A 144,179-nucleotide genomic window follows, 5' to 3' on the forward strand; every position below is an offset into this window, starting at 1 on the left:
AACATTTTGTGCTGTAAAAAATGCAAAATGCAAAGCATGCAGATATTTTTCCTCTACCGTCAAGCAGTCCACACAGCCACTGGGAAAGAATGCACAGTTAGATATCGCTGATCACTTCAGTGTGAACTTTCCACAAATATCCAACATATTTTTTGTGGATCAGGGTTTGATTGGTCTCATGCTGTCGTAACAAACTACAATTCAGTAAATCACACTCTAAATAGTGGTCAAAGGTAGCTGCAATGCCCTTCCTGTCAAGGAAAAAAGGTGTTTTAACAGTTTTAGCTTACAGAGAAACAGAATTAATTCACAGCCACAACTGCGGAATCTCCAGAGCTGCTGCAGACAGATTCATTGTTATGTAATGAAAACCGTTTGGCCAAAGGAAGAGGAAAAGGTTTACTTTCCATGAGCTTCCAGTTGCAGTTTGAAGACGATAGAAAGTTACTTTGGTTTCTGCAAAAATACAAAGTCATTTCGTTTCTCATTAGGACCAAGTTTCATGCTTTTGTTAAAAAAAAAATCCCCAAACCAAATGGTTGATTTTAAATATTTTCAAAAAATCTCCTTAAACAGAGCTGTTGATAGCGGCAAATATATGAAGAGAGAACTGGCATGAAAACCAGTATTAGTACAAACATCACCATCAAAACAACACCAGTATAAACACCCTAAACATTTATCAAATGTATCATTCAGATATATACGTATATATATATATATATATATATATATATATAAATCATGTATTTTTTTCACTCTTTGCTTATTTCTTCCCGACCAGAAGCTGATCCTTTCTTCACATGGCAGTGGAGTGTGAGTGGCAGAGAGCCCCCTACTTGCCTCCCTGCAGCCGCTGCACGTCAGCCGAACCTCAGCTTCCCTTTCAGTTTCTTGCCGTTAACACAAGAGCCAAAGCAAAATCAGCGGAGCCATTCGCCGGCACCCCCGTGTTCGGCTCCACCGCCCTCCAAAGGTCAATTACAGAGAGGACTCAAAGGACTCGCCCGGCCATCTGCAAGGAATTTGAGAGTGTAAGTCTGAGATTCTTGTCAGGTCAAACGAAAGAAATAAACAGACCAATCAATCAGCGCAGCGCTAAATGACTCACCCTTCCATTATGGTTTGGGGCTAATGGCAAGTTAATGTCTTACTTGCAAAATGGCTTTGGACCATCAGGGAGAGACCTGACACTCTGGTGAGCCGCTATCCTGCGTGATTCACGTGATGAGGTTATGTGAGGACCTATCACTTTGCACCGAAAGGCACGGGCAGAAATCATTCGATACACAAAAATGTGCAGCAGCTAGCTAGCTAGCGGGGAGAAAAACAAAGCTTGTTTGAAGAGGAATTAGACGGAAGACACGGCAGGGAGTGAAAGGGATTCAGGAGATTAGAACGTATTCCAGGGAAAGAAGGAGTGTGGAGGTTGGGGGGGGGGTCTGAGGCGTAACTCTGCAAGGGGCAATGTTGCACTTTCCTTTCAAGACCACCGGTGTCTGTGGCAGCCCTCATTAGCGCTATGAATAGGCAGCTATTTATGTTTGTGCAACAGAATCCTGGGCTTTTTATGACTGTTTACCATGAAGGGAATCTTGCTAAGAGCTCGCTACCACTATTGGGTGTAACAAATAAACGATGGCCACTAGTAGCCATGGGACAAACCATAGTTCTGAAAGAAAAAAGGCATTTGTATTTCCTCCTACTCAGAGAGCCACGTTAGCGAGCTTCATCTGCATGTCTTAAAATGGAGCCAGCAAAGCAAAGCGCAGCACACCGACTTGAACACCTAAATACCTCTGAGTTGCTGCGCAAACAGTTCTCGTGGTGAGTGCACAGCTCTGCACTGTCACGCTTTATAATGTTGCACTTGCGGTAAGTAAACCGCTGGGAATGTCGGCCAAGGCTGTTTGAATTCCGGGCTCTTCGGGCTGCTCCTTAACTCTCCTGCGAGCTGCCCACGTTTGATCTAATGAGGCACAGAGACCTGAAGGAGAAGCATTCATTTTCCTCAGAGCCCCGTCAGTCTGTATTTATTATTTCAATATGTAGGACAGGCGTCTCTAATTGCTTGAGCAGGTATGTGTGTGTGCGCATGTGTGTGCGTGCGCGCGTGCGTGCTCGCGCTCGCCAGGCAGCACAGCTGGCCTCGCATTGGTTTAAACGCTTCCTGCTTGTTGTTTTTATGTGTCAACATTAAATGGAACCACATGATATCAATGGTTTTGTGCACATGTGGAGGAAACGCTCGTCCCCGGAGCTGCTGGCCGCGTCGGCCGGACGAATCGATTGGCCAATCAATGGGAACGTTGGCATGACAGCAGCGGTCGTTAAAAGTTCCAGCAGCAGCCGATGTTGAGAACGAAGGTGCGGAGCAACGGACGGGAATCACTCAAAGTACTGACGTCAAAAGATGTTTTTTTTTGTGTGTGTGTGTGTGTGTGTGTGTGTGTGTGTTTTTGCCGGAAACTAGGTGTGGCAGTCTGGGTGGCGTGTGTGTGTCGCATTCACTGTGTGAGTCACAGTCTGCAGTGACACACACAGACACCCCAATCTATATGCTAGGTTTGTGCAGAGGTGGTATTCACATTCAGTACTTAAGTATGGATACTTGTGGCAAAAAATACTCAGGTAAAAGTAAAAGTACTGATTCAACTCAAGTAAAAGTAAGAAAATTCAGCTTTTATACTTAAGCACAAAGTAAAAATGATATATATATATATATATTTTTTAAACTAATGAAACAATGCATTCGTTGTTACATACATGTTGACACTTTGAATAATAATAACCAATGTTATTTTCACCATGTTCATTTTACTCTGGCCCCCAAAGCCAAAATAATCTCCCTCTTAACTGTGACTGTGTTATTTGGAACTACAGAACAGCAAGGTTGAAATGGCATAAAATATTAAAGTAATGAAGTATTATTTAGTAGTACCGCCCACCTATGTGTGTGTGTGTGTGTGTGTGTGTGTGTGTGTGTGTGTGTGTGCATGCGTGCGTGTGATGCATTGACCCAAACTAATCAAACCTGCCTACTGTACTCCCTGCATGCCTGCGCTTGCACGTTCATGTGGCCTTGCAGCAACAGTCAACCGCATGGAGATGACTTGCGAAATATTACCATCTAAAACTGAAGGAAAAGTTTTGCCTCTCAAACAACCCATTGATTCAAGAAACAATTATTGCATCAGCAAAAGCCAAACTACGTGCAGTTTTTGCTGGCAGTAGCTCAAGGAGGCCGAGCAGAGCTGGTTGAAATCCCCCTCAGTCCCAGTCGTGGATTTGAGGAAGACGCTTTAACCACATTGCCTCGTATGAACGTGACTCAGCATTGGGTGGTCGTCAGCCGAGCCGTCGGCTCACGCTGGCAGCCACCATTCTGTGGAATGTGGTGCGAATGAAAAACAGTTTCCGTGAGAGCTCTGAGTCCCATGTAGAACCGTATGTAGAAAATCCCGGCCATTGTTGTTGTTGTTATGATAAACAGTGCTGTGTGTAAATGTGAAGACACATTAAAGAAATAGTTCAAAAATATATATATATTTTTTTAGAAATACAGGTAACATTAAACGTCGTATCGCATCATAATTGTTGAAACTGAGCTAAAAGAGAAGTTAGGGCCAAATTTGCTTCTTAAGCGAGAACAAAAGAATTTGGAATATAGATCAAAGGAAACAAACATTTTTAGTTCTGAGCAAAACTGAACCACAACCGACAGAGGTGCTCAGAGGACAGAAGGACAATAATTGGTGATGTGAATCTTTGGGCGTCTCAAGAATCGATTCAAACGATTCTCAAGTCAAATGATTCGCCATTCAAAAATGTATTCAGTGCATAGTGTTAATATTAAGGCACATTCTGGAATCAAAACAGAGCAGAGTTTTTGTATAATGTGTTTGTTTTTGTTTTTTTATTTGAAAGCTATATCAACTGATTCCGATGATGTCAACAAAACTGTGCACTGTGTACGGAAGCCTGTGAGGGCACGAAGAGAGAGGGTAAAAAAAAACAATAAAAAACGGATTGAATGGATTCTTCGTGATTCTTATATCAACTGTGTTTTCCCCCCAATCCCTACTAGTTCTAGTTGTAGGTTATATAACAGATGCTATCACAGTTTTATCACTTTGTCAGCAGTAATTGTCTTGACAGGTGTCGAGCAAACAAAAAGTCACTCATCCAGGGTCTAGAGGAACTGCAGACAAAACACTGATTTTGTAACAGCAGCAGCATGAAAGGACAAAAACAGATGAGAACAGGGAACTGTTACTTGTGTAGGGTTTTCTCACTAGCTCTTCCCCTTATCTGATGGCATTGTATCCAAGATATCAATATCTTTATTAAGAATAGTTGCTAAAAAAAATTAATAAAAAAAAATTCTTTGTGATAAAACAACCTTGTGTCACCCTGCCTTTGCCATTAAAAATGGATGGATGGATGGAAAATAACCTTGAAGATATAGTGAGGGGGACATACCACATGTTTACAGCTGTAAAGATGTTGGGACACCAAGTGCTACCACTTCCTTCTTTTGTGTCCACAAATATGTTAAAAGCTTCAAGCAGGTTTTAAATGAACGCCTTCCTAAGAAAGGCAAATCAGTCCGAGCATTAAGCAGCCTGATCCTCATGCACTGAACTGAGAAACAGTCACGACAAGCTCTCAGTGTAAAAGCAGTATTTTTTCTGATGAGTGCACGGTCAAAATAAAGAGGGGAATGTGCTGACAACATAAACGTGTCATCTCCAAATTCATGGACGGTGAACGCGTCAGTCACCGGCTGGGAGCGTTGCAGAAGACTTCTCCTCGCGAAGAATGCAGGGAGTTGCCGGCGATACAAGCCATTCGCTGGCACGCCGGGGGACGTGCGATACGACGATGACGCACGCGAGGGAAACCCACCTCGGGAAAAATCAACCTTGGTTCCCGCGGCGCCCGTGAATCACCTCTGCGTGCCGGTCAGCGAAAGACAGGGGAAGACAAAAAAAACCCGAAAGTCTCGTGCCAACAGCTGCACACTAAACTCATTAACGGTGTTCCTGCAGTAGGCGATCCGCAGAGAGCCGCATTTAAAAAGTCATCTCCAATCCTGCCCAACATAAAACTTTCAGCTGTCTTTTAGAACCCCTACGCCGTCCTATTTTTCCCTCGCAGCATTTGGGCTTTGTGAGGGATAAAAGCGGCCCGTGAAAATGGATCGGGGATAATGGACGCGTTGGCTCGCGGCAAAATAGAAGCTGGCCGCTCCAGGTCCTTCCCCCTTCCAATTCAAATAGGGCCTCAGGTTTAACTGCGGCGCTGCACTTGCCACAACATTCTCGTCTCTTTATAGCTTACATCTGCACAAATCCTAAGATGACTTCCCCCCCTGGTTTGAATACGGCGGGGGGAGGAGGGCTAATGGATGAAAATATCGCTGGTGTGTGGGGGAAGCGACTTGATGGGACTGCTGGGACACAGGCAGGCTCTGTCTGAGTGAGGAGGGCTGAGAAGGCTGCAGCTTGTCGGGATTCAAACCACCCACGAGTCAGTCGTGGTAACAGCGGTCGGGACGTCCCCTCAGTCTAACCTCACGCAGCTGAGCGGACGTGAGTCTGCCAATAAGTCTCAAGTCAGAGGTCTCATTAGAGAAACAAAAAATATACATATATATGTAGGCCACAAAATTGGCATTTTCCACTCCCTTGATCATAACAGGTTGAATTAAAAGGAGCAAAACAGTGAAAGTTTTGTGTAGACGCGGCAGCAGAGTTTCTTGGCAGAATATTTTTTGTCCCTCGTAGATGTTGCACCAACAGGTGCAGGACAAATCTCAACTGCAGTGAGTATCAGAAACAAAACTCATGCAGATCATCAATAAAAGCATGAACCCCATCACCGTCAGGGACCAGACTCTGGAAGAGGTCAACAAATTCACATACCTGGGAGGTGTCAACTCATAGACAGTGGGACAGAGGAGGCTGTAAAGGCCAGAATAGGAAACGCAAGAACAGCTTTCAACGTGTTGAAAAGGGATCTGTAAAAGCAAACACATCTCACTCAAAACCAAGTTCAGGATCTTCAACTCCGATGTTAAGACCATGTTGGTGTCTGGATCAGAAGCCTGAAGGGCCACCAATGACATCACTTGTAAACTGTAAACCTTCATCACCTGCAGTCTGAGACACATCGTCTGGATCTCCTGGCCAAGTGAAATCAACAACATCGAAACCGTGGCGATCAAGCTTAGGAGGAGAAACTGGAGCTGGATTGGTCACACACTCAGAAGAAACAAAAAAGCAATAACCAAACAGACTCCAACATAAAACCACAGGGTAAAAGAGGCAGAGGAAGGCCCAAAACACCTGGAGAAGGAGCCCAGAACAAGAAGTGAAGAAGACTGAAGGACCCAGCTGGAGAAGATGGGCCCAAGACAGAGGAGGTTGGAAACATTTCATCAATGGCCTATGTTCCTAAAGGACCACAAGGCTCAAAAGTGAAATAAGTAAGTAAGATGGTGTCCCAGGAGCTTTGTGTGGTTAAACATGTCAATAGAAGCACACGATCACATCAGTTATGTACATGAACTTTTGTGCCCTGCAGCATAGCTAATTGTTTTCTAATGCTTCTAGCCACTCAGCTTTTTCACTTACCATAATCAGTGACTAGTCAGAGACTCAAAGGTGTTGTCACCCTTTCAGTCATTTAGCAGTGAGGGTAAATCCAAGTCACTGCCTCAAGTCTATTTCTATCTCCATCTCTTCATTATTTTGTATTTATGTTTATGTATAGCAGATGGCCAGTTGCTAAATCACAAACAAATTTAGGAGAAAACCAACTGAACCCTCCAGAGCAAGCGCGAAGCAACAGCGGTCAGGAAAAACTCTTCCGTTCATTTGATTGATGATGTTATTGACTAATAACTTTTATCTCTTCACCCTCTAACCTGTCCTGAGAAACAGCAGCCACAGCAGCAAAGCTGAATCCCAAAGATAGCCTCACCTGATAGACATAGAATTTTAAGTTAACATTTTAGTAATGTAACAAAATACATTAACAACACTGCACGGTTGTCTGTTCTTTGGATGTTGTTCAACCTACATGACAATTTGAGGTCATAAATGTCCTCCCTTATTACAGTTTCAGAGGGCTTGTTTTGTTCTGTTGGGCTACGAACCACCAAAGTTCTTCAGGACCAATCACCCTCTTGTTCGACAATACACTGATGGAGTGCTGGCCATTGAATATCTTAATTAAATGTGGTGTGTATCCTTGCAAGTTGAGGGCTGAGGCGCAGTACAGCGAGTAAACAACTGCACGACAAGAACCACCACAACTAGAACTACAGCATCTAGTATTGGTTTTCATGTGCATGTAAAATTGAGGCTAGCAATTTTATTTTGTAAAGGACGACACCATGTGTCATAATAATTACAACTGTGGAACACCACAGACGTACAATTTCATAACGTGCGAGCAGAACCAGGTTTCGGGCCGATGTCAGACTTTTTGTCCTGTAGTCACGAAGGGTTTTAATCGCACAAAGCAACAAACGCACAAAACGATCAACACAAATCTATATACCACATCTCCGTGGCAAAGAGGTGAATGTATGCTTTGTGCGAGCACCAGTGCGTTTTTATTCTGCGAGGCAAGTCGTGGCAGGAGTGTTTGGTGTGGCACTGTGGAAACACCCACCCCGTGTGTCTTTGGTTTGTTGCCTTGATGTGTATGTGTTAATATGTGTGTACAAGTTGAGACACAGGCATCTAAACACCGGCTGTTTAGACACAGCTGCGTTGAGCAGCAGTTTTAGAGGTGTGTGTGTGTGTGTGTGTGTGTGTGCGTGCGCGCGTGCACGTGAGTGTGTGCGTGCGCGAGAATGAGTGTCTTGCACAAAGTTTCCTCCCTAAGGCTCGAGGCCAGACAGCGACTGTGAAAAACAAGAAGCACAGTCAAGCGTGTGTCACGACAGACTGAAGTCTGACTCACCAGTCTGCCATCTACACGCTGAGTTGTGCGTCTCTTTCCGTGCGCCGATCAGTTCTGTCACTTTACAACCAGTCTCGAGACCAGTGCTTTTCAACCTGCTTTGAGCCACACTTTTTTTGTCACATTGAAAAAAATGCCATGGCACAGCACCAACCAAAAATATTATTTTAAAGAAATGTCTTTTTTTCGCCTAATAATGACAATATAGTCTCTTAATTTATTTATACTTACTCAGAGTGACACCTGGGCCTGTTTAGTTGAACACAAAGCTGATATCCTGGGAGGAACTGAGAGAGGAAAACATGCTCACATTCCTCTGAAGGCACAAACACTCCACAATGGAATGTTATTTTACACCAATTAAGTGAAATTGGATAATTCTTAGAATAGAATAGAATAGAATGCCTTTCTTTGTCCCACATTGAAGACATTTGCAGAACTAAAGTAGCATACAGTACAGTGCAGAGTACATGAGAAAATGTATATAAAATTAAAAGAAATAAAGATATAAAAATACAAATTATTAACACTACTAAATAAGTGTTTATAAATGTTTCATTGCACCTGTCGTGAAATATGAAATAATAAAAACACTCCTGAAAACTTTTTTATAAGTGGGACTCTGAAATGTTCACTCTTTGGCAGAGCTTCCATCCAGCCGCCCGTCCGTGTGTTTCCCATCACTGCAACACGAAACGTCTTTGTTGTTTCGCGTCATTTCACTGGGCTTTTCCAGCACACCTCCACTTAAACTGCATGAGTCGCCCTCCTGGGGATGCAGAGGCAGCCTCTGCGCTTCTGCTGCGTGATGAAGAACAGTAGGTGTGAAGTTCAACCTGCGCCAAAGGCACTTCGCAGAGGTCTCAGGGTGGCAGCAAACTCAGTGTGAGGTGAGTCGGCAGGGAGGGAAGGAGGTGCTAATCAGTGGAAAGACGTCCATCCCAGAGAGCTCAAAGGTCAGCGCTTCATTGAGGATGTAAAGTGAGAAGTTATGTCAGACATGCATGTGGAAAATCGAGGGCGTGTGCAGAGACGGAGGGTGTTTTCAGAAAGTGAACTTGTTGGTGAAGGTTCTCAGTCCAGGTCATAAAGACACATATTTTGTTGTAACACTTTTGTTCTTTTTCATTTGATTCTAAAGTACATGTTTCCTACATATATTTATTATTATTTATCATTGTTATATTATTAGTCCTCTTGCACTTTTGAGCACGTAGAGCCAACCATTGCAACCAGGTCTCTCCATATGGGTCTGTGAGCTAGGTGTTGAGCTTGCACCAAAGTCACATTGCATGCATTGAGGTCCTTGGCTATTACATCCAGCCAAGCGGGTGCGGGGGGGGCTCTAGGACGTTTCCAGCCGGCTAGCTGGGGATGTCCAGGATGGTGCATGTTGGATGCTGGGAGTTTGCTCTATGGGCTCTGGGCCCAGTTTGTGACATGCTGGCTCCATGTGATGCCTACAATCCTTCTGTGGGCTCTGGAGTCAAAGCCATCGAGCCTGGTGGCCAGTGTGGGATTAAGCGGCCAAGTTTCTAAGCCATACAGGAGGACAGAGATGACAGAGGCATTGTAGACCCTCAGCTTTGTTTCCCTAGGTATGTGCCCGTGCCACCACAATGGTCTCCATAAGGACTGCATGACTGAGGCCGTGAGGACACGACAACGGTTGACCTCTGTTCTGAGGTCTCCTGTGTTTGACACTGCTGAGCCAAGATATTTAAAGGTAGGGACAAAGTGGACAGTGGTGTCATCGAATAGGAGGGGTGGTGGGTCAGGTCCATTGCCGACATGCATAAGTTCGGTCTTGGACCAGTTAATCTTCAGGCCAAGCTTTTTGGTCTCCTCCTCGAACACGCTGAGGGCTTTGCTGAGCTGATCGGCAGTCTCGCTGAACAGGGTGGTGTCATCAGCGTATTCAAGCACCTTCAGGGAATACTTGCTGAATAGCACCCCGGGGATCCGCTCACAGACTCTCGACATCAGGTGGTCAATGATGCAATTGAAGAGTTCTGGAGCGGCGACACAGCCCTGCCTGACCCCGCTGGTCATGGGGAACAACTCAGAGTCTTGACCAATCACACGCACACAGCTGTCCGTACCCTGATACAACTGCTTAAAGAGTGCTGTGCTTTTGGTTGGGTGCTCTGAGGGACTTCAAGATGTTCCAGAAGTTCCCGTGAACCACAGGGTCAAAGGCAGCCTTCAGGTCTATGAAGGCGATGGGCAGCGTCTCCCGAGCCGGAGAGCAGAGATGTGGTCGGTGGTGGAGCGGTTGGGCATGAATCCGGCCCTCTGTTGGCAGCATTTGCTTCTGGTTGCAGGAAGTGCTCGGGTGAGTAGGATGCGGGTGAAAAGTTTGACAGGGATGAAGAGGAGCGTGATGCTTCTATGTTTGCTGCAGGTCAGCTGATCTCCGTTGCGGTTCCAGTGGCGAAGTATAATGCCCCGCCTCCAACGGTCAGGCAGCGACTCGGAGACCCACACGAGGTTTATGATCTTTGTGACGATGTCTTTGCCCCCAGCCCTCAGCATCTCTGCTGTGATCGTACAAATACCAGGGGCTTTGCCGTTCTTAAGCTTTGTCAGGACTGCCTTGACTTCAGCTGTGGAGTCGGGGGTGATGGAGCAATCCGAGTTAGTGGTGGAGTGTTTGTTTAGTTCCTACATATCCGATGATGTATTTTTTTCTCCAGTGAGGTGGGTCAACAAAACACTCCATCCATCTGCTTCTGCTCCGACCCCCTCTGTCAAATCTTAGAACCCATTGTGGCCCACCAGTCAAAAAGTTTGCTCACCCCTGGGATAGACTGCCCAGTCCTAAACATCCTTTCAGTTACACACAAATAATTCAAAATTTATGTTTTGTATGTTCACTGTTTATTATATTACGGAACCAGATGATGGACAATAGAACATGAAGGCAAATAGGCTTCCTAAATAGACATAGCCATGTGTGTTATGATGTTGCCAGCTTTCCGTCATCCCTGCAATGTGGCACTGGATTACGTCCTCTGCCTGGAAGGTGACAGGCTCCTTTTTTCCTAGTGCCTCCCACGTTTACAGTTTGACCTGCTTTCCATCTGAGCATGTTTGCAACCATACGCTTTCAAGAATTTGAGGGTAGGTCTTACCGGAACTGTTGAAGAAGTAGAAGCCACACCACAGGAGAAACCAAGCTAATTTAAATTTAAATTTAAATTAAATTAAAAAAGGGCTTTAATTTTTTTCAGATTTTTTTCTTCTTAATCAAAAAATCAAAAAAAAGAAAGACGGAGAGAAAGAAAAAAAGAAATTAGTTTCAAGTTTTGAAAGTGATTTTTAACCTAACTGTCCTCATCCGAACAAATTAATGACAATTATTTTCATTTCTCATTATATTTCTCATTAACACAAATTATTTGGAGTCTATTGCAGTGTCAATTACTAGTTTCAACCTCGGGATAAAATTGATGCGCTTTGTCTATTGCATTTAAGGATCCAACTTTTGTGTTTTTTTTAACTTGAAATACTGACATGAATAAAAACCTAAACGTTCACATAATCCCGCTCAGATGTTTTGATACGTACTGTATTGCTGTTGCACACGCAAGTAAACGCAAACTGAAACTTATAGAATACAGCGAGATACGTGCACTAACACATGCACACACACGTGCATGCGCTGAAACTAGGGGAACTCCTTAAATAGCACTGGGCCCAAAGCAGACATGGGTGGTCCGTGCTTGTCATTATATCCCTGCAGGCAAGAGGGCAAACATGAAGCACCATGGGAAAACCAACCTCCACTGATGGCAGGTTTCTAGAACTGCTCCCCTGTTTTGTTTTTCAGAAGGCAAGTTATTAACTCTGAGTGAAGACCAAACCTCGTGGTGATGGAGGTTTGAGGTCAGAGGTCACAATGAGCATCTGGATCATTTGTAACAGCTTTGCTACTCTCAGTACCATCGGTTTTTATTCATATTCTTTTTCAGCTGTTGTCCAACCAAACTGTGATTGGCTATGACCAGTGAGCCATTCTTGGATGTTTTCACTTTCAATAACAATAACCAGTCATTTACCACATTTCTTCTTTTCAATGTAAAATGTAAATGAAAATGTATGTACTGAAAACATACTAATCATTGACCCAAAAGACAAGGCACTGAAATATAATCCAGTTTTAGTTTTAGTTACATAACAGCAGAGTTTAAGTAGTTACTCTTTAAGCAACAACAGTGATAATGTTAAGTAACAGAATTGATATCTTTTAAACACTTCTAAACATAAAAGCAACTAGCGTGTTTTTCCAAAGTAGCGAGTGCAGATAGTTGTGTACAAATATGAGAAGTAAAAGTAAAAAGTCATCAGAAAAGGAAACACTCAAGTAAAGAACAGATACCTGAGAAATCTCTTTAAATAGTACCAAAGTAATTTTGTACTTTGTTACTCCCCACCTCTGGTCTAAGACAAAGCCATAGGGATGAAGCACTGCGGTGAAATAAATCCCCGTCACAGCGCTGGAAGCCACGAGCTGTTTGTTCTCCGCTAAATCACATCTCTTGTGTACAGGTTAAATATTTTGTTTTTTGCGTCGAGTCGGTGTCACACACCGGATGGACCTCAACACATCACGTTTGATTGTGTCGCTTGCGGCTCCCGCGCGGCGGCTCACACGCCAGGGCCGATGCTGAGCAAACACAGCGAGCAAACAGCCAGAGCTGCTGTCAGGAGCCGCCGAGGGCCACGACGTGTTCATGCTCCAGGAGCTCCAGGGGAGCGGGCCAAAGGGCGCGCGCACACACACACACACACACACACACACACACACACACACACACACACACACACACACACACACACATTCACACTCCCTGTCCCTCACTCATTCTCAGACACATTTTTTTCATTTATTTTTTTTATTTTGAGTTGCATACTTGGAATTTTATATGGAATTGTACGGATCTGGTGGCATTAGGAAATATTGTTGCTTTGGATGTTTGTGTTTAGAGTTTGGCTATTTATTTATTTTGTTTTATTCTTTTTTTTTGTTTTGTTTTGTTTTGTTTTTAAACATATTATTTTAGAAATTTTCACCCAGTTTGATTTGTAATTATTGTCATTTCTTGTCTGTTTATCTGTGGATCCCAGGAAGAACAGTCTTGTTGTGACAACTTATGGGGATCCTTATCAAATAAAGAACTAAAAAAAAAAAAGGAATTGACTGGTCAGGATAATATGAATATGATAAAGCCACTGAACAGGTAGTTCCTGAACCTGGACCTGTAGCAGTGTGATTCACACTCTCGGTTCACGAGCTCTGGCTGCGAGAATAAATCAGTGAGCCATCATAAAGACATTCAGAGCAGTTTCTGCTTGTCATTATGGCCAGACAGGACAAAGTGGGAGCGCGCAGATGGATGTGACTCGACTCAGATGAATGGGACTCGGAACGTAAACAGCTCTTATCTCGCGGCCCCTCCATCCCTGCCGTGACCCTCCCTCGCCGCTCTTGTCCACTGGAAAACTTGTTTCGTGAATAAATAACCATTGACGCCGTGAGACAAGAGGCTTATTGTGCGTCTGACCACATCTCATTTTTTTTTCTCTCTCTCTCTTTCAGAGGAGAACGCCTTTGGCACACCCGCAGGCGGGTGTTTGCCGGACACATCCATCATCTCACCCAGACAGGCGACAGATTATTGATTGTCTGCGGTAACACAGTCAAGCGCACGCCAACTGTTGCACTTTAAGCTGGAAAAAAAAAAAAAACCCATCTTGGTGTTTACTCATTGACTGGTCACACATGGCAGAGGCAGGAAGTGAAAATGTCAGAGGAAGCGGCGTGCAGGTGGATCACTGATTACAGCTGAGAGCAGTTGAGCGGCTGGCGAGCAGGGCCAACAGCTGCAGGGCCTCCGGAAGGAGTCACTTCAAGAGGTCACGGAGTGTGTGGACGGCAGCGTCCAACACGCCAACTGATCACTGACTCGTCTGAGCGACTCATCTGAAGTTGGGGGCAAATGTGAAAACAGCTTAAGGCACACCGTGGACAACAGATTTATTTGGCCAGCTGTCGTAAATAACAATAACATTTCAGAAATCTTCCAAAAACTTGTTTAAAACCAACAGATTGTTTTAGAACTGTCTTATTTATACAATTACATTTGTTCTGTCATGTTATTATACTGTTTCTTTGTATGTTTGTTTGTCAAATAACAAAAGTGACATAATAAATATAACAGAAGTGAAATAAAATATTACAGCTCCTTGGATTTCTTTGAGGAGTCAGAAATTAATCAAGCGCAGGAAACTCAATTTCCTGCTCAGACATCAAAATTTACAATGAAAATTTTTATCAAGAATTAATAATGTGACAAATCTTCTTTCTTTGTAAACAGTACATTTGAAAAATTCATAGATAACAACAATTGTAATAATGAAATTTTAGCACTAAAGTGTAATTTCAGTCAAAGAGCTTCTGCATACTGATGTATGAACCATTAAAGAGACATACAAATCATTTTGGTTATTAATTACCAATTCATACAGCAGCTGTGGCATAAATCTCCTGGGTCGTCATCTAATCATTCAACTCAAATGTCAAAGCCGCAGTCACAGCTGCTGTTCTTCAGGCACTCAGAATGGATAAGGGAACTTTTGATAGAGAAACTGCTTGTTAAACCAAAGTCTACAACAACAACAACAACAACAAAAGAGTAACCTGTCTTCTGTCAGCTGCCACCTAAGTGGACAAAAGTTGTTGACAGAAAAAAAGGCTTGCCTATGTTGGTGAAGCACCGTCGTTCAAAGCTACCCCAAGCCTCCTTGTGAAGGGCAGCAAGAGTGGAGCAGCCGACTACTAAAGAAAATACAGAAACAAAACTTCGCTTGAACTGGGAAGTCCATGTCAACGCAAGTATTATCATTTTTTGTATGCCTTTCAAGTTTGCTAAAGTTTTGCTTTGATGCACAGAGCACAAAAGGTGCAATGAAAAACATTTTGTTGTGTTTGTACCTCGTGATAATAAGCTTAAATCAACAGATTCTCATTTGCATCTATCTCATTTTTCTTTTTTGTCTCTCTTAGGCTGCTCCATGCGTGAACTTACAGGTCACACACCTCGTTTCTGTTCTGTGTATACAGAGCTAATCTGCATAGTTTGATCAACTCTCGCAGAACAGGGGGTGGGCAAACCTTTTGACTGCTGGGCCACATTGGGTTCTAAAATTTGACAGGGGGGGGCCAGAGCAGCAGCAGATGGATGGAGTGTTTTGGTGACCCACCTCATAGGAGGAAAAAATACATCATGGGATATATAGAAAACATGTGGTTTAATGTCAATTGAAAATGAACCAAAGCAAAGTTACAACAAAACATCTGTCTTTGAAGCCCCACGGTATTTAGCTCTTTATTGAAATGACTCTTAAAACACAGACAAAATGGATGAAACACAGCTATTTTATGACTTACTTAATACTAATATCATTTCTTCAAGTTTGACGGGCCGGATAAGAAAGCCTAAGCCTCCTGGTGCAGACAAACACTCACAACCGTTAACCTACAAAGTCAGATTAACCATCAGATCTGCCATCTGGATAAAAAAAACAAAAAACAAGGTGATGTGGTGTAACGTGATCAGTGGCAACCAGACCATATTTCCATAAAGAAGGCCGACGCTACTGAAGGGGGTAGGGGGAAGAAATGTAAGCGTTTGTGCACATTAAAACCAGATGCAACGAGGCCCCAAAGAGTGGAGGTGCATCGTGGATTGTTCTCTGTTCGGCCGCGCACTCAGAATAGCCCGGCCTCATCCGTCAGGGAGTCAAAGCGTCTTTTAAAAAAAAAAAAACGCAGCCGGGGCGTGGAGAAAATCTCGTAAGCAGGTTTGTTGACTACGTCGTGTGAAAAGCAAACTGCAGAAGGCTTCACCACCCATCTGCCAGCCGGGGAAGAAGGATTCCTAGCCTGGGCTTGGAAGACCCCAGCTGTGTGTGTGTACGTGCGTGTACGTGCGTGTGCGTGCGTGCACACGAGTGTGCAAACCACAGTGACGTCCCGGCCGTTTCCAACCCCCCCCGCCCCACCACCAGGGCCGACCTCTCTGTGGTCTGTTTAGGTTGAGAGCTATTTTAGACATGCCAACACGCACGGCCCGACCTCTGGGAAGCGTGCGCTTCACACTGAAATCAGTGTTCTCTCTCTGTTTTAATGCAGCTTAGTCGCACCAAAACAGTCGCGCACCTGTATTGCAGCCATCTGCGTCAGCTGACGTGGCCGCGAGTTGCAAAAGGCACCAACGTCTTTGTCTTCACGTTTTTGCACACAAATGTTTTGTTTTCCTCCTTTGTATATTTCTGTAAGACTGACGGTCAGCTGTCAATGGTGTACCTGCCAGTGGTGTACTAAGGGGTATACACACTTATTTTTCAGTCAGCATTGCGTGTCCAATCCAACACTTCCTCCAATTGGCAAGTATTGGCTGCCTTCGTTGGGTAGTTTGAGGTTAGATTGAGGTAAAAATGTATGCATGAAGAAGCCTGATGGTGGCAAACTCTGCCCTACATTGTCTTATATCAGATCAGCTGTTCCAAGAGACAGTTGTCAAAAGAAACTCATGGCCTAGATGGAATACTGGCAAGGTGAGAAAGTTGTTAGTCCAATTTTATTAGTAAAATTTGGAGTAATTGTTAGTAGTTAGTTAATAGTTAGCTTATAGTAAATACATTTAGAGTAGTAGTCCAATTTTCAGGTGTGGCTGGATTAAGAAATAAGGAACAGTTCACTCAAAATGAAAAAATAATGACGTAATTGTCTTCCTGTGGGACATTATTGGGTCAGTAATCCTTATCCCCAGCAGAAATGATGTGATAATGTGCAAATACCACTGGCCCATTTTTGGGTAAACTCAATAGAGTTGTCTTACATGTCACTGTTTATAAAACAGGCGTTTATCCTTTTGCAGATTGGGCTACTTAAAAAAAGGTCATGGATGAAGAGTAGACCCACTTTCCCAGGGAACTACACCACCGCCCCCCGTGTTGTATGTTTCCACAGCTTTCAGTCGGAGAATCTTGAATGCAGAACTTTACTCAATCAACTCCCTTGTAACAGGATTGGCAGCTCAGTCAGTTATTTGTTTTAGGTTTTGTTTTTTTCACAATGTTCCAGATCCAAAACGAAAGGGGAGAGGCTACAGGGTTTGATCCGAAGTGCCGAGATAACATTCCAGAAATAGGGAAGAAACAGGGAACTGAGTGAGGCTCGAGGTGAGCCAAGTTCCTCTCACGCTGATTTATTTGTGCAATAAAGTTGCCCCTACTGAGCTACAGGCTGTTTGTGAACATGAACAACTTTTCAGTGAAAACTGACACGAGTCCAGCACATGTTACGAATGCATAAGAGCAGTATGCTTAGTTGGCAGTTTCCCACTACTGCCAGGCAGACAGCGCTACCCTCAGGGTCCCAACAGCCTTAAGTCAATCTATAACTTTACAATACATGCCAGTGTGCAGAGCAATAACAATAAAAAATGTTTTACTTTGTGCAAACAAAATGTGTGGTTTTGCAGAAGTAATGTTAACCAGTGGCAAACGTATTACTGTGTAATAGTACATCATTCTTTACTTTTGATAATAGTGTGTTCTCTTTTCAAATGGTATTTATTTTGAATAATGGGTGGATGAAAAAAAATTGATTTTGGTGTTTTTGTAAATAAGGGAAACTGCCAGAGCTTTAGCAACTGGAACTTTGGAACAAAAGTACACAATTAAGAAACCAATGGCATTAAAAATGGTTCCTCTGTTCCTCCTCCAATACAAGTCACTTAAATTTAAAGTAAACGTTTCTCATGACACGCCATACATTTTTACATTGACGCACATTTTCTCACAGAAGAAATAAAACACATTCCGTCAGGGTCTCCATGAAGGGTACATCTATCTGCAATGGCTTGTTCGCAGACATACAAACACACAAATCATCTGTGTCCCGCTATATCTTATGGTTAATCGGTTCCACATCTCCAAACTAATCCTTGGAATACCATAGGATCAACATGATGGGCTCTTTACGACGGAGGCAGTGACACAAAAACACACCTGACAGGAGGAACGAGAATAAAGCGGCTGTCTACAGTTGCTATGGAGCAGAGCGAACAAAGGAGGGGGAAAAAAAGGCGTAATTATAGTTAATGCGCGCGATTAAGTGTATCTTCTGGAGTTATCTTGGTTCTCCTGAGAACATGGGAAGAAAAAAAAACACCGCAAAGGATTTGCAGGCATTCAGCGGTGATGAGTGCAGAAAGCTGGTGGACCATCAAAAGATACAATCAACAACTTGAGACGCACTTTCAGCTCCACACAGCGCTGCCCCAGTTCCCTGTTTGTTCTCTGATTCTTCTTCTGGCAGAGCCCCCGATGGGAGGAGTTCCTGGTCTGAACAGGCATGTGGACAGAAACATCAACAAGGTCCCTCCACCCCTCCCCCACCCACCCCATGCCAGCAGCGTTGACAGCTGTGTGCTCAGTTGTTCGCTGAGGTCTCCTACGTGTGCAAACACACACGCACATGTGGGGCATCTTAGCTGGTGTACGCAGATTGTTTAGACTTTTCAGTCAAAAAAAATTTGATTTTTGACATGGCATTAAAGACAGGGACCTCATTTGGTTTGTTTGGTTTATAATGCCAAAAAAGCAAACAAACAAACAAACAAAACCCCACTTATAGAAATAGCATGAGTAACTTTCCAAAGTGTTTGAATGTTTGGCATTCCAGGTCCAACAAATTGCAAATCCATTGTGACAAACTTTAGTCTCAATCACTTCTGCCTGTCTTAGAATGGTATGGCCAAATTGTATCATTTTTATAGTACAGAAAAACTCTAAAATAAAAATAAAAAGTCATTGTGAGCTTGCAAATAAAGACTGGTTAATAACAGATTAACAGTAAATTGTGAATAATTATTGGGTAAAGGTGCACAAACCTGCTTTTGGCACTCATGAGACATTCTGCAAAACTGAAGGAACGGAAAAGTTTTTGATTTCAACACTCTGAACTAGACGTTCCAGGTAAGTGATGTTGAAAGAACTGGATGGAATCCACAGATCCACAAACAAGTCTCAAGACAAGATGAAGGCCGAGGCAGTGTGGGCAACCGCCTTGACGGAAGAAATGAATCTAATCCATTAGTTCCAGATTTGAGTTGATAAATCCAAGGTGTTGATTGAGCCCAAGCAATACTCAATTAATCTCAGTGCCAGGAAGTGAAAAAGTAAATTCAAGAAATGAAGAGATAGAGGTGGAGAGAGAGAGATAGAGCTCGTAATAATAAATACACTATCAATATTATCAATGTTCCTATACATGTTAATTAACTATATAACTATTAATCACTTTTGGTGATAAAGAATTTAATGAATCACTGTGTTGCTGCACAGCATGTCTTGCCCTGACAGACTTGGTCTGTATTACTGTGATGAAGTTTGGATATAAAACCGTTAAGGTTGGGCTCAGGAAATGGCTGACAGTTGGTTTCTATAACGACCAGCCAACAGCACACTCATCCCAGATGTCCGTGATAAAGTTGAGCTTGTGAATGTAGAGTACCGGAGGATACCTAACCCCATTCAGGGGTCATTAAACAAGAGCTCAATGAAACATGTTCTCCTTTTGAAATTCTGTACGAGTAAGAGAATGTTTCCTCAGTTGTATTACTAAAACCTCAGATGGATTATATAAAACAAGTGACGGCATAATTTTGCTAGACAGAAGTGGAGGTGATTGGTTTTATTTCAGTTGGGGAGCAGATTCTGATAAACTCGTGAAGGGTTCTGATGCAAGTGTATTGAAACAAATATCCATCTCAGTCTATCAGTCAATCACATTTTAACAGTATGGCCCAAATTTGCAAAAGCAATGTAGCACAGAAAGGTTGCATTCTGTGCCGGTGCAACACCTGAACACCTCCAGAACCTTCAACCAACTAAACAACTTTTCCTGAACAGAGAGAGAGAAGAAACCTCAGAGAGAACTACAGAGGAAGGATTCCACTCTCTAGGATGGGTAAACGTACGAAAGGTGTCACTAATACAGAGCACAACAGAATGTCCAAATAGTCAACAGCAGTTCATAGAATGAGGACTACTGCTATCAGATATTAAACTAAAAGTTCTAAGAGTCCATACAGTACGTCATTACAAAATATTTTGTGAACTGCTTTCTTGAATCTTGCACAGTTTTCAAGAAATGACTTCATTTAATAACCCAGGGACCCAATCACAATCATCCATTCATCCATTTTCTCTCACTGTCTCTCCTGTACTGAGGGTGGCAGGCAGCGCTGGGTCCTATCCCAGCTGTCTTTGGGCGAAGGCAGGGTTACACCCTGGAGAAGTTGCCAGTTTAATTCTGGGCCAGAAAGACACAACTATAGGAGTTCCTAATTCGTCTTGCATGCGTAGTTTTGGACAGTGGGTGGAAGTCGGAGTACCTGTAGAGAACCCTGCAGACACATTGAAAGCACGTCAATTCCCCAGGCCTGGGGAGTTGAGACGAACTCACGTCAACGTGAACTCACAACCTCATTGCAGTGAGGTGACAGTGACACCCACTGTGTCGCCCCAAATCTAAGTTTGTCTTGTATGAGATTTAAACGTACAACTATGTGATGGTTGTAACCTTCTGTAACCTTTAATCTCATATTCAAGCCCGGTCATTTTGATTGGATCTAGAAATGGGCCTGTATGAACAGCAATAAACCCGTTCTCTTAGGAGACGCCCTGCTCAACCCCAACCCCATAATGACAAACAGAAATGGCTCTGAATGTCTTTATGATGGCTAACAGACTTATTCTGAAAGGTAACGCTTGTGACCCGAGAGTGAGAATCACACTGGTCGCTTCAGGAACTACTTGTTGAGCGGTTTTAATGCATTATCCTGGCCAAGACCAGACTGGGGGAAGGACAGGGAGCCATTATTGGATGTTGACACTTGTAATAATAATAGCCAATGTTATTTTCTACATATTTATCTTATATGTTCTGAAAATGTACTGAACAGTGACCCCAAAGCTGAGGTACACATAGTGTACACAATTTTGGCAAAAAAAATAAATAAATAAATACTGAAGTAAAACTCTAATTAAGTACAATAACAAAGTATTTGCACTTTGTTACTTCCCGCCTCTGCATCGGGATTCTGAGTCTCTGGAAGCTAATATGATGACATAGCATGTAGCTCAAATCACCTTGGCGAGCCTGTTTTTATCAACCAGATAAACTAATAACGCCCAATAATGAGACCCGCAGGTCGAATTCATGGGTCCGGGCGCTGCGGGGAGAGGCGGTGATAAGAAGAAACAGTCTGACATTATATGTGGTACCGGCCAACAAGGGAGCCCAGCACGACTGTCGGGTTGTCCGTGGAGGCGAACCAGCCAGAGCCAAAGAGCTGGAGCGGAGCCAGGTTCAAAGAAAACCTCCTGGCAGGATCATGGAGAGGGAGCTCCAGAGAGAGAGAGAGAGAGAGAGAGAGAGGTGGGGGAGGAGGAGTGTGTGTGTGTGTGTGTGTGTGTGTGAGAGAGAGAGAGAGAGAGAGCAGCCGAGCAGAGCAGAGCAGAGCAGCTCTCCTCCTCCACCGCGGCGGTGCCACACGCACGGACCTCTGTTGTTTTTCTCCCTGCGATCTTATTCAAGTGTTGGTGCGTTGGTGACAAGTTGAACCCGTTATTTTTTATTATTATTATTATTTTTTTTGTCGGGAGCGGCGTGTTTTTCATTTAAATTCCCGCCTATTTGGAATATATTCTTCGATAGCGATACATTGTTTTGCTTGCTGGAGGCGCTCGGAGCGCACAGGTAGAGCTTTTGGTTGAGGACAGATCAGCGATTCCCTCCACTGTTTCTCCGCAGCATTTTGCCCTGAATGTTGTTCCTCCTCTCTTTATCGCCTGACAGGATTTTTTTTTCTGTCTGTTCTCTCTCTCTCTGTCGCCTCGGAACTCGACAGTGCGACTCCACTATAGTCCCAGGACTCTCCTAGATATTTTTTTTTCTCCCTTCCACCGATCCTCCTCCTATACCCCCCACCCCCCACCCCCACAAACCCTCCTCCATTCGGTGAGGTTGTCCCAGAAATGGTGGGGCACCTACATCTACAATCCATGGATGACAGCCTGAAGGGGAAGAACCGGGAAGGGCTCCTGGACAGCCCGGACTCGGGGCTGCCGCCCAGCCCCAGTCCGCCTTTCTGCTCGCTCTCGCCGAGCCTCAGCGAGTCGCGCTCGGCCAGCTGCGCCACGCCAGTGGACCGCGAGCATGGAGTGTACCGACGGGACGGCAGAGAGGGCAAACTGGTGAGACACGGTCCCACTTTTTTTTTGTTTTTTTATTTTGCTTTCTTTCTTTTTAGTTTCCACAAACTGATAAAAAAAAAAAATTAATGAAAGAGGCCGGTGGGTGCGTAACGCGGCCGTGCGTCCTGGAGCTGGTATTTCAGTATGAAGAGATTTAACATCTGGAAGGACACACACACACACACACACACACACACACACACACACACACACACACACACACAGTGTGTTTGCGGCCCCTTCCTCCAACGTCGCACTTGTTGCCTCTGACTGTCAGTGATCCAGTGGCTCCGCTCGTCTCTCTCTCCCTGGTTTTGTCAGCTGGTCCCAGACTGTGTGGTGGTGTCACAGGGGTCACAGAGTTGATTAGGGGGTAAGGGGAGTTGATTTTGCTGGGTGGGTGGGTGGGTGGGTGATGGGAAGTTGGGTGGCGCTCCCAGGGGTCCACGCCACAGCATTCCAGGGTGCCCCCCACCCCCCCCCCCTCCCCCACCCTACCCCGCAGCACGATGACAGCAAGTTTTATTAGCCTTAATTATTCCTGTTAGGCAAGGCAAGCAAGCAGCTTGTGTTTGAGTAAGCACGACGTTGACATTTAACTTGTAATGATCTCAAGAGCTGGACAGATTGGATGTGATACTCTTCATAGCGTGTCGTCCCCCAGTGGTGGCGACGGCTGCGGCAGCAGGCCTGCGTCTGAAAGGAAAAGAAGAGAAATGCAGCTGGCTTGTTGATTCAGACCAGTGCAAATCCCCCCCCCCCCTTCACTTGACGGGAGCTTTTTGTTTCGTTTGGACAGTGAAACCCTTTTTTAAGCCCCAAACCACCACCACCACCACCACCACCAAACTCTTAAACACTGACACTTCACTGAAGATCTGAAAATAAAAGTGCTGGAACAGCACAGCAGGAAATGGAGAAAACACAGTGCGAGTCATAACTTAACAACCAATTGTGCACATTTCAACCAGGTCCATTATGGAGAGATAGAGATAAAGATGCAGAGATAGAGATTTCTCATCACTGCGTGTGCACCTTGTGTACACTGATTGTTTGCAGGTTTGGGGGGGTGGGGGGGGTGGTTTGAGCAATTTGACTTTTGTGCCACAGTATTACCAAAGTGTGGAACATTGGGATGTTTGATTAAAAAAATAAAAATAAAAAGGTTTATGACTATCAGCACAGATCAGCAACAACTTCAGCTCATAAAGCCTGCGCTACACGCGTCAGCACTAAACACGGAGCATAAATAACAGCCAGGATGTGCTGGCAAAGTAAATCTATTTTAAATCATTTTCTAACTGCCATGCAATAAATCTAGTCACACTGTCTGCTGGGCCACTGTGTCGAGTGCGATCTCCCGCTGGTTCCAAAGGGGCCCGGTGCCACTCGTGTGGCGCACACAGGGAATAAAACCCCCATGTTGTCAGCTGCAGCTTTGTGCAGGATGACGGTAACACCGCAAGGAGAGACGAGGTGAAGGAAGTTGTTTGCTTTCAACTTAAAGTTCACCGGTACAAAGGTGAAGCGGCGCACTTTGTGTTTGTCTCCTTGAGGTGTTGAGTCAAGCAGAGGGAAGCTCAGTCAGTCAGTGATGCACACACAAGGATGTCATCCAGTTGGGTTTTTTTCTCTCACAAAAACTGTGAGTGACATTTTCGGTGCAACTTCCCTTTCTGCCGCGATTTATAGTGGCGGGAAGTAACCAAGTAAAAGTACGTTGTCACGGTACTTCAGCAGATTTTTCAGGTATCAGTACTTGAAAACATTTTGCTTTTGCTCCCTACATTCGTACACAATTATCTGTACTTTCTACTCCTTACATTGGAAAAATGTTACTTTTGTGTTAAAAAGATACAAACTCTAATAAAAGCAACTCACTTTTTATTTTTATAGTTGTTGTTGCTTGAAGCTATTTGAACTCTGCTGTTGTGTAGTTAAATATAAAGCTGGATCATATTTTAGAGGGAGATTATTTTAGAGTACCTCGGCTGTGGGGTCGCTCTTCATTACTTTTTTAGTACAGATAAAAATAAATATATGGTAAATAACATTAGTCATTGTTATTTAAAGTGCAAACATCCAATAATGGCTCGCTGGCCATAGCTTTAACTGATTACAGTGTTGTTGTACTGCAGTTGAAAAAGAAAAGATACTATAGTATTGAGAGTAACAAAGATGATCCTGCAAGACCTCTGGTCAGTTCAGTCCTGATTATTCTGTCACAACTTTTTTCATTTTTGCAAAATTATCAACAAATGCATTGTGCCACTAATGGCAAAACCTATTAAGGGCATTGAAGAAGCTGTTCTTTCTTACTTTAACTTGAGTAAGTTGAACCAGTACTTTTGCTTTTACCAGACTGCGTAAGTTTCTTTTGCTTTTACTTTAGTACATCATGCAAAATACTTTTTCCACCTCTGATGATTTCTGCCATCCAAGAGATTTGACTGGAAATCGTTTCCTGGTCACTCCCAGCTCTGCCAACATGTCTGTGCAGGTCAGGCTGCTTTTGCTGAGAGTTTGATGGAGGATTGAGACTGCAGCTGGGCCCCGATACAGTCGGAGAAAGTGAGCCGCTCTAATCCTCCCGAGGTTTTCTCGCTCTGGTTTTCGCTCTGGTTTTCGCTCTGCTGCGCAGATTCCCCTTTTTTCAAAGATCGGCCCTGACAGGCGCAGCCACCGTTTCCGACCTCCCCCACCCCTCCCTCTGCGAGGGTTGGAAACCCGGTAGAAAAACATTATCGCGAGGAGGACAAGTGTTTGTTTTTTTTACCTCACCCACCACCCAGCTTCTTTTTTCGTCCTCGTCCCAAATCTATTTGTGCGCTGTTGTTGTTGTAGCGAAAACAATCCTCTATGCCGTCTATTCCGGTGGTGCGGGGCCCGGCTCGTTAGGGCGGCTGCTGCTCGCAGCCCCGTTGCATAAGTTTTCAATGACCTCTCACTTCTAAAATTAACGGGGGACAAACAGACAGTCTGTCTGTTTTCGAGCGGGGTGGCCAGATTTTTGGGACAAGACGACGAGGGGTGGGTGGAGGGTGGGCCGGGGGGTAGAGTGAGCGCGAACCTTATACTTGGAGAGCGGGGCGAGCGTGGCTGCGTCGTCTGCAGGAGGCGCTAGAATTAGAGGTCAACTGTTGGGCGGGATTAGACGAGTGGAGGATCCGGTGCCTCCTGATTTAGCGTCGCTCTGGCTGCAGGAGATCTGATGGACTCCCACCTCCCTCGCCATTCTATTGTGCATTGTGTTTTACCGTGCTCGGCCGCAGCCTTTATAGTTGGAGGGGAGTTCCGGGGGGGCGGGTGGGGGCTTTGCCCGGCAATTCTTTTTGAGTTGTTGAGAAGCTGCCAGGACATACCGTAGGGCGAATAGCCAGGATGCTGCTCGTGCCGGAGCTGACGGGAGGGGGATGAGGGCGCCTGTCGTCCAGCAGCGGCAGCAGCAGCAGCAGCAGCAGCAGGAAGTGAGCAGACCTGCAGAACTTTACTCCCTCCCTCTAAGCTCCTCCCCGGCGACGTGAGAGTTGAGCCCCGCGAGCGGAGACAAGCGTGCGCTGCTGGTGGCGGGCGGCTAAAGTGTGTAAGACGAGACCCGGCAGCAGCGCCGCGTTTTTGCCCTTGGGCTGTTCCTGCTCGTCTCCGGCGGTGGCATGCGTGTCTGACTGCGGCCAAACTGCAGCATGTGACAGCCTCCCACGTGTAATGTGAGAAGGGTCCAAGACGTGGTGGTGGAGGTGGCGGCGGTGGTGGTGGAGATGGTGGGGTGTTATATTCAGACTGGACACTGTTTGGATACAGAGTGGAGCTAGAATTACTCGCTTAATTCATCAATCCGAAATAAGAGGTTTTGCCAGAGATTCCTGTACCTGGCTAATCGTGTCGGTACTGGTTCCAACGAAAAGGTCAAACTCGCTGCTGCTCCTGCTGCTGCTGCTGCTGCTGCTGCTGCTACTGCTGCATCTGATGCAGTTTCTTTAATAATACGTTCAGCCCTGCCCTCATTTCCGTCAGTCAACAAAGGCTCAAAGAAGCAACATTTTGAGTGCTCCTTCAAGGTTCAGTGTCTAAAATCTGGCCTGATTTTTTTTTTTATTATTATTTTTATTGGTCAAAGCTGAATATACTGCCCATAACTTCATGAATAAAAGTATATACTTGCAGTACAGTAGAAGTTATCTGGTTTTCCTCCCCATAGAACGAGTCTCATATAGATATAAGAATACACATAGATCAAGACCAGTTAGCTGCCATCTTGCACCCCCATATTTCTAAGGAAGCCTGGTGTGGACAATCCAGCTGCCTGACAGCGCATTTCATATTTAGGATGAGCGCTCCCATCCTTAAGTTACCAACGAAGAAGAAGGTGGACAAGGTATCCAGGTGTGTGTGTGCTCATGCCACTGTAGTTCACTGGCATGCTTGGGAGAGTGAAAGGATGAGCGATGCTATCTAAAATTAACCACTTGATGTCGCTGCTTCTTCTCAAAATATGACACACTTAACCTTTAAAAGCAATGAGAAACAATGGATTAATATGAATATAATATGGTCATTGGTTAAAATGAACTCCGTTCGGATGCATGGAAGAAGAAAAAAAACTAGAAACTCATTGTTGAAGATAAACAAGGGGTGTGTTTTCTACCATGGATCCTGACAAATCTTCACCGGTTTATTGTCTACCTCTGGACATGAACAGATTTCTTCCTCTGTGATTGGCCGTACGTCCGACAGTCAGCTGCTCGGATGTCTTTGTGCACCACTGCTCTGGTTTGGCTTAACTGAGGCAAACTGACAACTATTGGGACACCTACTTGTATTAGATCCTTTTTCACTGACGAGGGTCAAACCTTCTCACATCATCCTTTGCCTGTGGCAGCAAACAGGATGTCTGTTGTCCTTGCTCGAGTAAACATCAAGGGCCGAAATCAATGACTGTTTCCTGTCTGCAGCTGCCGTACCTGCTGCTGAACTCCACGGGATCCGACTCCAAGACTCGCATGCACCCCGTCTTCTACGGCGAAAGCATCGAGGTCAAACCCAAACCAGAGCAGGAAATCAAGTAAGAGACCCCCCCTTAAGTCTCCACGCTGCCACCTGGTGTTTCAAGTGTAACCGAAGCGTCTCTCCTTCCCGAAGGTGCAACTCGGAGGTCAAGTACGACTCGGACAGACACTTCCGGGACCAGGTGCACTGCGCCCTTTTCCCCACGCCCACCTCCTACAGCGAGACGGTGGTGGCCGTGCGGGACTGCACCTGGAGGAGCTACAAGTCCGAGGTGCACCTGGAGCCGCGGCAGAAGCCCGTCAGCTACCGGAGCACCACCATCATTTACCCCAAGCACGCCAAGAGCACGTACCGCACCACGCTCCGCTACAACTCGGGCAGCTCCCGCCGCTGGTTCGTCTCCACGGTGCAGCTGGAGTCCAGCGAGGACACGAGTGCCTGCGTCCTCTACGCAGAGGACCTGTAGGGGGCCCCTACGGGGAGATGATGGAACTATGGAAAAGGAGGGAAATACTTCAAATGAATCCCAGAGATCCAGTGGATCCCACCCTAAGCGGGACGAATGGAAACTCTGGGAAACTTTGGTTTTTGTTTCACCGGGCTGTTTTGTTTCTACCCTTTGAACAGTTTGTCTTTTTCTGAAAGACAGCTTGGAGCTGCATGCCAATAGTTAATGTCTTATTAGGCACAAGAGTTGATTTATTGGTGAGTCGCACGAGGCCCTTCGGGTTGGTTTGTGCTGTACAGATTTCGGCGAAGCTTGCTAAGTCGCACTGCTGCCGAGCTTTCTGAGGTTGTTATGCTATTGCACTTCTTTCCGTTCTATTACGGTCGTCCCTGTGAATCTGCAGGGGGAGGACAAGTGGAGGGGGGTGGGGCGGTCATGCCACAGTACGTCGCATGATAAAAAAAAATCGGACCAAAGGTAGTTTATCTCTTTATAAGTGCGCTCGGAGACAGAGCACCGTGTCATTTCGTATCAGGTTGAACTATTTTTAAGTTTTTTGCAGCAAGTCCACTTATAGCAATGTACTAAAGTGAACAGCAGCAGAGTGTCGACCACCAAAGGCGGTTGTTGATGTTTTCATACTTTTGGTTAATTTTGTTTTTATTGGAAAACAGGGCTGCGTAGCAACACTCAACTGAATTTTTTAAATACCCTAAATATTATTTATTGAGAGTTTTAATGCCTACAATCACAGTTACTTTGCTTGGCTTTCAGGGACTGTGTAAGATGATCTTTAATAAGAGGAGCCTTTATCTTTTCAAGACATTTAGGAAAGGCTGCAAATCACTTTATGGGTTTTTTTTTTGTTTTCTTTTTCAGTGTTTGTCTTTAACCTGCTTTGGTGCCAAATTGTGAGTTTGTTTCCAAGGAAAGTGACATAAAAATAGGTTATAGGGGTCTAATGTTCACTTCTTTGTAACTCTGCTTCGTGCCAGACAATCAGATGCAGCAGAAATCGCTGCTGTCAGAAAAAAAGATGATGTTTCCTCCTGGTGATCGCCTCTTAGTAAGTACGCTACTACTAAAACTACAAAAAGTGACATTACATCATAAAGATTGGGTATTTAAGCAGACGCAACCACAATTTACTGACGCAGAAACTACCAACAGCGATGAGTGAAAACCGCAACAAAAAAATAAGTTGCGATCTGAATGACCTGTCATGTGACCTTGAGCATCACCGCAACGAAATTTCGACCAAAAGTCGAATGTCTCTAACTTTCTGTGAGTTTGTCTTTACTGCAGAGTTTTAGTAAAAAGCAACGGCAATATGTGACCTGTTGCAGCGACACATTTGCAGGGCTGCACAGACAAACTGAAGGGCATATCAAGCCAAGTGACAAGTCACACTTAAATCTTTTTAATGAATGCAGGAAATCTGCTAAAAAAAAAAAAAAAAACAAGAAAAAAAAACAACTGTTTTGACTCTTCACACTCGTGCAGGAGTTGGATATTTTAACTTTTCAGCCATTGGAGACACAGAAACACTGCAGTGAAGTCAAATAAGTGGCAGGTGTGATGTTTCAAACTGATCCATTTCCTGATATAACCATGGTGATGCCTGTCCAGTGGGTCGCTGTGTTACGGAACGTGTAAACTGCTGTTTCTAATGCACAGTTCCACATAAAAAAAATATGTTGTGCCCTTTAAAAAAAAAGATTTCAGCATAACTTGTGCAACTGATGGCGCTCACTAATGTCTAGCAGCAACTTATCCATCTCATTTAAAAGAGCTTTAATTTTCATATTGGGGATGTTCAGCAAGTTGTAAAATAGTGTTATCAAAGAGGGATACTGGAAGAAACTTTACCTCAAATTTTCTTAGACATTAATTTTATTTCATGGCAAGCGTATATTCATGACTTTTTGGTACGGTCCTTGGTTTGGGATTTTTTTGTTTGTTCGTTTGTCTGTAATTAATGTCTTGGTTGCATTGTAAGGGAATATAAATGGACGAGGGAGGTGATTCTGAAGAGACAGTAGGTGAAGAGAGCAAACAGAAAGATTCAAATCTGATGTGCTCTCCTTGAAAAGAAGGCGAGGGACTGGTTGGAAGACGGTTCCGTTTGAGACACGGAAGAGTTCCTGATGAGATGAGGCGGTGGAGGCGTTTGTCATGCGTTGACAGTCTGCGACACGTTTGCTGAGAGTGACGAGGAAAGTCGGCGGTGTGCTCGAGTGGTTTCATGTGCGTCATGTCGGTGTTTTTTAACTATTGATTCGTTACTGTAAAATATTTCTCCTGTTGTATATGTGGCAATGAGACCTTCATAATTCTTTATATTTTTGTACGTCAAGTTCACCCTCCTTTTTTTAATCATTTGAAATAATAATGATGGTAATAATAATAAAAATAAAAAAAAGATGTATGTATACAGTGATGGAATAAAAAGAGCATCTTTCAAGCCTTTGATGCAAGTGTGCCGAGTACATTTGTTCATCACAAATCAACCTAGCGGTCCACTTGTCATTCGGTGGTCAGAAGAGGGAAAAGTCACATGTTTACATTTTCTTTGGGAGAAATTTGACAGGACAAATGTTTCATATTATCACAATATGTACAATTTTGGTACCTTAAGTTCACATTTCCATTTCAGTCTATTTTTACGAGGGGATAACTTTTTAGTATTTGGCAATTTGTTTTTGCTGATGCTGCCCTCTACTGGCTGCTTACTCTCAATACCTTGGACGAGCCGCTCACAAGAAACGCAAATTCACCGGAGTCGAATGAAATAAACCAAGGCGTGACTGGCAATAAGCTTTTTATTTAAACATTAAGGCAGTGTTTTCTTTGTTTTCATTTTTACACTGCTATCCACAAAGCTTGCTGGTGGGCATGTAGAATTTAACCATGTGAATATTCTTTTTTTCTTCTTTTTTTTTTTTTTTTTTTCCTTTTTCAGAATACCAACCTTGAAGCAAGCCACATAAATATGTACATCTCTTCAGTTTTATATACAATCCTTGCTATTATACAGTGGGTTATAATAATAAAAAAAAAAAGAAAATCATTATGCACAAAAATGTTTGAACAATGTACTATTTGTCAATCCTCACCCGTCCATGCTTGGAGAGTGAACACAACAGCAATTAACTTTTACCGTTTGAATACGTTTTTCACCATTAGTGACTGAAATAATAATAATAAAAAAAAGAAAACAGAAGGGAAAAATAAACACGAACGCATGTTAATTAAAAGTCATTCGGTATGTTTAAAAAAAAAAAAGAGAGAGAGAAAAGAAAAGCAACAGATTAGTCCATCATCAGTTTTGAACACATTTGGATATGGCTTGGTCTGTTTACGGTCACATTCTTAAATTTCATTAGTGGACAATTGTTCCATCGCACGCACACAGAGAGAGAGTGAGAGAGAGAAAGAGAGAGAGGGGGGGGGGGGAGCGGGGGAGTGGGACAGAGAGAGAGAGAGAGAGAGAGAGAGAGAGAGATAAAGAGGCCTGTGGCCTTGCAACGGAAAGCAAAGTGTCCACTGGAGACGGCGGCTCTGAAACATGGCTGAGCTCTGTGCACTCAGAGAGGAGGTAGTCCTATAACAGTCATGTTTACACTGGGGGAGCCAGGTGAGGAACAGACACGCAGCGACCGCTGAGGTCTGGCAACCTCACCGTCACCCCCCCACCCCCACGCACCCCTCAACCGTTTTCACGCCGCAAAACAGGAGAGAGACCTTTCCGAGGGGGAAATAGTGAGAATGTTTCGTATGAAATAAAAACGAGCGGCGAAAGAAAAAGAAAAAAGCGTATTTTTCCGTTAACCATTACAAACACGTTAGGGTGCAACAAAGTACACTTAAAAAGACATCACGGGTCTCAGAATCGAGTTTGAACACATTCACGCACACCCAGGTTTTGAATTAGAAGTTTAAAAAAGGCGAAAATCTGCGATGGAACGAGAGGAGGAGGAGAAAGACGCACAGGTCAGATGGTGGAAAAAGTGGACGTTTCGTTTGCTTTGTCGGATTTCTGACGGCAGAAGCTCGCGAGAGGAAATCAAAAGAAAAAGAAAAACAAACTTGTGCGTCGTCTCAGCACTGTACGCTGGAAAAATAAATGGCACTTAACAACCTAGGAATATCGGAGCTGTATTAAAAGTCTGCCCGTGACCAGGACTCGGACACCAGGAGGTCCTCTGTTGGGACTCGGGCGCGGAGAAATGGCTTTTCTCTCTCGACGCCTGCAGAACATCAAACCCAAACCCCGTGGCCGTGACGAGGCTCTTGCTCTGAAGCGGTCCGAGCTCGACCCTGTGGCTGCTGCTGCGAGTGATTGTCGCTCCCAGTGCGGGCTTGACCAGTGCTTTTGGGGGCGAGACCCCACCAAACCCCCCCCCCCCAATCCCCCCCCAAAAAATTCCAAACAGGTAGGTGGCTGAAGGTTTCCTCGACAGTGACACATTTCTCTGGTGTTCTCCAGCCTGTTTGTCGCCTGCGTCGCTAACAGGCTAACAGCTAAGTGCTTCATATCCCAAAAAGAAAACAACAACAAGCAAACAAAAAAGCTTCGACAAACACAGACGTGGTTAATATCAAGACAGTGAGAAAGTCACTTGTTTCAGTGCCATCCATCCGGAGAATTCCTCTCCTGACGTCGACAGGCCTTTCAGGACCCTCCCTAAAAAAAAAAATAATGTCTGTCTGTCTGTCTGTGTGTGTGTGTGTGTGTGTGTGTGTGTGTGTGTGTGTGTGTGTGTGTGTGTGTGTGTGTGTGTACCCTGTAAACCAACGATATGACCCGTCCGCTGTACGACGATCCTCAGGTGTGCTGCTGCTGTGCTTCCCCACCGCAAAAGTTACATCATGGCAGACGACAAATTGACACCATTCAGGAGGGAGGAAAAAAAAAAACCCATCACCATCCAAACGGATCGAAGGACTCCGCCGCTCGTGTTCCAAAAGCACAGGACCGATAAACCAAAGTGTCAAATAAAAGTGAACCGAAAAAAAACCCCAACGTTCTCCTCCCGTCGCCCCGCCGGAGCACGCGGACAGTCTGAGACTCCCAAGTCCTGCAGTTCCCTGCAGGGGGGGTGGGGGTGGGGTGGTCCTTTGTCACGGGGGACGACCGTAGTGGGCGGCAACGAGGACGGACGGCGTCTGGCGGTCTGCCCCAGACGCCCAGACAGACCGAGGTGTCGCTGAGTCGGGACTCGGTGCTGATAAGGCCAGAGAGAGAAGAAGAAGAGCAGGCGGAGACACAAAGAGAGACGCTTCCTGTCCTGTGGCCCAGTCCTTGGAGTGAGAGAGTGAGTGAGGGAGCGAGGGAGCGAGGGAGGGAGGAGGTGAGAGACACAAGGAGAGCAGCAAATGTTCCAGCTGGGCACCATCCTCTCAGTCAGGCGTAGGTGTGTGTGTCTATGTTTGTGTGCGTGTGTGTGTTTGTGTGTGTCCCTAGCCGACCGAGGACCGGCAGTATGGAATGATGGTTGCAGGGCGACGTGACCTCAGTGGAGGCGGTGGTTGGTGGTTGGTGGGGGAGGGGGCGGGGCCTCACTCGCTGTCCGACAGGGTCTCGTACTGGGACATGAGCAGAGGTTTGGGCTCCTCCTCTCCCCAAGGCCTGCCCTGCCCGCCGGCCCCCAGGCCAGGGGCCGGGCCTCCCGGCTGGGCGGAGGAGGGGGAGGGGGCCGAGACGGTGCCGCTGGGGAAACGCATGATCAGCGGGCTGCAGGGGTAGGGCGTCGGAGTCGAACCTGCAAGGGAGACACAGGACGAACAGCGCTGGGTGTTAATGTAAAGCAGAGTGTGAGACACATTGCAAAATGGCTGCAAATTACTTATTTACTTATTTACTATCACTTACTTATTTTTGTTGTCGACTAATCGATCGATTATTATTATTTTTTTTCCGATTAATCGATTAGTCACGATTATCTCCTTTATTTTTAACCACCTTTATTTTTGGACTTCTCTTTAACCCAACTTTCGTGAATCGTCACGTTAACCTAAATCGTAAAATTTCAACGTAAAATATCATAGGTATATAAATCCATTACATGCAACGTTTATCACAGTGAAATACTTAATACCTTTTTTATATATATACACACACACACATGTATATACAAACACTAGTATTGACAGGGGCTGTGATTCACTAATCACTGACGTTGAGTACGCATTTACTTGAGTGACCTACCGTTCGCTAAGCTAGCTTTTTCCATGATTTTCCATCATAGGCTGATGGTTCATTAACAAATAAGCGTGTCATATAAAAAAATATCTACGAAATATCTATTCTCTGTATTATTTGTAAACTCCTCTCTGTAGTGTGTGATATAGCGACTCCGGGGTGTCGGCGTTTAAGGCGTTCGCGTAACGCCGTAGTGCTGGCATGGCATGCTAGGTGAGCTTCACAGAGTTTGCACCGAATGTGTTTCACTGCTACATTTTCTCTGGAATATTCCCAAACTTTAGAAACTTTGGGTTGGAGTTTTTGAGACTTTTCAGAGAAGAAGCCGTTCTTCATTTACTTTTTTTTTTTTGCAGGATGTAAACATCGAGTGACACTGCCCCCCCACCCCCTCAGCTCTCAGTACTGCACTGCAGGTAGAGGGGCGAGTACAGACCTGTGGAGGAGGGCCGGTCCTCCCACACACGGTTAGTGAGGGGGGTGCGCCGGTTGCAGTCCCCCTCCGAGTGGACCGAGGACACGGACGACGGTCTCTCCACCCCCGACAGCCCCGGCGCCGGGGATTTGGCCTTGCGGCCGTTGGATCGCCCGTTGCCCTTTGAGGACTTTCCCCCGCCTGCAAACACACGACAAGGGACAAAGACTCCTGAGCAAAAAAATATATAAACAAACAGATGCAAAGGCCAGGTCGGGGAAAAATCCCGGCCGAGGGAGCCAGGAGGAAACAACCAACTGCTCCACCGAGAGCGGCGGCGGAAATTGAAGGAAGGTTTCCGGAGTTCAAATGTGAAATTTGAACATTTGGTGCAACCACTTGCATCAAATGTCGGTTTTTAATGATGAAAGGCTGAAAGGTTAAACGTTTTGTAGAAGTAAGATATGGTAAATGTTGAACTGTTTATATTCTCAGTTTGTATTATTTTCATCTATTACCAAAATTCACTCTTTAACAATACTGTTAAAGGTCCAGTGTGTAAAACTTGGCCTGATTTACGTTTTTCACATTGGCAAAAGTTTAGTGTACTGCCCATAAATAGATTAATAAAAGTGCATTCTCGCAGTACAATAGAAGTTATTTGATTTTCCTACCCATAGAACAGTTATTTTTTTATATATAAGAATATACATAGACAAGGGTCTCGCTCCCAGTTAGCTGCCATCTTGCACTGCCAGATTTCTACGGAAGCCTGGTGTGGACAATCCAGCTGCCTGACAGCGGCACATTTCGTATTTAGGGTGACTGTTTGCGTTCTCAACCAACAAAGAAGAAGGTGGGTGAGGTCACCGTAGTTCACTGGCAAGCGAATGAGCGTTGCAATCTAAAATGTGACCACTTGATGTCGCCGTTTGCCCTCACAATCTCCAAATATTACACACTTATCTTGTACGTAGGAGTTTAAGTTGAAATAGGAAAAACCCTATCCATTCATACCTTGAGAGGCAAAGTCCTCTGGCCGTCCATCACTGATGGGCCCAGCAGCGATGTTGGAGACGATGGGGTTAGCAGCATTGCTTGAGGAACGTTCTTCAGGTTGATCGTCATATTTGCCCATCAAAGCCTTTCTGATGATGGCTTCCAGGCCGATAGAGTTGCCAGGCGTCTCCGGAGCCGGGTGGCTACGGACACTCACAGGTCCTGGTGGTTGGGGGAGAGACACACAGCCAGAGACGTTAAGATGAGCGTGGTGACAGTCTTGTCTGTTCAAAACGAGACTGTGGCTTGAAGAAGCATCTTCAGCCACACATCCTCTCGCAATCACAGGCATTATTTCATCATTCAGGGCAGAGAGGGAGAGAGAGAGAGTACCTGCGGTTGTCGATGCAGGCATGTTGAAGATTTCCGTTCCTGGCTGAGCCACATCTGGGGGGAGGGAGGGAAAGAAAGGAAATTTGTAGAGTTCTCGAGCAGTGTGTCGAAACTCTGACTAAACACCAAGTTAAACCGCGGCCAATGAAGACTAAGTTGCAGTAAGGGTGAACGTTCACTCATCACCGTATTGGTGAAAAGTGCAAAAATAAACTGTCTTTTTTTTAAACACTTTTCAAAACGTAATTTGTAACAAAACATTTCTATGTAAACGTGTAAACTTACAGGATTGCCTCCATTATGTTCTTTAGCAGACGGAGGAAGATTACAATTTCAGAGCGTGCACAACATGTCTGCGATCTTTCTGAACAACCAGGAAGTGCAATTGAAATGAAATTACGGCATAAAAGAACGTCAAAATAAATCGTTCTCACGACCAACAAACTTTAAAGCAGCAATAAGCAGGAAACAGTTATCAGAACAGAAATGAACAGTTAAGAAAATAAATAAAAGAATGCCTCAGAGGTAGCACAACATTTGTTTTTTTGTTTTTGTTTTGTTTTTTAAGAAAAGCAATTCCCATCTAATTCAGTTCTTTCACTCCCAGACATTTCTTCACGAGGTCGTACTCACTGAACTCACTCTCATTTCCCACCACGGTCATCTTCTTGATCATCTCCTGCTTCTTGGACTTGACGATGGCTGAGGTGTTCTCCGTCAACTTGCTGAAGAAGGCTGGAGGCTGGGTGGCGTTGGGAGGCGATCGGGAGCCCACGCTGCAGGAAGGTATTGAGATGTCACCGGAAAGCCTGAAGAGCCTTTCTAAAGAGTGCCTCTGTGTGAGACGATCCTGGAGGCAGGTGAGGTGGAGGAGAGTTACCCTTGCTCCGCTTGCTCGGTGGGGTAGGAGGCCCCTCCCTGGATCTCAGGTTCCGAGTGGGCCCCGGGAGGAGACACTGGTTCAATGCCGTCATTGGAAAGGCTGACAGGAGATGTTTTTGGATGAGGAGGAGATCTACACATTATACACGACATTTAGACGTCCTTCGTAAAACATTAGCGTTTTAAAAGATTGAACCAATGTCCCTACCGATCTCTGTTCCGTTCCCCGCCGAAGCCCTCCAGGTACCGGGACCCCTGGCCAGCCTCCTGTGAAGATGCTGGGGGTTGCGAGGCACTGGGTGGACGGGTCAGGTCCAGAACTGGGGAGCCGTGGTAGCTCTGCTGCTGCTGGCTCTGCCTGGTGTAGTCTTTAGTGATCACCTCCTGTTCGCAGCAACGCACAGGGGAAAAACTTTTAACGCTCAACATTCTTAGAACCGCGGGTTGAGTGGTTTTGGTTTGGTTTTGAATTTTTTTGGCACGGATGAACCCGACTTACGCTGATGTGCTGTGCCAGGGTGACCACCCTCTGGCTGCCTTTGACACAGGGGGATGTGGGCTGCTGGCCGGGGGACAGCCTTTCCTCTGACGGAGGACGGTACAGACTGTGCGCCTCTGTTTTCTGCTGGGCTGAATTGTCCAAAGTGGAACCACACACACACACACACACACACACACACACACACACACACACACACACACACACACACACACACACACACACACACACACACACACACAGGGGAGAAAGGAAAGAAGCTGTGTTGAATATAGCACTTGAAGTCACCGGTGGCACCTTTTCAGAGAATCAGTGGGAGAAAAAGCTCACAGGGCTACAGACTTAGAGGAAGTGTGTGAGAAAAGCTGCTGGAGCTCATTTCTACTGTATTGTCCAACAGACTGGACAGATGTGCAAAGTATTTTAAATCTGAATGTCATTTCCTGGCTAAATTAAGGTTATAAACAAAGACTTAAAAAAAAAAAAAAAAGACTAGAAAGACTAGAAAATCTGCTTGAGGGATTATTCTGAACAGGTAGGTGTGTGTCTGAAATACAAAATGATTTTGTGGTTATTGATAAAACATTTTTGTTGAATCCATATTTTTAGACTTCTGCGATGGCAGTCTGGGAATGCCTGCAGCAAGGTGACGGTGGCCTAAATAAAAGTCTGTGCACGGCCACGGAACGGTTTCATACGAAAGAGGATTAGGGCCACAAGAAGAGATAAAAATATAAAAGGAAGGAGTCAAAACTTTGTGTAAAAAGTCGACGTAAAAAAGACAACATTTTGTGAATAAAGTTGACTAAAAAAAGAACAAAATTTCGTGAAAACAGTAGAAATTTCATGAATTAAGTTGACGCAAACAAAGGTGAAATTTTGTGAATAATAATTACACATTAGCCGAAAACAGGTGTATTCCCACAAGCTTCACCCACAGTAATCAGGAAACTGGCGAAAAAATGGAAGTACTTCACTAGACTTGCGCACAGAGCCTTGACTTTATTCTCGACATTTACTTACTTCACGATGACATTAATAACGAAATTTCATCTTTTTTATGTCAACTTTATTCTTAGAAATTTCGACTTTAATCTCTAAATTTCAACTTTATTCTTGAAAGGAAAACTTGAAAAAAAAAAAATTGTATCTTAATTTTTTTCTCTTCTTGTGGCCCGAATCCTCTTCCGTAGTTTCGAATCAGTCATCCAATTCCCTTTTGCATATACAATTTTCTCTCCTTTTACTCGCAAACCTCAAGAACCCCTCAAGCCAATCGTGTACACAAATGAGAAAGAAAATCCCAACAAAAGCGACACAAAAAAAAATCATGGACGGAGAAGCTCAAAGTATTGACGCGTGTGCAGACGAAAAAAAAAAAAAAAAATCACCATTACAGTGATGGATAAATAGGAACAGGCATGAATTTGTGAGAGGAGGGGAGCAGAACCAGTCAGCGGTGCTCTCGGAGCACCACATATTTTATAATGCCAACCACTACAGCGTGCATAGCAGAGACGAGCTCGCCTGTTGCCTGGATAACGGCGTGTATGAAGCCGGCTGCAGCCACGGCGGTCTTACCGAGCGCTCGGTGCTCCTGTTCCTGCATGGACATCGGCTTGCTCAGAGTCTTTTCCCTACCGGGCGTACCGCTCTCCCCGCGGCCAGGAGGGTTCTCCGACTGGGGCGGCAGCAGGTGCTGAGAGCGGCCGGAGGAGGACGAGGAAGAGGAGGAGGGGTAGGGTCCCGGGTACATCCCCCCGGGGCTGGAGGTGGGCAGCTTGGCCTCGGACTTGGCGGAGGGGCCGAGCTGCTCCTGCATGTGCTTGGGCAGGAGGCCCCCGCGGCTCTTCCCTCCCTCGCGCATCTGCTGCTGCTCCTTGGCCAGGCTGGCGTCCATGGCGGCGGCGTAGGAGTCTGGGAGGACGCTGGTCCTCTGGAGGTGGCCCGGGTAGGCCTGGTAGCGGCCTGGCCCGGAGGGCAAAGACCTGGCAGGCCAAACAAAACACACTCGGTAAATAAACAGGGCTTGGGTGTCCTCGGTGTGAGAGATTAGCTGTGGAACAAGAGTCAGAGCCAGTGTGTGTGTGTGTGTGTCCAGTGTTGTTGGGATTACTACATAAATCCATACATCTATCAGGCATTTGTTTTTGTTTTTTCAATGTTTTGTTGGTGAGTTTGACAACAATATTTATAATGTACCAATACCTTATTACAGAGTCGTTGGGATTACTCCATAAAAGTAATCCAACTACTGATTACTAATTGCTCCTTTAAAAAGTAATTTAATTACTTCTTAAACTACTTTGTTTCATAAGTAATCAATTATTAATTACTTATTACTTTAGTTAAAAAAAGATAAACAGTTGAGAATGTCTTGTTTCCTGCACACAACGTACAACAACAAACCACAATATTCTTTGATTTAGACAAAATTAACTCAAAATAATGTTTGTATTTCCAGCTACCAAACGCAATTGCTGTTTTTTGCTTTTGCCGCCGCCATGCTAGTTTGGGTGGTGTCGTTGCATATCAATGACGTCGCATGCACGGCTGCATCACTGATCTGCGACATGGTTGCGTTTGGTTGTTTTTCAAAATTTCAGACATCTTGGAGATGAGACATTTTTAGCTTGCAAAATCTTTCATCAAGTAACAGAAACGTTACTTGATGAAGCAATTATGATATAATTGTGATACATTACTCCATTACTAAATAACAAAAAAGCAGTTTATTAGAGTAGTGGATTGCTTGTTAATAGATTACTGGCCAACACTGGCGTTGTCCTTACCGGAACACCGACGAGGCCGAGTGCTCGCTGACAGAGATGCTCTTGCCTCCGGCGTTGTGCAGCACGCTGGGCCGCTGCTGCACGTTCTCCTGCGTGCGAGGCGACACGGGGGAGTGCTGGTGGCCGTACGGCTGCGAGGAAGGTCGCCCGCCGCCGCCGCCGCCTCCACTCGCCAAGCTGTGCTCCGTACCTGCCAAGCACATTCAATCCATTCAGCTCTCGTGAGTCGTCAACACGTCGGCAGCGCTGCTTACAGATTCCAGTGAGTGGATAAATACTGAGCTCACAACAAAAAATATGAAAGAGTTGCAGATAGCCGGATCAACAAAAAGAAAGTGTCCATGTCGTACAATTACCTAATAATGATCTCAATTTCCAAACTATTCATAATGGCTTTATAACTTTAGTGAAGCAGAAAGTACTTTCATTGATTTCAGTTCATTGATAGCAAAAAGATGTATAGCTTCAAATTGGAAAAATGTGAATGGACTTGGCGTCTCCCCAATAGTTGGCCATTTTCATTTCATTTACTTCATTATTTTGCTTACAGCTTCAACAAATACCAATGACAGAGTGGGGCGGGGGGGAGAAGAAGAAGGACTGCATCCCACCTGGTCGCCAGATGGGCGCGTGCTCCACGTTCCCGGCCGATCCGCCCTTCTCCCTGTCCCTGTCCCGCTCTCGGTCTCGCTCTCTCTCTCTGTCCCGCTCCCTCTCTCGCTCCCTCTCGCGGTCCCTCTCCCGCTCTCGCTCCCGCTCTCTGTCTCTCTCCCGGTCCCGCTCCCTCTCCCTCTCTCGGTCACGTTCGCGGTCTCTCTCGCGCTCGCGCTCAGACGACGTGCTCGGCATCTTGTTTATGTGCGAAGACCCAACTGCAAAAAAAAAATTGGGCAGAAGGACAAAACAAAGGCTTATAATGAACAGGAAACGCAGCAAGGGGAACGATTGTTGGTGGGATCAGAGGCGTGATGGTGGTGATGGGTGGGTACCTGGTGAGATGGGAGAGGTAGTGTAAGGCCGGCCAGGGAAGGTGGCGCTTCCTCCGGGGATGTAGGTGATGCGATCCATTGGGGAGCTTGTCCCCCCTGCAGAGGGAGGGACCAGGACAGGTAAGTGTGGCACCTGAGAAAGATCGATGATCCCTGGGGGGAGGGGGGAGGGCAGAGAGAAGACGAGGGTAAAGAAAACCTGAGCGGCTGGCGGTGGAGACGAGTGGCGTTAGGTAAACATGTTGATTCATATTAATAATAAGAATTTCTAGATTTTTGCACTCAAATCACAACTGATAAATGTGTGCTTTATCATTTGAAGATAAAGTGTTATTTAGCTTTACTGATGGAAGAAACTTCTATTTTGTTGTTCAATTTCTTAATTTAATTTTAGTACAAATAAGTATTAAAAATTAGCTTGTACATGTAGATATAAAAAAAAAAAAGCTTTTGATGAAAACTAACATAAATGCTGCAGCAGCGACTCGTCTCATCTACCCCTCAACAATCTAACATGAACTGCCTTCCACATGGCGTGTGCATGGACGGAACCACTGCCTACCCTATCTGAACCCTCCTACCCACCACACCTCCCAGCCCATATCTGCCCTCTCAACCCTGTCTGTTTTTAACTGATTTTATTTTATTTTATTATTTTCTATTTTTTTTATCGTTTTCAATTTTTAATCTCTCGCATTGTTTTTATTGTCATTTTACCTGTAAAGCGACTCCGAGCACCTGTCAGAGCGCTTTATAAATAAAAATTATTAAAATTATTATTATAAGCTCGGCAGCCATCGTGACAATTATCAGGTCAAAGTAAACGGTACGCTAATAGATGAAAACAACAGACCCGAAGAAATGAGTAGTGAATTCAATTCACACACGAGATGAGGGATCCAGCAGCTAAGTCCACCAAATGATCTTAAACCGTTTAGAAGGTCTTACATCAAAGCAGGCAAGAGCTGATTACACCCTGGAAATGTTGCTGTTTTGACACAGGGCTGACTGAAACAAAGAGCTATTCACCTTCACAGAAACTTTCACTCAACTATGTATTCAACAACTTAGTTATGTGGCTTGCAAGGAGGAGTTTTACGTGGTTCTAAAAGAACACAAAAAAAAGAGTATCGATGTCAAGCCATTGGTAGATAAAGAGACATAGGTTCTAAATGTAAACAGGAAGTGAATTAATGAATCGGACAAAAATGTTTTACACTAAATAACTAAACAGCCCCTTCCAGTGGTTTTGCTTATAGGTGAGAGTTACCAATCATAAAAGTAACAGTCAGGTGGCGACAACTCTGCTGAAAATATATTTTGACAGACCCAAAAAACAAAACAAAACCCAAAAAAAAACCATGTAAGCATGACTGAGTTACCGCGGGGGGCTGCAGAGTAGGGGAGCTGCAGGGGCTGATCCCGAGGCGTGAGGCCCCTCAGCAGGTCCGAGCGCTGGGCAGCCATGGCAGCGGCCGCGGGCCACTGGTGCATCTGCTGCGAGGTGATGTAGTCGTTGAGCAGCGTCTGCCGGTTCTCCAGGGCGGCGGTGTCGGGAAAGCCCCGAATGAGGTAGGGGTAGGGGTGGGGGTAGGCCGGGTTGGGGGCCAGGTGGCGAGGCAAGTAGTACGCTGCTGCAGCGCCACATGGGAGAGAGAGGAAGAGAGGAGCGGTCAGGACAGGACGTCTCTTCAAGCTCTTCAAATAACTAAAGAATAACATCAACATTGTCACTTTTATATTTGATTTCACTGTTTTTCTCTTTCATTCTTAGCCTCGCCTGTGAGGCTGGATGCAGGCGGGCTTCCTTCAAAAATGGCTGCGCCAAGGAAATGTATATTATTTAATTGGATCACTGAGAAACCTCACACTGCAACTCAGTGGTACAAAGACATTTTTACAGTTTTCCCCATGGTGTCAAGTGCCAAATTGAAAGGAAATGACAACACTTTTATGGACATATGGCAACCCCTAATAGATTATCTGCCTAAGGAGCTCAGTGAAATTACACAGAGGGGAAATATTGGCTTGGAAGGTTCAAAGGTGAACGACCGAGCAATAAGAAATACTCGCCAACTGATTCAAGGACACAAATATTTTCACATGTCGAAAAGTTGTTGATTTCACTCTTGAATGATGTAAATTTATGTGTATTGTTTTGTTACGGTTCTGAAAACAAAATAAAGTATGATTCATTTTTTAAAAATGGCTGCGCAAAAAGGCTGCTAACTAGGAGCAAGAGCCTTATTGCTCTATGTATATTTTTATGAGAACATTGTAAGGGTAGGCAAACCCAATTACTTTTATTGTATTGCGAGTATACACTTTTATGAATGTATTTACGGGCAGAATGTTAAGTTTTGCCAAAATAAAAAAAACACTATCCAAGCCAACTTTTATGCACTGTAAAACTACAGCGTGACTAATTCTATCTCAATTAAAGTCAGATGTGACCAGATTGGAACAACTGAGCACACCTGAGAGGCTAAATAAGGCAACAAGTACACCGTGTCTTTAGTGTCTTTACCTGGGTCAATGGGGATTCCACGGGGCAGGGCGGCAGGATCAAAGGCTAAGGGGATTTGACGATAGACGTCTGCCGCTCCGAGACCTTGAAGCAGACGCTCGTAGGCTTGTTGATCTGGAACGCCAGGGAGCGGAGACTTGGTCGCGCTCATTTCCCTCGGCGTCGGTGTGGCTTTACGTTCCTGGGGGGGATTCTTACCGGAACCTTGGGTGAAAAGGAAGACGACAACAACAACAAAAATTTTTAATATTTTCAATTTATTCTAAACATTTTAGATTTATTCTGGTTCCCAAATGTTGCACTACAGGGTCAAAACAGCAAACTACAAAAGAAAGCAAATAGCTATGTTTACGTGAACACAAATAATCGGAATAAAGACCCAATCAGATTAAAAATGCTTCATGTAAACATGTCAATCGGAAGATTCTGAGCCGATTCGGTCCATTCGGAAAGAAATTTCATTTCGAAAGAGGGAGGTGGTTTATGTTGATCATTATTCCGAAGGGCATCTATGTACACACTAGTGTTATCAAAAATATCGATATCGCGATTAAATATCGATATTGAAAACTAAAAACGGTTCAATACGACTTTTCTGTAGTACCGATATATAACTACTCAGCGTGTGCCGCCGCCAACACACACACACAAACACAGAGCGCTTTATTCTGACTAAACGCTTGATGCATGTATACGCAAGTCATGATCGGATCATTCTATTCATTGTCCATGTAAAACAGTGGATTCGGAATTTACGATCAACCACAGTTTAGATCGGATTGGAGAGATTTGCACGTGTAAAGATAGCTAGTGCGCCATACGCACCATCATGCTGCCTCTGGCTGGCCTCTCTGGACAGAGGGGAGGCCCGGTGAGAGGGCCCGGGATACGGGTTCCTTAATCCGCCTTTGTCCTCGTATCCCACCGGACTGTGATGGGCCTTGCCTCCCTGCTCCGAGCCCAGCGTGAGAGGGGAGGAGCGGGCGATGGAGCTGGCGGTGCTGACCACGGTGCTGGGCCGCCCCTTCTGCGCTTCTTCGTAGCGGCCCCTCTCCATGTGGGTTGGGGGGTTGTGGTAAGACCGCGGCGAACTGGCGATAATGGATCGGACGTCGTGGCGCTTCCCAGAACCGGCCGCCTCCTGCTTCATGGGCGGGCCCTGAAGACAGAAAAACACAAGTACAAATCAAACAGCCTGCACGGAGAGCTCATAGAGACCCGGCAGCATCTGGATGAAATCCTCACAAGGTTGTGTTATACCTGTGTTATGATACCCTCCTTCCCAGGCTGTCTGAGCTCCTCCCTGGGAATGAGATGGATGGAGCGGCCAGGCTCCTTCACGGTGGGAACCAGGCCCTCCCGGCCCTTCATCGGGTCTGCTAGTGGACCGGGTCCACGAGGCGGGGAGTTCTCCCTCTTCATCTGCTTGGCCTCTCTTCTCAGGTAGCCGTCCTGAGGGTCCAGATGGCGAGGTATACCTGACGGCACGACACAATCCTTTCAATCATCGTCTTTCAATAAGTTTGTGATTTTCTTGTCTGTCGGTTTGTTATTATAGCTAAGGTCGCAACGATTCATCGACATCAGTGACAATAAACAATGACAAAATCCGTAGTGTAAGACGCGAACGGGTGAGCCATCTCGCTTCCTCACCATCTGTGCTAAGAGCTGCGCATGCTCATTAGCGACTGGGAAGTGACAGGACTTCAAAACAGAAATGTCGGCGGCCGATGCAACACCATCGAGTCGGAGAAATCTCTAAATTCTGGGAGCATTTCACCCTTGAAGTGAAAAAAAAAGGTTGGCTGCAATATTTGTAATGCATAATTTATTTCTTCATTCAATTCATTATCCCACAAGTCGATTAAGTGTTGTGTCGTTTTTTGGCAATGTCATTTTCATTTTGCACTTGTTTCTTGTATGTGTCCTCTTTTAGTGGAAACAGCGTTCAACAAGTGTAGATTTCCTCCTTCAGTTTTCCGTTGATTCTTTTCACCATTCCTGCTTTCTCTGTTGGTATGTGATCTTTCTGATGCCTAGCAGCATACTTCACTGCTGTTGCTACCGACTGCTGCTTTGAGCTCCTCAACAGGTTTCTAGTTGAGTGACACCGACGCTCGCATTGTTCACCACCAACGTGAAAGTTGTGAACAATACAAGCTGGAGGCTGACTGACAGTCACGTGCTGCTGTGACAAGGTTGAACTGTTCTTACTGTCAGACTTCAGTCTGAAGTCCATAGAGGAGAAAAGACACATTGGAAGTAGTGTTCTAGGACTGATTCCTCTGTGATACTGGGATATTTAATTTTTAAAAATATCACAATATTTTTATATTGGGATAAAAATATTGGGATATTTTAACCCCAATATATTATACTGTTAATTTAATTTGTTTAGACATCATAGTTTGTAGTGCATTTTAAAATCCTGCAGATGACAACACTCCTCATTGAAAGTCAGTCTGAGTCATCATGGAAGGAAATTTGCGTTACCTTGAGAGATGGAGCCACGGATGTGATGAGCATCCTTGTATGGGGTGTGGTGTGGACTGTCTCTGTCGTGAGGCATTGCTCGACCAATCAGACCTACAAAAGGATAAGCAGTCATGAAGCAGACTGAAAAATGGTTTAAAGGAGACATTTTTAAAGCATCACCTCCGTTTTTAGGGCACCAATTACTGGTAACCAGAGCAGAGACCAGCAGCTGCCAGGCGGCAACACAATTTTTCACACTGAGGTTGATTTTTCTAAGCTTTTTCCTTGGCTTCTCAGCGCATCAATCCGTCAGACATGGAAAATTCAGAGAAGGTAAACTTCCGACTATTATATAATGACATTACATAATGAATTTCAGAGCGAACATAAAGTATACCTTCACAATTGGCAACAGAATCCCTCATTGGCAAGCCTCTTGAAATGCAGCCTTCCATAAGGTCATAGGGACGCTTCAGGCCGACAATGTCCCCGGGCTGCCCGGAGCCTCGTCCTTCATCTTTCACAGCCTGAGACGACGCGCCTGCAAAGATCAAGAAGCATCATCACCCTCACGACACGAGCGGAACGCCGACCAAGTCTGACAGACAGACACAAGTATGTTCCATTGTTGAACTCTGTTTACTTAGTTGGCTTCTTCCACATTCAATTTATTGGCAGGGGTGGAAACGCAAGCCGAGTGAAAGCGCAGCGACCCAAGCTGCAGCGCACCGCACCAAATCAGAACATAATGCTTGCTGAAACTTCACCATTTGTTGCTTTATTAAAAAAGTTTCAGATAGAATAAGGCAGCGTTGGCAAGTCATCTATTACTAAGTAATTGTTACTCAGAATGTAGTTTAATTACAGTAGTAAAGTAATGAAACGGGATTACTGAGGCAAAACTGGTAATTATATCATAATAACTTTATCAAATAACAATTCCATTACTTTTCCAAAATATTTTGCAAGATAAAAATGTCTTGCAAAATATTACATATGTGTGTATATACATATATATATATATATACATATACATATATATATATACATACATATATACATACACACACACACACACACACACACACACACACACACACACACACATATATTTATTATACACACACTAATGTAGTATTAGTATCAGTAAGTATCAGTATACTACTGATAGGAGTAATAAGTAGTTGGATTACTTTTATGGAGTAATCCCAACAACACTGTAATAAGATAATGGTACATTACAATATTGTTGTCAAACTCACCAACAAAACATTTCACTCCAAAAACACGTCTGATGGATGGATGTACTCACGGTCATATGAAAGAATCTGCGCACTTGTGCCCTCAAAAACAACATGGGCTTTGGAGAGAACCTCATCCCGCTCCCTCTCGGCTCGGCTGCTGCTGTCTTCTGTGATCAGACGAGCAATTGTTCCCTTATACAGCACATCAGCTGGCGTCCCCTGTGATCGAAAACATAAAAAAAAATCAAAAAAACAAAAACAATGAACAAATCTTATACAGCACTAAAAAATAAAAGAGTCAGTATTAGGTCAGAGTTCAGCAACTCTTATTTTCTCTTCATAAGAGTCAAAATAAAGTGCAGCAACACACTGATTTTGACTGCAGTCAAAATATAAATTAAAGCTGAAATTGTAGCCCAAAAAGAGCATAGAAATACACAACTAAAACAAAATGCAAATATAGACAAATGAGTGGTCCCGGCAGAGGCATCAGTGCAACTGTTAAAAGCATGAGTTATATCACTGTGCTCCAAAGAAGAGCAATGCTTTACTACTGCTGAACAGTGAGCGTGAACAGTTGGTCAGTGGGATGTTCAGCTCTCTTTCAAATGCATTTCTTGTCGGTTCTTGGCACTAATGAATGTAAGGGGCAGACGAGTTCAGTTTGGGGAGAGAGGCTGTGTCTTATATTTCTATCAGCATCGTGGATAGGCTACTGGCAGTACTGCAAACACACACGATACAATCTGAAAAACAAAAAAAGAAGATTTCTCAACACTGATTATTTCTTCAGTTGGCATATCAGTTGGTCCCAAGACTCCAGTATAAACAGACAAATGAAAGAGGATGGATGCAGCGTGCACCAGTTGCTCTGGGCAACAGGGTCACTCATAGATGAGCTCATGTCAGTCATGTAGCCATGGCACTTGGCTTTTCGCATGAAACTTGAGCTCTCTGTGGTCAAAAGCACACAAAGCAAAGAGGAATAGCACAGAGGGGCCAGGTGGCATATCACTTGGACAAATGTAAGACAACAAAAAGGGGTTAGTCGTGTAGGCTAAAAACCAATGTCATCATAATCAAAAGGGGTGTGGGTTATTAGCCTGCAGGAGAGACGGATGTTGCATTGGTAATTACTGTTAGGGTACTTAAATTTCTTTCAGATTTTCCATTGCAGCTGTCCAATAGATTTGTTTGTGTGCGGGGTATCCTGGCAACCCTTTTGCTTGCACTCAATAATAGCTGACTAAGTGCAGGTTATGTCACGTAACCAAAGCCATAGAGTGACCTAAAAAGTCATAATAAATGCTGATAAGGAAGTGTTAAAGTCATGTTTGCGGGGGGAAAAAAAAAATCCTATCTGTTTAACTCTTGTACAAACTAATATGTGCTGATTGCACTGTTAATCAGTCAATACAATTGTCAACAAAGATCAGAGGTTTACCCTTAGCCACGTCCGGCTGTGACGAACAGCAAATTTGCATGGATTAAGGTCTGTCTTTGATCAACTGGAACTAAATGGCAGCTTTATTTGTTAAGTAGTTTAAAATAAGGGCTAGAAGTAAGAGATTGAGGGCCATTTTGCATTGATTCATTCATCATTGTCTTTTTTTTTTCATCAAATGCTTGCTTTTCTTACATGTCAGCGAGCCAAAGGTTAAGCGGCAAGGCAAAGAGAGAAGGTATAAAAAAAAATTAAAAATGATGATGCAGCAATGTGAAAGTACATTATTTGTTGTATTGGACTAGTTCTGCTGGAAACCTCACATCAAACATCTGTGTGGTAAAATAGCAAAAGGCCCTGGAATTTTAGGTAAAACTAAATCACATCCACAAAAATCATGAGACCTTACACTCTGTGTTGCACACTTTTATTACCGTATCTGAATTACTGTGTCGAAGTCTGGGGCAACACAAGAGCACCTTATAAAAGTTACGCCCCCTGCAAAAAGGAGCAGCGGGGACAATAAATATTGTTTGGCATCGAGAACACAGATGCACTGCTTTTAAAGGCACAAATCATCAAATTTATGGATCTGGTCAAATTGTAAGGGCACACACTATATTTGAATCAAGAAATAATTCACTGCCTTTCAGCATGTGAATATTGATGAGATGGAAAATATAATTTGAGGCCGTAAACTTCATTTTAAGGAGGTTTCTGTCAACAATAATTTCAAAAGTACGTGCACGTCAGTTGGTAGATTGTGGCAATAATTAGATGAAGAAATCAAACAAAGCAATACAATCCCACAATTCAAAAATAAATAAAAAAATATATTTTGATAGATATCATGTGAGGATATGATTATTTGTTGTGTTCTGTAGATAAATATTACATATTACATGTATTAAATGATTATGTTTAATTATATTTTATATATTCTATGAATCATATATTTAATAAGGCGTTGCTTCTTCTTGCTCCTTTTTAAACACAATCCTAATTTTGTTTTTTCTCCCGAATGACTTTTGTTCTTACTACTGCAATTTTGTTTGAATATGTTTCTTTTTTATACTTTTGCTTTTGTGTTCAAAATAAAGCGATGAAATGAAATGGAATGAAAAAAGAGGTACTAACAGTAAAGCTAACCTGAGTAATGGAACCGCCTCTGTGAGAAATCAAGGAATCTGAGTGGATCCTGGTTCCTGGGATGCCTTTAGTTATGCTTCCACCCTGAACTGCAGGAATTGCAGCTGTAAGGATCAAAAGGGAAAAAAGTATTAGTAGTTGAAATTAAAAGAAACAAATAGAAGATGGCCATAGTCAAATAGACATAATCTCTTATATAGTTCCATTCAAAATATATATTCAAAACGGTTCAAATCCACAAAACTACAACTCTGAAAACAGTTTAGTGTTTCTACATTCCTCATCTCCTCTGAGGCTCCATCAGAAAAGATCAGTATCAATGGACAGATCTTCCAATTGATTTTCCAAGAAAACTGTTGTGAAGTCTGTCCTTGACTGCTTTCAAGCTACTGTCATGCTAGGTTACTCTTTATCCGGCTGTTAAGTCCTCACGTCAGCATGACACGTTCTCTTATTTCCAAAACCATCCGCAAAGCGGCTCCCGTTTGTTCAATATCCCACAGAGTTGTGTCCCGTGTGAGGCAAAAAAAATTACCTTATTACTGTTACGAATGATTGTGTAGTAGTGATAAAACGACGCAAAATAAGAAATAATAGTGACTTAAAGTCTGTCCCCTTTTTACTCTGACAGACAAAAAAAGGGAAGCCCTTGGACCCGGAAGTAGAACCTTTGTCATGTGTGATATCAGACTTTACATGCGTCTGGCTTCTCAAATGTGTACAAATTTGATAAAAATGACAAAAAGTGGAAAAGCTGGAAGAAAAAAAAACTTGTGATGCTAAATTCCCTGCAAATGTCATAAAACTCAAGAGGTGGAGTCATGGTTGACCCACCACACGGGACAAAAGAAAACATTAAAACAAGCCCCCACAAGTATTTAGAGAAGTGCACGTGAGCCACCTACCACGTCCACTGTCATGAGGGTTGTCGGCTTGGGAGGATGAACTGCGAGGAGACAGCTGCTCCTGCTTCACCACAGGGTAAGGACCTGCTGCAGAGGGTGTGAGGAAGGAAGAAAATGAGCAAAAAAAAAAAGGCAAAATGATGATGAGATGTAGGATATAGTGAAGTGTGTCAGTCCCTCTCAAGAGCTCCACTCACCCACTTTCCTCTGATCCATCCATGGCAGCCCCATCTGAGTGGAGGACATCCTGCCATGGTCCAACCCATGAGCAGGACTGTGCAACTGCACCGGAGTGCCCTGATGAAGAAGAATTATAGTGCTTTCATGTGTAGTTTACCAGATAAAATATTATTTTTGGGGATTTTTTTTTTGTTGCTTGTATCATTTTCTACCTGTGTGATAGAGCCTCCAGGCTTGGAAGAAGAAATGAGTGGCGGGGGCTCTGGCATGGTGAGGGGCCTCACTGCTGCCAGCCTTCCACTGTCCTGTGGCAGAGCAGGAAGCGAGGGGTGGCCGCTCTGCTGGAACGCTGCAGACGACAGACCAGGAGATCAGGGGACATTTTTAGTGGCCCAGCAGTGGGTCAGAGAGCTAGTCAAACACTGCTGGCTGTGCGCCACCTGTTGACCATGAATGTGTCAGTAGCTGTGTTTCCATTAAAGTTTTTCGCAAAATAAAAGCGATATTTCTAAAAAATTTCGGCGAAGTACGATTGCGATTTGCAGGTGCTTCCACTGAATGGTGCGAAACGCAGGAGCCGTAATTTTCGCAAGACTCATGAGAATTACGTTTGTTTTTGTTTGTTCACATCTGTGTCCTCCTCCAAAAGCAACGCACCATTTCCACTTGAAGTGAACTGGTCACATCCGTTGACGTGTAAATGCGGAAAAAGTGTTTGCATGACACTTTTGCGATATACCTCTATATTGATACGTCTGGAAAAACTACCTCATGAGAGCATAAAAACCTTTTAGCCATATATTGAGAGGTTTTTTGAATTTTAGGCATTTCCAATACCATTTTTTTTATTGCAATATTTAGGCTTTGTGCGATTTTAGGGGTAATGGAAATGCAGCTGGTGTGTGTGAATGGTCGGCTTCCTCTTCCTAAGACGATCACAATTCTATTTGATTTTGATTTGAATTTCCCACCAAACTGTTATTGAGGTCACAGTTAAATTTGCTACTGGTTCCAATGAACCGGTTATTTTGCCGGTCTCATTAACAATGCAGGAGATGTTTGTTTTATGTTGCATAACCACAATGAAGTACTGAAGGTGAGAGTTGATTCAATGATTGATCTGCACAGCAGGGTTAAAATATCACTGCCAACATCAAACGATGATGATATCCAATTGAATGCTTCCGGATGAAATAAAGAATTTGTGAGACTATCTGAATAAATCTCTGGCTAATTTGTTTTTCCTCTGTTGTGCCACCACTGCCACAGGAACACATTCAGAAGGTTTTCTGACTCCGTTCCGAGTAGGAAACATTATTTTGCAATGCATTAATGAAGATGATATGTAACAGAAAGTGCTTTCAGTGGCCACTCCATTCGAAAAGCACACAATTAATGCAGTAGTTTGGAGGTATATTAGCTTTGGGTTACTTCTCCCAGAATGCATTTTTTACAGGTTTGTAAAGCACATCGTTTGGGAAAAAAAGAGAAAGGATCATGGGGGAAAACTCACAGTTCAAGTGCAGCATGTGCTGTTCATGACTAATTTTGGCCATGTCTCTTAGAGGTATGGGGTACGGAGAGAGAACTGGGCGACCCATGCTGGAGGTTCTCAGATCATCCGGGCCCAGCGTCTGCTTCTTGGCCTCGCTATGTGGTGAGTATGCCTTGTCTGCAGCAACAGAAACACACAGGCTAAATTACTAAAAACAAAAATCTACATGGAGGTCTTTTTTAAAACCCAGAACAATGACGCAAGGTTGGACTGAAGCCGGCAGAAGGTGGGAAGATTAGCACATTTACAGCCAAAAAAAACTAAAAACAAAAAAAAACAGGCTCCAAGAGTTAGACAGGTCTGATATTGTTACTGCTTCAATTGTTTTCCCACTATTATTCCAAAGATTCCAAGACAAGTTGTTGCTCATGATGAAAGCTGTCAAGACCAGAAATGACATTTTGACCCGTTTCTTGTTCCTGGGATCTGACTGACTAATTTATTTTGTTTATGTCTGAACCTGTTAAGCTGCATACACAGCTGCTCACACAACGGTTACACATGGCCCGAATATCACACATTACTCATAGATATGAAGTCATGCTGAACTAGACTACTCCTGGCCGAGTCAATAGCAGCAGAAGATCATTTATTATCTCCCTCCCCAACAGATGCCCCAGAAACACTTTGAATTCCCTGAACACTGCACTGCTCAAGGTCAGAACACGCGGGCCTAAAACAGCTAGAAATATACATTTTATAACGTTATAATCAGATTATTGTTCCTTCACCTCACATTTAAAGAGTGATTATTCCAACTGCCGGCAGAAAAACAACAAAACATGTACTAAAACACCACGTGTATATCTAATGATGGGACTGATGTGTCACTACCGTCTTTGTCGTTTGAGGGGCTGCGAGGGCGAACCCGAGGGCTGCTGTCTCTCTCCATCTGCGGGTTGTAGGACAGCGCTTTGCCAGGTTGGCCCGCCAGCTGCAGCTGCTGCTGCTGCTGCTTGATCTCCTGGGACGACTCTCCGTGAGCCATGGTGATCTGTTGCTGGTACAGCGCCAGCGCATGCGGAGGCAGAACTGCCTTGGCACCCCCACTGTGGTGACTGCCCTGCATGGAGGCTTCTGGCATCTGGGGTTGAGACGAGACAGAGTGAATATCACACCCCCATTGTGTGGTGTTTAGGTGAGCCATTGGCCACATGCATACACAGTGTCTGGTGAATGCGACTGCGGCCCTAAGAGTCAGTAGGGAGTCTTCAAGAGCAGCAGATTTGAGTGCAGTCACCAACATTTGCCCACGTGCTGCCCTTCCACTCGTATGTTTTCTTCTTTTGTCTTATTAACAACAAACAACAAAATCATTTCTATTTGTTTGTGTGGCTCTGGTGCAACCAAACCTTTTGAAACACAAAGAAAGATGCTATGATTGGGACAATAATTGGGATCAAGTAAAAATCTAAGGGCGTCTGTAAACTTTTTTCCACAACCGCATGCCTGTGCAGATGAGTATCATGGGGCATAAATGCAAGAATGAAATAATTTATTACAGGGTGTCCCAAAAAAATTTGGGATCAATAATAATTTTGGCAATTCATGTTGAAAAAAAATGAAATCAAATTGTCACAGAATTTTGACAGAATGTATAGAAACAGAGCAAGATTTTATATTTAGTGGGGTTTTTTTTCTGCTTTGAGGTTGAGCCATGCTGTTCACTCCCTAAGAGAAGTCATTTTGCGGCTTGGAATATGCTCACACCCAGCTGTGACGCGGCACACCCAGTTGACGTGTGCCGCGTCACAGGCGGTGCACATATTGAACACTTATGAAATGGGTCCCATAATAAACTCATGATGTTCAACACCTGAACTTTTCCAATTCACTGAGCTGGACTTAGAAGTTTTCAAGCTAATTGCTTTTAAAAATTAAATATATGTATAAAGAAAAAGAGAGAATTTTTTCCTTCGGTACCTCAAATGATGAAAAGGAGAGAGAAACAATGTCAGAAATGACAAAAAAGTATTCAAGGACACATGTCACAGTGAACCTACAATAGGTGGTATAGCAGCTGCCCTCTGCTTAAGCTGCTTCAGGTCCATTGGCTTCTGTAGTGGTGAAGATATGACCCCATCGTGGGCATAGTTCAGCAGGCTCGGCCGTGGAGACGTTATTCTGCACACACATAAAAAACAGAGATTACTCTCAAAAGCACCACACCTTCATCTAAAATGTACCGTTTTTTTGTTTTTTTTCCCAGTGCGTTTTGCCGACGAGTGAAGGAATTTTTCTACTGCGAGCACTCATGTGGAAACTTTTCATTCAGCGGCCCGAGACGGTGGAAATCAATTCTAGGGGTAAAAATGTATGGCCGTGTCACCTTCATCAGTTAAAAGGCACACAATAGTGGCCGACTCCCCCTCCCCCCACTGTTTGCTTTGGCTCAAAGGCAGCGTTTTCCCTGGCTCTGCAAGGGACTTGTAGTCTGCTGTCATGGAAAAAAAATGAACAAATACCGAGCAAACGGCACTAATCACTCCACCCACACACTTTGACACGCACTTTTTCTGTGTGTGCGTGTGTGCACTGTTGAGAGGGTGCTATAAATTCGCTCACATATAAAGCAGTAATAAAAAAAATAAAAATAATCTCGGGCTGACACAAAAGAGCAACCTGTGGTGTAAACACACGAGTGGCTCACCAACTGTCAAACAAGGCTGCACTGCCGTGCAGCGTAGCTAAGCAACTAGTAACACTTCAAAAGCCTCACTCTTGTTTTTGCAACGTCTGCTGTGGTTAACCAGAGAACTAGGACACCTACGAAAGCCACAGCATGAGAAAACCAGCAGCCCTGCGCTGGAACAAATCCTCTTCTTTATACGACGCAAGGTCTCTCTGTCCGAAGACGGCGCGTGTGCACGTGCGTGTGCACGTGCCAGACAACAACTTGCGCCTTCCCACCATGACGCAGCAGCTTCCAAAAATTGCTCACCGGCCATCACGACTTGGCAAGAGCTTTGTTGTTTCGGTTGTGTTTTTTTTTTCCAAGAGGCTTTCTTGTTGCTCTTGTTTTAATTTTCTCCGTCAGCAGGGCGTGCATTGATAATAATTAGCGCGTCGTTGGCGTTTGAGGCCACACCGCCGTTGTGTTTGTGAACGCGTAAGAAAGTACAGTCAAGAATGGGAAGTTGGCGAGCAGCCGACAAAGCAGCCTCTCAAGTGCGAGAAAAGCGCAAAAACAGCAACCGACACGCAGACTATGGGCACCGCAAGGGTTAAATCCAATGCATTAGACGCAATCCGTTGTACTCGTTCAGTGCTCTAACCTGCTTTTATCCGTGTTGTCCGACTCTTCCACTTCATCCGCACTGCAAGTGGCACTTGAGTCACTATCGCCATGGGAGCCCGATTTGGTCGCCGGGTCCTTTTTGGAGTTCTTTGCAGAGCTTTTGACATCGTCCATCTCTGACGCAGGAGGCTTTTTGTCCGCGGCCTCGCCGGCGGCCGCTGCCGCTGCTGCTGCGTGTTGCTGCTGCTGCTGCTGCTGCTCCTTGCTGGACTCTCCGCTCTCCGTCTTGATCTCCTGCTTGACGGCTGCGTCTTCCTTGGCGGGAGGGTTCTCGTCGCCAGCTTGACCTGCGTCGGGCCCGGCCAGCTCGGCGGCGGGGCCCGACTTGGTCCTGCCGCTGCCGTCCTCCTTGGCCTTGCTGTCCTCTGAAGAGTGCGGGGACGGCAAGCTCTCTGTGTCCGAGCTGTTGTTGGCTCCACCTGATTGGGTAAAGAGACAATTCGAGCCAATCAGCAAAACAAAATATTTACTCATTCTTACAGGTCTTTCTGCTGGAACCCATTCTATTTTTTGTTTAAATTTCCTTCTTCAAATAAAAGAAGCAGGTGCTGCAGGTCAATTTCCTCCAAAACAAGCAGCTCCAGAAGCAATTTTTATCCCAATTGCAATCAATTTTCTTCCTTTGTGTTTGTCTGAATGTGTTTCTTTCTGAATGTATAACTATGTTGTGTTTAAATGTTGGAACCTGCACTACGCTGTACTGAAAACAAAGTCCACCAGCTTGGCTGTCTGGTTAAAAGAATCATAATCAGAAGAAAAAAGAAAAAAGAAAAAGAAAATAGAATGAAAGAAAAAAAAGGAAATGGAAAAAAGAAAAAAAAGAAAAAAGAAAAAAAGAAAAACGGGCTGAGATAAAACTCTGGCTTTTTTAAATTGATTGAGGGAGTAAAAATTCCCATTGGGGGGTCATGACAGTGCTAGAGTCTGACTGGGTTGTCTCAGGGTGAAGGCGGGGTAAGTTGCAGGGCCAACATGGACAAACAGCCAGTCACACCTACAATGTTGAGTTGCCAGTTAGGCCCTATTGTGCATGTTTTGGAATGCGGGATGATAACCAGTACCCAGGGAGAGAGACACGGGGAGGAACAGGCAAACTCCACACAAGAAGGTCTGGGACTGAACCTACAACAATGAACTGTGAGGCAACAGTGCACTGTAGTGCCTGCAACTCAGGGCCAAACATAACAGTTGGCAGTCAATCACTTAAGCAGACGTTTAATTTGCGAGATGTCTTCTCCGTGAGATAGTCACAGCCTTCATTCTTTTGACTGAGGGACAAGTTGATCATCTGAGATCAGTGTAGAACAACATAGAAACAGAGAAATCAATTCTGAACACTGGAAAAAGAAACAGAGGAGAAACACCTGGCGTAAGACGGGGAAACGGAGACATGGTCTGACCTATTAAACCAAGTTCTTTGATATTTCTCATTCATTCTGTTCTTTGTAGGTGTGTGTCTTTCTTTAGCTTAGACAAGGCGTCTGTTTGTCCTTCCTCGACATGCTTCGGCGGAGCGACCGCCTTCCTCAGGAGTTTCACTTGCTGGCATGTGTGACTCGTCTTTATCAGCTGATGTTACGGGGGGCGTGACCGACCTTGTCTGATTTGCCAGGTCGGTCACGCCTCCCGTCCAGGATGCTGCCCCAGGTGTGAGAGAGCACGTAGGCTCCCTCGTCCTGGTTCGTTGTCCCCGGGTTCCTTATCTCCTTATTTCAATCGCCTCCCTGATCCATCAATCCTGATATGATTTGGCCTTTTACAAGGATCGGTTATGACTGACTTGTGGATTTTTTTTTCCATCTCCCTCTCGCATTCTTTTTGATGTTCTTTTCTCCGTGTTTTAAAGCTCCTCCCCTTCTCCCCGATGCATGTTTAATAGCATGACTGACATGGTACTTTGTATATGATGTTGCATTTATTGCTTTCTTCTATTTTGTCCTTGGGGTGTACTGGTAACTGTCATAGTTTTGTATGTGGTTTGAGTGGTGTGTTGATGTCGTATTTCCTCCTGGTTCTTTGGTGACCCCTCTGATATACGGTAATACAGTAGCAGTAACAGTAGCACAGTAGTAGCAGCGTCACCACCGCCACCACCGCCACCTGTCAGATATGACAGGCTGGTCTCGCCCCCATAACATCAGCTGATAAAGACGAGTCAGACAAGTCACACCTGTGAGGAAGGCAGCAGCTCTGCCGAAACAGAACCCTTTTCTGAATAAAAGAAAGACACAAACCCTCTGAAAACTGAAGACAAGTTGAACACAATCAAACTACTCTTTTCTCTTTTACTCTTTTCATACTACTTTTTTCTTTGGTCAACCTGAATCACCCATGCAGTAATATAATATTTTTAGCTAAAGACCAAAATAAGGTAAAAAAAAAAAAATAATAAAAAAAAAAAAACAAGAAAATAAACAAAAATGCTATTAGTTTATATAATAATGATGATGATAATAAAAAAAGACTTATTCGTTTAATTTTGCAAGATTGGTGTCAAACTCTTGCATTAATAAAAAATAATTCAAAAGGCTAAAACAAAAATCTCATCACCAATCATAAGAAATGTATTATTATCCTGCTCATTGTCATCAGGATTTCTGTGTTTTCTGTACCTTCTCCATCTTCAGCAGCCTCCTCTTCATTGCCGCTGGCTCCTGAACCTTCCATTTCTTCCTCCTCTGCAAAATTTGGGGCACTGGCCTCCTCATTCTGAAGCGCTTTGCCCCTGCGCCGGGCCTTCCGCTCCTTCTCCTGAACAAATGAGAGCAGGACACGATTAATATCAATCGTGTAGCGCACAAGTGACACAACTGAATAGTTACATGGAAGTGAATTTGTCTGTGAGAATTTAACAGCGCTTACAGATTTCATTTTATGCTGCTGCAGAATCTCATCCAGTTTCTGTCTCTTCTTATAGTTGAAGTAGAAGTTTTTACACTGCGACACAGTTTTCGACCCCACCATCTTGGCAATGGCAGACCAATTCCGACCATACTGGAGGAGGCCTGGAATTAAAAGATGCAAAAAAAAATAAAAAAATAAAAAAAAAGAAGGTTAGTCAAAAAACACAAAGGCTCCATGTGTTTTCATTCCATTTTCGACACAATCAACATTTAAACTGCTGATTTGATACATGTGATGCAGTGACTCGGGGCAAACCAAAGACCAAAGACATCCGGCACGATGACGCGACCAGAACAGACGCCGCCGTTTTAAGCGGAAGCACCGACTCGAGACCTTGCAGCCACATTGCAGCCGGAGTCGCACTCCGCCGACTCTCATGCGCCCGGTGACATCACTAAGTCTCCCCACTGAGGTCACTCTGTGTCACTTGCAGGCTGACTTTGATGCGACCTATTTCCAGGAAACCCTGCTTCTTTACCCAGTCGACCACATGATTGTGCCTTACACAAGAGTCTACAGGCACCCACTGGGCCAAAGCTGCAATAGATCAACGTGTCAATGAGCATGCGTGCGCGCGCACACACAATCTCAGAGTGTGCGTGTGTGCGTGTGTGTGTGTGTGGGTGCTAAAATAAGAGACTTAGAAAGAGGTCGGTGTGTGTGTGTGTGTGTGTGTGTGTGAGAGAGGAACCAAGTAAGGAGGATAGATAGCGTAGTTTGCTCTCCGCCCCAAGAGTCTGCTGTTAGCTAAAGGCAGCTCATTAGCGGCGTGTGTTGTAAGAGGCTCAGCTTACGCCACAGACTTGCTTCCTGTGCCAGGCTGACAGCTCCTGGCAACGGGACAGCCTCTCCGAGGGGTTGTCAGGAGAGCGGCGTTATTAACAGGAAGGCGGCCAACACCTCTTGCGATAACCTTGGACGCGGGTTCAGAGGTCCCTGCATCTCATTACTTAATGGAGGCAGTAGGGCAATAACCAGAGGGAAAGGCCGTCGGTTTATGGTGCCGTCAGTTCAACTGTTGCAGGGAGAAGTGAATGTAAAGCTATCAAAGCCGGAAGGTACAATCTCCAGAGGATTTACGCTAAAATGTGCCACTACTCCTCCCTCATGCCAGCGCAAGTGAACACTGAAGTTTGAGAAAAGTCTATAACACAGCCCAGCATCAGTAAACCTGACCCAGGATCCATGACTAAGGTGCTTAATACACAGGAAATGTTTCGGAAACATTCAAGATTAATCCCAAAAAAACATGGACTGACCTGAACAACCAGGCTCTCAACATTCTCCTCTCTACATTTCCCATTATCCACAATCACTGCGCAGTAGTAAACAGCATATGGGTCAGCGTCAACATTAGTGTTGCACTTGTCCTGCAAGCTGTTAAACATTCTCAACAATCTGTCGCATTCCTGTTGATTTTACAAAAAACCTCCGACAACACCAAGACCAAAGTTTCAGTCAACCGAACAGAGGCGGTCCTTCTCTTGAACCGACATCTCGAAAGTCACAAACGAACATAAAATGCAGGTCCTGTTGGGGGTAAGAGCTCCTTCAGAACTCGCCTCGACTTGTGCAGAGCTACTGAGAGTCCGACATTAGGCCGGTCCTTGAGCAACAACTAATAAAAACACACCCACACGATGAACGGCGCGTTACCAAGTAGCAATGTATCATCAGCTTGACAACGTAACCCAAACTTTAAAACAACAACAGCAACACTGTTGAATTAACTGTCGTGCTGAAAACGCACTGAGGCCAGTATTTGAAGAAAGCTGCTGGTGCCGTCTGAGAAGCGGCCGCATACCTACAACCTGTCAAGTGTTAAATTAGAAGAGATTTCCCAGTTAAAATATTCATCGCTCCGGCAGAAGGCACAGCGAGGGAAAGCTTCTACGAGGAGGAGCGGAGCAGTCGGCCTGACCTGCTGCTGCAGCAGCTCCAGGAAAGAGAGGGGGGGGGGGAGAGAGAAAGAAAGGAAAAGAAAAAGTGACTGAGGCCTATTAACCTTTTGCATTTGCCCTGCAGAAGAAGAAGAAGAGGAGGAGGAGGAGGAAGAAGGGAGTGTGGCGTGGCACACACCCAGTAAACACAACAGTGCAAAGACAATAGAGGAGGAAAAAAAAATAACACAGCCAACCAAAACAAAACAAAAGCAACTGCTCACGGTTGTTGACGAGCGGCGGTCGCGACGCGGCGCTGACTAGCAGTCAAAGGTCACTTTGGTGGCCCAGTTGCAGCCTGTCAATCACAGGAGCGCACAAATCCACCCCCCCCACCCACCCCCGATCCTCCCCTCCCCCCACCGACACTTCCCCCTCCCACCCGGCATCTACAAAGCATCCAATCGGCGGCGGTGTTACTGGAGCAGGTGGCGACCTCGCGGCCAATGGCGGCGCCGCGTTATTCCAGCAGGAGGAGCTCCTGCCAGAAGCCGACCAGGTGAGGAGGAGGAGGAGGAGGAGGGAGGGGGAATGGAGGGGAGAAAAGTAAGTCAGCGGCGGCAGCGGCGGCGGCGGCGGCGACGACACGTGCCTGTGGCGGCTCGGCGACGCTGGCGGCTCCTGGGGGCCCTGGGGCCTCCCGCTGGCCAGCGCCGCGCGACGTGGAAGAAGACGAAGACGCAGGAGAAGGAGGAGGAGGAGGAGGAGGCGCTCGGCCTCGGCTTCGCTCTCCCCGCCAGCTGGCGCGACGCTGGAGCCGGTGTCGGGTTGACGCGCTCCCGAGCGGCACATGCTCCTGGGCCTCCCCTCTCTCTCTCTCTCTCTCTCTCTCTCTCTCTCCTCCCACCCTCCCTCTGTCCCCTCCGTCCCTCTGTCCGTACGTACGTCCGTCCCCGAGCTCCAACGCTCGCCGTCGGGCCACTTCAGCCTCTCTCCCCCCCCGATGGCGCTCGGTCTGAGAAGACTTCCACAGGAAAGTGGGACTGTGGGGCGGCGCTATGTTTCTCTCTCTCTCTCGCTCGCTCTGATCTCTCCTCTATCTCTTTTTTTTTACCTCCCTCCCTCTGTTGGTCTGTCCCTCCCCCTGCCTCGCTCTGCCAGCAGGAATCGCAGCAAGCATGCGCGCAGGCACGCACGCACAAACGCATGAGTGAGTACACACTCGCTCAAGCCCTCTCCCTCTCTCCCTCACTCACTCTCTCTCTCTCTCTCTCTCTCTCTTGTTAATACTCCAGCACACAGACGCAAACACACACTCAGGCAAGTCAAAGAGTAAACAGAGAGTGGAGAGGAAGAGTGGGGGGAGCGAGAGAGAGAGAGAGGGAGAGAGGGAGAGAGAGAGAGAGAGAGAGAGAGAGAGAGAGAGAGAGAGAGAGAGCTAAGCAAAAGAGACAATGAAGAAAGAAAGGATACAGAGGTGGGGGGAGAGGGACGGGAGGGAGGGTAGTGGCGGGGTGGAGGGGGGGGGGGGGCAGAGTTGATGTTGATACCATGAGAAAGCATAAAGGCTTTCACATTTTTCCTGACTGACCTGCTTTTCATCTTGAATGTGACCTTTCTGCAAGTCTATAATAACACAAAGTGAGGCGGTGGTGAGGGGGTGGGAGAGACGGAGCGAGGGGGGTGGGGGGAAGCTCTTGCCAAATCTTCCACGGCTCTTGCCAACCTGGACCGCCGCCACGTCCCATCCGGGACGGAGCGAAAAACAGCACAGACAGACAGAGAGGGAGGGAGGGAGGGAGGGAGAGATAGAGAGGAAAAGGCAGGGGGGGGGGAGAGGAGAAAAATGGCATTCCCTACCTGCTGCTGTTCTTGCAGCGAGCAGAGCGGGAGAAGAGGGAGGAGGGAGGAGGGAGGAGGGACTGCAAGTCGAGCAGATTAGCTTAGCGCACTTGCGCAGAGGATTCAACCAACTTTCACGACGGTGCAGGAGAGACGCTGGTTCTCAAAGATGGCCGATGGAAGGTGCCCCACTGACTGCAGATGCCATCATTTGGATCTACGGCATTAATATCGGACCGACACGTCACCATGTCAGGACACCGGCACGGTATTTTATTAATGCTCATAATAATCAGTCGCACCTGCAAAGGACGGAGAGCTCAGCGGAGGGGATTCCTCCTGGCAGGTGCCTGCGTGGACGTTAAGACCTGATTGGTCCTCCATCTCCCCCACTCAACTCCCGCCTACTCCCCGCTCCCTCCCCCGCCCCCCAACCGACTGGCCCGGGACTCTTGTTGTTGTGGTTACACAATCCTTTCATAGAAGCCCTGCTCCCACCAAGCTGCCAGGCTAATCCCTCCAGGATGGAGAGACCCACTAATCCCACTGCAGGAGAATGGAAGTGAAGACATTAACCGGGATTACTACGGGGCGCTGTGTTCGGGCCCGGGACGGCGTCGCTTAACCAGCTGCCGCAGAACTTCGGAAGCAAGACGTTGCTGGCCGCGCAACATCGCCGCTTTTCTTTCAGGAGGGGAAAAAAAAAATCTCCCTTGCTGCAAAAACGGACGTTTTTTTTGCAGCAGCCGCCGCTTTTAAAGCGGTAAAGGGAACAGAAATTGCGTTGGGAATCAGAAGCAGAACTAAGAGTATCATTGTCTCTACACACTCGCTGCGGTGACGTCACGGCCGAACCTCCAAACCGACCATCGCTACAAAACCGAGAGATAAGGAAAATCTTTCCTACTGTCCCTCTCAAGTTGTGAGTTATTACATCAGTATATATATATTTATATATATATATAAAAAAAAGTCATCGGCAGCACACGACAATCATTAAACGAGCTGCTCGTCGGGAGGAGCGGCCGTGTCAGTCGGCCCCCTGAGAGCGAGCCTGCAGTCACCCTGGCAATCTGCAGGGACAATAAACAGGCCCAGTTATTGACTGTGGCGTTTTGCATAGAGGGACTGATAAGAGGCAGACTTTTTACAGCGGAGGCTTGATAAAGAGACGGGCTGCCTTGACCCAAAGAGACGGGGGAGGTGGGGGGGGACTGTTCCAAAGAGCAAAAAAAAAACATCCAGTCGCTGCTGAATGGCGCGCACACACACACACACACACACACACACACACACACACACACACACACACACACACACACACACACACACACACACACACACACAACTGAGCAGCACGTGGCAGTTGCTGCGTGTTAAACAGGAAGTTGCAGAGCCACATCACTGGCTCGTGCGCTGCTGAAGAGAAAATAGTCGTTGTCTCGTCTTTTTAGCGCCGTCAGTGATCGGCAACCGCTCGCTCGCCGGAGAGAGAGGGAGAGAGAGAGAGAGAGAGAGAAAGAGAGAGAGAGAGAATTTGTCCGCCTTACCTTTCTTAGCAGTTTCCATCTCTTCTTCAGTCCAGCGAGAGCTCTCATTCATTTCCAGATTGGCTGTTGACAAAAAGAGAGAGAGAGAACCGAGTTAGAAGGGACGGAAATGGCGGGGTGGGGGTGGGGGTGGGGGGGTGGGAGGGAGTGTCGGAGGGGGGCGGGAGGGAGTGGGCCACTTGTCACAATGTCAGTTAGGAAATGACTGACAAGAGGAGAGGAAGGAGAAGGAGAAATTAGAGTTGGGGTGGAGGGTGGAGGGTGGAGGGGTGGAGGAGGGCGGAGGGTGTGAGGGGGGAGGGGAGGGGAGCCGTGCGGCAGCGCGGGTCAGCGAGTGCTGTTTGCTTTAGTTGTAGGAGGAAGCAGGAAATCGAGGGAGCAAGCGAGCGAGCGAGCCAGCGAGAGAGAGAGTCCGTTAATGATTACAGACATAACAAGCGGCTGCTTTCCCTGCTGCTGCTGCTGCTGCTGCTGCTGCAGCACCCGGGCTGTAAACGCCGTCCGAGAGGAAGCGCCAGCCGGTCCCTCCCTCTTTCGCTCTCTGCGCCCTCTGCGAGGACCAGGTCAAGGTCACGGAGTGTGGGGGGAGGGAACAAACGGTGGCACCTCTCTGCCGAGTCGCCCCGGGGGAATCCCCTCCACCTCCACCTCCACCAGGACTGACTGAAGCAGCGCTACAGGAGCGACTGCAGCACGTACGCACAAAGTGCTGAGGCAGCAAAAATTCCACCTGGAGCCCCGTAGCAGAGGCAGCGTCAGAGCAGTGTGGCTGGCGGAGCGAGGTGGGCCGCGGAGGGACTGTGGGCGGGGTGGGGGTGGGGTTTCCTTTGTTGAGACCAAAATGTTGGAGGAGAGGAATTAAGACGCTGTTTATTATGACGACCCTCGAGGGTGAGCGAAGAAAGGCGGCGCATTCATGTGGTCGGCCACAACAAGACTGAACATGATAAAAAAAAATAAAAAAAAATCAATGCCGGGTCCGTCTGGCCTCTGACTGATTTGCGCAGTCGGCCGTATTTACACCGGTTCCGAAAAAGCCAGCGCATGAGGCTGGCGGCCGCCGCAAGGCGACACAGGCAAAGGCGTGTTTGGTCAGAACTCCAGACTTTCAGTCGTGCAAAAAAGTTCTCAGACACCATTTTGATTTTACCCAATCCAATTACATTTGACAGAATTCAAAAGCTCTGGCTGCATCAGAGGCACACAAACAAGCCGGGAGATCATTTTGTTGTTTCTTGATAACGAGACAAAATGAGAAAACTTAATTTACTGCACTTCCAGCACTCTGGATGTGTTGCAAGGGACAACGTCATCCTGCTGAAACTTCCTCCAGTTCTGTGCTGGATGGAACAGAGCACGTGCAGCATGTGAGTAAATGTTGTTGACTGCACCTGGAGGCTGAAGACTGATGCTTAGCGCAACACAGTGCGTGAGGTGTCTTTTCTCACCACTGTGTGTCCTAAGTACCTACAGCAACCTGGAGCAGCAGTACCTCAAAAAAAGAGGATTTTTTTTTTTTTCATAATCATCATAGTGTGGCTCTTGCATGAAACGTTATGCAAATTTTAAGCATGTTTTTTGAAGTTCACGCAAAAAACAAATGCAACTGCTACGCTTCCATTACTCAAATATCTGGCGATTGAAAGCGCAGTTGCAAACGAGGATGGCGTCACGTGGCTCGCAGAAGAAGCAGGGGTAAAGAAAAGCAGCAGAAGAAGGGAGGGAATTTCCAGAAACACTGTCGATTGGGCAGGTTGGAATTATTCATGCAGGCAGAGAGCACTGGCCATGAGGAACGCTGCCCTGACATCAAGACAAAATAACATCTCTGTTTTGATAAATGACAGAAAAATGCCTCAAGTGAGAGAACAAACGTTTTGCTGAATATTATGTTTGTTTGTTTTCAATTTTGCCATTTCAATAAATGTTGTGCAAATATTCAAAATTCACATTAAAAGCTTAGAGGAAGCTCAACTACCTCAGGCAAAGTCTTTGGGATTGCTGTGACTAAAAGCGACTTGACCCTCAAAGTCGTACATATACACATTGTGATAACATGTCTGTGTGTCTAAGACACACAAGAAAAGGTACAGTGTGCGAAAAATTATGCCATCTAGTGGTCAGTTTGCAGAGCCCATTCGTTAACCATCGCTCTCTCCCAAGCTTGGCAGTGAACTACAGTGGCCTGCGCTAACTGGGTGCAAGTCCCTTGCGCCTTGTGTGTGTGTGTGTATTCTATGGGTAGGAAAACCAAATTATAGTCTCCACTTTTATTAATGTATTTATGGGCCGTATATTGAGCTTCTGCCAACAATACAAAAAGCAGAAATCAGGCCAAATTTTAAAAGCAAATTCAAATTTGTAAACCAGCGTGGGCCGGAAAGCAAAGGCTATTTGAATCTCAGATGAAAACAGCAGTAATTTCTTTCCGTGCGGCTGAGACCCACCAAGCTCATTGTTGACAGGTGGTGCGGCCGTCTCCTCCACTTCGCTGGTCATGGAGCGCGTTATGCGGCCCTTGCGACGTCCCTGACTGTTGGCAGTGCGTCGACCCTTGACAGCCACGGTTGGCTCCTTGTCCTCTGCATCTTCTCCAGAGGTGTCGTCCCTGCAAGTGACACATAAACACCAGCACGGTCAGTTTAGCGAGTCGGGACTACTCACCTCTAAGAAGCACATAATGAAGGTGACCTTTGGATATCTACGGTGAAGTTTGATCTGGTGAAACCTGCTTTTATCAGCATCATTCTGTTGATATAATTAACCCCAGTTATCTTATTTGCTCACCAGGTCCTTAAAAATTAACAAACATAAAAGGTGTCTTAACTTCTGCTACCTGGTGTTTCCCAAAGCAGGCAGTTTTAAGCTTGCTAAAACTACCAAAAAACTACCAAAACTACCAAGTTATATTTTGTTTCCTTGTGCTTCAGTCTAATGAAGAACAAAAAAAAAGAAAGATGTAGAGCAACTCATCCGCTTCAGAATGCAAATGCAACCTTCTTTTTCCACCCAGATTATTTGAGTCAGCTAAATAACTCCTAAACCTTTGGCAACACTATTCATCTTCCGAAGGCTTCATTAATCATGCTGGGGGAGAGCTGCCTGGATCCTAAATATAGAAGAGCCAGCTGTGGCGGGGACGGGCGGTCAGGCAGCAGGGTGTCACAAGACTTCCGTGACCTCTAAGCACAAAGATAGAAGATAGCATACTATGCTTTATAAACATATCAATGGAACTTGGCCTCGGAATATGTTGATTCTGCTGCGGCGTGTCCCGCCACCGGTTCTCTCGAGCGAAGTCGGGCTGCTGGAGAGGGCTCCCAATTTTTGCAGTGATATTCATTCCATCTGGTTTTTTGGGCTTTTTTTTTTTTTTGGTGACCTTTGCTGGCATCGATACTAAAACACCTCCTCCTCCTCCACTTCTTCCTCCACTGCTCCATCCATCAGCCAATGCACACACAGACACGCACGGCATGAAAAAAATAAAATAAAATCCTCAACTGAGTTGATTGCACAAGCTGCTTACAAAATAATACACTTTAAAATGACACCAGGCATGTGATTGGTGGGGAGGAAGGAAGGCACATCTGTTTTCATAAAAGGAAAAAAAAAACCCACTGGAGGCCTGATTTTGTTGTAGGTAGAAATAATGGCTGAATGCGAGACAGTAAGATTCCAGGGTTAAAAGATGATTATATTTACAGATGTGTTGCACCTGGCCAAAACTTACTCCCATTTCACTGAGGCCTGATTGGGGGAAAAAAAAAAGAAATTTCCAAACAAATTGTTGCAGCTGCACATGCAAATACCCCGCAGGGCTTTTTTTTTTTTATTAAACCAGTTTTCTAGTCAATAAGTAAATAAAACTTACTTTATGGCATCTTCCTTTTCGTCAGCTTCATTCTTTTCATCATCTCTCTCTGCATCCTTCTCTTTCTCCTCCTTCTCTTTGTCTTCTTGGCTGCCTCGGTGCACTTGCTGATGCTGCTGCTGCTGCTGGCCGTGCTGTGATAGGAAAGAACCAAACACTTTTACAATCCATGTAAATGTAAAGATTGCATTTAAAGGAAAAAAAAAAAAGAAGCAGAAGCTTTGGCCCACTGAGCAGAATTTCTATCTTCACCAGAATGGAACTACTTGTAGTACTGATTTAAGATCCATCGCTACAAAGCACAAGTATATAATCCAAGAGACTCAGGTTGGTTTGTAGTTGGTGGTCATGTTTGGTTAAGAACATACTTTTTACTGTTTTCTGAATTTCTTTTGCAAGTGTTGTGAACAGTACACCAAACATAACACTCCAAAAGAGAGAATGCCTACCAACAGAGCTGCTTCCCATTTACTCCGTTAAAGGTCGTGTGATGTAAATTATGTGAATACTTTCACTTCTCCTCTCTTTCATTTCATATCATCAAAAGTGTTTGGCTCGAAAAAAAACAAAGTCAGTCAGTTTGTTGAAGTCCTCGGCCGAGGACATTGAACTTGACTGCAGCGGCTTTATAGCCGTGTATACTGGTCCTATTCTCGTTCACCAATTATTACTACCTATATTGTGGGACATTTTTTACTTGCAACAGCATGTTGGCGAGTCAACATTTGTTTGAAAGATACAGGGTGCAGGTGAACTTAGAAGGACGGTATGAATTTAGGTCAGTTTCAGGAAGCCCTGCAGAGACTAACGTGACTGTGATGTGTGTGTGTGTGTGTGTGTGTGTGTGTGTGTGTGTGTGTGTGTGTGTGTGTGCGTGCGTGTGTGATTTAGAGAGAAAGTGACAATTGACATTGTTAAACAATTTTTGTGTTTGATCATAAATGGAAGCTTCTGCACAATTGTGTTGAGCTTAAAACAGGCCTCCTTTTCAGGATTGCTTTGCAGCATTATGGAAAGTTCATGAAGTAAGCTCTCTTTATAAATTGTTTTTTTCCCCTTTTTACAAGCAGAGGTGAGCGCATCAGACTGGTATTAATCAGTTCCTCGTGTGTGTAACTCTACACTTCACAAAAATGGTGTTATATCGCAGAGGCAGTTCTAAGTTGAAAATGTCTTTCAGTGCTTTACGGCCCTGAAAAAATAGTTCCATCACAGTGTTGTCAGAAAATGTGCCAGAGGTCTACTAAGTCTTAAAAAATCCCAATCCCACAAGACATGCTTTCTGATGTAATAATTGCAGCACTTCCCAAAAACCTCCCTTTTATATATAATCTTTTCAAATATCAACAGATTACTCTGTTCCTCCACTTCCTGTTTTGATCAGTCAGTTGTCTACTTCATACTTTTTACATGAGTTCCTCTGAGATAAATCCCTTTTTGATAGGCACATATAAACAACCTCTGCACTGGATCCTGAAGACCTGTTTTATTTAATTATCTTTATAAAAAAAAAAAAAAGGACAAGAATAAAGAATTCTTTGGTTATGAATGCAAACCCTTCATAAGACTTCCACAGACTTACTCTGAGGGGCTGATCGGTTATCGAGAAAAAAATAAATCAAAAAGCATGTGCATCTAAAATAAATGCATTTACAATTTCTGTTTGACTGAAGCAGAACAGGATACGAAAGTTCCCCGATATTCTTTAAGAACACAGAACCACTTCCTCACCAACTTCCTGGCTGTCTGGTGTTTTTGGGGTTAGAGTTCAGACTTGCAGTCTGACCAAAAAGCCTTACTCCTTATTTATATTAGTGAAGCCATCATGCCCCAAGCAGCTTCCACTTGACGTTAGGCGAACCAGCACAAACTCCTTTGCACGTGTCATTGAGCCACTGTGATAGCTTGGGGCTCCACAAAGAGTAAAAAAAAAAAAAAAAGGGCAATAGATTGGCTGAGAATGCAGAAGCAACACCGAGAGAGGAGCAAGGTTCAAGTGCACTTATGTGTGTAAAAAAAAAAAAAAAAAAAACATACACACAAACAGACATACACACACTTCAATAACATCATCTCTTATCTAGTAAATACTAAAAAATGTTCAGAACTTCTGAACAGTGACTGATTTCATAGTCTTGTGTGTTGCTTGAACACTTTCACAACCATGAATTTCACTCGTCCTAAACCACATGTGCCGTTTACGAATAGAGAGACAACATTTTTTTGTATTTTTTCCACGGCCACATGTTCTTGTTCGAAACGTGACATTACCTGACTCCTGCCTCTGCGCCTGTAGTTCCTCCGGACTATATTCTTGTAGTTTTCATTCTTCTTGGTTAAGTAATAGAAGAGCACGCACTCCGCAACCGTCTGAAATGCAAACGTCAAATTAAATTTCAGTAACTACTTCCTGAGGAGCCTTGGGCATAGAGATCGAAAGGAAAAATGAAGTGTTACCTTTCTCTCGAGAAAAGAGGCAATCAGACCAAAATTCTTTGGGTGCTGAATGAACCTAAAATGGTGAAGAATCAAGTCAGCAGTGGAATGATATCAGAAAATAGCAGCCAAATTACAATACATGAAGGACAACACTTGTCCAAAACAGAAAAGGAAAATGATCATAATCATGCATAATGATAAATTACTGAAGTAAAAACAAAAACATGTCACCTAAAAAATAACATTTATACAGATTATCAAATATCTTACGTTTTTTTGGGGTGCAAGTTAAATTAAGAAGAAGTAAATCTATTGTAGACAACTGTGTGTCTGGGATTCAAGTCGTCAGCATAAAGCGCCTCTTAACATTTCTCACGAAAGGGGAAGATTCACTTCCTTACCAGTAATATAAAAAAAAAGAAACAGACGCCTTCTCGTTACACATTTCATAATAGTGGAGTAGCGGAATAAAATAAAAATGTATTAGGCGTATATATCCTTAGGTGAACTAATATATATATATATATATATGTAAACTGTGGGAATTCTTGAGGAAAGAAACAGCAGCCCGGCAATGTTTGCATTTTTTTTTGTACTGGATCATCGTTTGGTCGCGAACCACTTTTGGGTCGCCGAGATGTTTTGATTGAGTTGCGGCTTTGTGGGCAGTTTCCCTCTTCTTTTTTTTGAAAGGGATTTGAAAATACATATATTTATAGAAAAAAATGTTGGGGCATTTATTTTGCAGGACATACAATGCAACTCAATAATTTCAATACTTATAATATCAATAATTCATTCACTGGGCATGATAGAAAGTGGGCTTGTGTTTTTATTTTTGTGGAATAAATTTGAGTGCAGTGGAATAAATTTGGGTTGCGACTAGGGCTGCAACTAATGAATATTTTTTGTTGTTGACTAATCTATCAATTATTTTTTTCAATTAGTCACAATTATCTTCTTTATTTTCACCACCTATTTTGAACTGTTGTTTCACATAACTTGATAAAAATCTTCACACCTGCGTTATACTCTTGTACTCTGACGGCATATGATTATAAACAAATATATCAAAATAGTGACACAAAAGTTATATTGTTCAACGTAAAATATCAAATACAACGTCTGGTTATTGACGAGCACAACAACGTTACAGTATTATGTACTTGTGTCATAGGCTGATGATTAATTAACAAATAAGCATGTCATTTAAAAAATATCTTTGAAATAACTATCCTCGACGTTATTGTGAAGTCCTCTCTGCAGTGCGTGATGACAGCCCCGGACAGATTCTGTACCTCCACCGGCGTTTAAGGTGTTAAGAGTAGCGCCGTAGTGCTAGCATGGAATGCTAGGTAAGCTTCATAGAGTTTGTACCTGACGTGTTTTGCTGCTTAATTTTCTATGAAAATTTCCCAAACTTGGGTCGGAGTTTTCAAACCTTTTTCAGAAAAGAAGCCCTTCTTCTTTTTTTTTTTATTGCAGGACGTAATCAACGAGCGACACTGCCACCCTCAGCGCTCAGTACAGCACTGCAGGTACAAATGAGCATGTAGTGTCCGGGGTGTGACTTTATCATTCAGTAATTTACAATAACACGACACGGGAACAAATTTATGTTGTCGAGATAATAGATTACGTCAACTAATCATTGTAGCCCTAGTCGCAATCCAAGATGAGGAAAAGAAAATGTGGGTCCTCCACCAGTTGCGAACCACTGCTTTACGTGATATCCACACTACTATGGCTGGGAATGCTGTTCAGGTTTTGCTTACTTTTCTCTGAAAGTGTCCTTCTCCTGTTCGCTCCACATATTCATCACCTGCCGGTCCTTGTACACCTTCATGGGGTCGTCCATCAAGCCGTTCATGTTGATGAACTTGATGCGCTGCTGCTCGGCATCGAACAGCATCGGAGGAATGACAGCCAGCTGCCGCATTTGCTTCTCTGTGTTCTGACACACACACACACACAAGCAGAAAGCAACAAAGTCAGACACCATCGAGCTACAGCATCACGTGACACCGTGCGATCGAGTACTGCCGGAGGGGAGGCTGGATGGATGGAGATTGTGTTTTGTGTCTTATTGTGAATTTTCACTGGAACCCAATAATGCACAACTTGAACTGGTGGGTAAGGCTTGAGGGAGGTCGTCAGCTGCCAGTCTGGGACGGCAAAGGCCTGCCTTCTCAAAATGATGCTCGACTTTATGTGTTCTGGCCCGAGCACTCGCCATGCAGGCTAAATCTGGCAACCGCATTGGTTTTTAAAACGTGTTGAGCTGCCAGCTTTGACATTTTTGAAGTGTAGGTTACTGGCAAGTACATTTCAATTTCAAGCTACTCTTGTTTTATTAATTTGGCTTCACAAAATTCTTTACAAGTGGTAGGAAAACCATTAAAGACGGCTAAATCTAGAGCCTTCCATGACACCGGTTTTGTAGCCCTGTGACATTTAAAATTCCCACCCTGTACAATTGAAAGCAGCTGCTAGGCTGCTGCAGCCTTAAAATGCTAGCGAGCAAACCCCTGGGAACCGAAGGAACCTTGATGTGTGACTGGCATTTGGGAATCGTCCGTATCATAAGCCAATAGCAAAAGCTCCTTCAAACTATGTCCCAGTGACTTGATACAGTGTGCTAAACGCTATATTGCTGGTACGCTCATCTTAAACACTGTGTTTGTTCATTGATACGTTTCAAGTCAAGATTACAGGATCAGCACTGGTGGTTCAAGCACAGGTACTGGAGGCACGGAGCGTGCTTGAAGGAGGAACTTACCTCATGTTCTGATATTCCATCGATGATCTCAGAGACTTCATGCTCACTGCGGGCCGCAGACGAGTTGAGCCCTCCCCCTCGCTGCCCAACGCGGCTATTAAAGGAAAAACACAAATGGCTGCTCAGTCAAATGACCTCTATGTGACGCGAAGACACGCTCCAAAGGCAGTTTTTTTTTATTTTTTATTTCAAACGATGTAGTGGAAGTGAGTAAAAGTCCATGAGTTCCTAAGAAAGATTGGTCGCTATAAAAGTCTGACCTTTAACTGCGAATGAGACATTCAAGCAGTTCGAGTTCGAGCGATGTAATTCTGACCGTATGATTGCATAACAATTTTTAAAGGACAGCAACCCTTTCATTACTGATGTCAAAATGACGGTAGGCTCATGTAGATGAGAGCAAAATTTTCCAAATAATCATGTTTTATTTAATACTCCTTTTTTGAATCACATGCAAGTTCTAGTTTAACAAATTGTTTTGTTAACAAATACATATTAAAAAGTGCCCTGTCTTTTTGCGCCTCTACCTACATTTTTCCAAGTTACCAAACTGAAACAAGCATTTGGGTTTTTGTTGGGCTTCCACGAAAAGAAGTCAACCTGATTAACGTAGCAATGTCATGGCAGACTTTATCAAAATGTGTTTTAATGTATTTTAATAAGATTTGTCTTCTTTCTGCTCCCTTTCATTCTAGACCGCAAAACGTTTGTATTTATATTAAATTGTTTTTCTTTTCTTTAATAGAGAATGAAATGAAATGGGGGCAAGACGTCACTGCATGAGAGCAGGGAGCCATTTTTCCCTAGCTAGCGCTAGCAGTGTGGTAGCGGGTGGCCAATCACAAGGGTAGCGGTGCTGTTCGAAGGCGGAGCCACGGATGGAGCACGTTTTACAGCTTTACAGCTTTGTTGCAAAGTAGAGGCAAAAACGAATTGAACAGATGTGGAAATGGCCCTAATCAGACTCCTGAATAAACAAAATATCAAAACTTTATTTGTTTTGCCAAAGATATTGTCTTAAGAATATCAAAAATGGCAGATAGCAAAACAGCATTTTTTCTTTGTGGTTCTGGATGTGGCCTCCATAATTCTACTCCTCCTCCTCCTCTCGATGTTCCACTACCCAGGGCTTTCCCGCTTTGATGCTGAAAACCAGAAAAGGCTCTTAAAGTGGAGGCTGTGAAAAGGGCGGTGGTGTGCCTCGGTCGCCGCAACCAAAATGTCAAAAGTCTGCCTCGCGCCGAGCCTTTCCCTCAACTCCCCAAAGGAAACAGGAGGAGAGAGTGCAAAAGCAGCAGCGGGGACTCGGCACGCGCAGGGCAGCGGCCCACTTGTGTGCGAGTTAACCACATCTTCTGGCCCTCTGTATGCAACTCTTGGGTTGCGCACTTGCCTGAACCCCTTGCCAATGATGGATCTGTGTGCGTGCGGGAGAAAGGAAAGGAAAGCGCACGTGGCAGTCGGCATCTGCGCACGCAGTTTAACACAAGTGTGACTCTGTAACTTGGCCGCGGTGATTGATTTTCACACCACTCTGCGGTAACCAACGCTGCCCAACAGCTGCCACGCTTCAAAAAAAAGAAAAGAAAGAGAAGACAGCAAATCTGATGCCAACTGATTTTTTTTTTTTTTTAATTTTACCGCTGGCGAGAAGAAGAATCCAGGGAGCTCACCTCTGCATGCGTTCCTGCAACTCACGTTGCTTGCGAATCTCGGGGAACTGTTTCTCGTAGTACTCGCGCACTTTGCTCTCTTTCGCTCGGCGCCGCGGGTTGTTTTCGATGCGCTCCACCTTCTTCTCCCACGCCTCCATCAACTGGTCATAGCGCTGGCAGAATTTCTGCTCCTGAGGTGCCGCGGAAAAGAGAGAAAGGGTCGTAAGTTGGACACAAACTGATGTGCGGCGCTAAAGAAAATCTTTAGGTTCAGCAAAACAGAAGAGACAATGAGAACGGTGAAGGGTTGCTGCTCAAACAAGACAGGCCCCAAAAGGCAGAGTATGTAAAATTTGGCTTGATTTATGATTTTTATATTGATAAAGGCTTAATCTACTGACCCATAAATCCTTCAATTAAAGTGTATAATCGCAGACGGAATGCTCATCGGCAAGCTCAGGAGGGGGAGTGAATGACGCTGCAATCTAAAATGTAACCACTTAATGTCGCTGTGTCTTCAAAATCTCCAAATATTACACACTTTACCCTTCATGAAGCACAAACAGATCCTTTGTGCTGCCCAGAAATTAGACGGCTGTGTTTCTGCTGGAATTACTCAGTAGACTGAGTCGGTTGTCGGAATGTCGTGAGTCACAGCGCACCACCAGGTCTGGCCTTGAACTCGGCTGACGATGGTTCGCTGTTTATCCATCTTTCTCAAGAGCGTGCCGTCACGCACATCTTTAAATCCAGTCGAGACACAACTCTCAGCGGGCTCCTAAATCCGGACATGATGTCTCCCTGCTCTCTGCCCACGAGGAGCTCCCTCCTCCTGCACTAAGACACTGTGCAAAACAAGCCTGCTCCCCTAAACCAATAAGAGAGCTGGTGACAAAAATTCAACCATCCTTGAGTTTGATGGATTAAGAAAATAATTATAATCTCATTGTGCTTGTAAATACAAAAATATAAGTTACATTTCTACAACTGGAACTATATTCTTTGAGGAAAAATGTTTATTAGCTGTCCATCTCTCGAGTTACTGCCACTGATCTCCGACATGCAGTTCTGACATGCAGTAAGTCAGACAAACTGCACAATAGATGGCAATTGACTGAACAATTTTCTTCTGAGACGAGGATTTTCCTTCTTTTGCTCATCTTTTGATCCTAATGATTACTATTTCTTAGTATTTACTGAATCTTTTAGAGAAGACTTTTAACATAGTTATAATTGACTGGGAACTTATTTCCAAATAAAAACTCTCAATTAAAGCCAGTTTTACGAATGTATTGGGTTGAAACCCTCAACCCTAAACATATAAGGAATCATTTGAGTTTGTAATTAGAAATAAAAGACAATACTTTCCTTTGTAAAGGTCAATTTCTCCTTTATCACTAAGTTTGGGTTTTTGGCTCTTTTACGTTACACTGCGCTATAGCAGACGATTGTGCATGAACTCTTTAATTACAGCTGGTCGTCATTGGTCCATCGAGCCCGGCCGTCACTAGTAGCTGCACAGTACTGCGCTCCAAAAACACAGCCAAGTGAGCGCTGGCGGATGCGGCAGCAGGCAGCAGGGCCGAGCCGTTCAGGAGCGGCACACCTCCAGTGTGATCCTGCCCAGGATGCCTGAGCACTTTCACAGCCGTCGCAGAACAATCCCATGCACTTGCCTACGTGTCACAGAAGAGCAATTTCTTCACCTCAATCATCTTGTGTTTTTCCGATCGCAAGGAGCCAAAGTCACGTCCGATTCTTAAATCTAATTCCAGGTCGGGCCTTGTGAATGATGACGATGCGTTTCTATTACGCCTTTCTAGAATGGCCGCCGACTTTTGAGTGGCAGCTGGCACTCTTTCCACACTAGTCACCGGGCACGGACTGCACTCTGGCGGAGGAGCAAGAATGCCGAGCTCTGGACTTACCCACTGCTTGCGAGCGTGATTCCTCCTTTTGAAGTACAAGATGAGCTTCTTCCTCATCGCCTGGTTTCTGAGAGGCGGGAAGAAAGAGCGGGGACGGCACAAACAGCAGGAGACAGAAGGAGGCAAAAATCAGAACAAAGTGGGTTCTGCTATTAACTGCAGGCTATGTCTGCAACCAAACCAAAGAATTGACAGAATGCATTGGTCTTTTCTGCTTACAGAAATATTATGGAGCAACAAAAATACAAATATTTTTTTCCCCCAATAGTTTAAAACCTCTACAATAGCAGCCAAAACAGCAGCTACGCTGCCAGGAGCAGCTATTACTTTGCGGAATTGGCTGATGATTTTGAAGTGTCAGAGCAGCTCGGCCTCAATATTTTAAATAGAAAAAATCTTAACGGGAACACTGAAACGGTTGTTAATAGTCCTAGCAAACGTCCAATGTGTTTACCAATGAACATTTTAAAAGCAGGTTGCGACTACGCACGATTAGACAGCCACCGTTCACAGTCTGCTACTGACATGGACTGACCGCTGAAGGTGGAAGCCCTGCTGGAATGTCAATCAAGACGGGACGGAGGTTTTCAAATCATCTCTATTGCACACAGCGACTTGGCTTCTGTAAAACCTGTTACATAATAAATCTTATTACATGACGTGTCCACACTACAGGTCTAGATTTGGTGCCTTCCTGATTTGATTTTTCCATACAGAGCCAAGACAGATAGACAGACAGACAGACAGACACGGCTGTCATTGCACGCAGCCGCTTGATAAACTTTTCGTGTGGAGAGGACAGTGAGGAGAGCCAAAACTTATAAAACTTGTCCGCTCTGGGAGCAGCCAATCCCTTTGCTCCAAATAAAGGTCAGGGCCACTAATCTCCTTAGGCAGCCACTTAGTTTCTCTCATTCTCTGCTGTGAGACTGAATTTTATTCCCGTCCCTTAATCTGTCAGTTGTAAGGTCACCAGTCACGGACAAGGACGGAAAACAAGGTGGGCTCGTGGCGACGCTTCTGCCAAAGCAGGATGACAACATCAAACATTTCTGGATCGAGAGGGAAAAGCACACGGTGACCTGATATTGATTCCCCCGCGCTTAATCTGAAATAACACACCACAGACATATTCAAAAAACAGGTGCATTCAAGGCTATTCCAATACAAAATCCTGCTAAATTTAGCTTGATATAAACACATATATATATATATATATATATTCCACCTTTGTAACATATAAATAATAAAATAAAGCCAGACTGTTCTATGGAAGGGGTTTTGTTGCCACACTAAAAAAAAAAAGAAGAAGAAAAAAAAAAGAAAAAAGGATCAGTATGACATAATTAGGTGAAAAGGATTTATGATTTTACAAGAAAACTTTCATGTTGCTGTTCATGTCACGTGTAAATTGTGGTGCAAAATCGTAAAGCTCCACATGATCACGACGTACAGAGCTTTTCATTCTCCCAAAATAAAGCAAATTCACGCAATAACGTGAAAATTGTAAAATCTTGTATGATAATGTAAAATAACTTTTCACATGATTACGCGATACTGAGATTTTTTTTTAATGTGGCACTTCCATCCTATTCCATTTCTTAGAAAGACGTTTTCTAATGCGGAAAAATATCTTTGGAACCGCGTTGATTCATCGATGACACACAAAAACAAGAAGTAAGAGACTAGTTAAGCCAACTGCAAAAAAGGAAGGATGAGTGCTCCTCTATCGCTGCAGGGTAGAGCGCCCCGTGAAGCAAAACCCGCCGGAGAGACAAAGAAGTCAATGTGCTGGGTCACAGTGACATCCAATAAGGCACGCACAGGCGGACAGGGTTCCTCTGTGAGGTAGGAATACTGATCACACAGAGCGGGCCGGGATCAAAAAGAGCGCAGACAGAGCAGCGTGCACATCCTATGGCAAAGACATCTGTGCCAAAACCACAGTAACAAAGCCGGGCGCTCGCTCCTCACCGCCCCTTTGATGGAGCGGTGAGTTGCAGTCGCTTGAAGATGACGAATGTACGTTAGCCGAAGTCGTAAATCCCGTCAGGCTGCAGCAGTTCTGCGGTGCTCTGATCTGCGCACGTGTGAAATGACTATGATCTATCCATCGTTTCATCACCAGGATTTCAACATTTAAACATTTTGAATACTAGCCCAATCCTTACTATAATATATTGAGTGTTAATATCAGTCTTTGTTTGCAAGGAATCTTCAAAAAAAATCTAAATAAATAAACTTTGCAACCAGCAAATCATCACAATTCAACAGGCAACACACCTCACAAACTATGATTTTAAAGCAGTCTTTCCCCCAAAACATCAGAGATAAAAAAAAATAAAACAAATTACACCTTTATTGATGAGTGGTGTTTAATTCCACACAATCAATTTCAGCGCTTGTGTCAGCTAAGGTTATACTGAACTTAAATAACATATTCTAGACAATTTGATCATACTGTTTTATTTTTTTGTTTCGTTTTTGTTACTGCCATCTTGCAGATAAATGATTGTGTGTCAAATTCGACACATTAAAATGGCAGACACCGGGGGATTTTGTGACAAGAAATTGAAAAATGGACTCAGTGAAGTAAAGCATTGAGGTCTGATGGCCAAGGGTTTACCGAGTGTCTATCCACCCATCTATGTTCAACAAAGTCTGTGTAAAAGCCTGAAGCTTGTACATTTACAACTCACACACTCTGCTGGTTTGTAATTAGACTTTTTTTTTGAAAATACTGAAGTTGGCGACATCATCTGATTAAAAGCCAACTGAAGGATGCTGCCCTACCTGGCAAACGCCAGTCTGTCCACAGCATTTATTCCAAAAACCTTTATTGAGGTAGCTTCACTGAGACACAGGGACTATTTTTCAGAAAGAAATTCTGAGTTGGCAAAAGCTTTGACCCATTCACAGGTGTCAGTGGTAAAAATAAGAATCATCAAAGAAACTGAAACACTATTTCATTCATTATCGTAACTTCAATTCATGCAAATAAAAATGGTAGTGCAGTGTAGTGTAGTGCACTCCTAGTTCTGTAGCGCAGTTTTAACTTTGGCCTTTACAATAAAAACATTATTAAAAATCAACGAACCATGTTTTTAGATGTGGCAACATGACGTGCATGTCAGAAATCATGCACAAGCTTTGACATTCATTTTTTCTACTCTTTGTCCACTTCACACTTACATTTTGATGTTCTCATGGTACTGTTTGGTATCCGAGGGCTGATTGTAGAGAGGCTGAAACAGAAAGAACAGTTTGTTGCAAATATAGCACAGTGCAAACCAGCGGGACAACAAAAGTCAAATGTGTCCAAACAGAAATGAAGGAAAATCTGCCTAAAAAATGCTTCCCACAGCTTTTTGTGAATGATGCACAGCTGAAAATTAATTTCACTTGTTGAGAATTAGATGGAGTAATAAAGGAAAAATTGGCACAATAGTATATTTAAAAATATAGCAAAAACAATAATTTGAACACACAAAAGCAAATATATTGTACAATTCCAAATTGAAATAAAAGTGATGACTCTCTTTCAAATGCTTTGAATAATAATTAATTAAAATTAAATTAATTTTAATTTTAATTAAATTAACAATTAAACAATTTAAAAAGAAAAGTATGATATACAACAACTTTCAAACTTGCTTATTACCATTTTAAATGTTAACATTGTAGTTAGTTACATTTTATTTATTTATTATTATTATTATTGACTGAAATGCATTTATCTGGCTAAATGCAGCCAAAGCAATATTTAAACTGTAAAAACAAACAGGAGCCTCGCTCCTGAATCAACCCTGTCATGCGTCTGTTCCCCCCCACTCTTACCTGACAATGACAATGAAAAATAAAAAAACAGAAAAAACGAAAAAGAATTCAAGTCTTCACTCACCAGTTCAACCCTGGGTCCCAGTCCTTCCAGTATCCTGTGAGCCTCCTCTGCCTTTTTCTGGTGAAGGAACACAGAAAGAAGTGCATTAGCCGACCGCCTGCATCTCTGTCGTCACCACGGCAACAGGGCGAACGTGCTCACTTGGTGGCTGGACGGACGGATGGACGGGAAGATGGACTCGCCGACTATTATTAGAGCTTTTAACTCAAGCTGGGCCAAAAGCTCCTTGCCTCAGCTCGCGCTCTCCTCTCCAGGAGAAAAAAAAAACGCAAAAAAAAAAAAAGAATAAATTACTCACCTCCCCAGAACAGAGAGGTGGAGAGAGAGAACAAGCGTGCAGGAAGGCAAAGCAAGTGGGAGGGAACAGAGTGAGTGGGAGAGCAAGGGAAAAAAAACAGAGAGAAAGGACAAGGGGCTAAAGGGCTTTAGTGTTCATTTCAAAAAATGCTACTTATGAAAGAGAAAAATCTCGTGAGCAGCTTTACAACAATCAGACGACAAACAACAACAACAACAACAAACAAAGCCTCCCTAGAAGGTCTTTGGAGGCAGTGAGAGAGAGATGTTGAGTATATCAATGGGCAGATAAGCATCTGGATGACCTGCACTTTGCCTCACACTTGAAGGACGAGCTGGCAAATGTCAATGGCGTCGAACCAGCGTCTCTGTGCCTGGTGACAACTCGCTTCCACCCGATTTCAGATCCTTAATAGTGATTTAGTGATAGAGTTGTTCTCACCTGGGGGAGTCCCTGGACCCACATACTTTTCCCCATCATGAAGTTTTAATCCACAGCACGAAAATTTATTCCACAAAATTAAAAACGCTAGAACCTTTTCTGTCATGTCTAGTAAATAAATGATTGAACTTATTGAATTGAATTGTGTGTCCTGCAAGACAATTGCCACAAAAAACACACAATACGGATAGACTGACAGTGTGTGTGTGTTTGTGTGTGTCTTGTGTGCGTGCGTGTGGCCATGTCAACCTTTATCCCTCACCACCCACCACGTCACGTCCATTCTATTTTGCCTTTGTCGCGCGAGGCTGCGACGCGGGAGGTGTTTGCAAAAGCCACTCCCGAGTTTATACGAGGCTCACACCAGCAGGCTGGGCCGCAGCAGGCTGGGCCGCAGCAGGCTGGGCCGCAGCAGCGCAGGGCAGCTCGCGCACGCAACGCCTAGCGGTTAATAGAGCGCGGCTCCAGTACGGCTAATAGCTCTTCAGATAACAAAAATTGCAAACAAAAGAGTGTTTTATTTTTGTGATAGTATTGGTGATAAAACCACTTGTGAGTCCAGGGCAACCGCAAGGCTGCAGGTTTGATTACCTGCCTTGGGGCCAGTTCTCCTGCGTCAGTGTGAGTTCCTTCCAGGAACTCTGGCTTCCTCTCACAGTCCAAAGACATGCACATTAAGCACACTCAGAACTTGCTGTTGGTTCAATGTTCTACTACTGTATGACTACTACTGCTGCTGCTGCCCTTGCACATTTCCATTGTAAATGACACTGACCCAGTTATCAGTTTGAATTGCCTGCAATCCATCACAGTATTGAAGCTGGAACAGCAGCGTGTCCTTGTTTTTCGGGTGGTTATATTACTTAACGAGTTCCTCCTTAAGTCATAAAGTTCACCTCGATTACTTTTGACTGCTGAGAAGCGGCGTGATGTGGACGGCGAGGACTAAAGGTTCGGCCGGGCCTGAGATACGGCGTCTCTCCGTCTTAGCGCAGATACAGTGGATCTTTCACACAGTATGTGTGTGCACGGCTGCCGAAAACACAGCAGAGTAGGTGTGACAGCAGCCCGGTGATAAGAGTCTACGCTGACTCAAGGAAGTCGGTTCGTGTCGGGTTCAATTCGCAGCCAAGTCGCTCCAAAAATGCAGCTTCCAAGAAGGAACAAACTAGTGTCCAATTCCAAATTCAATGTGCAAATCAACTCTATCATTTAGCTGAGAAGAACAGCGGGAAGGAACAGGATTGTGTAGGACATGTTGCAGAGAAGAACCAAAGTGACTCACTTGAACAATATTGACTTGTACCAAAGCCGTCGCTTCAAACCTTTGACTTGGAAACTGTCCAAAAACAGAACAATGCATGCAAACTAAAATTACAGAAAAAAAAAAAAAAAAAAAAAAAAACCTGTGCATAAACACTGAAGCACGATACTATGCTTCTCCGGTAATTCTGCATGAATCACAGTTTTCTTCCCGGAGCTCCCTCACTAGTGAGTAGGTGTAACAGGCTGCAGAGTAGCGTCTCTGCGAGCCTTGTCTGTTACCACCAGACGGCAATTAATCAAGTCGCCTTCCTTTATTGCGCCGCCCTAAATTCATCTCATAAACTTGGGCATGTTACTGACATCAAAACACGGGGAACACAGCTACACAAGACACAACAGCATTTATGTCGCTGATAGAATAAAGATAAATATTCTTATCTAAATTCAAAGGAGCCATAATGGTGGATGGCAGGACAAGAAAGCACAGCAGAGCTGTTTTGATGAGAGGAACATTCAACTTTAGTACAGTTCAAGAATATCATAATTGCGGCGACATAATGCATCCATCTCATGTTGTGATCATGTCCCGGGCAGCGTTGGCCCAAATACAGGAAACTAAATGAAGCATCTGACAATAGGCTGTAAGCATGCAAAGGGAAGCTGGCCGCACAACAGGGGACAGATGGGGACAGATGACACTGTGTGACAGCAGCTCTAAAACCGCTGACGTTATTTTAGAGAGCCACTTAAAAACATGTGCACCAATCAAAAGATTGACAATACACAGATCTCGACAGATAAAATATGGGTGCAGGTTGGCAGCGTATCGTTGCAACCTCCCCCACAAGCAGTGTTGTTCCGTGCAGAGACTCAAGCTGATGCAAACTGGTAATCAACCAGGAATAAAGGCAGAAAGCGAGGTCGATGCGTTTGTGCGTATAGACTGGCTGCGCTAACCTGGTTCCAGTAAAGGCTGTTGGCTTAAATGTGTTGGGCCAGACAGACCAAAAAGAAACAGAGGTCAGGACTAAGAGCGCAAATCCAATAAATAAATAAAAATCAAGTGAAAAAAAAAAAAACTTTTTTGGATTAAAAGTAAGAAGTATAGAAAAACATTCTCTAATGAATTGAAATGATGGTATGTATCACAGCACGTGATGTACCAAGTGCCATTTGGGGTGAATTTGGGTGAATTCAATATATATACATATATATACACAGTATATAATGACATTTGTATTTATTTAATTGTGGCTATTTTATGTCTCCATACAATCCAGTCGGTTAAATATTTGAAATGGGCTTGAGAATTCCCATTTTTTCCTAAAGTCATCTTTAAATTATATATTTTGTGGGCTAACCAAGGTCACCTGCGCAAAACATGCGACACAACAACAGCTACGAGTCACTCATTTTCATGCTGTGTGAGTGCGTGTTTGCCACACACTCACCATAACGCCCTTCTGTGAATAAGATTTGCGATGAGCGTTCAAGAGGCTGATCAAAAATAATCAAGCAGCATTCATCAGTAAACATTGAAGTGCAAATATCCCGCCTCTTTTCTCAATAGGATTTTATTTTCCAAGTTAAGATGGCACAGTGTGAGGAAGGCACTCACTCGCTCACTCCATTTAAATTTCGGCGTCAATGAAAAGACGAGGTGTTTATTTCACCACTAGAGGGGACTGAGGGCACTAAGAATCCAGCCATGACTCTCCACATGGAGCACCTAATTGCAGGATTTAGTACTCCAGGCTTTGGATGACATCACCGCTGCACAGTTTATTATTACAACAGCAAACAATTTGGCTGTTACTGCCTTTGTTTCAACGGGTCTGTATCACTTTATAGTGCGTGTGCGTGATTCACCCCTGCGTGCCAGGTTGACCTTTAGTCGCTCAGTCTGTTATGTTGCTCTCCCTCTTGCCAGGCAGTAATGAGTGGGAGGCTCTGGTGGGAGATAAATACTTTGTGACACCCATTAGTAATTCTACAGTTATAAATCAAGCCACGCTGCTGAAAGTGGCTTGTGTGCTGCGCGGAAGGGCATCCGTCCGGCTGCGGCTCTTCAGCTGCGGCATTTTTCTCTGCGTGACACACACGACGGAGTGACTTTTTGAAGAGTGAATGGAAAAGTGGAACAGACAGGACAATGGCAGCAGACCCAAATAACATGTAGGCCAAACTCACCTCCCTATATCCTCGTTTTGTATTGGAAAAATGATCATATAAAACACACACCCCAAACAACTTTTCAAGCGATTAACAAAAGGTTAATTGGAATTATTCTCTTTTTTTTTCCAATCTAAAATGACTACATCATAGACAATGGAGTCGATATAAAAACGATTTTGTCTATGGCTGCAGAATGTGAAGGAAAGGAAAGCAGGGATGATTTTTGCTCACCAACACTGAATGGATCCTGTTATTACGATGTCATTCCATCCTATTTAACTGTTTCCTGATTTGATACATTTCTCTCTGTTCTTCCCTGACACGCACATTAGGATGGAGACGCTTCACGGTTCCACGTTAGTTCACACATTGTTTCAGGAATAACAAGCGTGAATGAAAGGGAAGTAAGGAATAAAACAATCGCAAAAAAAAAAAAAAAAACTTTCCCAGATTCCACACATTTGCTCCCGATCTTCGAGAAGAGAAGCTCAGAAACAATAATAAAACCTTTCCGAGCTCTCTAAAGGAGCAAATGTATCACATGAAGACCCAACAGTGGTCCCCGGAACGACCACTCGTGACTTGTGTGCGTGCTTGTGCTTCACTGACCCTGTTTTCATCGTAGATGATTTGCACCAAGCTGCGGTGCTTGGCCTCGCTCGGCGGCGGCGACATGGGCCGCTCCGGCTCGTGGGGTTTGGCCGCCTCTTCCTCAAGCTGTTGCTGTAACAGAGAGAGAGAGAGAGAGAGAGTGAGAGAGACAGACAGAGAAGGTAATGGGTTAACACTTCTCAAGCACAAGACTGCCCCGTGGAATCCCCGCTCCCGCCGCAGGGTTAAAGAGTTTGCGTTAGATAAGCATCCCTCCAACGGCTGTCCAGCCGAGGCCGAAGCAACTGTCCCATTATCTGTAATAGCTACTAACTCCCCGGGGCCTTGTTAATCAAAGACTTACTACAACAGCCTATAAACAAAGCCAACACCTGCAGTGAGGCTGGGAAATCCAATAAGAGAGGGGCTGGCAGAGGAAACCACGAGGAGAACAATTATGGGAGATGAACAAAAGCAGAAAAAGGGAATTTTGAGTTTCTGCTGACAAACGGGGGTGAAAACACGCGACCACCAGCGTGATGTTGGGAGGTGAGCAACAGAAGGAGGCAGGTCACCTTAAGCTTTTATCAATATAAAAAAAATCATAAATCAAGTCAAATTTCAATTGACCTTGAAGGTGAATCAAAACAATGCAAAATGCAACATTTGTGCCAAGGAAGCAGCTGCAAAGGACGAGACACAGCAAACTTCATTTGGAGGAAATCCTTCTTTGAATCGCCACTAAAAATGGAAAATCAAAGATTGACGCTGTCACGCCAATGTGCTTGTGTTGTGGTTCAAACCGATTTTAAAACATCTGGTATCACACAAAGGTGTTGTTCCGGAACCAATGTCGAAACCAAGGTGTCGAAATTGGCATCATTTCAAAAGTGTTTGAATGATACCCAGCCTTAATCATTACACACCTAATACGACAATAAGCAGCAGGTACACGTAGCAGCCACTTTGTTGCCATATTAGACTGACAAATACCGATAATAAAAAAAACTATCTGACAAAAAATAAACAAAAGAGTGAATGAGTGTAATTATAATGAGGGCTTTTGTGATTAGTTTATTTTTCCACTTCCTGTCACTTTCACAAAAAAAAAAATGAATCAAAAGTAAAACTCAGCACTTTTATATAACTGCACAAAGAAACTGGTTGCGGTTCGCATGTCTTGCAGGTTATAAGCTGGAGGGACGGCGGCCAAGTGTATTCATCTGCAACTAGTTGTCTGCAGGCCAAGCGAGGCCCAGTGTCGCCGGGTGGCGTGCAAGCAGCAGATCTACAGTTAGGTCAGCTCACTCCGTCCCGCCTCCCTCTCTTCTCCCATCAGCTGAGGCCTCCGGAGGATTTTCATGTGAGTGGTGTGAGATGAATCATTATACGGCCCCGCTAAGGCCACTAGCGAGGAAAAGGCAGAGATTCCCATTGAGACCCTCGTTCCCCTTCCAAAACCGCCGGAGTGAAACAAAATAAACCAGCCGTACTGTGCTTGGCTGATGCGGTCCAGGCTGCCAGTAAAACAACCCTCAACGCCCGCCCACTCGCCGACGCTGCCAAGAATCCTCAAATAAAGTTTTACAATGACACCGCTTAATTAGCCCAGCTGTTTTAATGGTTCTGTGGAAGTGCACGGGGAAAAATGAGAACGTCTTAAAATTCCTGCTGGCCAAAAAAAGTGGAAGTGGAATTAGGTTTTGAGTTAAGTTCTAAGAACTTAATCTCAATCATAATAAGTCTTATTTTACTAGCGTGCAGCATTCATTGTTAAAAAAAAAAAAGATTTTTATCAGAGTTTTAAAACGCACGTAAACGCCTCTCTCCTGGATTATTCCATCATTACTCCTGCCGTGTATGCACTGAGTAGCTGCGATAGCGATCGGCGCGTTAGTTCCGTGAATGATCAAGATCTGCCGCTCAGCTTTGACCAGGAGGTGGAAGAAGATGAGGAGATACGCGAGTCGAGCGGTGCGGTCTTGCCGGGCATATCTGGTAGCGACACTGCTAACTTTTCTGCGATTGATGGCATTGAGGAGCAGCAGCATACACATCATTTACTGTCAGTCATTTAAAAAAATTAAAAAATAAATAAATAAAATACAATGAAAACATCAAGGCTGTTCATTGTACAGACAATTTATGTCTGTACGACTCGGCGGCGGCGCGTCTTTCTTCGGCTATCGCTATAAGCGCAAGCGCCATCCATGATATCATTTACGTCAAGAGTGGCACAAACAGCACCGTCTGTGTGTCTGTAATCCGTCTGTCCGTCTCAAAGGAGCCACAAGTTGAAATAAGAGCAATGAAAATATCTTGCAGGCTTCGGGCACATTTTCACGCCAATATTTTGAAAACGTATGAGGATTGTGAGTGGACTGCGACGTTAAGCAACTGTCATTTTAGGCTCTTTAAAGAGTAATGCCTTTGCCTCATGTAGCTAAAAGTGATAGCCACCGGCGCTAACTCCATGTTCTGCTCGTATTTTGAGCTGCGCTCCCTCTTCAGTTTCGCCTTTGAGAGTCATTTTAGCGCACGCTAGTGTGTCAACATCGGTAGGATTAATCCGTTGCCATTTTGTGCTTTGCGTGGACTTCAAGTTGTGCGTTTGTTGTTCAAATATAAACGATTTTGTGACTCAAGTGATCGTTTCACCATCTATACTTTGTCTGCTAGGATGATGTTTTTGCAACGACTCAAGAGTACTAACCAAAGAATTTTAAGCCCTACTAAAGTGCATTCAGTAGAACCGAGAGCATAAGAAAGGCCGCGGGAATTTCGGCCCTCCTTGCTGTGTCAACTCCGCCTACGCTAAGCTGTCACCAAGTCGCAAGAGTAACACACCCGTACCGAGCCGAGTCGACACGAATCCGAGCTGCATAAGCCGCCAGTGGAAGCAGCACACACGCCCTCACTGACTCAGAGGTCAACAGACTTCTATTTCTCGGGAAACAGGCTAAAGTTGATTGTCTGTCATGGCTTGGAGTTGCCTCCCTTCAACAAGAGTTTGCCACCTTTTAGAGGGAATACACTCACTTTCCCCAATTGTGAGCATTTTGTTCATTATTATGCATCTTGCATAGAACTAATGGATGCATGGACGAATACTTCCTGTGCTTTTTGGCTAGCAATGGATCTCAGTGGTGATGTTTGTGTCCCTGTTTGAACCCTGTGGCGAAATCTGTGTTGCTAAAGTTCAACATGAATACTCTGTTTATTATAGTAAGAATTACAGCCCTAAAAGGGAACATGCCAAATTCTGGGTATCGGGAAGCTTGTTTTGTGACGTCAACCTCGGCAATGGTGCAATCTCAACAGTGTGATTCAGTTTACTTTGAATTGCATTAGTTTAAGGCCATCGAAGCAGATCTGAACAGCGGACAAAACCGTCTTTATTAGAAAGATAATGCAACATTCTGACTCATTTTCCCTGTTTTTCCAGAGTTGGACGATGTGGAGAAGAGTTCTCATGGCCGTGCAGCTTCTAAAACATGGCAGAGGGCCAAAGGAGAGGCTACGTCACAGGGAGTGATTTAGGCAGTTGCAAAACCTCCACATAATCCCCTCCTCCCCGAGGGAAGCGGTTATTTATAGCCCTGTTTATTTTTAACCTACTTTTCTCTTAAATAAAAGCGACAAAGAGGAGATGAGAAAAAGGGAGTTGCACCCACCAAGAGGGACGTCGGAACAAAATGGTGGCGGCAAAGAGCTGCGAAAGCACTCGAACGCGACGGTTACGAAACAGCCTCGTCCGTTCGTGACTCAACTGCATGGATGTCATATAATGCCACGGATGGTTTGCTGGAAAGGCGATGCCCCTTGCTGGAAGTGACATTGGAAAGCCACACACGGGCATTGAAACTGGCCAGACAAAAATGCCAGTAATGACTGATAGACAGAATGCAGCTGAATAACCCCATCAACTGGTCACAGCTTTCTGTATGAAAAACCTTCTATATGCTTAAAGGGGCTGTGGTTCTGACCTTTGACCGACATAACTTTTAACATTTTCTGAAGGCTTGTTAATATGTAGCTGAACTGAGGCCTGTCACGATAATTAAGCAATTTTATTTATTCATTTATTTTGAAAATCCAATTGTAAATTGTGTTTTATTTGTATGTGTGTGTGTGTGTTGAAACTCTTCGTGCTGTCATTCTTGGCCAGGTCTCTATTGTAAAAGAGATCATGGATCTCAATGGAACAAACCTGGTTAAATAATAATAATATTTAATAATCAATCCAATCAATTAATTAATTAATCAATTAATTAATTAATTGTTCAACATATAACAGGGAACACAAATGAAACGGATTGATTTTAATGCAGTTTTGCATCAAGGTGGGTGTGCTTAAGAGTCAGTGCAGTTTGCTACACTGCCAAAGAGATGCAGCCCTTCATGGAAAGTCTGCATTTTGAAAAAAATGGTGGTTATTATACAGTTTGTTTTTGTTTTTGTGAGCAGTTGTCAGCAGCGGTTGTTTTTATTTATTTATGACGTATACATTTTCTTCTTCTTCTGTTGTTATTAAATACTCTGGCGCAATTGGGCCTACTTGCGTTGTTATGCTATATTATCATTTTAGTGGATACAGGTGCTAAAACGACTTTGACAATAACATCGTTTGTCGCAATAATTTCTGGGACATTCAGCAAAATGTCTTTTTGCGACAGGCATAGCTGTAACCCCAAGCAGTACTTGCATTCCCTCGACTGCATTGCAGATAACAAACCCTACGTAACTAACCCTACTGCCAAAGAGCAACTGTGAATTGTGATGCTGAAAGCAAAGATCCAAAAATGCAACCAACCTGTTTCTTGCGCAGCTTGCAGATCTGCTGCTCCACCATGGTGATCTCCCTGTCCACACGGTCCATATTTTGGATGAGCTCCTCCTTGGAGAAGCGAGCCGGCATCAGATCCAAGTCGGGGTCCATATGCACCGGACTAACTGGGGAGATTGGCTCGAGTTTTCCCATGGCACTTCCACGCTCCTGCAGTGGCGCAGAGACAGAAATTTTAGAAAATAAATAAATACATACATAAGAGCAAATACAAACTGTCAATTTAACAAAAAACAAAAATGATTGTGGTTTCGTACAGCGATGGTAAAATGTGATCACCAATCTGAGCATGTTTAAGGCCCTCTCGATGACAAAGTGTGTCGTGCTTTTCGCCTCACGGTAAATTTTAATCACCAAAAAATTTGGAACTACCTCGTCCATAAATGACACAGAAACACGTCTACAATCTAGGAAGGTTGCGCTGAGCAGCAATTAGGTCCTCTGGGTAATGAAAATCAGTCTAGTGTTTTGTGTCACAAGCTCACACTAATGAATTTGAGTGCTAACTCTGCCGGGATCATGCAGCTCAAGCACCTGCCTCCATCAGAGGCGCTTCATCAAAAATGTGAAATACTCCAGGCACACTCTAATGTTAAGAGCCATTCAAACATTCGGGTTGATCAATTTAACCCTTTATAGAACAAGGAACCCTATCTGGTTATTTCCAACGGCATGTTATTACATACAATAATGTAGTAATGAATAAAACATGGACAGTTTTCTTGGTTGTTGGTTAAGTGGGGAGGTTTAAGTCACTTTATCTATTGGTTCTATACAGTGACTTCCTTGTCGTTTTAACAATTTTATCATGTATGGTTTGACTAATGAAAAGCTCCTTAATACTAGAGTCAAAGGGAAAATAATGTTCTTTTGCAAACTCTGTGCACTTTCTTAACCCTTAAAAACTTCCAACATTTGAGTCATTTAACTTCTAGATATTTCCTATTTTAGGATGCAGGTGAAAAGGCCAAAACACTGCAGCCACAAGGCCTCAATATAGACAAAAGGAATCACTGAGTTTCTCACACATTGTTGGACTTATGTCACAAGTACAGTGTAGCAGATAAGGTGTGTCAATTACAAATTACAAACGGTTTTAAATAAACAGAATAAAAGGACAGTGGAGAAAACACATTTAATTTAGGGTTTACTCGCACACGGCTGCAATTGTGAGCATATATACACACGCAACACTATTAAAAACTCAGTAAATTACAAAAATCCTCATGCACTATGGAATATTGGCCATTCTGCACTGTGTTTAGCAGGCACTGCCCTTTGCCTTCTGGTGGTTCGAAGATGACAGTGTGACATGTGCATTGCAAAAAGCACAGAAACTGAATTTAATACAGGTGATAGTCTGTTAAATCCTCATTTCCCCGCTTAGACATCAACAAGTCTTATCCACAGTTCTAGCAAATAATTGTACATTTTATCAGTTATGGCTTCCCTTTTACAATTTGATGGGAGTTGTCGGGGGCTCTGCGGCGCATAAACCTAAGCGCTGCCTCTGTAAAGCACAGCGCGCACAAATATGGTTATTTCCAGTTCCATTGCGCCTTAAGCCAACCTAATCCCTTTGCATGCAATGCAAGAGCGCTCGTTAATAAAGCACAACACGGCACAGCACGCAACGGTGATGTATGTACAGTACATATGGCTAGCGCTGCGTTCATCTGTTCCTGAGGAGCAGCAAACGGCTGTGATATGAGGCCATTTAGCAATTATGGGCTGCACAGAGCATTTGGCTCAGCATGGAAGGAAGCGTGGCCTGTATCAGGGGTGGCAAACCTGAGTGGAGGCTCCTGGCTGCGTCATTTTTACATTGCAATGCAGAATGATTTTTTTTTCTTCTTCTTCTGTAAATGCATGTTTACATATCATGCGATACCCTTAAAAATACAGCCGCTTTAACATTGAAACATAATTTTAGAGTCATTTCATCGTATAAGTGATAACATTTCAAAACTGAAAAAGAACAGGCACAGTCTCAGAGGGTGGCCAATTAGCAGTCGCTAGCTAGCCTATTGTAGCCTACCGACAGAATGAAACGCCTTTGATTCAGGGGAGAAGACAGCTAATCCAATGAATGGATGAACGGAACATTTTACCCTGAGCCGGAGGAGTTGTACTTTGACGCGGAATGGAAAACTACTCTGCTCAACATGCCAGGCGTCACTGTCGCATTTTAAATTTTTTCCGTACACCATGAAACTGATTTTCTCGAAACTTCGCAAAGCACTCTGAAACTGTTCCACTGGCCTCGTATCAGGTGGCACCGCTGATCATGCCAGAAAAGCCATGTAGCAAGGGAGATTTTATCAGCACTCGCAATGTCATTGATAATCTCAACTCTGACAATGCATTAAAGCGGCCTGTTTTTCGCAACTACGGATGTCACACCGCACCAGTGAACTGAGGATATCGGGCATAAACTGCGTAATTCACTGCATCATTCAGTGGGAGGAAGTGGTGTTGAGAAAACTGAATACGGGCCGTGTTTGCAAACCTGTGCACTGTTGCACTCTGTCATTATCTTGTGTACGAGTGTGAACGTATGTGTGTATGTGTCTGTGTGGAGGGCGGGTCCGTTTCAGGTGGTGGGAGGGATGAGCTTTTATTTCCTCATTTTGCTGTATGTTTTGGCTTTTTAATTTTGTTTTAATGTGTTTCTGTGAAGCACTTTGGGTTGCATTTTTTGCATGAAAAGTGATACGTAAATAAAGTTTGAATTTGAATTTGAAGACTGTTCCAGTTCCTCAAAAATGATGGCATGTGGAGATGCAGCTGAAGTTGCAGTAGAGAGCGCTGCATATCATGCAACGTTACATTCTAGAAAGGCTACAGCGGAATTTTGAGGATGGGTTCTGCAACCTGCAGCAAGAAAACGCCACAGATAATCTTCCTGTCCAGCCCTTTCACTGCAGAGTCGGACTGTTTGAAGGCCCCTTCGAGGCAGATGAAGCAGCATCCCAGTTTGTTGATTGACTTGTCTGAGGATGAGAGACTGAAGCGTGTTCAGCCAGAGGAAACCACAGTGTTTTGGAAGACGCTGTGACCGCAGACAGTCTGCACTGCGAGCTTATGTCAACGTTTGGATCGACTCGTGTCTGTAAATCGGTGTTTTCTTCAATCTGGCGTCAGAGACGGATATGTGAAAGGAGTTGCTCGGGGCGGCCACAGCAGAATACACAGTAGACCTGGAAGAGACTGTGGAAAAGAAAGACTGCCAAGCGTCACACTGAATAAAAGTTAGGAAAACGGCAGTGACACCGTTCATTCGGCTCTTCTTCCTATCAATTGGCCCACGACTCACTATGATTGTTGTTATTTTTTTCGCACCCGTTTGTGTGGCTCTTCAAATTGATGTCGGATTTTGTTGTGGCACTTTGAGCTCAACTGGTTACCCCTCCCCCCTCGTCTATGTAAACATATAATAAAACGTTTGTCCCTTCACCCTAACACCCTTGGTGTTAAGAGGTCAGGTCACAGGCCTATGACCACGAAGCATGCCAAGAACAGCTTAAAGCTCATGCACATGACCTTGTCCTGTTTAGCGAATGCCAACCTGACTGACAAGCATACGCTTCTTGCACAAAAACAAAATAAAGGTCCATGGAAAATTTTGTTTTGCAACACACAATTGAATTATAGAATTTCAGCATATTCTGATACAAAGACATTCTCGTATGTGTAAGAAACCAACTTGCACAAAACATTATGAGGGAAATGGCAACCTTTTGTTCCGTTTTGCTGTGGGAGCTCAGGAGGTGAAAACACAACAAATGCTTTCAGAGAGATCGCACTAAAAATGATGCGTTCAAGTACGGACTAGTTACGGTTACATTTTGGCCATGACCAGTGGTTCTTTATTCCATTGCACCACCTATTTCGTAAGAATGTCTATATTTTCTCACGCACCTAACACTAACAAAAAGAATCTTTTTTCGAAACCGGTCTGTGTTAGTCTGTTTACTAGTGAGTACAAATTTTTTGAAGGACACCGAGTGTGACAAGCTCTTTTTGACTCTTGTTGTTAAATAAATCAACCTGATTTATTTACAAACTGTGTTTCCCTACTTCACAAAGTCACTATTTGGGTGAGCAAGCACTAAAGCCTACGCCTTATCCGACAGTCCGTCCCACTATTGTGACACCTTGAATAACTTGAAATGGGGAAAAGCTAAAATTAATCCCAGAAATGTCACGCGTTTCCAAAAAGGTGACCCTACTGACGATCGTAGTAGAAGTAGCATTGCTTTTCAACTGATTCTGAGTTGGCCACACACAACTAACGTTACACATGATCAGCGGTAGAAAGGTTCTGCGCTGGCGCACCCATGCAACGGCACCATTACCACCCTTGGCGTAGTGCCAACGCTTGAATATTCCGTTACTTGGTCACTGGTAAGCTAGCAAACGTGAAGCTGAAAAGTCTGAAGCCTGTTTTCCTAAAAAGCCAGAAAACGGAAATGACGAAGAAGGTTTCTTTTGAGATGACCGTCAACACTTTAGGTGAACGTTTTTAATCAAAACTCAATTTCTGTTTGAAATCGCTTGGGGCGGGGGCATCTCCTTCAGGATGTCTTAGGACCATCCAAGCAACGTGTGTGCTACAAATTTCATGCTTGTATCTGCTGCGTAACAATTTTTTTACACAATTCCCCCTGCTTTACGCAACATCTTCTCCAAAATCTGTCCCTTATTCCACCTTCCCTTCAAGTGACTTTTCCTTCATTTTGGGCTCTATCTTGTTATTTCCACTTGCACTTGGAACACTAGTTGCATGATGTAACTGCAATCCAACGTAGTTTATATAATAGGATTTCAGCCCTCTGTGAGATTTCTGCTATTTCTGAATATTCCCCTGCTTCCTTTAGACTTTTCCCCCTGCACACTCCTCTTGGTGTCTACTTGGCCGGTTCTTTGCCGTCTGACTCAATTGGGAAATTGGAAGCAATCTATGTAGAGCCACAAAGAATTCCCCCACTGGCAGCTTGACAATGTACGCTCACCGTATCGCTCCTCAATTTACACCGTTTTATCTTCAGTCCTTAAAAATCTAGGTCACCTCTATCTTTTATTCATAACTATTCCACGACTTCTTTCGTCGTACGTTCACAGAGCAACAAAGGAATGCACCAAACACTCACAGGCCACTCTGTCTGCCAACCTTATTAGGACCAGGTCGGACCGCTTGTGCCCTCATAACTGCCTTAATTCGTTTTGGCACAGACTCCAACCAAGTCCTGAAAACAATCCCCTCAGAGATTTTAACCCATATTGACATGACAGTATTACGCAGCTGCTGTAATTTGTTGGCTTCACATTTGCGATGGAACCCCCCCCCCCTTCCCCAGTCAACCACATGCAAAGATGCGCGACTAGACTGCAAACTATTGAGGCGAGTGGTAAACAGAAAAGTCTTTGTCATGTTTGAGGGGAGTCGAGCTTTGCAGCATGGTGCATTAGCATGCTGCTGGAAGTGGGCAACTGAAAGACAAGTCCTAAAGGAAAGGACATTGTCAGGAACAATACTCAAGGAAGCTGTGCCTGTCACAATGCATTTGTACTCAGAGGCTCAAAGCGTGCCGAGAAAATATCCCCCTACCAGTCTGCCAACAGTGACCTGAACCTTTGATACAAGGCGGCATTAATCAACACTTTCATGTTGCCAAATTCTGACCAGACCACCAGGCACTATTTTTCCGTCTTTTAATGTCCAAGAACTGAGGCGAAGCAAAATGTAGCCGCAATTTCCTGTTCCTGGCAGAAGTGTCACCCGTCGTGGTCTACTACTCTGCCATGCTCTCCGCTTTAAGGTTTGGAGAGGCTTATCAGCATATCTGGTTTTAACAAGTGGTTATTTGACTTACTTCTCAGTCGCATGTCAAAACCCAGAGAAGTGCAGCTCACTGGATATCCTCCCCATTTCGGACCATTCTTTCTTTTTAAAATAAAACAACCTCTCTACCCCATTCTAATACCATCCTTATCCTAATGTTTACCAGATTAAATAGCTGGTGAGTATCCATGTAACAGCACAAACACTATTCACTAATTTCATTCACAACAAAGAAACTGAATGAGTGAATCAAAAGAACATTCAAAGAATAAGTCAGTCTGACCTTTGCCATGTCTTCAGCAGGACCAAGGGACAGTGGTTGCCGATGGGACGAAGGCCTCATCAGAGCCTCTGGGGTGATCTCCAAACGTGGCCTCTTGATCTCCGCATATTCCACCTCTGGCTGACCGCTGGGCTCTGGTAAGTAGATGTGCTCATAGCGAATGTGCTGCTCTTGGCCTCTGCAAAGCAAACAGGAGTGAAGTTGTACGGCGTGGCCACTGAGATCAAGACAAGACATTGGAGCTGCGCTCAGACTGCAGGTCAGTCGGGGGGGGGGAATTCAATGCACATCAAACATGCTTTCTTCCTTGTGTGCTTGCTCACTCGTGACTACTCATGGCATGACTGCTGAAGTTGGAGTGCATTTTTTGGTAGGCGGGAGGGCAGGCAGAATATAGATGTACCTAGTTGTGTTTAAATTGTGACATACCGATGAGCATACAGCTTTCATAGCAGCCTTAAAGCCTGAACATTCTAGATTCCACAACCGTTCAGCCTTTTTTGTGAGGAGAGTATACGTTCCGCCTTTGGCATGGGTTCTCTATGGGAAGTGCAGCTTTGAACCACAGTTCAAAGACATACAAACTGGGTTACCTCTAAATTGTCCTTGCATGTGAATACACTGGGACTGTCTCTATTTCAGCTCTGTGGTAAGCTGCCGACCTGTCCAGAGTGCAGCCTGGCTTCGGCCTAGATTAGCTGGGATAGACTCCTCCTCCTCCCCAAAAATAAGACCAGAATAAGACATTAAAAGAGTGTGGGCCTAATTGAGATTATAGAGATATTGAAGAAAGCTAGTTTCAGTTCTGGTTAGGCTTTTTGAACCCCTTTAGTCCCAGCATGAAATTACACCATTGTTGTACAAGCTTTTTGTGCATTCACAAAATCCTTAAGATTTTTTGACTTTAATTAAATATAGCATGACACGCAAAATAGAAATAGCAGTAGCTAGATAATTATATTCTTGGGGAATGACATGGGGTCAGTGCCGACTGCTAAAACACAAGTGAACAAGGACACGTTTTTACAAATTTTTACCTGCCAGCGTGGATTCTATCGTGATTCAACTCATAATGTATCATTAAACCAGTATCATTGTAGACCATTGTGCAAAATGTTAACATGCACTGGGGCACCGTGTGGCGGACAGAAACAATAAACATGGAAAGGATGACTCATAGTAACACTACCATCTGATTTAAATATAGTCACAGTTGGCTCTTCAGTTGGGTTAGGTAGTCATTGCCAGACACAGAAACCATGAAACATGCTTTGTTCAGGCTCTTATGATAATGAGTTACACCACTTAATATGCTGTGCCTCAAAATCTACTACTGATCTGTAAAGTCAGGAATGGTGAAAATTACACAGCCAGAACTGAGACACTGAAAGTTCCATTTTGAATGCAGATTTGTTTTTAACACGAGCAGCATTTTTCAAAAATGTCGATATAACTAATTAAAACTCAAAAAAAAAAATGTCTTAGTTTCTTTTTTTAGTTTATGGAACAAACAATTTAATCTAATAAGTTTTGGTATTTTTGTTGGCAGGATATTTTTTGATGCAACAGTTTTCAATGTTGAGCATATTAATTGCCTTTGCTCCTTGACGTCACATGACATGTTAACAAATGTCATGTGACTTTTTTGTAAATGACATGACATTTCAGTAGTTCATGGACTGCTCTTCTTCAAAAATGTCTATGCTTCCATTAGGCGTCTTTTCTACTAGCCACAGAGCAAACGTGACGTGCCGGAGCTTCAACCACGGTGGAAGTGGCTCTCTGTTCTTTCACGGGGAATTGTCAGTCCTCTCATGTCTGCCACTGGGCAGATGCTGCCAGTGTCAATGGAAGTGGTTTCTGAAGAGAAGGGGAAAACATAACCATAATTGCTGGTCTAGTCCCACACTGGCCCACTGTGTGGTTTCTTTATGCGGCAAAGCGCACATAAAATATCTCTGGGTCGCTTGCCAGCGGGGTGGCATAATGGTCACGCTTGCGCAAGGGGATGGATGACATAGGATGAATGTCAGTGCATGTCGCTTACATAACGCGCAGCTGGAGCACGCCGCTCTATAGACAAGTCACGGAGACAAGAGAAGCAAATGGACTGAAAATATTTATACGTGAAAAATATGACATCTTGAAAAAATATATATATATTTACACAGAGCCAAAACCAATACGCCAAGATTGAGGCCACAACTCCTGCCAGTCACATTTTTCACATTCAATCACACTCTCTCCCTTTTCCGTTGCGGGCTGGCGCTTACATAATTACATAATCAGCGCTAGAGCCCACCGCCGCCTCATCCCAACCCCTCCCCCACCCGCCCCTCTTGTGAGCGTACAGAATACTCTAATCCCCGGAGGGCTCGCTTGTCTGAAGAATGAGGGAAAATGGGCGTACAGTCGGAGAACAGGGGCGGCACATCCCCACGGAGGAGCTCCGCTGCTTTCTCCCACTATGATATCCCGCCACGACAGAGCTCACGTGTATGGCACAACCCGGGCGTCTGTGTGGTTACCAGCGTCTCCGTGCCGATTTGCAGCTTTGCGAGACGCGCTAATGGAGAGGGAGGACGTAATGCGGCAGAGCCGAGACTTCTGAAGCTGACAGAGTTGACGAGCTGAGCGGGACTGTAAGTGTTAGTCCTTAGCAACCCGCGGAATCCGCTCGAGAGTCAACTTTGTGATCATAGAGACAGACGGGTAAAAAAAAAAATATTCAGACGAATGCAATAGGAAAAGGGATATTTACCAGATAAGGAGAAAAATAAATCTCAAGTTCCTTTGTAAAAATCTGTCCCTTTTATGCTCTGTGAACAGCCAGCGGCAATCTTCAGGGCTACAACTTTATTTAGAGGCTATGATTACCCAAAGATTGTATTATGCTCCCTCTAAAAGTAAAAAATAAATAAAAATAAAAATAAAAAATACAAACAGGAAATTGTCTTCAGCACTGCACAAAACTACGCAGACTTTAGGTGTGGTACTCGGGCTGATGGGAATAATAAATACATTTCCAAGAACAATCTGCCAACTGCTGTCTGGTAATAACTAAATTAGAGTAAACATGCGATTTTTAGAGCTGATGCCTCACAATTATTAACCTCTCGATGCTTCCTGTATGTTGGACGGCTTCTGTGCTACCGGGGGAGGAAAATAAAATTCTGGCGACTTATTCTGCTGTGCCACTTGTACTATTCAATATTTATAGCATGCACATAAATTATTCACCAACGCTCATCAAAACTCATCCTCAAAAAAACGCTGCTATATAAATAATGAATAACTTTGGTAGCTCTGCAGCACAAATGAAATTTGGTGAAATTTGGCGATTGTGATAAGAAGGGACAATATTTCCATTTACGGCCCCAACTGTGACATGTCTTATAAGAGACGAAAAATAATATTGACCCAGCCATTTGTGCCCAATGGATAAAATCATTAATTTAAAAATTGCTTGCCTAAAAATACTTTGGTCACCATGAGTGGGTCTCATCTTATATGTGCAAACATAACGTTGGAAATGATACAGCACAGACAAAAGGTGAACCCAGAAGCGCCAAAAATTCCCAATGTTTGATAAGGCCTTTGAAAGCAGCGTCCGCGCGCACTGACCTCTCATTTCCAGGTTGGAACTCTGAAAGCAAGGAGGGCCGACGACGATGCGGCTGGCCCAGGTGGGGGCTGTAGTCTCTGGCATGATGAGAGTGGTAGTCAACCAGTCCCACTTCCTAGAAGAAGAAGAAGAAAAAAAAAAACGTATACCATCAGTATGGAACAAGCATTGCGTTGTGAGTACAACCGTGACGTCAAAAAACATTTCGATATCCAAACGCCTGCCTTTTTTCCTCTCACGCGGCTACACCTTTTTTCTGCGGCTCTCATTTAGAACTCTCCTCGCCTCTCACACTGGAAAGAGGAACTCGTGCCACTACTGTAAACTTGTGCCTTGGCCAATCAGATGTGTAGGACACAGCCCGTCAACCCTCATCTGCGGATGAACGCGATGATAAGAGGAAGTGGTTGGATTAACTACAGGTGCGGCGGTGGGGGATCCCTGGGGTGGGGTGGTTGGGCTTTTCAGCTCTCCCGCCACACGGGAACAAAAAGCCCTGCAAACCCTGGAGGTCACGGCGTGAACTTTTTTACATGAGCCGGAGGCCTCCTCTTTGAACCACAAACGCTTTTTGTCTTGGATAAGTAGTCCAACATAATCTTTATAATTAGGAGACGTGGCTGAAAACAATGAGGGCGGATCTTGGTGTGGCAACAACAACATGAACTTTCAACTCAAACATCTAATTGAGGAATATCTTTGTGCGGCAAAAACAGGAACCTGGGAAAACCTTGGCCGTGCTTCCTCCAGAGAGCCTCTGAGGTCAGGCCCTCTCTGCTGGTTCACAGTAATACCCTGTTTACCAAATACATGGCGGTCATAGCCAAAGTGCCAGCTGCCATCTTTTCACCTAATAAGAAGCTGAAGCGCGGCTGGTGGGGACGCCAAACGCCCCGTGGTGGTGCGCGCCCTTACCGTGTGCGCCCGCTGCAGCTGCAGTGGTAAAGTGGCAGGGTTGGGCAGGTGCCTCGTGTCCACAGCCCTCCGGCCAGACGGCACCGATTGGGGGTGCGAGGACATGCTGGCACAACCGCTTCCTCTAAAGGCAGGAAGTGGGCGGGGCTGCCGAGCAGACACCACACATTATCTTCTGCTTCCGTCAGCCAGGAACCTGTGGTGGAAGAAGGACACGAACCGTTAGAGATGGTTGATGTTGGATGAAAATTATCATTGACAAAAAATGCAAAGAATTGAATCGCTGTAGTGGAACCACTTGATCGGGCTGATCCAGCTGTGGCACTGATCAGTAGCGATCACTGGCACAGTTAGATTGAGTAGTGGCTAGGGATGTTAACAATTAAGCGATTATCGATTAATTGTCGATTAAGAATTTAATCGATTAAATTAAATTGGTTGCAATTAATTGAAATTTTATTACGCAGGTTTTTTTTTTAATGGCGTGGTGTGACTTTAAAACAACTTTATTAAAAAAAAAAAAAAAAGTTAACTTAAAGTCAACTTAAAGTAAAAATGTTTAGGGTCTTTTTCTGTTCTCTAATGTAAAAATTGGTCACATTGGACACTCAACATTATCAAAGGGTTAAATAATGAGCTCCTTACACATTTTCCATTGTGAAATTTAGGTTTTCAGAAATAATTCACTCCTTATCAATTAATCATTAATCGATCGATAAGGTCAATCAACTAACGATTAATGAATAATCGTTCAATTTGCTTCCCTGGTATTGGCTGGTCCATGTGTGTGCGTCGGATTGGAGAGTCTGATAACAAGACTAACACAGCTGCCTTAATGCTTGTAAAGGAGTGAGTCACTGCTGTCCTTCATTTAAACAGACAGACAGACAGACATACAGACATACAGACAGACAGTGCAATTGGCCTGCAATAAGTATTGATTGATCTAAACATACAGTATTATGTGTATAAAACATTCTGGACTTATTAACAATGTTTGCAAATTGCACACAAGCCGTTTCTTGGACGTTTTCATTTAACATTTACAAATATTTCCCAACACTATAGACCTGTAAAAACAAACTGAAAAACCCAAATATAAATTCATGACTCCAGTTTGAAAAGACAACACAGTAAACTAACCCCATTCTGTTTCTCTATAATTCATTGTTGCGACGACGCCAAATAACCCCTATAACTTACTAATGTACCATTCTTGGCTCTGGTGACAGTAGTAGTGGGTTGACTATTACTCAACATGTTTCCCCATGTCTCCTGCCAACAACCAATTAGGACTCTGGCCATTCCTACAGGCTTGACTCACAACGCCTCTCTCACAGCTCATGTGTCAGTGTTACACAAGACATAAAAAGAGAAGCATGATGGCAGAGTGGGCTCTAAACATGCCCGTGATTGAAGTCTTGCAGCAAAGTGCACTGCAATCCATTGATTTGCACAGAAAGACCGCTACCCTTGAAAAAAAAAAAACAGTTCAAGGACATGCATCAGACTTTCATATGAAAAAATACATTTTACTTAATTAAAACGCTGAAAAATGCAGGTGTATCTCTGTATTCACGCCGACTAAACGACTATTTATCGTATCAGATCTGTGCTTGGATTATTGTTTATGACCCAAAAAGGGCAATTCAGATTATTCTGTACGGCTTTATAAAATGTGAAAAATATTTTGAGGAAAAGAGAAAGAATTTTATTTTTTTCGCGCAGCGCTTTTCTATTCTTGCACTAAAGACGACTGCACTGAGTGACCCAGACGTTATTAGCCAAACGCTCTGACCGATAGCAAAGCCGCAGGCGCTCGGCTGAAAATTTTCGACAAAAGTTCCAAATTTTTTGATTTTTGACGATTATGTAATACGTGGTGGCAAAATACGTTGCGTATTTTGCCACTACGTATTAACATAATCGACAAAAATCAACACACTGTATCATCAGTTGGATATTGGCTACTCCATCATGAGTGCTGTTCACACTGGTAATCCGATCTGTGCAACATATTGTCTGAGGCAAAAAAAAAAACAACAATCCTCGAGTAACTACAATATTTGTTTGTATTGGCCCAAGTTAATTACATACTAGCAGACTTTCCACAACGCAGATAAACCAACAGAGAGTTGGCTTGTTATCTAGCTCATTAAACCCATAAAGGGTCAGACCCTCCAAAGGGTCATATACTTATTATTATGCGCTGTGGTCTCGTCCGCTATTTGGAACAAATGGGAAGAGACAGAAAGTTTTCCAGATAAAGACCAACTCGGTTAAATGAATTATGGTCATATTTGATTTCCTGACTTGTAATTTTTTTTCCTCATATAAAAGTTCAGCTTGGGTCTGTTGCTCGGATATCTCTGTGCAAGTTGAAGTAAAAGAAGATGGTTCTGGTTATGATTATAAAAAAAATTGGAGCTGGGACTGATCAGATAGTCAGTACAATTTGCCCAATAAGGAAGTGCTTTCTGTGTCGGATATCGGAAAAGACGGCCGAAAAAAAAGCCAGGCAACCAATCTCGCCGCAGACCCGACGTTTGCGCTGGTATGGAATGCAGCACACAGTGGAGTGATGCGATGGGAGATGACAAAGACATCAGATAGAAGGTACCAATATATATAAATGATTAACTGTCAGTATGGACATCGAATCAGTAAGTACACATGGATGTATGTATAGATATACACCATGCATGCCATTTAACTAAAATAAAAAACTGTGTTAGAAAATTTAATTTAATTTAATTTAATTTAATTTAATTTAATTTAATTTAATTTAATTTAATTTAATCCTGAATGGACAATACATCGATTAATTGTTAACATCCCTACTCAGAACTGAAAAGAGTGGATCGGTACATCTCTACAAAGCAGTAATCACGAATTTCCCTAAATTTCCCTTCTTGCACTGGGATCAGAAAACCTGCCTGGCATTCGTAGCACTTTATTCAGAAATCATGAGGCTTGACAAAGACTTTCTCTGATGCATTCCTGTTTAAAGAGGCTTTTTTTTTTTGCTATTTTTATTTACTGGATGACTTCATAGCGCGAAGTGAGTCGCTCACAATCTGTCAAACGCACGCAAAAAAAAAAAAAAAGCTTTTGACACGACGTGCAGAATTTGAACGCAGGGTGCGATAAGACAAGTCTGCGTGCGGTGACTTTTGAGTTCAACTCCAGGGACAATTGGCTGAGGGGTTGGAACAAAACAAGCCTGAAAGCAGTCGCGAGATGGGCAGGGGACAAAAAAAAAAAAAAAACTGAATCAAGACGTGAGGGACTGCACAATGAGAGAGCCTTGACATAAACTGTGAGGCAAATGGGGCCTACCAGACGAGAGGCTAAACACATGCACTGGCACCGCTACAGACACCCACAGGCAAATCCGTGGCCCGCTGCCAAAACTGAAAATGAACTCGGTCACCTCGCTCTCTCACTCAGGCTTTTCTTCCCCCCTCCCGCCCTCTGTGCTTTCGTCTAGTGCACAAAGTGGAGCGGGCCTGAGCCTTTTCGCAGCGCGGCCCAATATTTCATCCTCTTACTCGCCCCACTCGCTCACTCACCCACCCTCCCCTCCCCTCCCCCGCCCGCCCGCCCGCCCGCCCGCCCGCCCCTCTCCATTTTAGGAATGGCCGTGGAAATACGAGCGGCAGACGCACACATGCTCCTCGCCGTCTGCCAAGGGGAGGGAGACACCGACTTCAAACAACAATCTGAAGGCATGTTTCCACTACGACGCCCGTAAATTGCCACCTTGAAAAAAAAATCACGCACGGTTGCTGCGGCCGGGCAGCCATTTTCACGAGCTCTCGTCCGCTGGCGAATTTCCTGGAATGCGGCGTTTTCGCTTGGTTCGTTTTTTTGCATGGGCAGCACCCGAAACTCCCGCGAGACACGCCGGTAATCACGCAAGGCCGCGTAAAGCGCACGAGCCGAGTCGGTGCGTTGCTTTCGATCGTACAGTTTATCGCAGTGACAACGGTGGAATCCAGTCTTCCAGGTATTTTCTTTAGCGTCTTTTCACAACTTTTTTTCAAGGGGAAATTTTCATTTGCCTGTGAATTACCTGCATTTTTGCTGAAAATTTGAAAAAGGCGAAAAGTAGTTTTTGTTTGTTTGTTTTTTTAGATTCCGGTTGTATCAAAGCAAAGTCTAGTTTGCCTCGGCAGCGTCAGTTCTTAGAGAAATGCACAACAGCTTCTGACCAAAGACGAAGACAAAGCACTCAGCGGAGTGGTTGCAAAGGTTTAATTGTAAATAAAAAAGAAAAAGAGCAAAACACTTGCACTAAGGCGGTTTTGCATTGCACACCCAATTCCACCGAATGCAAGTGGTGCAAGAAGCAGATTTTTGCTCAAACAGTAAAAGAGCGTTTACAGCTAGTTTTCTCACCGAATCGTGATTATTATTCATTCAGATTCTGATGACTGATGAAGACGGAAGACTTGATGTGGGAGTAAAACCCAAAGTCTATGAAGCAGTTCAGTGGAAGTGCTGAGCTCACTGGGGGTGGGGGGTGGGGGGTGCTGCGAGGACCAGCAACATCGGAATGTGGCGCCCTGTCAGCTCTCATAAGGATTTATCTCCCGGGGCCTCATTACCAAAAGGCCCAAAACATGGAGGCTTTTGCTAGTTGACCCGTTCACTTGGTCCGGACTGCACATAAACACCATCCATTCATTGACCCCTCATCTCAGCTTACATAATAATTAAAAAGAGATTGTTAATGATGTTGTGAGTTTGGAGATAAAGTGTTGATTTTGTCGCACTAAAAAGTGCAGATCCCTCTTATTGTCTTGTATAAAAAAAAAATTTAAAAAAAACATACTCCACTATTTATTGGGTGAATTTCTAAACATACTGCAGATAAATGGGTCAGGAGAGTTAACACAGATGACGAACCACAGAGAGAAGGCGGCGCGTATCAACCCACACAAGCCACTGTGTAAAAGCTGTTGTAAAGGAACGCAAACGAAGGGTGGGAATAGCAGCAACTCAGCGATGCACCTCTGAGACCGGCACCACTGACACAATTCAACGTTCCGTTTCATATTTTAAAATACACTGGAACATCTTCATGTTTCACCGCCAGCCTGAAGACGCATGCGTTACAGGGTGAGGAACAACACAAAACCTGTCACGAGGGTGTTCAGATTTCTGCCGTTACACGCCTGTCATGCATGTCACGGTGTCAATTACTGTAGTTACTGGCGATAAGCCTGTCTGCATGCCCACAAATTGATTGCCGCAGGCGGTTAGCAAACATTTGAAAGTGTGTGTTTGGGACAACTGCATTTGAAGGTCCATATATGGCTTGATTTATGATTTTGAAATTGGGAAAAGCTTAATATACTTCCCATAAATACATTCATAAAAGTGTATAATTGCACTACGATAAAAGTAATTTGGTTTTCCTACCCTTAGAACGGTTCTGTATGTGAATATACATATCCCAAGGATCTTACTCCTAGTTAGCTGCCATCTTGTCATGTTTCTAAGGAAGCCTGGTGTGGACAATCCAGCTGCCTGACAGCGCATTTTGTATTTCAGGTGAACACTCATACCCTCAAATAAACCAACGAAGTAGAAGGTATTGAGGTATCCAACTTTGGAGCGCCGGCCACTGTAGTTCACTGGCAAGGGAGGGTGAGGGGGAGTGAAAGACGCTGCAATCTGAAATGTAACCACTTGATGTCGCCGTTTCTTCTTCAAAATATTACACACATATGCATACATTTTGGGTTAGCAGGATGCCAATTTCATGCCTGTCACACATATATACAATATAAGAATGGTACAGGGCAGCAGATAATTGTGTATTATACAGATGATTTTAGATTTACACTACTGTACTAATTATTTAACAATATTAAGTGAATTACCGATTTTATGTTGTAGTTTGATAGTGAGAATTATATCCAGGAGGGTCACAACCCCGTCCGCCTACACAATCCTCATCACAGCCAACGATTTGGGAGGCTCCAAGGAAGCAGAGGACATACGACAGAACCTCAAATGAGGCCGAGAGATTTGAAAGGGGGCTGTTACAGAGTTGTCCTTATTTATTATTATCCTTAGTTGACCTAAGTAATGCTCAAAGCATGCACGAACAATGCTCACAATACTTAATCCATATGCACACTCATTTTGCAAAGTTGTTATAGTTCTTCTTTCCTCCCCCCATTTCCTGTTATTTTAGTTGTATGTGAGTTTGTGCGCGTACGCGTGTCTACGTTCCAGGATAGGTTCCAAGTGACTTGTTCGACATCTGTTGATGTTTACAAATCATTTTTTACCTCCGCCAAGGAGCTTATGTTTTTGCCAGCGTTATTTTGTTGTCTGTGTGTGTGCAAAAAAAGTTATAAAGGAAATTCTGATGATGATGTTCACGGAGTACATCCAAATACTTAAAGTTTAAGTTCATGGGTTCTTATGATTCTTTTTTCCCGACAATTCCAACTTCTATCAACTTTGGTATTGAGGAATTTTAGTATTTAGTATCAACTACTGATTTTTTGGAACCAGATTCAGACATCCCTAGTGTAAAGGTACATAAATAAAATTAATACGACACTTTAAAAGTGCTTGTGAATGTGTCTTTCCTTGAAATACTGTATGTCGACTCTGTGTGTCTGTGTTTGTGTGTGTTGGTGGAGGCAGACATAAATGGTTGCAGATAGTAAACCTAGTGCTTGTGTGCCAGCTATTGAGTCAGCTGTTGGCAGGCAGGTCGCAAACTGTAGCTCAAAATCAGGGAACATCCTCATTGCTGCTCTCGTCTAAACCCGATAGCACAATTTACCATTAGCCATTGAAAAATAGGACACAAGTATGAACACGACTCTGATTGCTCATCCTGCAACAAATCCATGCATGCGCCAAGAGAATGTATCAATTCTTGCAAAGTGGACTGCTATATCTATCTGGAGAATAGAGTCAATTTCCCTTATTAAAACATTACGTAGAGAGAAAAAAAACAAACTATTTTTCAGTTTCGGCAGCCCAGCTTTTTTTCAATGAGTTTTTCAAATAAAGTTGTCTTTTGTCACATTGTCAAATTACATGGAACAAATCAACTGGGACCTAAGAGAGTGAGTCTCTGGATACTGAAAAACTTTGCAACATCACTGCAGCTTTGATTCATTACACATTTTGTGAAGCCGCTGCAACCACGGCAGAACATAATCTTCAAGCTGAGAAAGAACATTTTCAAAGTTCACAGCTTGAAACCGCTCTATGTGGCAAGTGTTTGGCAAAGAGGACTTGAAGCACACAGAGCAAGAGGCAGAGAAGGAGAGACAATCCCAGGCTGTTGGCAAGGACCAGGAATCTGGGCCAGTTCAAGCTGGAGTTAACTAGTGGTGCTGCCGCTTCCCTCGTTTGGCAACGGAAACTGAAATTTAGTCCATGTGCTGTTGGGACTTTCAATGGTGGCGTTTCCCTCTGAAGATACTGAAACTGCACTGTGGTCAATGTGACGTCCTAGCTTGGAGGCCCATATTAGAGATGCACTCTAGCCCACTTATTACGAACAAGAATGAGATCATTTTTAATAAATAGGATAAATCTTACACACACTTGTAGTGGGAATGAAGAGAAGAGATAAAGACAAAGAAGCTGTAGGAGAAACCCGATCTCTCCCCTGTTTGGCTGAGTATATCGTATGGACTGTACGGATGTAGACATCAAATAAACAGCATGCAATTAATGTACAGTTCCTGTTGCTGCTGCTGCAGCTGAGCTTGTTTTCTGCGTCTATTTGGGGAATGAAAATGAGTAACAATGAACCAAATTAATTTTGCTTCTAATTAAAAAAAAGAAATCTGCCAGTGGGGACGGTGGCCACGGATGGCCATGCCAAACCCCGTCCAAAGATGCCAATTTAAAAATAGCCACCCATTTTACTACAAGGATGACCCAATTTTAATAAACCTTCATCTTTCTAGTGACAAAGCAGTCCTTTACCAGGCAGAGAGCAGCAATTATCTCCCTACACCGAAGCTTAGCAACACGTAGATTTTACAAATAGTATGTCTGAAGCCATGGGAGTTCCACGCAATGAACTGTACACCTTAAGTCATAATAAAGGGAAGAGGTGAAAAAGACTGAAAAGAGACATTGTCTGGATTATCTTACGCTGTTACTTGAGACAGACTGAGAAGGAAGAGTTGTCACATGAAATGCTTGTCTCAGTACTTCACTGAGTTGAGCAAATCCAAAGTTGTGCAAAGTGACGCCTGAACACTAACATTTTTTTAGCTAACTAAGGTCCTGTCCGCACGGGAAAGTTTTTTGGTGGAAACGGTAAAGTATTTAACTGTTACGGCGTTCCGTCCATACGGCAACGGCGTTTTGGGTCCACCCCTCCACCCCCCCAAACGGTATTTTTTGAAAACGGGTCCCAGAGTGGGAAAATCTGACAACGCCGTTTCGTCGTTGTCGCATCGTTGCCGTCTGGACAGTGAAAATGGCTTTTCCTTGTAAAACGATGATGTCATCGCACCGTCACTGTCATGTGACCGGAAAAAAACAAGGCATGCAGCGGCACAAACAACAACGATAGCGGCGAGCAAAGTTGTCTTTGTATCGCAGGCGCTTCAAGATTTGTTGGCAATATTACTACACAACCTCACAAAACCTCAGACTCACTTTTTTTCCCCGCTACTCGCCGTTTTTGTTTTCTGTGTGTTTAGTGTGTAGCGGAAACTCCCTCTTTCTAAATCGTGGGTCCGGTGACTGTGTCAGGCGTCTGTTAACAGCGCCACGTTTCGGTGTGGCATACGCATTACATCGTTTTCACCCACCGTTCCGTTTCCACCTGCCAGCGTGTGGACGTGACTTTTTTCCACCCCCAGAAGAAAAAAAGAAAAAAAAAAAAGTAACGTTCCCGTGTGGACAGCAGGGCCTTATTAGTCTGCTGCAGGTGATAACTGATGATTAAACCAAGACATTTAAAAAACATCATTAAAACAAATGAGGGACAACGTATCCCATTTAAAGTTGGCCACAATTTACCGACTGATCTTAATGCTGTAGCTGGAACACAACTAACACTTTCACATGTTTTCTCGCATGTCAATGAATATATAAATGCATGACATATGCGCGGCATCAGCCTGATTTGAATACGTTTCCTGAAAACTGTGAGGTGCGAAAGGGGAATGCAAAGCCCACACAATGAATGAAAAAACAAACACAGGCAAGGATGCAGTAATCTGTGTCTGGAATCAGTAACATGTTCATGCAGCCAGAAGGCTCACCTTGCCAGCACCAGACGTAAAGCTCACTTTTCACACAGGAGTGTGACAAACAAGTTAATACAGCCAAAGCCGAGCACTTCTTATGACTTGCATCCCACGCAGAGCAAATATAAAAATCTATATAACATATAAATAATAAATCACTGTAATAATATATAATTAATATAGTAATAATCATCAGACTTGCCAATGTTTTCCCAACTCAGACTGTCCAATGCTGGAGCGCCTCAGCAAAGCCACTGCTGCTTGCTTGCTTGCTTGCTCGATATGTTCTCTTTTTCAGACCATTCCGAGTGTGAAAGCCCCAAGCAGATCAGCAGTTTGGGAACTAGTCAGACCAGCCCTTACGACACCAATGACCTCAGAGCCACTAAAATCCCCCTCCCCCAACCACTCTGACGCTCTGGAAGTCCTGTGTGTTGTCTTGACCATATCTCCCGAGTTTATATGCGCTGGATAGCCGTCATGTGATGGACTGATTAGATATCTTGTTGTTTACGTAGATAAAGTACCCAGTTTACCGAGTGTATACTTTGACGGGGACTTGAGCATGAGTCACACTGAGCGCAACATCTACTGAGGATCTCATGATCTGCTTCTGTGATAAGCACACCACGTTTCCCAGTAACGCAAGCGAAGAAAGCCCGAAGTCACAATTACTGAGGACTTTCTTGCTTTCTCTACAGAAGCCGGCTGTAAGGAAAGCCATTGTGGTGCTTCAAATCAAGTGGCTGCATCGTCTCGTCAGTGTCCGAATAATCCATATTTTTGGAATGCCAAGTCCACTTTACCTAAAGCGAGCGGGAAGAAAAAGGGCACACTCCAGAAGCCTGGAATGAGAGAGAAGCTGGGCTTCCCCAGTAACTCTGGTGTCTGATGTCACTACTTTGATGCTACATTCAAACAGCAGCTCCTTCATGTGACAGTCCAAGATTATAAACAGGAAACGCACATCAACGATTCATCAATTTTCTGGATAAATCCGTGAATAATAAGCAAAAAAAAAAAACAAGCCAAGTGGTCAGATGATTGCTTAACCACCGCTAAATGCGCAGGGACGACACTATGGCCGACATGCTACAATAGCGCCGCTGTCCTGTCACCAAGCGGGAGGTCCAAACTTTACAAATCCCTCTTCGTTCTCCGTTGGCTCCGTTCTGGCAGACCACCTGACGTCGCGGCTCCCTCCATTGCCGAGTGGCAGAAAATAAAAACTGAGCAGTGCGCTTGTCTTTTGAGCTGACCCACTTCCTCGCTGCCACTTAATTATTCAACAGCCTCGAAAATGTTCCTTCTGTATGGCCGCGTGCAACCCCAGCGCTGCCGTTTGCCCCTTGTGACAGCAGCCTCGCAGCGCTTCGCTTTATGCATGAGGGGCTCCGAATGCCCGCACGCCGCCCGTGTACTGTACGCGCACACACACACACACACACACACACACACACACACACACACACACACACACACACACACACACACACACACACACACACACACACACACACACACACACACACACACACACACACACACACACACACACCTAGGTTTCAGACACCGGATTACGAAACCCGATCAGAGTAGCTCACTGGGGGGGAAATCCCAAACACAGCAAAACAGAAAGGCGTAAAGACGCACGAGCGGCCCGATGTTTCGAATGAGCCGCAGCCTTGTAATCACGCTCCACTTAGAACTTCATACCTTTCAACGCCACCCGCGGCTCGCCTTTCCGCCACGAGATCGTCAAACCCCCCGCTGCGCCCCTGCCCCGACCCCAGGGGGTGTGCGTCCTCGCCAACACGCTCTCCAGAATGTGGAAAACAAACTAAGCTGCGCACACATTCCTATCGGTGATGCCGGGCTAATCACAGAGATAAATATAACGGCGGCCCGCAGCTGTAGCCTACACACAAACGGGAGTAATGTTCCGTCATCTGTTGCGTAACGGAGTCGAGTAAATAACGGATGCGCAGGGCCGGTGGTAATCTCCGCTAATCCACTGTCTGCCTCTCTTTGATCACGTTAAAAGGAGGGCGACTTGTGACTTGAAACGCCGTTTCGTGGCAGGGGGAAGCACCTTGCCAGTGATAAACGGCCTCGACTTTGGAGTGATTTCCAACGTCATGAAAGAAGGAGAGAGAGTATAAAGCAAAGGGCTTGTAAACAAGGTTTGTTTCTGCATGTTGAATCAGCGAGAGTGGGTTGCAGACTTCCTAGTAGCTCATGAAACAGGATCCTCCAGAGACTTTTTATTACATAAGAACAGATTTTTTATTTAAGATTCAAGAATAAATATAATCTGAAATGTAAACAAACACTTTGATTACGTCTCTGCGCCTCAAGAAGTTACAATTGAAGGAAAGACGAGCAACCATTCGGTATTCGTTTGTTTTTGTTAAATTCCATTAAGCTATCCGTTGGAGAAAAAAAAAACAACAACAACCAAAGTGGTTAGTCTAGCCCGCCTTACCCAAACACGCCAAAAGTGTGGCTACTCTAATCTGTCATTCCTAAAACTGCATATTTGCTGTCGTCAGAGAACATGTACCACAGTTGTCAGTGGATTATTAGCAGTAATTAGCGGGTAATATGTGACATTTATCATAGACCTTTAAGGTTACAATATGACAAAGAATAAGTCCTGTTTTTAAGTGACTGAACATAGGTTGTATTTTAAGTTTCACTTATTTCAAGATAGAAAATGTAGAAGTCACCATAATTGATGCAGCCAATACACTTACTGTCCACAACCCAAATAATGCCCTAACCAAGGGTGCAATGGTTCCTACCTTTGATATAGAATGTCTGTGTCATCTTACATTTTGTTATGATTTTAATCACCTCTTGCACAGGCACACTGTAAAATGCAGAACTGGACTTTAACATTACACCTGCAGAGTACAACCCTTCACTGTCTCTCTTTCTCGATTGAAAAAAGATGAGAAATGAATAAATATAAAGTGGGTAAAACATCCCTAACCATCAACATTGATCTGAATTTTCCAAGGCCGATGATTAATCAACACTGTTGCCATTGACATTTTGCTGCTTGTGTGAACAAGTTGTTTCAAGACTTGGAGAAATGACAGATAGATGTGTGAAAAGACCTTCAGAATGAAAAAGATGACAGGCCCAGGGATGAAAGCATAAAAAAAAACCTTTGAACTGAAACGTTTTTTCAGGCCATATATTCCCAACCACAATATGTCACAAGACACTTTGAGAACGTCTCCATTTTCTTTTACTGTGGAGTTCTCTTTTTTTTTTTTTTTTTTTTTTTTTCAAAAAAGGTGTTTGTACCTACATTTACTTGCCCTAATAGCCCCACTGTACTAAAACGCAGCACTAATATAACCTACACTAATTTAATATTCAAGACCATTATCATTTTAAAGAGAGGGGATTTTCAACAAATTTCCATTCATTGTCATGTAATATTGATGTTTTCAATTTTTTTCCCCCCAATGTTTACTTCAATATTTTCCCCATTTCTTACATCCAATAAAAAACTGCTTTCATTAAAAGTGAGTCTGTCTTCGCTGAACAAGTGGTAGGAGGTGTGTTCATGAATGCTGACAGCCTGGAGGGCAGCCTCTGGTCTTTAGCAACTCACTCTACCAGCTCGATTAGTGGCTGAGATATTAATGGCGGCAGGTCACGCTCTGCAACAAACCCATATGCGCGTATATGGTGGTTGCACAAATGTAGCTGCCGGTGCCTCGGTTGCAGTCGCTGTTGCACGGGCAAAGAGGAGGAGGGTTACCAAGTTCAGCCACTTCAAAGGGTGGTTTAGAATTTTGGTTGTAGGTCCTCATTTACAGGTTAGCTAGTGTGCCGTTTATCGGTGGAGACTGTTGCAAACATATTTCATCCAGCCCTTCTAGTTCAGCGTAGTTCGCTGGCACCAGGCTAGCGCAAGGGAACGGTTTGTGCAGGCCTGCCAATGAAAACACTCCTGGCCACTCTGCAGTGCACCAGAGGCAAATAAATTATAACGGCGGACTATCGATGTAAATGTCTGTGCTGACAGAGTAATGTTTGAAATAAAACTACCCTGGCTTTGCATCTCGAGCGAATAGTGTGTCAGCAACACTGCAGTTATACTTCCTGAAGTTGGACACGGCTAGCCAGAGCCAAGCAAAATTGCGCTGCTACTGAGGAACAAGTCCGTCAAAAGGTGAGGAGATCACTGCGATGTGAGGGCAGTTTTGTTTCTGATATTATTTGTTGTGAGTTTTGAGACTGGACATTTGCCGTTCTGGGCCCAGCTCAGTTACAAGCTGTCACTGAAATCACAGTTTTTAAGGCTCAGTTAAAAACTCATTTGTTTATACATAGCCACAGACTGGACTGCTGCTTATTCGTTTTACATTTGTTTTTTAATTGTTTCACTAATTTTGCATTTTATTATCATTTTATAATTACGCATTTGCGGTAATTTGGTGTTTTAACTATGTTTTACTAATATTACTTTTATTATGTTTTTCTCTGAAAGCACCATGTGCACCGTTTGGCTGTTGTAAGGTGCTATACAAATAAAATTTGATTGATTGATTCTAAAATTCAAAAAAATTCCAAAAGTCCAAAATTCATTCCCTCTTACAACGCACTCAACAAACTCATTTACATGTGCGCACTGACAAATAAATCCCTCCATTAGAGATTCAAATAGTGAACCACTTGATATCTAGTTTCACCTGCACAACTGCTTCACTACCTGAACCACTGTGACAACATGCGCATTCATAAAACAAGGCTCACGCTGCCAGGGCCTGCTGCAATAAGACTCGCATGTGCATCCTTTGTCTCGCTGCGTCTTATTTGTCCAGAAACGTTTTGCGCGGCACGAGGAAGCACCAAACAGGTCAAACCCTTCGGTCTGAAGCTGCGCAATGACTGGAACTAAGGCGGCCGGGTGTCGACTTCAATGGCACTTTACATATGACTCATGTGAAGCGGTCAAACAACTCAGCTGTGCTCGATCATAATCTTTGGCCACAATCAGCGGAGGAAGCGGCTGCAGATGCAGTCGACTTGCGAGTGAAGGCAAAGCTACGCAGCTGCCGTTGCTCATTCAAAGAGGGAGAACAGAGGTGGCAAGAAGGAATGCCTAGGAGGCAGTTTCACGGTGACTAGCTCGCATTTCCCTCGCTGGTCTCTCCGGGCCACCGTCAGAAAAAGTACACCTACACATGCCAAAGCACTGTTTTCCACCATAATTACTGTTTTCATCTCCAGCAATTGCAGTAATTCTGGGCTCATAAGCAGTGCGGATTGCATACTCACGATCAATAGGTGTTAATGGGCGCTGTTATATTGACGCTCTGCCACAGCAAAATGGAAGCCACCACTTACTGTACTTATTTCAACGCTGCAATGGATATTGAGCAAATGAAGATGTGCACTGTCTGTGCAAACGCGGGCATCACACACATATACAATTAACATGCTCAGTTTTCAAATATTCAAATCGGGTTTTTAATAGTTTGAATGTCAGAAAGGCGGCATGTGGGACTTCCTGCTGTGAGGCAACAGTGCTGATGACTGCAGCACTGTGTCACCCTGAAATGACAAATAACTTTGTGAATTTTCCCCCCGTCATTCCAAACATGTGAGGCATGAAATGGCTGTCGGTAATCGTACATGCCTGTACCTCTGACTCAGTGACGCAGCCGCCCGAGATGAAGTGCTTGTTATTTTTTCCAAAACCAGTTTTGGAAATTAAATGGGATCTCCGCTTTGCATAACGCCGTTGTTATAAAGGAACCGCAAATTCTGACTAATTAACAAGCTTTTTAGAAATCACCTGTGGGCAAGGTTTTTTGAGTTTGTTTGTTTTTTGGAGGCTACGCAATTGTGATCTGAAAGCAAAACATGTGACTTATGATGATTTATAACAAATTTTCCCCTCCGAAAAAAGAACAGAAATGAACCTGCTCCGAATGCTACGCTTCCAAGTTTCATAACGCCCCAGCTTCTGAACATGAGGAGGAATTAAACAAGCAGTGAAGCAGTCTCCCTGAGGCACCCTACTGAGCACGGGATTATCTCTGCCCCCATTATCCTATACGAAACGGGAGATATCGCCTCACTCTCCTTTAACTCTTTAGAATCTTGTCTACTAAAGCTCTGAATGCTAAGAATTCAAGTTGGTAAAATGACAATATGACGGATTACTGCCACTAAGGCCGCTTGAGGCTCTCTGAGCAGAAACTAACTTTCCCTCACATGAAATCAGTCGGAACTTTTTGAACCATTTAAATCCTTCTTTGCATATCTGTCACATGCCTGCACATGGGGAAAGTTGTCTATATATCGTCAAACAGATTTGAACGGTTCAAACATAAGAAATCAAGGAAGATGTTTATATGTTTATCTTAGCACCCCGGAAGGTGAGATGACTCTGATTCACAATACAGCCTTTGAAAGAATACATGTCCTAATTCAGGACAGGAAACATGCGTGACACCAAGCACCGGCTGACCAGCTAGAAACCAAATGGGACACTGTCGGCAAAGGCAATTGATCAAACTTGCAGTAGAGCTCCTCCAACCAAACAGTTATTTCTGTATCTTGTATTTATGTGTCTTACACGGTGACCACCAGCCCATGGGAGTCTAAAATTGTAAGCAGAGGTCTCCAATAGTGAAATAATGCCAAAGCACCTTTAGTGTTATTCAGCCAGAAAAAGTGATTCTTGTCAGTAAATAGTCTGCGACATAGTTGAGAATTAAGTTCATAATAGTGGCATATTCTCCTCAAGCCTATGTAGAGAATTTATAGAAGAGAACAAATACAGACTTCCATTTGTCTGGTGGCCAGAAATACTTCAATTCAAATCATTTTAAATAAAATTGCTCAAAGTAGGAGCAGATTTTTGTAGTCCACCAAATTGAAATGAATGACTAATAATATTACACAAACACAATATAGATATGAGGTGTGGCAAGATTCTGTTCTTTACCACTTCAGCTAAAACATTTCCTGCTGAGATTGCTGCGAAAAGACAAACAGGAATGATTGTGCGCAAAACACGCAGCGCGTACATTTGCTAAAAATGTCTAAGCAACAGGTCCAAGCAGAACAGCAACTACAGATTAGATTAATCATCATAAATACAGTCAGCCCAGTGGTGTATAAACACATCAAGGAAAGAAAAACTTGCATAAATATTTCATTTGTACTAGTACTCCTATTCATATTGATACTTGTAGGGGCCAAAGGTAAATTGTATTCATCTCCGATGCCTGAATAGATTTGGTATTTGGTATTGAAATAAAGTTTTTCTTTTCCTGATGTGTGGATATATTATTTTTGGCTGACTGTACATTTCATCCTTTCAACCAAAGACTCAGTTTTTAAAAAATATTCAAGATCGACTCTACTATCGTAATAAAAACTGAAGCAGGATGCATATCGTGACAAACGGCAAAGATGAATGATTTCGTTTATATATATATATATATATATATATATATATATATATATATATATATATATATATACATATACACACACACACACACACACACACACACACACACACACACACACACAATTGTTAACCATTAATTAGATACTATTTACTTTTCCTAATCCACTTCTGCCCTAAATCCCTGAGGAACACATTTAGTAACAGATTCTCAGTCTCTCACTACGCCTTACTTTGTGACTACCTGTGGGTCTGTCTTGACTCAGTGTAGCTTGTCATTATGAGGAGGAAAATGGGCACATGCATTCAGTGGAAAACAACACGTTTGCCTGAGTCAGAGTTGAGATCCTGTCACCTTTACTCACACTGGCTACGGGACAATAGATTGAAGATTGAAATAGGCACTTAAAAAATGCTACAAGGGTGAATTGAAACGTGAATTTACGTAAAGTCGCAAGCAGAAGTTGACAGTTTAGGGGTTTACAGCTTTGCTTTGTTCTTTACCATCAACGCAAATGACTCCTCTGTTTCAATGCCCACCTCACTCGAGGGTTCTTTTTCCATTTCATTTGACAAGAGAGACCTAAGATCCTCTACTCAACTCCGACATCAACTGTCTCCTTTAACAACAACAACAACAACAACTGCTTTACGGTCAACGCTGAACAAAGCGGGAATTCTTCGCAAGAAACTCATTTAACGTTAATCCTTAAACGAATTTTAAGCGTTGACATTAATGTCAAAAACAATATAAAGACAGTTGCACAGAGGGCAACGTTTGAGATTTTTCGACAATCTGAGAGAACACGCAATAACCCCAACTCAAGCCCCGTCCCCATAGACGTCTGTCAGAGAACAACGTCAACCTGTTTATGTAATAAATAGTTACTCGCTGTTTTGACAGCAAAGTTAACCCTTTGCACGTTGACATACATTATCAGTAGCCGCAGCCCACGTATTAACCGTTGCGTAAAACTATTGTTTACAAACGCAAAACAAGTGCACGGTAAACTGTCACACCAGGAAACTTAGCTAAATAAAACGATACTTTTAGCGCATAGCGGGAAGTTCGCAATATGCCGCAAATAACAATATTAGTATTTCTAAAGAATTAACATAGAACCAGGACACAGTGGGGCAAAAAGGTTGAAGTAGAGTGTCGTTCGCTGTTCGGCCCTGCTGACAGCTAGCTAGCTTACAAAGCCTGAGCCCGCTAGCTAAGCTACATTAGCTTAGCCATGTAGCACGTGTTTCTGATTTAAATGATAATTAACGAGCTAACGATAGGCAGTCAACTGGGAGTACGGTAGAAATGCGGGGGATCTGTTTACGGAACAGCTCTGTACCAGCAACCACATATCCTACGAACCGCGAAGTCACAATGCAACGACAGCAGCAAAAAGGTCAGTAGTGTTGTGTGTCTCTTCCAAAGAATAGCCGGATCCCGTTGTCCAACAGCAGCACGGGCAAACCCTTCCAAACCAACGGAGAGCCAGCAGGCAGAGCTAACTAACCTTAGCTGCGGAGCAACGGAGAGCATTCGCTGGGGTTATATCATGCAGTAGCCAAGTCCAGATCCTCGTCAACGTCGATCCGTAGTCGGTTTAAAAAAAAAAAAAAGCCTTCGGGCTTCGGCAGAGTGTCTCGTCCCTGCTTTAATCCAAATCAAGCGGTTTTTCTGAACTCATTTGTTCCGCTGGCGGCTCTCGGCTATGTCGTAGCCGTTCCAGCACTACACGGTGGTCCAGCTCTGCTCCCTAAGCCGTTCCCGTTGCTGCTGCTGCTGCTGCTGCGGAGACCATAGCGGGCTGAACCTCCTCCTCCCACCCCCCCTGCATCGTCTTCCGTGCTCCTCCTCTTTACTCGACGACTGCACTTTTCTCAAGCACACAACAAGTATGCTGATGTTGTGTCAAAATCGGTGATCGTCATCAAGCGCACACTAAAAGAAATACACACCTGGGAAGCAACTACTGCTGCTCACAGTAGCGCGTTCCCTCGGGCTTTGTGTCGCTCTGTAATTTATTGGTTTATCTGCACCCGGATGCTTTAAAATACAATTGTACTGGATTTTACTGTTTCAAATCGAATTGTCCTGGGATCTAAGAGTGTGAACTTTATTTTCCACGAACCCGTAAATATTTCTGTGCATTTGATTATTTTTGTGTTGTGCTTATGAACCTAATAAACATATTTTGTATTTTTGATGGCGATGATGTGTTGGGGTGTGGGTCTTGCATTTTATTTTTCTAACTTAATAAAAAATTGGATATTGGGACAAGGGGTGTTCATTGGTAGTATCCATAAATCTAGTTTGCACATATTTTTGGTGCGTTGTCAATAACTTGCCAGAGATTGTCTCCTTTCATGGGGACAAAACCCAGAGTATTCTTTTCCCCCTCCCTCCCACCCTGTCTGAGGTTCCAAAAAGGGGTCAGCGAAAGCGTTGACATTCCAGGAAGTCTACATCTGAGCTGCCCGATGCCCGTGGAGAAGTACAAGCTGTGAATACAGTGCCTCAACATTGAAGGATAGTTTTTTTGGTAGATCAAAACACACCACGCTGTTAATGACTCGTCCGAAGCCGTGCCCTCTTAGTGGGCTCCGACCTCTCCGGTCACCTTCACAGCCACGCAATCTTTGTCGGGAGGGAAAAAATAAAAAACACCACCCACACTGCAGCTTTTCAACAACAAAAGAGGTTTTGTTTAACCGAATTCAAATCAGCCGGTGGAGATTGAAAAGAAAAGAAGCACGCTGCCACACAATCTTTGACTTTGACAGGTCGAGGTAATTAGTTTTTCTGATTGTCTCGCTTTGTTTAAGGTTTGATTTGGTTGATAGATGGAGTGCGATTAAATGTGGATAGTACGCTGGTAATCTGGTGACATTACCAAAGAGCTATGGCACACTTGAGGCTGGGTCTATCGTGACCTAAATTTCAGCAGCAGCCGCTGCTCTGATGTCAGATGGGATTGTTTTTCTTGCCCGTGTTTTTCTTTCTGCTCTGTGGTTTGGGAGACCCCATCTAATCAGTATAATCACTGTATCCTCATTCAGCCGTCGCAGAAAGGGGGAACTGTTTATTTCAGCCGGGCTCTCCGAATCCCCACGCACATCAGGGATAATCCATCCCGTCTCCAAGACGCCCAATTTGTCGGCTCGCGGGCAAAGCACAAGTGTTTCTCACTTGCCAGTTTTGATGTCAACCACTGCGTTTTATCTGCATTTGAGATCCCTCACAGAGAGAGTGTGTGAGAGAGAGAGAGCAAGCTTCTGGCAAAGCCCACATGGACAGATTCTTGGGGTCTATCAAATGTCGCAGACAGCAAACGCTTAATATCGGCACGAGGGAGGCGTTTGACGATGGCTGTCATAATTTCGCAGCCTGTGTTTGGGGAAGACACCAAACGTGTCTCCTCCACGTTTTATTAAAAGCTAACTGATCCTCGATACCGGCATCACAAAGAAACAGCGCAGCAGCAAAGCAGACTTCAGAGATTTCGAGGGCCATCAGCTGATAAATGCACCGCAGACAGTCTCTACAACTCGGAAATAAAAGATGAAGAAAAAAGAACTCAGAGAGGAAGCTGGCGGCAGAGGAGGAATCCTCGCCAAAACAGAAGATGAGCTGGCATGGAGGATAATAGTAAAGTAGGAATAATACTACTAATAATAATAAAGGCATAATTATGACACAATGCCACAGCTTTTTAGTGGTGAGGTTTTGGGGAAATGTTTTTTTCTTTTTTTAAGACTGAGTTGGATCCAAATGTGCTTCACAGTTGATCTTCTTATCATCCCGGCGAGCATTTGAGCCTAACTGTGCAGAATGAGGACCGTGCCAAGTTTGAGAGACACTATTGGGCGCTATTTTGCCAATTGCTGCTGCCAGAAGTGACCATTTTCCAGCTGCTCACTTTTAGAGTCAGATTTTTAGAGACAGCCTTTCTGGCATTATTTCAAAAACAAGAAACACTGTGGAAGTCAAAATGAAATACTTCATAGCCGTCAGGCCAACTCATTAGATTAGGGCACACATATCACATACAGAGCTTAGACTTCTTAAATTTTGGAACACACATTATTATGCATTTGTATGCATGTTTGGAAGCTATAAAACAGGCTAATTGACGTCAGAACTGCTAATTTAAGTTTGAGGTGCCGAACCATAATAGAACTGTAGGTAGGACTGGAAACTGTTTCCTTTCAATGAAGGGTGATAGATGTTATGTGGCATGCATTGCTTTTTATAACACCAGTATAATTACGTGTCACTTTCCTCCTTGGCGATGATGTATATTTTTAGGTGGGGCATGATTCATTCCGCCGTCGCCAGCATTTATAATTGTCTCTGGCCGACTTGAGTGGAGCAGACTGATGTCTCTCTGCAGGCAGGCCATGAGAGCGACAGCCTGCTTAATCAGGACACTGTTTTTCTCATATCATTCACAAATCATTTCACGAGCAACGACAGCTACTTGCAATCATTGAGGCCTCTGCCAAGATGCCTCCCCCCCCCACCCCGCACTCCACCCTCACCCCACCTCCCTCACTCCTGTCTCCCAGGCCCTCTTTTTCTCCTCCTGCTCCTTTTCTTCCTCCTATCAGCAGCACAAAGACGGCTCTGAAAGGAAAAAATGGCAGCATCACACCGAAGAGCCAAACAACTGCCTGCATTGTTGGAATTCCTGCTCAACTTCCTGAGTATGACCACACCTGGCTGACAGCCAACGCACCCACAAACCTTTTTCCAATTTTCCCCTTTCCTCGCTGTATGAAGATCATATGTACAGTGCTGTTATCATCACATTTTACATATACATTTTATCACTGACATGCAAGCCTTCCAGCCTCAGGATGTTTTTTTTTTTAATTGTATTTATTTACTGTATTTATACACAAATGTGATTTTAACAATGACACATATCACTAAAATTGGTTCAAGATTTGACCACAATGCTTTTGACATGTTTAATCAATCAGACCATCTCCAGACCGCTAAATTATTTCACAAAACAATTTGCTCTGTCCAGTTAAAAATGCATATACTTGCAGCAGCAAATTGGCATCATCAATCCTTTGGCGCTACTGGCTGCCGTGGTCACAACAGACATATTCACACTTGCCCCCATGTCCATGCACACTCGTGCAATAAAGCTGGCAAGGACACAGTATCGCTGGAGCTTAGCTCAGTCAACCATCTGTTAGTTTGCATGGATTCATGCAGCGTCAACTGGAGTGCTCCTTGTATGGACATGTTCAAGCGTGGTTGCCGTGACATTGACGTCTCCTATGAAGCAAATGGAGGGAAAAAATGATTCCTCTCTTTTTCTAATGGATAAAACATGTTTGTGGAGGGTGAGTCACGGCCCGTTCATTCAGGTACCTCTGTATCAAATCCAGGCTCCAGCACTTGAACTGAATTTGATACAGAGGACGTCAAGAATCATTTGTGAAAATATTTCCGTGCAAGTCTGGAAGAGCTTGTAGACAACAGAAAAAACAATTCCTTGCCTTTATTTAAAAGACTTCATCAGCAGTGTGGTTTTAGAAGATTGCTGTTCACCATTCGTCTTCAGATGTTCAGATCTACTTTCATTGCACGATTCCTGCAACTACTGCGGTGGCTTTTTGTTTTCTCTATTCAGTCAAAAAATTCGAGGTTTGGTAAATGTCACAGTGGAAAGAACTCATCAGCCATCAGTTGAACCAGAACAGGAAGTGGTATTGTTCTCCCTGCTATCAGTGTAACAGCTGTGGTAGGCTACTTCAACGATAAGCCAAGAAAACAGCCGAGGCTAAAAAGCAAACTAAAAGATTGAATTTTTGGCAAATTTTGAAATGTGATACTTTTCCATGTAATACTAAAACCAATGGGCAAAGTAAACCCTAGAGAGTGCACAGAGTTATTTTCCATTTCAGGACTCGCGTAAAACAGAGTTGGTACCCTACCAGCTTTTTACACTTGGTTTGTATACTGGCCATGTACCATCTCTCTGTGACTTAGCAGCAATATTAATACACCATTGTCATAGTCACCAGAAGACAAGAGATTAATATGTGACTACAGTAACAGCATTTTAAAGTAGGTCAAGAAATTGAAGACAAGAAAAAATATAAAGAAATTATTATAAGTTGGATAATCAATATCTATTGAAGAGAATTCCCCTTTCTTATGGTGGGAGAATCTTGAAGTCAGTGTCTTGGCATGGTGCAAATATGACTAACAGTGGCTTCACGTGCTTCTCCACTCTTTCCATTTCCTCATTGGGGGAAGTCTGACTAAAGGAGCTTTGAGGTGGTAATATAAGAAAAACAATGAGACCAAAAAAGAAGCACTGTGGTACATAAATGTTCAGGGCCTGAAATATTTGGATTGCCGTTTGAAGCAGGAGGATTTACAGAACAAACATGAATCGAAACCAACGTTTGTCACTGAGCCAGAAATACCAATGTGATGACTCGTTACCTCTTCACAATTGCAATGGGGCAAGTCTGCTAACCACAACATCTCTGTGAAAAGAATACTTTGTCCTGTGGTGCAGATTAGAGCTCCTTTTTCTGCAAGGACATGCCGTGTTCCTTTCTCCCTCTTCACTCAAGGACAAAGCCGGTTTTGGCTGCAGTTTTCTTGCGAAGTGGCTAAGCCATAAGCCCAGAGGTGAACTGCTGCAGCTGCCACTTAGCCAACAGTCGGAATACAACTCTGCTGGAAGTACAGTGCCACATGGACTTGCAAGCCCATATCAGAGGGCCAACTAGTCCTTCAGCACTCCAGAGCGCCGCACGATAAGAAGAAGCCGTCACTCCCTTGGCTGTGTACACCTGCTCTTCCACACAATCTAATCTGAGATTTCTGTGTAGATGTGAAGGGGGGTGTTGTCTTCCAAGAGGGAAAAAAAAAGGCTGAGAGATGGATGGGGCGGGGGTGGGGGGCTGGGGTGGTTGTATCGGTTGCCATAGCACTTTATAAGGGAGGAAGAAGAAGAATAGCAACATTTTCAGTGGGAGGTTTGAGATGGGAGGGGTTCAGATGAGTGCAGAACCCCCATAAATAAAGCTAATGAAATGGCAGTTGAGTCTTGGAGAGAGGTGGAACGGCTAGTTGGGCCTTACCCACCGTCTGATTTATCCTCAGTATCCCTGTGAACACAGCAGGGAGAACCATTACTTCACCTCATCAATAACATCCGACAGACAGCGGGGGAAGGGGATGGGTGGCTGCTCTCCACCCCAGGGACCATCTCAGAAGGTTCCCTCAGTGGATGGGGGAGAGCGCGCCAGGGTGATGGAGTCGTGTGGAGAAAAAGAAAATGTGTCAAGTGGGCGGGGGAGGCGAGGGGGGGGGGTGCGGGGGAAGGCTGCAGTTGCAGGGAGTCGCTCGACGCAGAGCGTGCAAAAATAGTCAGTGCACTGCACAGTGGCAAGCGCACGGTCACGTGCGTGTGTATCCTTCTCGCTGTGGAAATGTGCTCATTTCTGACACGGACACGATGGCTCTGGTGCCATTCTGTGAGTGGGCGTGCAATATTTGGGCCGCAAAAAATTAAGAGACCATGGAAATGGCGGCGACACGGCGGTGCAGTTGTTAGCACCGTCTCCTCTTGGGCCTTCCTGTGTGGAGTTTGCATGTTCTCCATGTGTCTCTCACCGTCCAAAAACATACATGAGAGGCAAATTGGAAACTCTAACATGAGCGTGTGTAGCGAATGGTTGTTTGTCTTCCTATGTGGCCCTGCGATGAACTCGCGTCTTGTCCCAGGCGCCATTGCAGACCCCCGCAGAAGAAGACTAGTATTGAAAATGGATGGAAACATTGAATATTAGCCGTTTTGGCTAATACAAGGCCGTCGCAACTGGGGAGAAAAGGCGGCCAGTAAACTGGAGCAGGTGAGCGGGTCTCCCCGCTTAACGTTACGATGCGCTATAACAGCTCAGCTATTTTGAATGAGGCCAGAGGGCAGAGTGAAAAACGTTGGGGGTGGGGGGGGGGGGCGTTGCAGGAAATAGCTCTTGAATGGAAAACGCAGTAACGGAATAAAAAACAAGCCGTTTGGCGATGACAAAAAAAAAAGACGTTGGAAGTGATTGTTTTTTTTTTTTTCTTCCCCCAACACTAAAAATGAGGTGAAATGTCAGCAGAGCTTTACGAGTCTAGAGGGAGCTGATAAGAGCGCCGCGATAAGCGCCGAGCGCAAGAGCAAAAGACTGTGATTGAAGTGGCGCAATGCATTACACATCATACGCGCTAGCTCCTCGAGCGTGATCTTTCATGCGCCTCCTCACAGTGAAATCACAAGGTAGAGGCAGAGTGTGTGTCAGGGCTGAGTAAGACCCCCCCAGGGGAAGAACTCCTCGGCGGGGATGGCACAGAGGAAGGAGCAAGAAACCATTTTCTATCCCTTCCCATCCGCGAGTGAACTTTTTCTTTTGCTATTTCGTTTTATCTTGCACCAGCCGCTCCGGCGAAGCAAATGTTTGACTTTATTTACAGCTGGCAGAGTCTCGCTCCTTCAAGCCAAGCCGCTACAGCGCACTGAGGGACGTCATCGTGAGCCACGGCGGGGGCGTTCAGAGTTTAGTTCCCCAGTCATCCGTGCTTTTGTACAAACAGGCAGCCTGATTGCATCCCATTAAAAAAAAAAAAATTCAGAGGGAATCTCCAGGCAAGACTCTTACAGTGCAAGGACAACCAGACAGGGATATTTTTTTTTCACAATGTTTCTCCTGCAGCAATAATAAATTGCTAGGGTCCTAGCTGTGTTGTCTCACATAGTGTTATTACGCCGTGCAAATTAAAGATCAAAAGCAGAAAAGTGTCACAGTTAAAAGCCTTGACTGCTTAGCCTTCTGAGGAAGATAAGTAATAAATAGGCTTCCAAATGCAAAAGTGTTTAATTGGAGTCCTGGTAACACACATTACCAACTGAAGGTTCTCTACTACTCTCTTGTTTAATACTATTATTCTCTTTAAGTTGTCTAAATCAGTGTTTTCCAACCACTGTAGGCCCATTTTCCTCCCCTGATCCAGCTTTGTGTGCCCCTAAACACACCCAGATTTCACACTGAATGAGGATGAATAGATTAAGAAACTATATTGACATTATCATGTCGTCATTTTTGGTTGGTGGTGTGTCATGGGGTTATTCTTCAATGTGAAAAATGTGCCGTGGCTCAAAAAAGGTTGAAAAACACTGGTCTAAATCATGCACATGAACTGTCCCTTTGGATCCATGTCATGTGTAGCGAGCCTTTTGCTTTCCGAGAGCAAATGTGAGCAAAGCAGAACTTATCGGTCCATATGCCTCGCGCCAGAATGTATTTCATAATTCCGACCGGAGCCCTGGGATCATTATCCATGCATCCTGCCTCCAGTCACTCTGTGAATGCTAATACTGGCATGCTAATGCTCCGCTGGCTCTGAGCAATCTATGGCACGCTTCGCAACCTCCGTGCAATATAATGAGCTCTCAAAATTAAAAAAAAAATTATAAAAAAAAATGCAATTCTGCATTTGTTGCTGTTTGTATTGCATTTGTCTGTTGTTTGTGTTCCTGAAGGGTGTGAGACATTTTTTTGGTGTCTTTCGTTGGCGTTCAATCGATTCTGTCCCCTGCGGTTTAATAGATTGCACGTTATATAACATGTTGTGCAGTGCGCGTACGCACATCACGCATCATTTGAGGCTCATAGGAAATGTTGTTTCATACGTAGAAGTCAAAACACTTCTTCCCGGGATGATGTTGCACTTGATGGGCGAGTCCTTTAAGGCGGAGGGGAACGTCCTACTCAGCAACTTCTTGGTGTCTGCCTCTGCTGACACCAAGGTCAAATTGTACAAAACCCTCCTCGCCTGGGGGAGGGGCAGGGGGCAGTCCATCAAATGAGCGGCGAACCAAGCGCACATATCCTGGAAAGCGTCGATGCAGGAATACTGGGTCCTCTAGGGGAATGGGGGTGAGGGTGGGGATGGGGCGGGGGGGGCAAAGACGTCGCCCTGTAAGCATCTACTGAGCGTTCGCAGCGCACGTTTCCTCTTCCACCTGACCTGGGCCTCGCGTCCTTGAGCACTGCGGTAACGCAACATGCGACGTGTGACTGCAGTCACAAGTGTTTGTCTCGCCCTTGGTCAGACTCAGAGGCTGCCAGGGCTCACTGCAGGAGCGGCGCAAGAGATTTTTTTTTACGTGGAGCAAAACACCAGGCCTCATTTGAGTGCGGCCAGCACCTTGCTTTCTTTCAGGTGTCGCGCCAAAGGGCGCAAATCGCCATAATGACGCGCATTAAGGAGTGACGGGTGTTTTTGCGGGGCGGCGGGGGGGGGGAAACCTAAATGCGGCGGAGAGAGCTAAGTGGTCACTGCAAGAGAGTAAGCGAAGAATGTAGCCTCCGACTGCCAAAGCCGGTGAGTCACATCCGATCTGAGAGATTCTTGTCAGATGTGGGAGAGTGGGAGGTGTGTGTGGGTTGCAGAAATATGATACATAAGCGCCAATCCAGACTTCAAGCCATTTTCCCTTGAACAGCCTGGGATGAATCCCCTCTACCTCCGAGAAGCCCTCAAGGCTGTGGGCGAAAAAACAAACTGTCGCTTCGCCTCAGGTTTTAAATGCACATTCGCAGCCTCGCTTGAAATAGCTCAATGATAATGGCAAACTGTCCGTGCAGACTACAGCCTCTGGACATCGCAGTGTAACGTGATCGGAGCAGCTATAAGCCCAATGGGAGCGGCTTTGTACTCAATGACCTATGCAGTCATCTTAAATATGTCCTCCTGTTCAAGAAAAAGCACACAAGACAGAAAGACAGAAATATGTCTACACTCTTGTTGTCTTCAGCCTTTGAAAATTGATTTCATGCTGCTGTGTTGTTGCTGTCGGCTGTGGATTCTTTGGATACCTACTGTAACTGTTGTATTATTATCCTATTATTACAATTAATATTACAATCAGTCTACAAATGAATATACAGGAATATCTGTCTGTATCTATATTATATATATATAGACTCATAAAATTTCTCCAGTACTTGCACAGCTGAAGTCCAGCACTATATATTTTTTATTTTTTTATTTTATTTTATTTTTAACTGGAGTTGTCCTTTGTTTAGATTTGTCTTTGGTTGTTGTTTTTGTTGTTTTCTGTTTTGTTGTTTTCTGCTTTCTGTTAACTAATCGTATATACTTAATTTAGTTCACAAGCTTGTATACTTATTTAAGTTGGGGGTAGGTACATATAAGTTTTTACTTCTTCCTACCCCTTTTCGAGCATGACCAATATTATTTTGATGTATATTGCACTGATGTTTGATTACTTATTCTATTTTTTTAATATATGTATATATATATATACACATATATATATATACACACATATGTTTTTCTTTAAGTTTTCTTTCATATGTTTTGGGTTTTCTATCCCTTTTATTTTCTTATCACTTTTCATGTTCGAAATAAATCAATCAATCAAATCAAATCAAATCAACTAATACACTGTTATATCTGGAATGGTAGTCCATACCTCTTTAACACACTCTTTGGCACAAACACTTATGTAAACAAGGATACACATGTATTCTCAATGGTGAACGTAAAAGGCTTGGAAGAAATGCGGGAGTGTCTCTCACTGTTGCAGACAGAGGGGGCAATAAAGAAAAGCATTCTATATTTAGACTGGTTGATTCGCTTTTACTCTGTTTTTCTCACCGTTGTACATTGTTGTCCCTTGTCACTGTTCTCAGGTTACAGCAACACAAATTCTTCCACAAAGACCGAAAATAACATCGCTGCAGGAGGCAGCTGTCATAGTGAAGGCAAGCGAAAAAAAGAAAGTGATACATAGAAAGTGATGTAAAATGAAATGGATTTGTCCACTATAGACTGGATGGAATGATCTCTTTTCCCTCATCAATAAAGCCCTGTTTCCATCCAACACTGCTGTGTGCTGTCTTGTGCTCTGACTGGACTCAGAATTGAATGGCAGGCATAAAAAGTGGTTTGATTGTTATTGGCAGGGGGGTTCACCATAAAAAAAAAATCACCAAGCAGAGGGCCAAACAGCTGCCATTTCATTCCATCCAAACTATATGTTTTGTCTGTTTTGCTAGCTGCACTCAGACCAGAGTTACTACACCTAGTCAGAATTTATTCAGCAGCTTGATTAGTTTAATGGAGACCAGTCAATTTTACGATTTTTACGCAAGCACACAAGGCTTTTTTGGTGGCGGGCTGAAAATGAATCGACAGTGTTTCCGGGAACCAGCGCTCGAATACGTGCTGTGATAAAAATGCTGTGCGCAGTCTTAGAACACTGCGTGCAATTTAAGAAATGTGCCGTCTGTCACAAAGTGGGGCAGCTCGTTCTCCCAGCACAGAGGCACGTTTTCATCCCGCATATGATTGGTGTCTTGCCAGGTGGCAGTAATGTGTCCATTCTCCTGTGTTTCCTTCCAAGGGTCAGGAGTGGCAGCTGATTAACACACAGGATGTGACCTTTAATCTGCCAGCACCTCTTCACAGCATCAATCTCCCCGTGCCAGCATTCAGCTCTGATAATGGAACCTTAATTAATGATGCTCTTTTGAGGCGTGGCCGGCTAACACTGAGAGCCGACTAATGCTGACAGTCAGCTAACACTGAGAGCCAGCTAATGTTTAGAGCCGGCTAACGCTGATAGCCGGCTAACGCTGAGGGCCAGCTAACACTGAGAGCCAGCTAACACTAAGAGCTGACTAACACTGAGGGCAGGCTAACGCTAAGGGCCAGCTAACGCTGAGAGCCGGATAACGCTTTGCACATGTTGATGCCTCCAATAATTTAACGTGCGGACAGAAAAAAAATGACATGTTGTTTCCCTTTCTGCTCAACTGTGGTTGTTCAAGCAGAAACCTGTTTTTTTTTTCTTCTGGGTTTCTCCGCTTTTTTTTGGTCAGGGCTCGAGACAATATTTGCATTATCTCAGCGGCGGAGCGACGAAGGCAAGGCAAAAATGTCAAAGCCATTCTCTCTCCCCGGCTCCTTTCATTTCGCCACGATAAGCTGCTGCAAGACATTTGCAAACACACACGCATGATCCACCCAAAGGATTCTCTCAGTCCCAGTTTATACATATTTAATCAAATATTTACATTTCCCCGTGCAGTATTCCCCCCGTCGGTGTTAGCGGGAGAAGACGGCGTTGACATCTGAGCTTAGCTTTGGTTTTCATGCACAGTGGATGAGTCAGACTGACAGGGAAGGAAAGGAAACTCCGGGGTGCGGTGATAGGCTTTCCGTATTTCTGTTCTATAGGGAACAGTGTGTGTGTGTGTGTGTGTGTGTGTGTGTGTGTGTGTGTGTGTGTGTGAGAGAGAGAGAGAAGTGCGGTTGGAGGAGGGGAGGCAGTGGCAGAGGACCAGACGTTGCCGCTCCCGCACCCCACTCTTGCTTCACGTTTTGTTTTGTTTTTTTGTTTTTTTGTTGTTGTTTTTTTAAGCGTCTACAGTTTTCATCATCTGTGTCTGTTTTCTGTGAATTTATACCCAGTTTTCTAAATTCATGAATTCATTCACAATAGTACAGCAGTATAATGATATCATTTTAAAAAATTGTAAAATCATTTCTGCCTGGAAAAGCGCACAAACATGAAAAATACACATAAATATCTTTGTCATTCCAAGTATGGCTCTTTCACATACACTTGTATTTGTACAGCAAATGCGCACATGTGTGCTCAGTGTGTTCATATATAGTACACATGTCCTACGTGTTGGTGTTGAAGGGACTGTCGAAGCCGGTTTTCTGATGTTGTGTTGAGTGTTAAATTAAGTTAGTGTTAAGTTGTGGGCTCTAAAAATTTACACAATCTATCGCACTGAGGAATCCTGCACCATAGTAATAAAAATCATGTTGCCACCTAAACATTTTCACTCTCCTTCCTTATCATTTCATCTTTTGCCCTATTTGTGAAAACACTGCTGTTGGACTAAACAATATCTTCACTCGCGGTCTGAATTTTCGTCAAAAATCTTTCTTCAGAAGTTTGTAACATTTTTCAGCGCAACTGTGACGAACCAAACACGGACAAGTATTGTACGTATTGTAAGAGCATTTTTGTCATCTGATGTCATCAATTAAAAGAAAAAACAGCACTTGAAACATAAATGAAGCAGATAGTACTGTTTGTTTCATTCTATTATTCAGTATTTTTTACATGTCAATGAATCATATTGTTTATTCCACTATTCGCACGCTTGAGAGGAAAAAAACTCAACTGTTGTTGTGCACAACAATAATACGGCAATATTAAATGCTTGACATTAAAACCTTGAGGAAAGAAAAAGATCTGTCCCATTTGATGAGAAACACTCGGTTCATATAACCACAAGCCTGCAACCACAAGACAACAAATATAAATACACATATAACGTACAATAAGCAACAAATGCATTTGTTGTTTATTATCTTGATATAGATGTTTGTTTGAAAAAAAAAAACCCACACATAAAGCCTTAATGCAGATGTCTGAAACCGACAGCTGACATCAAGCAACTGATTAATGCTGACTTATAAACTGGAAACGTAATGAACTGGAAACATAAACCTCATTGTGGTCTTCGGCCTATTTGCCTCAGCACCACGAAGCACCTGAACCAGCGGCCACACAGACAGACGCAGCATAGACCATAACCATAATAGAGAGCATATAAGTCACCTCAAAGTCCCCCCCCCTGCTATTCTCCTTTGCCCTTTACCTTCCTTCTTCTCCCTCTTCTTCTCCCGCTTTCCCCACCCCCTCCCTTCCTCCCTCCCATTTAAAGCAAGGGGAAGAGGCCCCCGGCCAGATACTGGATCCTGTTGCCTCATGACATAGCACTACTTGTGCGTATGTTTGTCTCTGCGTGCCTGTGATTTATGTGTCTTGTTCAAATCCAGTGGGAGTTGGGAGTACGTCTGCTCCGCCCCTTCTCCTCCCCGAACCCCCCCCCCCAGGCCCTCATTCTCCTCCTCCTCCTCCTCTTCCTCCTGCTCCTCCTCCTCCTCCTCCTCCTCTCCCCACTCGCCCAACAACAAAGCTCTCAAAAAAATGTGTGTGAGAGGTTCTGGGGGAGGTTCCCCCTGAGAGGCAAATAGAATTAAGGAGCCCAAAGCGAGTCACTGAAACTATGCTGCAGCTCCTCAGCTGACTGCGAGCACACGCCCAGGCCGCAGTGTGATCCCCACCCCGCCCTCCTAACCCGCCCCCCGCTATAGAAACCAGCATGTTGTTCTAGCTAATACCTGCACATTTCCACACCAGCAAGCCCCGGATTCTCCGAAAGAAAGACTCGGAGAATGTTAGACTTGCAATAAAATTCCTGCAAGGCATTAGACCTCCGATCACATGTGCTGACCTCAGCAGCACACGCGGACCTAGCTCGCGCACAGGCACGCACGCAACAGCAACAGCAACAGCAACAGCATCGGGTCCTCCGGCGCTAATCTCACACATTTATTCTGGTCAGCGTGCTCGCAGGCAGGAATCCACCAGGGCGCATCTCATGTTGCATATCAACACTTCCATCTGCGCGGCGCGGGGCTTAAGTAGGTTAGAGGCAGGCATGCGCGCTCCATTTTCGTCTCCGTGCCCCGCAGGCAGTAAACAATTCTGTCAAAGAGGCTGCTGCTCGTTATCGACGCGCTCGCGAGCACAGAAGCTGTGGCTAACACGTCGGCTCTCCCTCATAGAAATGCATCCTGTGTCTGCACCTCACGGCAGTCGCGAGCGGTCGTGCACACGTGCAGATTTGCTGTGGAAATCACAAACAGAAGGCCCCCAGAGGGAGGCTCTGCCATTAAATTATATTGTGTTGGACCCAATATATACCTTACACAGGGTCCCACCTACAAATTTAGACTCTCTCGTCAGACTTGTTTACGGCGTTGTGCGTCTTGTATGATTTTATCACCAGCTGCATAGGCGCGAACGCACCTGCAACCCAGTTTCCAAAAATGTGGGCCGATTAAGAAAATGTGAGAGCGCACGCGTCGACAGATAGCAACAGATCTCGCAGCATTCTTCCTGTGGGTGTGGTGTGAAATGAGACGACCAACAGACTGCGCCACATGCTAACAGATTCCACCAACGGCCAAGATTGAATGTCAAAATTCAAAACCCCACGAGGTGAATACATGACTTTTAAAAATAACCTTTCACTGTGTTTCTTCTTAGTTGTGTCTTCAGTCAACTTACTTCCTGTCTGGCTGTCAGTGGCGGGCAGTGCATTTCACTTCTAGGCCTTGAGTGACATCGTAGTGAGTCCTACAGAAACGTACAGTAACGTTGGTGTCTTATATGTAATACATATAAGACACCAACGGGACAATAGCAGAAGAAACTATTAATTGAAATTAAAACTGTAAAGATTATTTGCATTTGTTTTTTTTAGAAAACAGCAAAACAATTGAACAATAATTCACCACGTTATTCACATCATAAATTGCAGTAAAAATTAAAAAATTAAAAAAAAAAAATTGCAGATTATTGGACAGTTTACTTTCTCCTCCTTCAGCCATCGGATCTGCAGGGTTAGTTCAGTCTTTCACATTCTCACGAATGCTCATCTCATCACAGTTCAGCGTAAAGGCGTTGCCATCGCAACTGATTGTGTTCGGTTCACTTGCATTGCACAGGGACCAGCAATGTCGATTCTGAAGGCCTCAGGCAGATTTCCAAGAACCTCACAACGCAAGCTAGGTGGAATATGATTGGATAAAACCTCTTACTGTAATCGACAACAATGGAAGCAGAGGAGCCAAGTGGATAATATGACTTTTATGAATTTCTGAGCATGTTGAGGCCAGCAGAGAAGACCCTGATGAACCTGATGGCCCCCCCACTGCTGGCTACTGTTCATCACAGAATGTCTGTCTCACTACTTTCTTTGGTATTCTCCGCCCACAATATGATTTCTGATCCTCAATTTCAAATGAGGCTGGCCTTGATCATCTTATCAAGTGCAATGTGAAGGGTAAAATCCTTCTTGCCATCATACCCCTGGAGAATCTGAAAAGGTCATTTTTTAAAAAGCATCAGATAATCAGGCCTTTACTGAATTAATGTGTTCTAGATTGAATAACCTGGATGGATTTATGTATACTTCACCTTGCTGAAATATACACGAATCATACACTGTACATAGAGACCATTGACTGTATATAAATATGGACAGAACTTCTGGTTTCAAAAAGGTGGCCAATGTGAGAGTGCCCAAAACTCGCATTCTATCATTTGGCCAGCAGGGACCGCCAAAGATGGTTGCAAAAAAGACTAAAAACGTCCAGCTGTGCTATTGAAGGGGCCACTATATTCTGTATCACTTGAAAGAACAATTCATTTAAAAGAGGCTCTGCCATAGGGCTCAGGCTGCACTCATGCACCAATCATTGACCACCTGTGGTACCACCCACACATCCAAATGGATGGAATCTCAAAACGGTATTCACATACCAGTGGGTGTTGTCATGATGACTCTGTCCGTCTTTATATACAGTCAATTACAGACATCTCCAAAACTGCAGTTCTTTGAATGACCACTAGAGGGTTGCTTTAGGGGCGAGCTGGTCTCCGCACACCCGAATATGAAACCGATCAGAGGCAAACCTGCTAATTGGTGACGCTGTCTGAAGCTAACGACATGACAGCATCACAGCTGTTACACGTTCGTACGACTTATCGATTGAAGTGTTATGAGGTGTTAGGTATTGATCATGGTGTCGTGCACATTAAAGACTGCAGTTGACCCCAGCTGACTCACGCTGCTTGATGACCGGTCGACAGCAGCCTGTCTTCTCCGCCTCTCCGCCTCTTTTATTGGATTAGCAGTGAGTCACAGCACAGCAGGCTCGAGTCTAACGCTGCTTGGTGAGCGATAGAGTTTGTTAAATTAAACAAAAAAAAAAAGAAAAAAAGAATGAATAAATAAATAAATAAATAAAAAATAAAAATACATACCGGTGCAATATTTCAAATATCAAGGCACTGGGAAATTTTCAGTCTGGACTGATCAGGTGACTGATTCGTTTTTCTGTCGTTGAATCATGTCTAAATCATAATGAGAAAAATCCATCATCCCTGAAGTTTAAACCACTTAGATGGGCTGAAACATTTGTGAATGCAGGCATCTAATAATTGTACTTTCAGCTGCAAAAGTGGCGTTGCGGAGGGGGGGGGGGGGGGCGAGGGCTACTGAGGTGGACGTTGTTAAACCACAATAACAACAGAAGCATTTGTGGCTGAAACACACAGTTTCGCAGCTGGTGTGGCGTGCACTGCATGTGCAAAGGTTTTTTTTTTTTTTTTTTTTACTGCAAAGCCTCTTACAGTCAACACACGTACAGGCTGCACACACCCTGCACGGAGGGCTCATACAGCAAAAGTAGGGGGCTGATTTGTATGATCTATATGTTGCACCTGAGGAGTCCAGCCTCCGCCCCCCTCCCTAAACCACACATGTGACAGCGAATCCAATTACCTCCCACTCGCCACCCTCCTCATCCCACACACGTTTCCTATCACGATCACGACATTCCCGGCATTCCGCAAAAGAGAGAGATCCGTCGTGTACCCCGCAACCTCTCGCAGGAGAGAGGCAGAGTGCAAACTGACTCCGCCGCGTGCAGGATTACGCCGCGAACCTGAAAAATGTCTTCGCACTGAGCGGTTGAGAGGGAGCTCGAGATCTGAGCAGAGTCTTTTGACCCGAGGCGATATACTTCATCCGGGAAGAGCTCAGCGACTGTCTTCCAACAAAGGGCGGATGGGGGTGGGGGGGGGTGATAACAAATAAATAAATAAATAGATTTTTGTGTTTAAGCGATTCTGAATAAAAGCAATGCAAGAGAAAATACGTTGACATCCGAGCCATGGATAGGAAAAGATATGACTGTGTTGCATCCACCAATCATCCCGCAAATCATTCTGGCTCGACATTTGTGTGCATAGCCTGGAAGAACCAGTGACCAGTGACTGGCAACAGACATTTTCCCTCGAGCGTCTCTGATGCATTGGGTTTTCAAATAAAACAAACAGCACCTAGATATTAATTACGTAGACTGGAACGTGTGTTTGTTTTCCGTTGAAAGATGATATTGCTTGACGATAAAACTGCTCTGGTGTGTCGCAGGTAAGAATGGCCCTGACTGACTTGCATCAGTAGGTTTTTAAAAGAAACAGTTGAACAAACAGAAACCCTTCTCTTTTTTTTTTCTAAAGACAATGTATGCAGTCAGGCTGAAATAATTCTTTTTTTTCTTTTCTTTTCTTTTTTTTTTCTTTTTTTTACCAGCTTTTGTTCTTACTTACTTACTCATACTGCACTATTGTCTAGACTAGCATTGTAGTGCTATACACACCCACAGATGCACTTTTTAATTTTTAATGTTGCTCATCAATGTAGAGAATTATTTTTGCTTCTGAGATCCTTCGAAGAAGGAGGCCTTTGTACATAAATGTGTATAAATCGCAATATATTAAATTGTTCTCACTTGAGCAATACATGGGTAATGGGTAATGTTCTGTTTTTTTGATTACTTTATTTCGATTTTTAACCTTAATCATTCTTGAAAATACATGTTAAATGAGGGGACAGATATTTTTAGTCCGCTTTCTTCGTCAAAGTACAACGTATGGTGAAGTTTAGGGTGAAAAAATGTGAAAAAACTGACAGAAGAAATGTGTCGCTGAACACCAAAGATAACGACACACGTAGGACCTGTTTACCTCTCTGTATCAGCCCACAGCTACAATAATACGACATGGAGAATGACAGCAATTCAAGCAAGAGAATAAATAGTTAAGATACGGTAATAAACTGGTAATAAAAAAAAAAGAAAAAAGTTGAGATGTATGGAAAATGCATGTATGTGTGTATGTATGTATGTATATAAGCATCATATGCAGCTTTTCAATTTTATAACAAGGTGAGTAATAGTCACAAACCCAACCGATTCCATAACAAGCCTAGAAGCCATGCGTGGCATGTTCATAGTGACCTACCTTTAAAGGGATGGCTCAACACTTTGGCATATTGCAGTTTCACAGTATTACAGTCGAGTAGGCACACTCCCTTTAATTGTCAGCGCCTGTTGTTTTGAGATCCTGGGGGCAGATACACGAGCTGCTCAGCTATCAAATACACAATCTAATAACTCCAAAACAGTGTGGACTAGTTTTGACCCGCACATTCACCACACTATGAAATAATAATGCGTAATTACGAAACATTACCACACATGAAGGAAATACTGAAAACTGCTCTCTTGCGTAAACCACTGGGCGGATTGACACAGTTACTGACTTGGTTTTTGGCACAAAATACATTACGTTTTTAATAAATAAGGACGTGATTAGTAAATAAATCATTGACGCTGTTCACCACAAGGTCCGACCTCATCAGAAGTTGGCTTGGTTGAAATGCAACTACAACTATCCTTCACCCCACAAGTGCACGCCACACGCGAGCTTAAATAACTACAACACACCCCAAGATGTTCGCAGGCCATCCTGCTGGAGGCACATTCCTGGTGGCGCAACGTACATTATGAAATGGGGAGAGGAGGAGGAGTGGCGGTGGTGGCGGTGGTGGCGGTGGCAGTGTACACAGATCCATCGGGTGAGGGGGCGGATCGAGACAAGATCAATGGGAGTGACGGGGAGTGCAGGAGGCAGCAGGAGATTCAAAGCATGGCCAATAAATAACAGCCTAGTGAGACAGCAACTGCCTCCTCCTCCTCCTCCTCCTCCTCCTCCTCCTCCTCCTCCTCACTTGCTACTGCCCAATTTCTCCCCAGACCTCCCACCCCTCACCCCCAACATCCGAACAGAATGGGCCCCCTTGATTACTGGCCTCGGGGTGGGGGAGTAAAGGGGGGGCGGGGGGGCGGCTGCACAATACTACTCTCATATGGGGCCCTCACTCACCTCTTGCCTCCATTTGTTGGGACATTCATCTTTCAGCATGTGTGCACATTTGTTTAGGGGGCGGGGGCCTGCTGGAGCAATGGCACCAGGTGGGGGTGAGCGCGTGTTTAATTTTCTGTAAAGGATTAATAAAGTGCACATCTAATCTAATAGATAGATAGATAAATAGATAGATCGATAGATAGATAGCTAAGCTAGAGCTCCTCCACACACTGTGCCCAGTGTCCTGATGATCGTTGACATATTCAGTCGTTCCAGATCGACTGATGAGGCGCCTCCTGGGGTTCCAACAGTGCAGCTGGAGTTGTACACCTGACAATCAACCAGTGGGGGGCTGGAACTGGCGATGTACACCGGCTTCAGCCGCCACTGCTAAAGCAAAGAAGCTAATGCCATTGGGATCGTTGAAATTCTCGAGATGTTGGAGTTTCAGCCATGCTGTTCCCACCGACTGTAGCCGGTTGGCTGTGAAATAAGTGAAACTGTATCATCATTGTTAAACACATGACTCCTTTGGTTTATTTGAGCTGTTTGTTTTAGTTTCGAACTGTTAAATGTTCATCATTGCTCTTCTTTTAATAAACCTTTCACTTGACAACTGAAAAGAGAATTGTTATCATCTTTATTCATATACAACCATAGATTACACAGTAACCGTGGTTGTGACTTGATGGCGGTGCTTGTATTCTGGAGAGGTTCATCAGTTGTGTACGACTGAAGCCATTTTTTTTTTTTTACTAAATACTATATGGAACAAGAGAGGCGCAAGAAACAAAACAATACTGAACTCCACACAACCCTGATGTAGAAAGTCTTTGTTAGCTATACAATTTCCATCTAACTGTTGCATTGCATTATTGCAATGGGTCAAATGATTGGTGTTTTTTGCATTCTCTGTTCAATCACCACCTTAGCTCCTCTTTTCTCCTCACGGGTCATCACAGCGAATCATCTGCCTCAGTCTAAACCCTAATAGCTTGGATCTATATGTCATGTTGTTTTCCACGTGGTACGCAAAGCTCTGAGAGAAACCATGATTCATTCACAGCACATTCATACTGGTGGCGTTAAGCTACATCTGCGCCGCACAGCTGCGGCTTCCACCAATGACTGCCAGCTACCATTAACACAAGGCAATGCTGGTGGAGTGCCTCGCCCAAAGACACAAAGACAGTGGGATGGAGAGGGACTCTGTTATTACACAGCTCGCTCTACCTCCTGAGCTCCATGACCTCTTTCACTACATCCATAACTCTCGTCTTTAGTATTCCTCAAGGCCTCCTGCCTGCCAGGAGCCTAGAGAAGGGCAGAGAAAGGAGGTCCAACGAGGCTGATATGAAGTTCTCAGCTAAAAAAAAATGAATCAATCGGTGAGTAAAAATGAAAGATTACATAAGAAAAGACAAGACAGACAACAAGTTCTGAGTGTGGAATAGATTCTGGATGGTGCAATGCACAGGGAGAGGGGATTTTAGGACAAAAAATAAGGATGCTTTATGGTGGAGTCTTCATTCATCAGGCTCGCCCTTTTATCTGTGTTTGAAATTACTGAGTGAAGATTAAGGAGTTGGCAGTGAGGATGTGTGTATTCCAGATTAGAGCGCCTTTGTGTTTGAAGGATAACCGGCAATGAGCGATTCCGCTGAGGGCGGTACGGAAATGATCAGACCGTCTCGTATTGCGTTTGTGAACTTGTGAGTTTGTCAAAAAATAATCCTTTGAATGATGTAGGAAGCGTCTTCGAAAGGAACGTTTGTAGATGAAAGAACAGAACTGCAGTGTATTAATATTAGAGCTAGATGCCAAGAGAATATGTATTATTAATGGCTGTGTAGATGTTTTCAATCATCTGTGGAAGAGCCACAGCAGCGGAGTGAGATATGTCAGTAGTAGTAGTAGCAGTAGTAGTAGTACTAGTAAGTATTGGAACTTTTTTTTTTCCTGTGTTTTTACACAAGTTTTTTTGAATGTTTTCTGTTTCTAAATCAGTGGGGACGACGACCAGATTGTTGAGATGTGTTGAATATGTGACGGGGGGAGATGAAAATACTACTTGGTAACTTCAAACCACAAAAAGGAACCCTTATTGTCATCTCAAGGATAGTTGTTGGATTTTATTATATCCTGTGATAAAGATGAACCTACATTTGAAAAGGAATGATCAAATTCACATGGCATTACTGAAGGATCATTATGTATTGTATGTTAATGACAAGTCTTTTAGGCTGTCATGAGTGCTTATCCGATCCCAGTTGAGTGTAAGGCATACAGTAAGTACAGAATGTGAGTACTTTTAGCACCTCTGGAAAACAGGTTATCATGAAAAACTTTATTGATCATATCTATGGGGGGAAAAGTAACACTTCTGATTATGTTTAGGCCAGCAGAGAAGGCCCTGCTGGCCCTGACGGAACCTGACTGGGACCAAAATGTGACATTAGCACAGTGCAAATCACTGATTGGGTAAGAGATTGATGAAGGACGAGTGTGAGTCCTTCATGGAAACCAAAACCGCCATTTTTAAATGTCCCGCGTGTAGATTTTTTACATTTTCATGCGTTGAAATCAAACTGGCGACTTGTCCAAGGTGTCACCCTGCCTTCACCCTATGACAGCTGGGATAGACCCCAGCTGACCCCTGCAACCCTGAGCTCAGGAAGAAGCGGGCATTGAAAATGGACGGATGGAGGTGTGGATCGGCGTACTGAAAAAAACAAAAAGCCTTATGAAACTGCGCCATGGACGAACAGATAGCTACAGAGGAGCTGCCGAGCCGAGGTGGCCCTAGCAGAGTGTAGCGCTGGCGGAAATGCGCCCCGAGATAGTCTCTATGTGCTTCACAGCCACTCACTAATGCGACTGTCACACCACAACAAGATGCTCAGGAGCAGCCGAGCGTAGGAGGAGACACGGAGGAGAGACGGAGGAGAGCGAGGAGAGACGGAGGAGAGGGAGCAGACGTAAAAATTAGCTGAGGTACGTTCCCAAAGTGCGGGACGACACTTCCCATCGCCGCTCGTGGGAGAAGTGGAGCGTGTCGGCTCCTGGACCATCTCGCCGGGTTTTATTTTCGTGCGGAGCAATTTACAACCGGCACGTACACCCCAGCACCACCCCCGCCCCCCACCGAGCCTCGACCGCCGCCGCCATCATCCTGCGATTCAGAGAAATCAGCCGGCGGAGCTGTGAGTCATCACCGGGAGCAATCAGCCTGTTGTGTGTTTGGAGTCCGAGGCTGCTGGGAGGCTCACGCAGCACCGGGGAACACGAGCAAACACAATCAAACGACCTCGTCTTTCAGAGAGGCCGAGACTCTCACTGTCAGATGGATCACCTCGTTGTGAGATTCCTGAAATAATATATTTTTTTTTACTTTTTTGGAGAACATCCCCTTTTCATTGAATAGAAAAGAAAGTATGATCAAGAGGTCCAGACATCATGACCGGTTCTCTCTGTTATCCACACAGCCTTGAAAGTGTCTGTATGCATAAACTGTTTATTGTTGTTGTTTTTATTTCGCTCAAAGGTTAAGTGTGTAATATTTGGAGGTTCTGAGAGGAAACAGCGACATCAAGTGGTTACATTTCAGAATGCAGCGCTCGTTCGCTCGCCCTCCCTCACCTGAGCTGGCCGGCGAACTACGGTGGCCTGTGCACACAAACCTGGATACCTCGTCCACCTTGTTCTTAGTTGGTTTAATTGAGAATGTAAGAGTACACGGTAAATATGAAACATGTTGTCAGGCAGCTGGATTGTCCACACCAGGCTTCCATAGAAATATGGTGATGCATGATGGCAGCTAACTGAGAGCAAGGCCCTTGATCTATGTATACTATTAGATATATGAGAACCGTTTTATGAACAGGAAAACCAAATGACTTTTATTGTACTGTGAGTATACACCTTTATGAATGTATTTATGGGCAATATATTTAGCTTGTACCAAGATAAAAATCATAAATCAGCCCCAAATATTACACGCTGGACCTTTAAAAGTAGAGAGCCGACGTTTCGATATTTAGCCTTCACCCACTGAAAAGCTCAAGGTTTTGTCTCAGACGCACATCACTACTTCTGCATGATGACTGCACGGTAGATCCGACACCAAACATTGTTGACGCGAGGTCTGCGGATTATTTACACAAAGGTCATTTCTAAGATGATGGGCTGTTGGAGGTGGTCTGCCTGTATGCTGTGTGTATGCAATGTACGTCCATTGTGAGTGGGTCTGGCTCCATTGAGGGGAAAGAGCGGAACCTCAAGTGCCTTTGCCTTTGTAATGCGTACGTCAGTGGAAAATATGTTAATTGAAGTGGGTATTTCCTTTCTTTCTTTTTCAATTTCAATAATTGAACTTTTGAGGTGCGGAGACGCTGATCAGACCACGAGGCTCTGCTGCAGCGTCTGCTCCGTGAGCCATTGTTCCAGCAGCCCCGGTGATTTGCAATAAAGGGGTCGCAGCGGGTTGCCATGGGAACCTTTCAGTATGGATCGCCTGTTTCTTTTCCCCAACAGCGGCGGTGATGATCGGCATCATTAGCATCGAGCCCCTGGGCTGAGTGATTAGCGGGCCGCGGCCTGGGCCTGCGGAGATGTGAGGGAGGGATGGTTGCGAGGATTCTGCCCCATCGCCAGGATTGGGCTCTTTTGTACTGGTGGATGTTGCCGTTTCACGGCTGTTGGAGAGGGGAAAGGCAGCGAGGCGGCAGCCTGTGACTCACTGACTCGCTCCCTGGCTCGCTCACGCGTGGACGCTGACCTCCCCGCCCTCCCCAAAGTGCACGTTTAGCGCAGATGAAGACACCCGAACACCGCTTTCCCTCCAAAGAGGAAGAGAAATTAAAAAAAAAAAAAAAAAAAAAACGCAGCGTGAGTTTCCACTCGTGCAAAACGGTGCAGATACCCACCTCCATCTGCTGCGAGCTGGCATCTGAATGAAGGCGAGTGGGGGGCGGGGAGGGAGGTAGCACGCATTTGTTTCCTCTCTGCTCTGCAGCTCCTTCCATCACAGGCACGCACTCACAGAAGAGAGGCGTGAAAGCTCTCCTCTCCCCCCCACTGCCAGCTGTTCCTCCGCACGGCTCTGGGGACGGTTTTAGAAAACCCGAAGAGAAGAAAAACCTTGAACCTCCGACTGCCACTCACACTCAGGCAGTGGCGGAGCCAGAAATGTTTCCTTAGTTGGGGGAGGGGGGGCACAGGGTGAGATCATGAGATCAAAAAAATTGACATCATTTAAAATCTTTATTATCGTGAAAACTACTAAGTCTAGTTCAATGAAATTGAACAGTTTAGGTTTTGAACATCGTAAGTTCATTGTGGGACCGATTCCATCAGTGTTCAACACTCTATGTGCACCGCCTGTGTCACAACTGGGTGACTGTGTGCAGACATTTATTATATTTAAGACACAAAATGACTTCTCTTTGGGAGTAAACGGCGTGACTCAAACCTGAAAACAGAACAAAAATAAAACATTACATTTTGATCAAGAATAGACAAAATTATTGGCCTGCAAAATGATGCCAACATTTTTGGGACACCGTATAATTATGAAACGTTTTCGGTGTGACCTTATAACAGTCGGCCTATGACTTGGAGGACAAATCTCCTCCAGTGTTGATATTAATAATAAACCGATATCAGCTTGTTCCTATAGTCCTATAGTGTGAGGGTTAGTGAGACATTAAATTCACTCTTTGAGCGTCTTGAACAAATTCCAGGCTAGTCATCAATTATATATTATACATATGAGACAAATATGTATGTATGTATGTATGTATGT

The 144,179-nt window shown here is 44.2% G+C and overlaps 2 protein-coding genes across 7 annotated transcripts; one reads left to right on the forward strand and one right to left on the reverse strand.

Annotated features, from left to right (window-relative positions):
• Positions 1-22,018: 22,018 nt before the first annotated feature.
• On the forward strand, positions 22,019-30,238 carry rflna (refilin A). Its single transcript, XM_076047165.1, has 3 exons — positions 22,019-22,311; positions 27,264-27,373; positions 27,451-30,238. The coding sequence occupies exons 1-3, from the start codon at positions 22,093-22,095 to the stop codon at positions 27,782-27,784; spliced, it is 663 nt and encodes a 220-aa protein (XP_075903280.1). The 5' UTR covers positions 22,019-22,092; the 3' UTR covers positions 27,785-30,238.
• A 336-nt stretch (positions 30,239-30,574) lies between these two features.
• On the reverse strand, positions 30,575-119,277 carry ncor2 (nuclear receptor corepressor 2). 6 transcript variants are annotated; one of them, XM_076047164.1, is made up of 46 exons: positions 118,970-119,277; positions 100,755-100,950; positions 99,839-99,954; positions 96,215-96,392; positions 90,054-90,236; positions 85,259-85,372; positions 80,470-80,526; positions 79,761-79,813; positions 76,569-76,635; positions 74,659-74,831; positions 72,986-73,079; positions 71,982-72,160; positions 70,225-70,279; positions 70,039-70,137; positions 67,768-67,901; positions 66,341-66,501; positions 63,894-63,956; positions 58,580-58,722; positions 58,330-58,468; positions 55,695-56,136; positions 54,423-54,543; positions 53,254-53,503; positions 52,378-52,536; positions 51,077-51,213; positions 50,882-50,981; positions 50,685-50,768; positions 49,780-49,883; positions 47,255-47,405; positions 46,340-46,483; positions 45,961-46,053; positions 44,728-44,945; positions 44,293-44,626; positions 43,468-43,671; positions 42,323-42,574; positions 40,941-41,036; positions 40,563-40,823; positions 39,952-40,141; positions 38,741-39,147; positions 37,160-37,290; positions 36,869-37,044; positions 36,659-36,793; positions 36,412-36,554; positions 35,779-35,832; positions 35,404-35,607; positions 34,408-34,587; positions 30,575-33,531 (listed from the first exon to the last, which is right to left on the reverse strand). In XM_076047164.1, the coding sequence occupies exons 2-46, from the start codon at positions 100,857-100,859 to the stop codon at positions 33,329-33,331; spliced, it is 7,086 nt and encodes a 2,361-aa protein (XP_075903279.1). In that variant the 5' UTR covers positions 100,860-100,950; positions 118,970-119,277; the 3' UTR covers positions 30,575-33,328. The 6 variants fall into 6 exon arrangements, with proteins under 6 accessions (XP_075903279.1, XP_075903275.1, XP_075903278.1 ...); XM_076047160.1 differs by having other exon boundaries at positions 40,941-41,093; XM_076047163.1 differs by having other exon boundaries at positions 50,685-50,771.
• Between the last annotated feature and the right edge of the window lie 24,902 nt (positions 119,278-144,179).

Source organism: Nelusetta ayraudi, unplaced genomic scaffold, assembly GCF_046127955.1.
Source record: "Nelusetta ayraudi isolate G7.1 ecotype Tasmania unplaced genomic scaffold, CSIRO-AGI_Nayr_v1 ptg000092l, whole genome shotgun sequence".
Taxonomy (NCBI): domain Eukaryota; kingdom Metazoa; phylum Chordata; class Actinopteri; order Tetraodontiformes; family Monacanthidae; genus Nelusetta; species Nelusetta ayraudi.

What these genes read in the sequence shown, in the direction of transcription:
- rflna (XM_076047165.1), top strand. Translation starts at nt 22,093, where the DNA reads ATGGTGGGGCACCTACATCTACAATCCATGGATGACAGCCTGAAGGGG. An exon ending in ACGGCAGAGAGGGCAAACTG is followed by an intron (nt 22,312 to 27,263) that starts GTGAGACACGGT and finishes TCCTGTCTGCAG; the next exon opens with CTGCCGTACCTGCTGCTGAA. An exon ending in AAACCAGAGCAGGAAATCAA is followed by an intron (nt 27,374 to 27,450) that starts GTAAGAGACCCC and finishes TCCTTCCCGAAG; the next exon opens with GTGCAACTCGGAGGTCAAGT.
- ncor2 (XM_076047158.1), bottom strand. Translation starts at nt 100,859, where the DNA reads ATGTCCTCGCACCCCCAATCGGTGCCGTCTGGCCGGAGGGCTGTGGAC. An exon ending in GAAAAGGAAGATGCCATAAA is followed by an intron (nt 66,502 to 67,767) that starts GTAAGTTTTATT and finishes TGTCACTTGCAG; the next exon opens with GGACGACACCTCTGGAGAAG. An exon ending in TACCTCTCCCATCTCACCAG is followed by an intron (nt 40,824 to 40,940) that starts GTACCCACCCAT and finishes TTTTTTTTGCAG; the next exon opens with TTGGGTCTTCGCACATAAAC.